The sequence below is a fragment of the Microcebus murinus genome, chromosome 23, assembly GCF_040939455.1.
Source record: "Microcebus murinus isolate Inina chromosome 23, M.murinus_Inina_mat1.0, whole genome shotgun sequence".
Classification (NCBI taxonomy): domain Eukaryota; kingdom Metazoa; phylum Chordata; class Mammalia; order Primates; family Cheirogaleidae; genus Microcebus; species Microcebus murinus.
Window position 1 is genome coordinate 28,634,134 of NC_134126.1, and position 116,416 is coordinate 28,750,549.

The window sequence follows — 116,416 nt, forward strand, 5'->3', positions numbered from 1 at the left end:
CGGAAGCGTCACTTACTCCAGAGCTGTGGCTACACGAAGCCAGGCGGGAAGGGTGGATGATGCCTAGTCCGATGTGGATCCTGGAAGAACAAGGCGCCAGCCAACAGGTGGGGCCCAGCCTGAGCTGCCCAGAGAGCGTGGCCATGGGGGGCGGGCGCGGGGTTTCCCAGAGAGACAACCTAATCAACCAGCACCAGACAGGATGGTTTGAAAATTTAGAGGATATTTATTTCTGGGGGAGGGCGCATGACAGCTGGCAGGCACTGCTCTCCCTGTCCCAGGGGACTCTCCTGGCCTCTGCGGAGAAATCCCCTCTCTTTCTCGGAAATGCCCTCGGGGAGGCCGGGAGGTGAAAAGAAACCATACACAACACTCCAGAGCCTTAAAAAAAAATAAAGCAACAAACAACCTCCTCCACACAGAGACACACTCACAAAATAAATAGATGTATAAAAGAGAGGCCACGCTCCTCCCATCCCATCCCGGCTAGGGGCTGCCTCGAGAGAATGGGGCAGGGTGGCTTGGTCCCACTCCTCCCAGCCAGGATCAGCTAGGGGCTACATGGTATGGAAGTCCCCGAGAGGACAAGAGTCAGCCCTGGCTGCAGAGAGAGGAAGGACGGACCTCTCCCTGGAGCTCAGCGGGGAAGATGGGGGGGCTATGGGGTACGGGACACATAAATAAATAAATAAAACCCAACATGCTCCCAGAGGCCTAAGGGCTTAGGCCAAGGCTCAGGGCCCATGGGGCCTGTTTCCCTGAAAGTAGCAGGTCCGGCGACAGGCAGAAGGAACGGCAGGGGAAACACGAGTCCAAAGCCACATCGCACCTGACCTCCAGAGCCAGCATCCTTCGAATCACAGGAGGGTCCAGCCTCGAACCAGCTCTGGAGGGAAGAGGGGTGGGGGCCCGAGCTCCGCTGCAGTAGCTGCTCTGAGCCTGCTCTCTGGCCCTGGAGGCACCTGAAGCCGAGGGACCCCTGCCTTCCCGGCACCCTCTGGGCCGGCAGAGCCTCCTTCCCTGCCCTCTTGCCTTCATCCCGACCTTCTCCACGGTGGACTCTTCCCCGGGGAAGTTGAGGCAGAGCCCTCTCCTTCTCCTATTCTTAGTGGCCTTCCTGACCCAGGGCATCCCCAGGTCAGCTGGGAAAAGTCCTTGTGTGACAATAAATAACCAAAACACCCCAACCCCAGCGTCCTCTGCTCCATTTGGCCCCAGGAGCCTGCACCGTCTCCAGCCAGGGCTGCTGCACTCCAGACTCCCCCCGGGCTGACGGGGAGAAGGTGTCCGACAGAAGCAAGTACAAACAGGGGGGCAGGAGCTGCTGGAACGGACAGTCTGGGCAGGAGGCCAAACCGGAGACGCCAAGAAGTCCCGGGGTCCCTCCTGGAGAAGGCGGCCAGCTGGGGGCCGGAGAGCACAGGGGCGGGGCGGGCCGGCCACTCAGCTGGGCAGCAACACGTGCTCCAGGAGGTAGGTGAGGGAGTCCCAGTGCTTCCAGAGGAGGAAGAGGACGAGGACCAGGAGGGCGGTGCTGGTGGTGCGCAGGCGCGTCTTCATGAGGGGCGTGATGAAGTTGGCGAGGGTGGACACGAACACCAGCAGCACGGCCATGAGCGCCAGGATCACGTTGATGAACTTGCCCAGCAGCGCCCGCGCGTTGGCGTTCTCCACGCCCTCCAGCTGCACCACCTGCTGCTGCTGCTGCTGCAGCTCCAGCTTGGTGACCCGGGTCAGGCAGGACTCCACGGCCTCCTGCAGGGGCAGAGGGGTTGGCACGTGGGGGCTCGGCACGGGCAGGACCCCCGGGCGGAGCCCTGCCTGCCCCTCCAAGGAGGTGATAATACACAGGGCCCCCTCTCCAAAGGCCGGGAGGGGCGCAGGCCGATGGGCAGTAGCTGCGGGCAGAGCCCTGTGGTGATGACTGTCTGGGAGGACGCTAGGAAACGGGAGTCTTGATTAATAGGGAGGAGAGGGGCCGGCCCGCTCCCAGCTCCGTCTCGGGGCAGGCTAGAGCCTGGCAGTGCCAAGGACCCATCTGCAAGGCTGCCACCAAGGAGGAAGGGGCACGGGTAGCCCTGGCCCTGGCCTTCGCACAGTGCACGCTGTGGGCTTCAGGCCCACCTCGCTCTTATCTCTACCCAATCCCACACCGCCCTGTCTATCCGTGTGCTATCTGCCCCGCCAACGGCCCAGCCTGCGCCCGCCATCCCCTGCGAGATAAGAACCGCGACCCTCTGCTGCTGCCCGCTCTCCCAGCACGGCAGGGACCTTCCCAGGTCACCCCCGGGCATACCTGGATGTCCCGAGCCCTCTCGTAGGACTGGTAGGCCACCTTCTCCTCCATGCTGGCCAGCTCCTGCTTCAGGTTGGTCATCTCGTTCTGGTGGAGCTCGGTCAGGTCGTTGAGCTGCTCCTCCAGCCGCTCGTACCTGGCGGAGGGAGAAGGGGTGAAACCGGTCCCGGCGCCCCAGGTGGCCTTGTCTCCCAGAGCCGACTCATTCATTCCCTCAACAAACGATGACTCAGCTCACCCCACGTGTCCGGCCCTGTTCTAATTTTAACAGCCACAACAATGGACGCCTGCTATGTACACAGCACTCCTTACACGCTTCACCCACATCCTCCAGCGGGAGCCTCCCCATGACCCCGGGAGATGGGTACTCGTGCCACCCCCCCACCCCCCCGCTGCAGGAGGACACAGCTGAAGCACAGAGGCTCAGGGACCGCCCGGGGCCACGCAGCTCGTGAATGGGGCGGCTAAGGACCGACTGACGTCAGCCTGGGCTCTGAAGCCCCGGGCTGAGATGCTCGCCTGGGTGCCAGGGACGCAGGGATGGGCAGGACACGGTCCCTGCTCCGAAGGCACAGAATGTCACCAGACCACGGTTGTACGGGGCGGTGAGTGTTTCGGCAGGGTTCCCCCTCAATTTTCCAAGCCTCCTTCACGCTTTTCTTATAAAGAAGGAAAAGTGCTAAATAAGGAAAAGATCCCCCTAAACCCCAGGGATGGCAAGTGCCAAGCGCCAGACCAGAGGCCCAGAGCCAGCGGCAGAGCAGGGCCCCAGGCTAGGAGGAAGGGAGGCGGGAGGGAAGGGGGAGGGAAGGAGAGCGGGCCAGACACCAGCTTGACTCCAGGTGACCTCAGGGCTTCGCCTGGAGGCTCGAACGTCTCATGCTGCACGTTTACATATGTGACTGTCCGGGTTTGGACTCACCCTATGAGGCAGGGATCAATGGCATCCCCACTTCTTGGACAAGGAGACCAGGCTCAGAGAGTGTTATCTAGTTTGCTCAAGGTGCACAGTAAATAACAGAGCTGAGATGTGAATCCAAGTAACCTGGCTCCAGAGTCTCCCCAGCTGAGAGGCCGTGCAGCTGGCCCCTGCCTCAGTTTCCCCTTCTGTGCACTAACCATATAACAATCCAGGCAGGGGCCCTCAAATCACCCTGAGACGGGCGGAACCTTCCTTCCCGGGGCCCCGAGATCCTGTCTTCCAGCTGCCCTGACCAGTCTGGAGAAAGGCTCCTCGGGGCCTCCTCCCCGACCCTTCCAGCGGCCCAGAGCCTCCTAGATGCTCCTCCGTCTGCCTCCACACCCCCGATTCTGCAGCCTGGTGCTCCTCGCCTCACCCCCGGGCGCGGCGGGGCAGCGGGGGGCCGAGCGGGCGCCCACCTGTAGCGCTCCTCCTGCAGGCACTGGGTCATGTAGGTGTAGTCCCTCTGCAGCTGGGTCTTCAGGTCCTCCATGGAGTCCTCCAGGTGCGACTGTCCCTCCTTGATCTCCCGCAGGTCCCCCAGCAGAGCGTCCAGGTTCCCGGGGGCGCCGTACAGCGCGCTGGACTTGGGGCTCCCCAGCGCCCCGCCGGGCCCCGCCCCAGAGTTGCTGCCCGCCCCGGCCGAGCTGGCGCTGGCGCTAGAGCACTCGTCGTCGCTGCCATACTTGGGGCTGGACACCAGCGTGGCGCTGCCGCTCAGCGCCCGGGCCGCCTCCTCGGGGGGCCCGTCCTCCAGCGGGTCCTTCAGGTGGGCGATGTTGTCGGCACTGCCGAACTTGTTGCGGATCAGGCTGGCGAACTCCCGGGGCTTGGACACCACGGCGGTGTGGGTGGCCTGCGAGAGGCCCGAGAGGCTGCCCTTGACGCCCTCCACCACGCCGCCCCCGAAGCCGCTGATGCCCGCGCGCACGTTGGCGCCCACGTCCTTCAGCCCCTGCTGCATGTCCCGCAGCACGTCCTTGGGCTGCCGCGAGGGCCCGTTCTGCTCGATCTCCCTCAGGCGCCGGCGGTAGTGCTCCAGCTTCTTGTGCAGCTGCGCGATGGTCTGGGCCGACTTCTGGTTCTTCTTCTCGAACACCTGCTTGATGCGCGAGGCCTGCTGCCTGTCCGCGTTGTTGGCCAGCTTCAGGTACTCCGCCACGTTGTCGTCCCGCGCCTCCTGCTCGATCTTGATCTGCTCCGTGATCTTCAGGATCTTCTGGTGCAGGTGGTCGATGGCGGCCTTGGTCCGCTGGGGGTCCGGCGCCCCGTCCGGCACGTCCAGGCTGACGGGGCCGTCAGTGTCGCCGTGGCCGGGGCCGGAAGGGAGGCTCAGGCCCACCAGGTCTCCCTTGTCCACCTGGGGGAGGAGGCAAGCAGAGGGAGCACGGATAAACCATGAGCCCCAGGGCACGCCCCTCCCTGGACGCCTCTGGACGTGGTTTTTCTTTTCTTTTTTGAGACAGAGTCTCGCTTTGTTGCCCAGGCTAGAGTGAGTGCCATGGCGTCAGCCTAGCTCACAGCAACCTCAAACTCCTGGGCTCAAGCAATCCTTCTGCCTCAGCCTCCCGAGTAGCTGGGACTACAGGCATGCGCCACCATGCCCGGCTAATTTTTTCTATATATATTAGTTGGCCAGTTAATTTCTTTCTATTTATAGTAGAGATGGGGTCTCGCTCTTGCTCAGGCTGGTTTTGAACTCCTGACCTCGAGCAATCCGCCCGCCTCGGCCTCCCAGAGAGCTAGGATTACAGGCGTGAGCCACCGCGCCCGGCAGGACTTGGTTTTTCTACCTGAGAAACGGGTGCGAGGTGAATAAGAAACTTCAGGGAAAGAGAGTTCAAAGGAATACAACCAGCCCCACAGCAGCGCTCCCTCACAGCTGCACGCTGGTGGCTGCTCATGAGGGGAGTCTCATGTCTGCTCCCTACCCACTCCCCACAGCATCCCTCAAATGCAGTCTAGGCGGGTCATCACCTCCTCTGGCCCAGGGAGGTCAAGCAAGTTGCTCAGGGACACACAGCTGGGAAAACACAGAATCTCCAGCCCAGACCCCTCACTGCTCCAGCGCATGGACCAAGCAGGTCTGAGGCCTCACTGAAGCCTGGAGGCTCAATTTCTCAGCAATGCCATAAACGGTCTCTCTGGACTCAACCTCCCCACAAGGCTCCTGCCTTGAGCAGGCATCTCCCAGAGAGGTGACCAAAGCCTACACCCGGATGCCACATGTCCCTGCCCTCCTCCGGCCACCTCACCTCTGCTGACACCTCTCCCGGGCCCCTGCGTACCTTCCAGCTCTCCACGGTGGCTGGCAACCTCTTCCGCTTCATGCTGGCGGGAGCAGGCGGCCCTTCCCAGCCTCCCAGGGCGGCCAGAGCAGCACACGCCCCCCGCCCTGCCGGCCGGTCCCCGAGGACTGAAGCCCCCCGAGGTAACTCACAGGCCGAGGGACGCAGGGGCCAGCCTGGGGGCCTGGGCGTGTCGGCCGCACAGCTCTGCAGGGGGCGAATGCGGAGGAAGGAAATGACAGCCCCCTCCAGTCCCCACCAGGCGGTCCGGCTGCCCAAGCACATCAGGGTGGCACAAAACTCAGAGAGTCAAGGAAAGGCGAAGAGAGGCCGAGAAAGGATGGGGGGGGGGGGGAGAGAACGGAAGGAAAGGGCCCAGAAGATAGGAGAGATGGGAAGGGCGAGGTCGGATGGAAGCGCCAGGCCTGGAGCCCAGCTCTCTGGGGCCGGCCCCTCGGCCCGTCCGAGGATCTCTGTCCACACCCGAGTCCCCAGTGTCTTATCACCACGCAATAACGGAAGCAGCAGGAAATGGCTCAACCCCGCGTATTTTTACACACAGCACACTGCGAGTGAGGCCGGGTCATCTGCCTGCTCCTTATATGTATGGGAGGGGGCGGGGCAGGGCGGGGGCAGATGTACATGGGGGAAGGGGTTAAACACAAAGCAAGTGGCCTAGTCACACGCACCAGAACCGGAAGTGGCCCATGCCAATTACAGGCAGGAGTCACTCAATGGACTCGATTTCTGCCAAGGTGGAAAGTTATTGGAAATCACCATTGAAAACAATAGCCGGCCCAACTCGGGAGCCAGAGGAGGGTGGCCCCTCCGTGGGCTTCCTTGGGGCTTTTCCAGCTCACAGGTCCTCTTGCATTTGCCTGGGTCTCCCCGCATGTTCCCTGCCCTCCCACCTTCAGGACTCTGCTCCTCAGAACCTCTGACCTCTCCTACCCAAGGAGCCAGTCCACTGTCTCCCTCAAATGATCCGTCCCAACATCTAACAGTCACACTAGTCGGACTGAAAACCCTCCCCTGCAATTAAACATATCTCTCCTGCCTTGTTCCCTGCAGCGACTGCAAACAGCCCATCTCTTGATTTTCCTGGTCCTCAGGGTCCGTGCGCATAAAATGGGGGAATTAATCACAGCTACTCTCAGGTCTCTTGTGAGGAAGACATAAGATGATGTCCGCACTTAGCGTAGTGTGAGGCAGACAGAAGGCACTGATTAAATGCTGAGTCTGAATCTAAGCAGCACAATCCTTTTTTCCCCCAGGAAAAAAAAATGCCTGAAATCAAGCTGGCCTAAATTTATTTCAGGTATTACAGCAACGCATTTACTCCACGTTGATAGAACTACACAAAATTTAAGTTCTATGTGCAACACATGGCCTTTCAAATCAAAGAACTTGGCTCTCTTATAAAGCCACTGTCCCGGCCGGGCGCGGTGGTTCACGCCTGTAGTCCCAGCACTCTGGGAGGCTGAGGCGGGAGAATCACTTGAGCCCAGGAGTTCGATGTCGCAGTGGGCTGTGATCATGCCACTGCACTCCAGCCTCGACTAGAGCAACAGGGCAACAGAGAGAGACCCTGTCTTTTAAAAAGGAAAAGAAAGAAAAAAAAAAAAAAAGCAAGCTGCTGTCCTTCCCAAGATGCACAACCCTCTTTCACTCTCTTCCCGGGAGAAGGAACATCTGAAAAATGGGTTTGGGTCTCTGGTGCATGGCTGCCATTGTCTTTGCAATGGAGAGAGCACCTGTCCCACCTACAGGGGAAAGTGGGAGGAGCCAACGAGATATTGGTGTGAAAAGTGAAAGTGCTTTAGGACCATAAAGGACAGTAAAGTCCCCGCCTGGCACAGCTGTCCTCTGGCAGCCTGGCCCTTTCCTCCCTGGATGTGGCACCTGTGTGGCTCTCACATGGAAAAGCAGAGGTGACGCTGGCTGTGAAACCCCCTGGAATGAGAGGGGAACGGACACTCCCGGGGCCTGACGGGAGGGTGCAGAGGCCTGGGCTGGGGTCCCGGCCCCCTTTGCTCACCCCTCTTCCCTACCCAGACTCGAGCGCTGGATTCCTGCAGCAGAACACCAGCTCCTCCCTGCCCTCCATGGAGGCCTGGCCACCTCCTTGGTGACACGGCGGTCTGCAAGGACCGTCAATGCCTGGACCGAGCTGCTCCGTCTCCAGCCACAGAACGTCCCCACTGCACTCTCCTCCCCAGGGAGGACTCAGCTCCACTGGCTTCCAGGGAGGCGGCACCTTTTCCCTGCGGCCTCCGGGCTCTTCTCAAATCACCATTCTAAATGCCTTGGACCAAGGATGAGGATAACAGCTACAGTCAGCCCTGCCTATCCACAAGCTCTGCGTCAGCTGATCCAACCAACTGTGGACCAAAAGCCAGTGTTTTACACGGGTGAATTCATTTAATCCTAGCAACAACTGGTAATGAAGGTAGCATTATTGTTTCCAGCTTACAGAAGGGGAAACCAAGGCCCACAGATGTTAAGTAACTTGCCCAGGACTACACAACTCCTAAGTAAAGCACCTAGAATTTGAATCCTGTCTGACTGCAAAACCCAGGGCCTGGCCAGGCGTGGTGGCTCAGGCCTGTAATCCTAGCTCTCTGGGAAGCCGAGGCGGGCAGATTGCTCGAGGTCAGGAGTTCGAAACCAGCCTGAGCAAGAGCGGGACCCCACCTCTACTATAAATAGAAAGAAATTAATTGGCCAACTAATATATATATAGAAAAAATTAGCCAGGCATGGTGGCGCATGCCTGTAGTCCCAGCTACTCGGGAGGCTGAGGCAGGAGGATCGCTTGAGCCCAGGAGTTTGAGGTTGCTGTGAGCTAGGCTGATGTCACAGCACTCACTCTTGCCTGGGCAACAAAGTGAGACTGTGTCTCAAAAAAAAAAAAAAGAAAGAAACAACCCAGGGCCTAACACTACCACACCCTCAGCGGGGAGCCAGGTCCTCTGCCCCTGGAGCAATAAACAGGAATTTTGTGTAGCTGGGACTGAGGGCAAGGAAAAGGAAAGCTCCCCCCAGCCCCACCTGGCGCTCTACACACCCAAGTGCAAATCCTTGGGAACGTCCGAATGGCAGCTGCAGGTTTAAACCCACCTCTGCAGACTCGTCACTGTGACATCCCCAGCCGTCCTCCCCGACGCTCGCCCTAATCCTAGGGGTCTCCATGAAGATGCCACTCGCCCACCCCAGCCCCCTGGCCCAGTCTCAAGCTCAGGTGTGTGCACACGCGCCTGCAAGCATGAGAACCAGAGAGGGAGGTGGTTTGTGTGTGGGGGTGGGGGTTAGGGCTGGGGAAACCCTGTGCGGGAGACACCAACATCCTGTTCGTGGCTTTTGCTCTCAGGACCGAAGCACCCCAGCAACCACTTACATCTGAATTAACTCCCCCGAAGAACGCTCCCTGCCAACTTCTACAACTGCCTGACCACAGAGATCCTGACTCAGAGACCGGGCTCAGCCCTGCTTGCAGCCTGGAGCCTCCGGAAAAGCATCTCAGGGCTCCTCCCCCCACACCAGCCTCCTCCTTGGATCCCAGTCCCCACCCTGCCGTCAAAGCAGCACAGAGGGGATCCAAGGAGGTCGGTGGAGTTTGCCTGGAGTGGCAGCCTGGGCTGAGACCCTGCTCAAGTGGAGGAGGGGCAGCCTCATGCTGGCACTCAGACCCGCCCTTGTCACAAGCTGGCCAAACCGAGGGAAGGTTCTTTCAGGGTTTGGAGAACAAGGGAAACATCCTGTATCCCTCCACCTCTCCTCTCTGGGGTCTTCAGCATGAACCCCATCCCTGGAGGGAACCTGGGACCTCCCAGGGCCCTGACAGGCTGAGCAGTCTGGAAAAGCAGGGTTGAAGCTGGCTGGGAACAAACTCCCTACGAACAAGATAACAGAAACTCCTGGGCCTGGCGGTGGGGCGGAGGGGCCTGGGGCTGGGGTCCAGATCCTCTGCCGGGGGTCCTGGAGCTGGTCACCAGCCCCTTTCATCCTTCCCAGGAGGTTCGCCATGCCTGGGATCTGCTGGTCCGACTCCGATCGCAGAACCCCTTACTTTGCTCTCCTGCCCCGGAGAGAGGAGGCACAGCTGAGGAAGGCGGGGAGTTCTCCATGTCCCACCTTCCCGGAACACACACCCCTGGTGACAGCTCCCTTTCAGGACTGGAGACGGACAGGGCAACCGAAGTAACCAAAGCCAAAGAGCTGGCAGACAGGCAGAGGTACGAAGAGGAACTATGCTTTAACAAAGAAAGGAAAACTGGTGAACAAGAAGGCAAAGATGAGGAAGCTGTTCAGAGGGATGGAACAGGACAGACCACGAGGAGGAAGACATTTGCCAAAAAAGAACAGCAACGAGACAGGACACAGGGCCCATGCAGGGCAATAGAAAGGGCCCTAAATGTGGAGTTGGACCCTGATGTAGATCCTGCCTCTGTCACCAGCTGGTATACCCATGTATATGTCATTATCCTCTTTGAGACTTACTTTTCCCATCTGGAAAAGGGGAGCAATTCTACTTATTTCAAAGGGTTTTCAGGAGGATGACATGAAACACTGAGTAAAGGGAATATAGCACATGCCCCCAAACACACACAAACAACAGACACTTCACATCCAGCAGAACGGCCATATTAATTTTTTTTTTAAAGGAACTGAGTGTTGGTGAGCATGTGCAGAAATGGAAACCCTTGTGCATTGCTGGTGGGAATGTAAAATGGTGCAGCCACGTGGAAAAAAGTTTGGCAGGTCCTCAAAGTTAAACACAGAATTACCATATGACCCAGCAATCCCATTTCTAGGTATATACCTGAAAACATTGAAAATGGCTATTCATCAAACTTGAAGTATTGCTAAAAAAAAAAAAAGAAAAAGAAGTAAATAAATTTAAAATAATAATAATAATAAAAGAAAATGGCTATTCAAACAAACACTCATACACAGTTGTCCAAGGCAAATAGCCAAAGGGTAGACATAACTCAGATGTCTGTTAACTGATGAATGGGTCAACAAATATTATTTGGCCACAAAAGGGAATGAAGTGCTGATAATGCTGGAACATGGATGAACCTCAAAAACATTATGCTCAGGGAAAGAAGCCAGACACAGAAGGCTGCACATTGAATGATTCCATTATATGAAACATCCAGAATAGTTAAATCCACAGACACAGAAAGCAGATTAGTGGTTGCCAGGGGCTGGGGAATGGGGGGAAGAAGAGGGGGTGACTGCATCATGGGTCTGGGGTTTCCTTGGGGGTGAAGAAAATGTTCTGGAACTAGACGGAAGTGATGGTGCACGGCCTGGGTGTGGAGGCCAGGCTCCTCTCCTGGCTTGGCCTATAGCTCCAAGCAGGGTCTGACCACAGAGCAGGTGTGCTCTGGGTCACAGGGCGTCTGGGTCCTTCGTCTCACTAATGTTGAGCAGACATTCTCCCTAACACACTCCCAATGCCCCCATTCTGGGCTGGGTGGCTAAAAGGAGGGGCGATACAGACCACCTGAGCCCCGGGCTGCAGTAGGCAGGTGCACCGGGGCCCCTCAGCCAGGAGCAGGTGCAGGTGGGCCACACAGTACCACTGCTCCTCTCCAGAGTGTCACAGAGCCTCGACAGCCCCTACCACCCAGCTCTCTGTCTGTGCCCAGCTGCCAGCACCACCAGGTTGAGGCTCCTCCTTCATGGCCTCCTCACCCCACTGTCCTGCTGGCAACGCCCCAGGTACCTGACTCTAGCTCCAGGCTGGCACGTGCTCAGGGAGCCCACCAGCCAGGGCCAGGGCCACAGACCTTGTTCTACAAAGACTGAGGTCCAAGAAGTGCTGATGGATGTTCTGGATGAAACAAAGAGGGGACGTTCTCTAAGTGTCCAGGACTCAACCGCCACTATTCCTCTCCCCATTCCGGTGAGACCTACCCTCGGCCCCTGCACACCTGGGGGTGCCCCCTCTGCGTGGCGTTGGTGGCACCAGGGACTCGCCTCCCTGCCCCCTTCCAGCAACATTAAATGAAGCTGGATTAGGCTGTCTGCCAGAATGTGGGAGCTGCCGGATCAGGGCTCCCCAGCCCCGGCTCCCGTGGCCTCCCCTGGGCTGTCACCTCCTCCTGGGCCCGCATTCAGCGTCCTCATGTTAACCCAGCCCTGGACAGGATGCCTGCTCTTCCCCCCACGCGCTAGCCCAGCAGCCTGGACCTCTGAGGTTCAGGAGGCACAGAGCAGACACGGTTGGGACAGAAAGTGTCCGGGCTTAAGTGAGGCTGGGTAGGGGTGGGAGGTACTAGCTATGTAAACGGTGAAACGTGAACCGCCGTTCTCTTCGGCAATTTAAGTGCCGTAAGAGTTCTGCAAGACGGACCATGAAGCCAACTGCCACTTGCAGAGAGTGGGCGCTTTGGGTGCACAAGAGACTGCAGAGGGCCCCTCACCCACCCATGACCCCTGTTGCCCTGGGGCAGGCAGTCCCCTCCCAAATTTACAGATAGCCCCGTCAGGGTCCCTGCAGCAGGCCGACAGGAAAGAAGGGACCGTGCTGCCCTAGCCATCTGCTCAGGGGTTGGAAAGACAACGTAAGGTCACTCCCAGAAAAAGAAAACAAAGAACAAGACAGAACAAGAGCTTCTTGGGCTCCTGTGCTTCCTTTTAGGAAAGCAGGGCAGCCCTGTCAGCTGGAACAATAGAACCGGTGTCACCCTGACTTGTCTGCGGGTGTGGCCGAGCACCCGTGCGGGATGCTGCTCCTGGGAACAGAGTCTGGGTTTCTGGTGGGTCAGAGCCCACAGGCAAGGGTGGCTCGGGGCAATTAGGCCACAGTGACTCAGCAGAGATGCTCCGGTCTGCTGACCGCTGCCCCGTGACTCTCATTCCAGCGGCCCTCCCCACATGGCGGACACTCAGATTTTTCTACTGAAGTCAGGGGCTGGCCCCGTCCTCCCAACCCAGCAGGTGTAGCCGCGTTGGGCTGGCGGCTCCATCTTCCTGGTGGGGGGGGGGTACCTGAGCAACAGGAAGCTGCTCGGTCCAGCTCTGGATGTGCCATCGCAGCTGACCCAAGCGCTCCCAGGTGGACAGAGGGGCGGGGGGAAACAGCCCACCCACCTGTTCAGTGGGTGCCTGGGAGCCGATGCGGCTTCTCTCCAGACAGCAGGGAGCAAAGGCTTAGACCCCTAACGGGGTCCACACGCAGCAGTATGCACACCTGGGTCACTTCGCCTGGGGCAGAGTGGGGTGAGAAAACCTCGCAGCGAGGCCCCCCCCCACCACATAGGGGATTCGAGGGGCAGCACAAGCCCTCAGTGGCTTTATAAGGCATCTCACGCTGCGACAAGATTTCGGAGGTGCAGACTGCAGACAGACAAGGGAACTCGCTCATCCTTCCACGCGGCACCTACGCTTCCCTGGGCAGGGTACGGCTGGCGGCCTATTGTCCCAGAAGCTGCACGCCACATGGCGGAAGGCAGGGATCAGACCTCCTATTTACTGGGACCCTTCACTGTGCCTTTCTGCTTGAGCCACCCCTGGCTTCTGGTCAAAACCAGACAGACCCTCCCCTCAGTGCCCGGCCTCTGGAGAACAAAGCCCTTTTGTGCGCATGAATGTCCTGCACGCTGCTCTTGCCTCCTCACACCCTCAGGCTCCCAGGGCCCGCTCCCTCTCTCCCTGCTACCCCAGCTGGGGCCCCGGAGCTGTCCTCTCACCTTGGGGTCTTCTCCCTTCTCCATCCTCTGAATTGCCAAAAGTTCTAGGTACCCAACACTATGCTCCTTCTAGACTCTCCCGCTGTCCACCGGGATCAGCGCTTACTAGACCTTCACACTCCCCTCTCCCTGTCCGTCTCTGCATAGACAGACGGGGCCACGGCCGGAGACACCCCTCCACTGAAGGTCACATCAGCTCCCCTGGCCCCAGCTGCAGTGCCACACGGCTACTGGCTTCTGGAGGCATCTTTGCCAGGGTTAAGGTGTCCCCTTGCCCCTGGGCACCCCATACGTGACCCCAGGTGCTCTCCCCACACCTGCCAAGCTAAGTTTCTTCCCTTCTCCCACCCACAAGGCACTCTCTATAACTGCAGAGGAGACGGCGCCACTGCCTGAGACCAGACAGCGAGCACAGCTGGCCTGACTGCAGGAATGGCCTTTTTCCAGCCCCAAACCCCAACCCTGCCCTGCTCGGTGAACTTCTCACCTTCCACCCACCCCAGTGGCCTCACCTGTGCGGGCACCGTTTCCCGGAGCCGGGCTGGCGATGAGGTTGCAGGGGCTCGAAGGCCCCAGCTCTCCGCGGCCTGTGCCAGCCCCCCGGGGTCACAGTCCCTGGGCAGCATGGGGCTGGCCGCGGGAAGCCGGGGCCTGCGAGCGGGCGTGCCTGAGCTCCCGGGCTCTGCGGCCGCCATCTCCGGTCTGAGGCCCGGGCTGGGGATTAGGGGTGGATTGCTCTGGGAGATTTCCCCCTCCCCTGGGGCTCATGGCTGCTCCTTCCCATCTGGCAGGAGACGTGGAAGATCACCGAGCGGGAAGACCAAGCTCCGATGAGGCGCCCTCCCCAAGTCCAGCTGTCGCCACTGTGCGTTCAGTGTGCACGAGGATGCCCAGGTGTGGCAGGCACCGACAGGGGGTGGGGTTACGTGGGGACACGTAACATGTCAACCTGCATGGTCCACCCACCCAGATGGGCGCCCCGCCCTGCCACTCCCATCACACGTGCCCAGAAACACCTCTCACGATCGGAAGCCCCTCTCTCACACACAGCTCGGTCTCACCCATCCCCTGCGTCGGCTCAGAATGGAAGTGGCCTCCAGCCAGGCTTCCGGGATAGGAGGACCTCTCCAAAGCCAAAAGACTGGAGCCCGGAGGGGGATCCTCAGCAGATCCTAACACGGCCAGCGCCACCCAGATCCTCTCCTCTCCCTGCTGCCCTGCCCACGGGCTTAGAGCTGCACCGCTCCCAACGCAGCCTCTCCACTCCAGTAACCCCCACCACCACCACGGAGGAAGCAGGCGGCAGCCAGCCTCACCGGGGGAATCCCTCAGTCCTGACATCCCGTCCCAGGGATCCACTCTCTACTCTGGACACCACTGTGGCCACTTCTCCGCTAGCTTCCACGTCCCACCCCTGCTCTCCCTCCCCAGCATTGCCCAGGCAAAAACACCCAAGATAAAACACCGTGGCAAACTCACAGCAATCTTTCCTTCCTTGGACTTCATCCTGAGAGCCCCAGCAGGAAATCCTGAGAGTGGCCAGCAGAGGGGGCCAGAGGTCCACAGTGGAGGCCGGCGAGCACTGAGCGGCAGTACGGGGTGGCCGGAAGAGCCCAGGGGCCTGCTGGGTCTCTCTGATACAGCTTCCCACGGCAGGCGGAATCAGTGTTCAAAGACGACCTGGATTTTGCACCCACTTGAGCCTACGAGGGACTCAGGGCTTAAATACTGCCGGTCGACACGGGTCATGCTGATGGGGCAGTCCCAAGCTCAAGAAGGTGCGAAGTGATAAGGACCCAGTGCTATCTCTGGGGGCCAGTGCCACGGCTCACAGCCAAAGTCACCAAGATCAGGAGTGCCCACACCCTGGGCTCACAGAAACTTCACAAACATTTGTGGCGGCCGATGACTCGGGGTGTTTTGTGAGGACGGAAGCCGGGCACCGGCACAATGCACAGGTCCTGATTTCTGGGGCCAGCTCTGACCTGTGGGGTCAGAGAACACTTCCGGCAGCTTCCCACTCATATAAATGATGTCCCTCCCGTGGTACTCGATCTTTCTACTGTGCACCAAGCACTGTTCTTGCATAACGGTTAACCATAAGGAAGGCAGGGATCAGATCTTATATCTATTTAGACCTTCCACTGTGCCTAGCATAAGACTGACCTTCCCTCAGTACTGACGATGTCGAATGACTCAGTGACCTAACTCATTCAGCTGCAGTGAAAGACAGTCCATCTACCACCGCTCTGTCCTAGGTAGAAACAAAGACAGCTCGGTCTTGTCATCCTCAAGACATCCCTTCCCTGTCCCCTTCTGGGTCCCACCAAGCTAAAATGTTGTTGTTTTTTTTTTTGAGACAGAGTCTCACTCTGTTGCCTGCGCTAGAGTGCCGTGGCGTCAGCCTAGCTCACAGCAACCTCAGACTCCTGGGCTCAAGCGATCCTCCTGCCTCAGCCTCCCGAGTAGCTGGGACTACAGGCATGCGCCACCATGCCCGGCTAATTTTTTCTATATATATATTAGTTGGCCAATTAATTTCTTTCCATTTATAGTAGAGACGGGGTCTCGCTCTTGCTCAGGCTCTCGAACTCCTGAGCTCGAGCAATCCGCCCGCCTCGGCCTCCCAGAGTGCTAGGGTTACAGGCGTGAGCCACCGCGCCCGGCCAGACTAAAATGTTTAACCTTCTCTTATAAGCAAAAAAGGAAGAAGAGAAGGCAGTGGCAGCAGGAGACAGCGATGGGGAGGGGCTGGGCGAGCCGCAAGGCCCTGCGCCCCCTCTGTGCGTCTTACTCCCCAGGCTCCTGGGGTTGGGAAGGCTCAGCAGCATCAGACAGAGGTGCCTGCAAGACCACACTGGCCCTTGGAAGGCTCACCCCCACCCCCAGGCATCTGGCATCTCCCTAACGGGAGGTTCCAGCTCTACCCCAGGAGCAACTTACCCATCAGCACAATGACCGGCAGCAGGAAAAAGGGGGTTCAGGGGTGAACCAAGAGTCCACCAAGAGAAAAGAAACAAATAGGAGCCAGGGGGATGTCTGCGAGGCAAGCTAGCAGGAGAGCAAGCCTTCTCCCTCTCCGTCTGTTCCTGTCTTTGTACCTGAGAAGTGTTCCCAAATGCGCCAAGGACGCAGAGAGCCCCAGGCACGGAGGCAAAGGCGGGGAAAGCGACACAGAGCCCTGGGCGTTAGACTCACATCCATCCTTGTTCTGCCACCTTGGTGGGGACAGCACAGGCTCTGAGGCTCGGCCCCCACAGGTGCCATGGAGGCGTGTGTAAAGGGGAGACAGAGGATGAGTGTGTCTGGCAGGAAGACGGGCCACAGCTGGGCACCCAGGGCTCTGGATGAGCCTTGCAGGGGCCCAGAGTGCTTGGGAGTCAGAAGACCCGGTCCAGATCCTTGCCCTGCTGTTGAGGCCCTGCAGCCCCCAGCCCTGTCCCCGCTGCTTCACAGCCTCGGGTTGCAAGGAGGCAGGAGCACGTGCAAAGCAGCAGCCTGCACAAAGGGGACGCAGGGAATGACACCCGTGGCCTTGGGAGACAGGAGAGTGTGAAGGAGCTGAGCCTCGGAAACTCTGCAGGCCAGACGAGGTGGCTCACGTCTGTAATCCTAGCACTCTGGGAGGCCGAGGCGGGAGGATTGCTCAAGGTCAGGAGTTCAAAACCAGCCTGACCAAGAGCGAGACCCCGTCTCTACTATAAATAGAAAGAAATTAACTGGCCAACTAATATATAGAGAAAAAACTAGCCGGGCATGGTGGCGCATGCCTGTAGTCCCAGCTACTCGGGAGGCTGAGGCAGGAGGATGGCTTGAGCCCAGGAGTTTGAGGTTGCTGTGAGCTAGACTGATGCCACGGCACTCACTCTAGCCTGGGCAATAAAGCGAGACTCTGTCTCAAAAAAAAAAAAAAAAAAAGAGAAAAAGAAACTCTCTGCAGCCGAGTCTGTTTTGGCTGCAAATGGTCTGCGTGACCACGGTCTCCCTGGGCCCTGTGCAAGCGCCCGGCACTTTGTAGGTTTTACCAAAACAGGAGCGTAGTCTTGAGGCTCCCTCACCACATGTGTATGTGCACACACACACACACACCCCACAGCATTCCAGATGGCATTTGGAAGACTTGGCCTGGGACAGAAAAAGCCAGAGAAGTAGCTGCCACGGGGAGCCACGCCGAGAGGGTGGCAGGCATTTGCGGGGAGAGCCACCTCCATCGCTAAAGCAGCAGGCCCTGAAGTGACATGGACTGCAGAGCAACCCTTCTGCAAAGACAAGTGGCCGCCGGGTACGTGGCGTCCTGTGCACTTTCTCATCGGCCTTGGCCATCGCCCGCTGCCGCCTCCTCTCCCGCCTGGCTGAGACAGAGGCCACATCGCAGTGAGGAATGGTAGTGGTCGCCACCGGCGATGCACAGGGCAGGCCGCCGAGCTGAGGCTGGGGGGGTCTCTGGTCTCCCTCTTTGTACCCCTCCAAGTTGGGCCTGAGTTCGCAGTGACAGACAGGCTCTCACCATACTGAAAGCGTGTGCTGGAAGGAAACCCGGGCCCTGGGCACAGGCTCTGCTCTCGGCACATCCAGAAGGTCTTCTACTGCGTTTCCCTTGGTTTCCACCCTCGCCCATATCCTTCTTCCTCTTCCCTTAATTTCTGTGCCATGCCCCTTCTTTCTTTGATAGCCTTTAAATATTACGTTTTTTATTTTCTCTTCCTTTGCCTTATTGTTCTTCGGTTCTCTCCCACCCCCTTTTTAAAAAATCTCCCCACTTCCTTTTTTTTCCCTTTAAAAAAAAACCAGCACAAACCACACATTTTGAAGGGTGGGAAACCTGAGAAGTCATAGGTTTTTAGGAGCAAAGAACAACGTTGAAAAGCAGCTAAATTTAGCAGCTTAGGAGGCAAGGTGAGGCCTTAAAACATCTCAGGCCCCGAATGTGCTGTGAAAATCTCCCAGCGAAGGTTCCTCCTGGAAAGGCCGTCAGCTTCTCAAAGGCTCGCACGCCCGCTGGACGTGGGGCTTTGGGCAGCGGCCGTTATTCAGAGGTCCCTCCCCGCCAGTGCTCACTTTTAGACCCAGCCAGAAGGTGCATCTTCACAGAAACACGTTACCAAAGAGCCCTCAGGGAAAGTTAATATTCTTCAGCGTGGTGGGGGGTGTGGTGGCTCACGCCTGTAATCCTAGCACTCCAGGGGGCTGAGGCAGGAGGATTATTTGCGGTCAGAAGTTCGAGACCAGCCTGAGCAAGAACGAGACCCCGTCTCTACTAAAAATAGAAAAATTAGCTGGGCAGCTACCGGGGAGGCTGAGGCAGGAGGATCACTTGACCCCAGGGCTTTGAGGTTGCAGTGAGCTGTGATCACAGTACTGCACTTTAGCCAGGAACAGAATGAGACTTTCTCTCAAAACAAAAAGGTAATATTCTTTAGCATTAAGTACAGCAACCAGGCCGGGCTTGGTGGCTCACGCCTATAATCCTAGCACTCTGGGAGGCCAAGGTGGGCAGATTGCTCAAGGTCAGGAGTTCGAAACCAGCCTGAGCAAGAGCGAGACCCCGTCTCTACTAAAAAATAGAAAGAAATTAATTGGCCAACTAAAAATATATTTAAAAAAAAATGAAGCACAGCAACCAAGGTGGGCGTGTTTCCTGGGAGCACGAGGAGAGGCACAACCGCTTGAGCTGGAACGGGAGACGGAAGGGCGGGAGTGGAGCCGGCTGCACGCACACGGCTGCTTCCGGGGTGGGGGGTGAGGGGACCGCCCGGCTCTCCTGCTGGTCCTTTGCTGGTTGAACGCCGCAGCCACAGCTCTTTAGGAAGTTTCTCCTAGGCACGGACAGCAGCCAAGACACTGGGCAGTGGAGAGAACTCCTTACCTGGGTCACTTTTAGGCACATCAAAACCTGAACCAGGCAGGGGAAAAAGATGCACGATTCCATGCCTTTCCTGTCATTCTGTTTCCCTGGGAATAGGCCCAAGCGAAAGTGACCCCGGGAAGAAGTGGCATCTTAAAATTTTTGGAAAATGTTTAGGATACAGAGATGCCCTCTGCCCCACCCTATTTGCCAAGAATAATTTAGAACGACTCCTTTAACAAAAGCGGAGGATTGCAACACAGAGCCCTTGGGCGATCCTGCTGACTCAAGGGCTCGGAGCTCACCCCGGGCCGACGCGATTAAACGAGAAGCGTGCGCGAAAGCGTCCTGCTAACTGCGGCAGGCTGTTCGGCTGACTGTTGACGCCAGGAAGGTCTGCGAAGGGACGTGACCGGCCACATCCTGGGGCACAGGCCCACCATGGCACCGAGCCCCTGGGAAGTCAGTCGACAGGCACGGGGCCCAGATTATATTTGGGTCTGAAGCTGCCCTCTCAGGCTGGGAGGAAACCTCATACAGTGCAGCTGGTATCACAGGGCACTCGTGTCTCCAGGGCAGGGTTCGCCTTTCCAGCTGCCCAGAGGCGGCCTCCTGGTCACAGTATCTCCCTGGATCTGATTTAGCTCTCGCTGAGCATGCTGAATTATTCACTAGCTACGGATCCGGCCCGGCTCTGGGGTCCCCGGGGGTGGGATATCTGGAGGGCTGTGGGGAGGAGGAAAGGGATGTAGTGAGAACTGCCAGAATCAGACTTAGGGGAGAGTCAAAAAAGGACGAAACGAGCAGGGAGCAGGGGGCTTCTGCACTGGCCTCCGGAGGACTTGGGAAACAGAGGCCGGCGGGGGCCAAGAGCGGCAACACCCCGGCGCTGGTCCCCGGAGACAGCAGGCAGGTAAAAAAAGGTTACTGTCCCCAGAAACTGCACTCCCCTGCAGCCCCCCCACGGAAGCTCAGGGGGGCCCAGAAGGCAGGCAGAGGGGTGTGTGCATTCGCTCGCCTCTGTCCCTCTGGGCCCGGACAGAGAGCCGAGCCTTCGCCTAGGAACTGAAGCGGCAGAGGCAGGCACCGGGCTAGTGTTACCAAATTTCCATTGCCTCATCTGGCACCGGAGGAGACCGGGGTCACATTTCTCGTCTCAGGGACGTGGCGGATCCAGGGAAGAATGTCCCGGGTGGCCGGGGAGACCTGAGCCAGCCCCCGTGACCATGCCCACGTCACCAGCGCCGGCTCCGCACCGTCTGGCCCCTGGCGGCAGGGCGCCTCCCTTGCTGCTGACCGCGGTCAGCGCCGACACGCAGGGCCGACACCCGAGCCTCCAGCACACCTTCCTCGTGGGCAGCGCCGGAGCGTGTCCCAGGCAGCCCAGGCTGCGGGGAGAAGGGCGGAGACCCGGCCGGCGTCTCTCACCTGCGTCTGGGCTGGCGTCATCTCAGCCCCGGGCGGGGGCCGCGGCGAGCAACACACAGGGAGCTTGCCTCCCGCACGGTTTGGGCCTGAGCTTAGGGACAAAGGGTACAAGAGGGCGTGACCTCAGATCTTGGCCGGGTGGCTTGGAAGTTACCTACTTTCGCCCCCTGTGTCCTGGGGAATTCTGGACTCCCAGAAGCCAGGGCTAATCTGAAGAGCACTGGACACTTTCAGTCTAGAAAGAGCCAGTGGGTGTCCACAGGGGAAAAGATTTGAATAAAGGCTAATTCTGGAGGCCGGTTGCAGGCTGATTCTGTTCCAAACGTCAAGAGGATGCTGCTGTTTACGGCCTCTGGTGTCAGAGCTTCAGAGAAGGAGCAGAGTCCTCAGTTTTTGGCCCCTCTCCTCATTGGACAGGGCCCTACAAGGCAAGGGGCTTCCCTGCAACATGAGGAACTCAAATCAGACTCAAGGAAGAATCTGGGCTCTCCAGGCACACCAGGAACTACAGTGTGGAGGAGCCCCAAGGCCTCTGGGGACCAGGGGCTTTTAATCACTAGGACAAGAGCAACAGTGCACGGCCAATCGCAGAGCTGCCCTGCTCGGCCTGGCGGCCCGGGCACAGCCTCGGAAGGCTCGGAGGAAGAGAGAAGGGGAGACGAGGTGGGGTGTGGGAGGGGACACAGGAGGCAGCTGCCCTCCCCGGCTTCTGGGTGTGAGGGCAGGTGGCAGAGACCTGAGCGTGCAGGTGAGTGGCTGTGTGACTCGGAACGTGGACGCATTTGAGTGAATACACCCTGGAGAGCAGGACCCCTTCGGCCTGGCATGGGACTGGGCCTATGAGCTCAGACGCATCGGGGCCCCGAGGCCCAGCGATGATGTCTGGGAACCTATCGGCAGAGCCGGCCCCGCCCACCTCTGAACCGGCAGGCTCCCAGACATAAACACGCCAGGGCCCTGGGCAGCTGCCAAGATCGCAGTCTTCCTGGCAAGAGCCAGGGGCTGAGGGCGGCCCCTCGCTCGTCATGCCTCCGAGTAAACAGGGGTGCTTGTTTATGCCAGGGCGGAGGAGAAATCTTGTTGTCGGGGCAATCTGGAGGGCAGCACACGGTGGCGAGGAAAGCAAGGCCAGAGTCTGCTCTGGTTTAGGTGACGAGCCCAGCTGCACTGCTTTCCCCGTCTGGCGCCTGGAGATAACACCTCCAGGACTCCAGGACAGGTCAGGGCAGGTCAGGACTTGCTCTCTCCAGCCTTCCCACTTCACCCCAAAGCTCGAAGCTCATCTGGGGAGATCCTGGCCTCCTGCCTCCCTGCCTGCCCTCAGAGCCAGGAGCAGCAGGCTGGCCTCTCGGCAAGATCCTGCACCCAAGCACCTCCACGCAGTCCCCTAACGCCATCGAGACGCCCTCCTGGCTCCTCCCCATGCTGCTCCTCAGCCACACTGGGCACAGGAGGGGAAGAGGTGAGCGGGGCAGGGGCAGGGGCCAGCCCGGCAGAGCTGCACCACCCAGCACCCCTGCACCACCCCCTCCTGACCCTGTCCAGCTGGGTGCATCTTGCACAAGCCCGGGGTGGGCAAGGCTGGGCGGGGAGCACGGGGACAGCTGGGGAGAGGTTCTGAAGAAGGCCAAGGGGGAACAACGGACGCCCAGCCAGACTCGGGAGACATGAGAGAAAGGGAATGCAACCCTCTGACTCTACATTCTCCATGAACTGCTGATCAGCAAAATACCAAAAATAAATAAATAAATAAATAAGGCAGGGGACCCGTCACCCGCCTGCTTTCTGAGGAGTCAGGTGGCCCAACTCCACCTCCGCTGCACATACAAGTGGTTCTTTCTCCACCTCCTCCAGGGCCTGTGTGTCCTAGAGGTCATGGCAACACACGGATGGGGAGACGGATGTCACCCGCATTCTCTGTGCACCTGCCAGTGCCCCGGTGCGCCAACAAATGACAATCTTTTGCCCACTCAGAGACGTAAGAGAGAGAAGACAGTTACCTTTCTTGGTGTCACACACATAGCAAAAAGCAGAACGGCAAGGCCGAAATGACAATTTTTTTGTTGTATTGACAGGGAAATGATGGAAGGGACAACCTCAGAAACCGCTAACTGCATCTAGCGGGAACAAATGATGGCCAAACCACCATCACCAAGGCTGAGCTGCTTCCCTGGACTGTGAGCCCCTATCTGTCCCCGTCACACCCTGCTCCCTTTGGGGACCAGGGTCCCCTACCTTCTCAGGGTGGGAGGCTGGGGTGAGCCTCTCCAGGGCACCTGAGGACCTTCAGCTGCCTCCAGTAACCCAAGCCCGACAGGGCCCACCCTGGCCCGAAAGCCAGCTGGCGAGTTGCTAAACAATGGCAAGGGGTGTGGGGAGTGGGGGAGGCTTATGAATTAAAAATAGATGCTAGTAATCTCCAGGGAGCTTGCAGAGAACATGTGGGGCTGTGTTTACTCGGGAGAGAAGAATGCCTCCTATTCATGCCCGGGCACCAGGGCGGAACCACCACGGCTTCCCGCCAACCAGTGGCCTCCGGCTCTCAGCTGACAGAGCAGGGTTTACTGACGGCTGGAAGACCCCCTTCCTCTAGGACCAGGAAGCAGCTCTCTCCTGAGGACCCCCAGGGCCACACCCATCCTGGAGGGACAGCACCCGGACAGGAAGCCATATACCTGCAGCTGAAATGGCAGCCAAGAGATAAAGTCATCCTCCTTGGGCTGAGGCAAACCAGCTCCCTGTGGATGTTGCATAAAATGGTCCTCAGCTGTTTCAGTGACATCAGATCTCACTTGGGTCTTGGGGACAGACTAGGAACACAGGATCTAGTCTCCTCTCTGCCAAGACCTAGCTGGGTGCCCTGGGCAAGCAGTGTGTTGATGCCTCTAGGCCTTAGTCTGTCCACCTGTAAAATGGAGATAATACCTGCTCTGCCAACTTCACAGGTCTGTTCTTAAGATCAACCATGTTCCAAACATGGTTGGAACATGGATCTGTTCCAATCAGATCAATGCCTGTTCCAAAGTTCTAAATTAAGGATCTAAAAGAGTCACAGGAATAACCATTTCCCTCATTATCACCCTGAACCCAGGGACCCGTCCCCTACTCAGGTTACCCAGGAGTCTCTGGGCCTGGTCTTTCACAGGCAGTGAGAAGAGAATTCTCCTTCCCCTCCACGTGTCTTGGGGCCGGCGTGAAGACCAAGCACAAGCCACATGGAGAAGCACCACAGAGAAGCTCCCAGCTGATGCGCCTGCCCCGCAGCCCCAGGCCCCTGCGTCCCCAGCCAGCAAACGCTGACCACCCTTTGCCAGCTCCCAAGGGCACCCATGCCCGCCCCTGTCCCCGTGCCTGCTCGGGCAGCTCCAGGCAACCGGAGGCCGAACAGTTTGCATTTTCCCTCCTCCTAAAACAGCCACATACCAGAGACCCTTGCTTAACAGGATTTTTCCAATTTGATCTTTAAAATGCACTGACTGACTCACCTGAGAGACGTGGGCCTGGCTGCTGCTGCAGGCGGGGTGCGGGCTCCTCAAGGGCTGAACGCCCGGGTTCATTCTGCCGGGCTCCTCCGTCTCTGCACCCCACAAAGCCACGCTCCCCGTCTAGCCAACGCTCCGGAGCTCACTCCAAGAACAGCCTTCTCCCCAGCGCAGGCGAGGCTTGCAAATGGTCCAGTCCCATCATTTTAAATACTATCTATATGCTGACAATTCCCAAATTTATGCCTCCAGCTTGGATCTCTCCCCGGGACTCCAGACTTGTACATCTGACTGCTTACTTGGCATTCCCAAGGAGGGAGGCTTAATAGCCATCTCAAACTTAATGTACCTAAAACCCAGCTCTAATTTATGCCCCCCGCAGCCCCTGCCAGACACCTGTTCTAGCTGCCATCCTCCCCGACTCGGTTCACGGCAATCTCTTCTCTCCAGCTGCTGGGCCAGAACCCTGGAAGCCGTCTCTGACTTCTCCCCCGCGGTCCTGCCCGATCCAGCCCGTCGGAAACCTCCGTGGCTCAGTCTCTGAAGCCAACCCAGAATCCAGCCGCTTCCCTCCACCTCCGCCACTCCCACCGCCATCTCACCCCCGGAGCATTTCCACAGCTTCTGAACTAGACTCTCTGCTCACACCCCGGCTCACAGTCTATTCACACGGCAGCCAGAGAGATCTTCTTGAAAGGTGTTATTCATCCATACAAACCCTTCTAATGACTTCCCAACTCACCAGGGAAAAATAAAATCAAAAATCCTTTTCCTGGCCTCCTAGGCCCTGTGAGATCTGCAGTCCCCCCTACTTCCTTCCTCCCCACGCCCCCATCCCCCGCCCACCCCTCTGATTCTCTCCTACACTCTCCACCGTGTTCACGCCACTCCAATCACACTGACCTCCTTTCTTGCAGGCTCCTTGAATACCCTGGGCACACTCCCACCTCAGGGCCTTTGCACTTGCTGGTCTGCCCACCTGAAAGGCTCTTCCCCAGCTATCCACAATTCACTCCCCCCACACCATCAGAGAGGCCTTTTCTGATCAACCTGACAAAATAGCACACCTACCCCTGCCCATATCCCCATTTTTTGGATATCTATTCCCTGTGCAACAAAATCGGGATGTCACCGCCTGGCTTAGCCACCTCCCAGCATCGCTTTAATGAATTCATGAAACGATGCCTACAAATGCGCTTCCTCAGCTGGAAAAGCGCAAAGCCAAACCTGAGCGGCTCCGCGGTGCCAGGCGTGCGGCATACACACGGATGTTTGTGGAATGTACAAGCTCCCAAATGTTTTCAAATGTCAAGATGCACAGGAACGGGAGAAACAGTCTGTGTCGACGGGAGCACGGTTCTGAATCGTGCGTGTACAGGGGTATCTGCCCTGCTGATAATTTACGGTAAAAGCAGCCCCATACCAGCGTTGCCCTTGGAAACTTGATGCTACAAAACCCACCGGGCCTCACATCCCCCCAAAGTAGGACTGTCTGGTCATCCATCATCTCTTCTACTCTCCCTTCCTTCCACTGGGGCTGTCTTCTCTTGCATCTGCCCTCCTACTAGACCTTCCAGACGCTTCCTTCCACGGCCAACAGGCTGCCTCCTGCCCACAGTGGCACTTGGCCCCTGCAGGCTCTTACTGCAGCTCCGCATGCCCTGGGGCCTCCTTAATCGGGGAGACTCCCGCGCTCTCTCTCTCCCCCCCCACACTTCAGGCACTCTGGAGGTAGGACCCGCATTCTGCTGGGCTCAGTGTTGCTTCAGCGGCGCCACCTCTCACCCTCCTCGCCCTCCTGGACAAGCCTGGCCTCCTCTGAGGTCCTCTGCCCCATAAGCGCGGCCGCCAGTGAGTCCTGTCTAGTTGGATGGCACCTGCCATTCGACAGGTACCAAGGCGAACTCATCCTCTTCCCTGCAAAACATGTTCCTTCTCCTGTGATTCCTCAGTGAGAGAATTCCCCCGTCCCTAAAGTTGCTAAGCCAGAAACAACCTCAGAATCTGCTCTGCTCCTTCCCTCCCTCTGCCCCATGTCCACATTCTCCCCTAGTACTATTGATTCTCACTCCCAGACGCCTTCTGAACCCGGCTCCTCCTTTCCGTCCCCTTGCTGCAGACTACACTACTGCACTAGCTCCAAAAACGGTCTCCTTCACCCCAGTTCTGCGCTCCCTTCCCCATCTATCATCCACCCTGCCTAACACCCTTTGACGGCTTCATGCTCAGTGTGGCAAGGTCTTTTGTGATCTGGCCTCCTCGACCTACCTGTGGGTCCCCAGAAGCACTGAATGCTGCAACCACAATGACCCCTAGTAACCCCGAGCAGAAGCTTGCTTGCATGTACACACGCTACACCCTCCCCCAGGTCTCCCCTGGCTAAATTATACTCCTTCCTCAAGATGCAGCTCAATGGTTTCCCCCAGCAGGTCCCTGCCGGCTCCCCTCCCCCCTCAGTCCTCTCTCCCTGGAAGCTGCCATGGCCCCTCTCGCAGCCTTGTCACCCTCTGGCACTAACTTCGTCAACTGCCAAACCACCTTTTGTCCTCCCCAGGCAACAATGCTTCCAGATTCCTCCCCACCTGCTTCGGTTGGTAGTGACAGTAAAATTGATACGACGCCACGCTCTACTCCGAGTATTTTATAAATATCAACTCATTTAATCCTACAGCAACTCTACAATCATTACCCCCATTTTCAATTGGTTGAAACGAGGAAGTCAAGTGACTAATCCAGCCAGGAAGTGGCAGAACCAGAGCTAGCTCCAGTCTGTGCTCTAAACTACCATACCTACTGCCTCCAGATAGTATTTTTAAGGGGAACGGCCAACATTAATATCACCCTGAGCAAAATGTAATTTTGAAACACGAGCTCCTAAGCAAACAAAAATTAGCCATGTGGGGGATCATCTCTTGCTTTGGGCTTAATTACCCACACCTCTGGCTCCTTCAACCAGGACAGAGGACTCTGCAGGTGGGAAAGTGTCAGCACCGGACAGGGATGCCCCCAGCCCAGCTCCCCAGGTCTCGGCAAACGGCCCCTCCCAGAAAGGCCCCCTCACCTTGTCTCCCAGGCCCTCGGCCTCCTCGGCCAGCAGGTAGACGCTGGTGCCGTCGGCCAGCAGCAGGGCGGTGTCGGTGGTGGAGGAGGAGCGGGGCCGGCACTGGTGCTGGTGCAGGATGGCGGCCAGGCCGCTGTCCTGGGGGGCCTTGCGCAGCAGGTGGGGGCTGCCGCGCTGCGGCTCCAGGGAGCTGCTCTTGGAGCGCCGGCTGCCGCCCCCGCCGCCCCCGCCGCTGTGCAGGCTGGCGCCCCGCTTGATGGAGGGCCGCGAGCGGATCTGCTGCAGCACGCGGTTGAAGGCGGTGGGCCGGGCGGGCAGGTCGTGCAGGGACACGGCGTAGGACACGCGGTGCATCTCGGGGGAGCGCTCCTTCTCGTCCGGGGAGTCATGGTCCGACATGCCCTGCTGCTGCTGCTGCTGCTGCTGCGACTCCTGAGACGCCTGGTGCTCCCGCTCCCGCGAGCGGCGGCGGCTGTGGAACAGGTGCTTCAGGCCGTGGCCGAACATGGAGCCCTCGGAGAGCTGCTGGATTTTCTTAGGGAGAAGAGACAGAGACCCCGGTGAGTGGAAAGCTCTAGAAGGCCTCCTGGGGGAGGGGGAAGGCCAAGGGTCTGTTCTCGGGAGACCAGCATAGCTACTGCAGCTATCTAAACCCGCAGGATCCCTAGAGGTGGCCTGTCCTGCCTAACAGGTCACCTTGTAAAAAGGCAGTAACCCAGGCGGGGCGCGGTGGCTCAGGCCTGTAATCCTAGCTCTCTGGGAGGCCGAGGCGGGTGGATTGCTCAAGGTCTGCAAGGTGAGCAAGAGGGAGACCCCATCTCTACTAAAAATAGAAAGAAATTAATTGGCCAACTAAAAATATATAGAAAAAATTAGCCAGGCATGGTGGTGCACACCTGTAGTCCCAGCTACTCGGGAGGCTGAGGCAGGAGGATCGCTTGAGCCCAGGAGTTTGAGGTTGCTGTGAGCTAGGCTGATGCCATAGCACTCTAGCCCGGACAACAGAATGAGACTCTGTCTCAAAAAAAAAAAAAAAAAAAAAGAAAGGCAGCAACCCAGACCTATCCTTTCATTCCCAAAGAAATGCACCCCATGGTTTCCCACAGGACGTTCCAAACAAAACGTGGACGTAGGGTTTCTAGGAAAGATGCCCTCAGGGCTACAGTCTTGGGCTTAGTGGACACACAGGCAGTACCTGGCTCACTGCATTGGGTCGTCTAGACTAATCTCTCCCCCCACAACCTCTCAGTCCTTTCCTCCTTCCAAGTTAGACCGTCCTTCAAGCTGCACTGGCTCTTTCCGGCCACCAAGCATCCATTCCAAAGATGCCCCACTGAAGCGCTGCTTGGGAAAATTGAGGTCATCCAATTGGGTTACGCTGTGGTAGCAGACACTACTAACTGCCTACCCAATATCTGTTTCCCTTTCTGTCTTACCAACCAAACCGCAAGGATTTAATTCATCTTGCTAAAAATTCCTGCTTCACCAGACTCCCTTGCAGCTAGGGACACAGTTTTGGCCTATGAAAAGCAAGGTGAGGGGTTCTGGGAATATTTTGTTTTCTTGACAAAGGCACTGGCCCTACTTCTTTCCATCTGGAATGTGAATGTAATGGTTGGAAATGCAGTGGCTATTCTGCACGCATGAGGTCACGTGGTTGATGATAAAGACCCCACACACACATAGATGGTGGAGCCCAACAGACGGGCCTGGGAACTAGGTGGCCTGTGGAGCCACCAAACCAGTCATGAATGCCTACCCTGGGATTCTTGTTACATGAAACAAATAAATCTATCATTGTCTACACAACTCTAGCATGATTTTCCGTTATGTGTAGCCAATTTCATTCCTGACATAGTTGGCAATAAAATAAACTTTATTTCGATGAGCATACCTTGGAGTGTAGCCAAGACTGGGACCAATTCCTTAGCATATATTTGGAACCAGCTATCCAGATGGGTAGCTTTCCCCTCAGACTGGACCAAAGCACAGAGGCCCTGGAGCCCGGCGCTGCCCTGGCCCAGCCTTGCCTCCTAGCTCGTCACTGAGCTTGTCCAGCTGCTCCTCAGGCAAGACTGCTCAGAGCGACACCGCTGGATGGCCCACCAGGCCGAGGCAACCGTGGTGTAATTCCAGACAGCTGCTTCTGTCAGGGGACGGCGTGTCTGGCCAGGCCGAGCCCTCTACAAGGGCTTCGGAGCTGCTGAGCGGACGGGTGGAACTCAGGGGAGACCCACACTCTGTGAATCCTAAGAGGAAAACTCAGAACCCAGCCATGCGGGTCTGGGCACGGTAGCTCACGCCGGTCATCCTAGTACTCTGGGAGGCCGAGGTGGGCAGATCACTCAAGGTCAGGAGTTCAAAACCAGCCTAAGCAAGAGCGAGATACCGTCTCTACTAAAAATAGAAAGAAATTAATTGGCCAACTAAAAATATATAGAATAAATTAGCTGGGCATGGTGGCGCATGCCTGTAGTCTCAACTACTCAGGAGGCTGAGGCAGGAGGATTGCTGGAGCATAGGAGTGGGAGGTTGCTGTGAGCTAGGCTGATGCCACGGCACTCTAGCCGGGACAACAGAGTGAGACTCTTGTCTCAAAACCCAGCCATTCGGAGCCCAATGAGGCATGGCAGGTTTTCCAGTGTGAGGAACAACCCACAATCTCATGAGGCAGCCTCGTTTTAAAAAACATTCCCAAGAATTACACACACTGGATTTCTTTCTTTTTTTTTTTCTTTTTTGTAGAAACAAACTTACAGAGCAGAAAACTTAGACCATGCAGAAACCAAGAAGAAATAAATAATCTTACATCTTCTGAATTAGCTGACCTCACTCTTATGCTACCTCCCACCTCAGCGTTGATTTTGTGCCGGCAGCTGCACTTACATCGGGACGTAAATAACTCTGTTACTGTGTATTTGTGTAAAATGTGTGGATTTTCATTTTTCGCCTCATCTGAGTGCCCCGCCATCCTCAAAGTAGGTGAGGCCCTTACGTCACCCATTTTACAGACCAGCTAAGTCACACCATCACAACTCATCATGAACTAACACAGTTTATAGTAAGTAGTAGTTTTCCAGGGGCTTTTTATTCCACTCGAGTCTCATTTGATTTTCCCGGATACTAACAAAAGCTACAACCGCAACACTGCCATTTATAGATGAAGAAATCAAGGCTACAACTGTTTCTTCCCAAGAACTGAATTCTGGGGCAGCCCTGGAGACGGCTAAGTTACACAGTGCCAGGTTCTCCCACCCCTTCGGGGCCAGCCCCAGGCAGGGCCACGAGGCCACCTGAACCTGTGCTGGGGAGAACCAAGACGTCCAAGGCGGAGAGCACGGTGGAGCTCACTCCACCATGGGCTTGGAACGGGCCAGATCCTGCGGCCTCCAGACCAGGGACGAGCCAGGACACCTCCCTCTCCCTCAGGCCCCGGATGATAAGAGACCTCCCCCCCAGGCATCGAGGATGGGGCCAGCTGGCTCTGGCATCCGCCCAGCTGCTTCTGCCAAGTGGTCACATGACGTGTTACCAGTTGTCTTTCTTGCATTCTATTCCAGTTCCCTTCCTCCTCTCCCTCCTCTCCTAGACTGGCTCCTCCAATCCCAAGGTCCCTCTTCTATTATCCACGCAGGTAGAATGTTTCACCTCAAAAGACTCCAGCACAAGACCTGGGGCTCGGAGGAGGCATTTCCTCTCCCCCAGCCTTGGGAATCGGGGGGGAGGTGCCGGGGAGACCTACAGCAGCCACCACCGTCTGCCACGGTGTGCCCTGGGTCCTAACACTTTGGCCAATTTATTTTTCAAATCATACAACAGCATTTTTTCAAAGTGCTCACTGATTTACGCTCTCATACTAACCTGACACCAGCCTAATTCTCAGGAGGAGCCAGGCATGTGATAGATCATAGCCTCAGCATCCCCATTTTGCAGATGAGGAAACTGAGGCACAGCATAGCTAAGTGGCTCCTTCGAGCCACACAGACGAGCCCCCAACTTCCAGTCTGGTTTACCTTCACAGGCCTACAGGCTGATTCCAAGACTAAAGTGCAGATGGCATTTGCATGTGTCCCCGAACAGTACCAAGGGCAGGACTAAAACAAAACGAAAACGACTGGGTCAGGGGAAAGTAGGCCCCCTGAACCGTAGTCGTGGATCTGCCTGTGCCACATCATAGGACTTGGGCAAGACTCTGAAACACGGAGTCATCATTTCCCACCTCCCCGGCTGTTCTGCAGCTAAAGGAAAGCTGGGAAGGTGACTAGGTGACCACAGGACCTTTGCCCCAGCCGCACTGAAGAGTCTGTAAAGGTCCGAGGGAAGCATGAGGGAAAGAACAAAAAAGAAGTCAAAGAACAGAGTCAGGGGACGAGGCTGCTCCAAATGAAAGGGATTTTTCTCACTTATAAGGTGCCCAGCAAGAACAGCAAGGTGACACAGGGGCCGGGCTGCTTCTGCCGTGTGGCTGTCAGGAAGGAGATGGTTAAAGAAAGAGTGACAGGGTAAAGTATTTAAAAAAAAAAAACCCTCAGTGCATACATATCACCAGCTACAAGTTTGAGAAGTGAGGAAAACCATGGTGACTAGCTCAAGGGAACTCAGCCGCCAACGCGGCAGAAAGCACCACCTGCTCTGACTAACAGGTCCCAGCTACTAAATGTCACTTGCTTTTCCACATTGACTTTTGCTTTTCCCTCGCTGCCAGAAACCATTTTGGTGGCCAAATGAAGCCACGTACTAGAAACAGAGAGCGGAGATGTTTCGGAGTCAGAGCTGGGACACAAACAGAACTCTGGCGCTCCTCGGGACCGGAGCGAGAGGCGCTGTCCCCGGCACTGGCCGGAAGTTGGGCAGAGAGGAGAGCTCCCCGGGGTGCGGTGCTGACAGCTCGGGAGGCAAGGAGGGGAGGCCTGCTCCCGCCCCTGGGACTATCTTTAGGGGCAGGGAAGGACCCTATCTCCTTGGGAGGCATCATCCTTTCAGGAAGAGAAGGCACTAGATGGTTTCCGAAAGATCCTTCCTGAGAAGCCTGCGGTTTCCAAACAGTTAGGCCTCACCCGTCCTCCTCCCTGGGCGTGGGTCCCCTAAAGGGGAAGTTTGCTCCCAAATCTGCAAACACAGCTGCACGAAGCCAAACCCAAAATGCTTCGGGGGTACGGTGCCCTTGGCACCCTCTGGTTAAACGTGGCCAAACGCGGTTTCCAATTCCTACCGGTCCCCGTGTTCTCCACGATTCCCAGAAAAGCTGAGAGGATCTTAAAAGGTCACAGCCACCTATAGCTAATCATCCCACCGGCTGGCAGCTGACGGCAAAGCCCTCCCTCTCGCCTGGGTCTGAAACTCCCTCTGCCCCGCCGATGGCGTGGCTGTTGAGGGTTTGGTGGGGTGACTGGGTCACCCTGAGCCTTTCTTTGCAAGCCTAGGTCGCCAACGTTCCTCTATTTATAGGGTCTCTATGGAAACAGGGCCAACATGAGAGAGAGCGATTCACTGTGAAAGCCCACAGAGTTCTCTCCGGATCCAAAGTGGATTGTGGAAGTGTCCCATTGCCCTTAAGAAGCTTTGGACGGGGAGCCCGAGGGAGGAGCAGGAGGGGACCCGCCACCCTGGGTTTGGCGCTGGTGACCACAACAGCAGAGAAGAGTGAGTCGCTGCAACTGTTCAGGCCTGTTTGGGGTTTTCACTGGAAACACAGTGATGAAGGATTTTTGGAATCATGCTTTCTTTCCCAGAATCACAACTGACATTAAAAAAACAACAAAACAAACCAGATCTCAACTCAGGGGCAAATGATATCCCCATTCCCAATTTTATTTTAATTCCTCCTTCCTTTATTGCTTAGAGAATTCTGCCTGGAGCCAACACAGGTGGGGAAAGGTCACCTCATCCACTGGGTCTTTGAGCAGAACTGACTCAACATATACTTGCATAAAAGACTTTTATTGAAGTTCTCAGCATGATATGCTCTCTCTCTGTCTCTTTGCATCCTACCCGCCCTGCACCGCCTCCCTGCTCCAAAAGCCCTCTCTGATCATGCCAGTCTGCCCCGCTCTCCCCCAACCCTGAACGAATAATCGCTTGTTATCTGCACCACTCATTTTGCAATTAATCGTGCACTGCCTTGTGACATTGCTTCTAGTGCTCTCTCCAACTGCTATCCAACTTCTCACCTACTGATGGACGGAGGCCTTGATGAGAATTCGAGTGACCCATTGGCAGGAGCTATGTCATCTACGTCTTTGTGTCCCTAACATCACCTGGCAGAGACCTCAATGCAAACAGGGTGACTGCTACGTAATTATTTGCTCATTTGTTTTCTGAGCAGAAACTATCCAAATCTACAAACCCACCTTACAAAGGTGATTGAACCTTTAGATAACTACCTTCTCCAAAGACATCCTCTTTTCCAAAGATTTAAAATGCTCAGTCAAGTGGCCTTTCCTCTTGTCTAACTCAGATCCCTCCTGCTGCAGTTTAAACCCTTGTCTCACTCTATTATCACAGTCACTGCCAAGACTGGAAGGCTTGGAAGGAGATGAACGCAGACAGAGAAGCCAGAATGTGTTTGCTGTCTTCACAAATGGCTTAGGCAGGACCTGGGTGGGGGCTCGTGTCCTTACAGCCAGCTTTGTTTTCCATAGTGGATGTCACTCAGTTAACTGGGCTGGAATAAGGAAGCCTTTAGTCATTTGGTTTGAAAAGTCAAATACTGTTTTTCTAACACAAATCACAAACCATACCTGCTATCTCCCAACGGCTCTGTTCTAACTTCTTACACAGAGACAGACTTAAGTGTTTGGCTGACAAAGGAGGACCCTGTCCAGCCCCGGCCTCATTCCAAAAATGCACCACGTATAGTCTGTGGGTCGTTCAAAGACAGACACTGTTGCTTAGAGGAGAGATGAAAACAGAGATGAGTTTTGAGCTGATCTCTAAGACCTGCCACTGACAGAGCTGCCTGAGCCTTTTTTATTTCCCCAGCTCCTGACACCCATGCTTTTTAAAAATTTCAACCCAAAATTCAGGTCCTATCAGATGTTTCAACTCCTCATTGAGGGAGAGTCTTGTTAACAGGATTGGCAGCGAAGACAATAATTAGATACACAAGAGGAAGCACATTCTGTAAATACTAAGCCTGCAAGACAGCTCCTACTAGAACATCTAGGGCAGCTGGGAATTAATCTAGAACCAATATGTGGCAGGAGAACAGAGAGCTTCGTTTGCCACATGCTTTCCCATCGGTGACCAGCTCCTCCAGAGCCCACATACAGAGTTGTTCCGAATGCTACTGAAGGCTCAAGAGTGGGGGACAGGCCGGGCGCGGTGGCTCACGCCTGTAATCCTAGCACTCTGGGAGGCTGAGGCAGGTGGATCGTTTGAGCTCAGGAGTTCGAAACCAGCCTGAGCAAGAGCGAGACCCTGTCTCTACTATAAATAGAAAGAAATTAATTGGCCAACTAATATATACATAGAAAAAATTAGCTGGGCATGGTGGCGCGTGCCTGTAGTCCCAGCTACTCGGGAGGCTGAGGCAGGAGGATCGCTTGAGCCCAGGAGTTTGAGGTTGCTGTGAGCCAGGCTGACGCCATGGCACTCACTCTAGCCTGGGCAACAAAGTGAGACTCTGTTTCAAAAAAAAAAAAAAAAGAGTGGGGGACAATCCTGGGCCTCAGGACCCTCGGGCTGCCTCACATAAGGTACAAGTGGGATAAAACAGTACCTTCAGCATTCGCTGTTCCAGACAGTTCCAGCCAAAGGCCCTGCACGAGACTTGGCACTTGCCGCCTCACTTCCTCCCTTCAGAAAGCCCTTCTCACTTGTTTGGTAACTGGCTTTCTACTCTTTAAAATCTCAGTCTACATGCACCTCCTCTAGAACACATTTCCCGATTGACCCCACATGTTTCTGACTCCATCGCAAGATGCTCAAAGCGCCCTTAAACTTACACGTCCTTTAATGGATAGTGGTTTTTTTTTTTTTTTTTTGCAAGTATTTGCAAAAAAAAAAAAAAAATACTATTTGACCTGGGAGCTCACCTGGAGGTGAAGGCAGTATCTATTGTCAAAAAAACTGATTTCCCATTTCTTTCTTTTCAGGTTCTACCTCCTCCGATAAAATCTATCCCAGGGGTCTAGCTCCCACCCGAGATTGCTGGAATCTTCCAGGCTGAACATACCACTTCTGAAGCAGAACTACGGGGCGGATGACTGATGACGCAGCAAGGCCCCGGACGGCCACACCCTACGTCAGAACAGCCCCCCGGAGCCCCGGAGCACACACGGGCCTTCATCCCACCCACACTCTTAGGAAGCAGCGTGTCTTCTCTCTCATTTAAAAAATGGAGAAACAGAGGCCCATAAGATTGATCAAAACTCTGGGCCTTAAAAAAAAAAAAAAGTACAAGAAACAAAAGCACAGAAAACAAGCAGGGGCTTCTTGGGAATATCGATGTTCTTTTTCTTGACTTGGGGAGTGGGGGGAGATGAGGTGTCTGCTTTGCTATTGTCATTTAAACTGTACCCACCTGTTTTCAGGCACTAGATAAGCACGTTTCACAATTTAATTCAGCAGCGCCCTTCCTGCTGAAGGCGGGCAGTGTGCAGTTGTCCGCAGGACGCCCGGTGGGCTCTCTACGGGGGTGTTGGGGGCACACGGCCACGCACGGAGGACTGCGCCACCCGTGACTCCCGGCACAGGTGGTGAGCCAGCAGGGAGAACCACTCAGGGTCCGCTTCTGACTTTCTCTCTGATATGTGGCTCCCAGTTGTTTTCCCTACTCTTCCCTCTGAGCAGGCAGGAAGACCAACCAGTGAATGGTGTGAAGAGAAGAGCAAGAGCAGGAAATCCAAATGAGTGTTGAGTCAAAACCAGGATGGGGGCAGGGTGCGGTGGCTCACGCCTGTAATCCTAGCTCTCTGGGAGGCCTAGGCGGGCGGATTGCTCGAGGTCAGGAGTGAGAAACCAGCCTGAGCAAGAGCGAGACCCTGTCTCTACTATAAATAGAAAGAAAGTAATTGGCCAGCTAATATATACAGAAAAAAATTAGCCGGGCATGGTGGCGCATGCCTGTAGTCCCAGCTACTCGGGAGGCTGAGGCAGGAGGATGGCTTGAGCCCAGGAGTTGGAGGTTGCTGTGAGCTAGGCTGATGCCACGGCACTCACTCTAGCCTGGGCAATAAAGTGAGACTCTGTCTCAAAAAAAGAAAACAAACAAAAAAACCCCCCACCAGGATGGGGATAATGGAACCGGGAGCTCCCTCTTTTTCTTTGGGGAAAGATATTAACACTGCTCGGAAATCTCTGGGGGAAATCATTCACAGGGGCTTTTGTGAAAGGAAAGGGAACCTCAGGGGAAGGCCTCTGGCCAGCATCCCCGGACCCTTCCTTTTGGGAAAGGCTCCTTCCCTCCGCTGCACAGGGGTGGGTGGGAGCCGTGGGGAGGTCGGTACTTTCCTCCCCTGCCCGCAGGGCTTCCGTGACATATCAGCACAGGACCAGCTCGCTCTTACGGTAGGCCATTTATCCTGGGCCTCAGAACTATAGTATCTACCAAATGATAGATTTTTAACAGGGACATGTGCTCCGTGTCTCTTTCTGCAGTTTTCCCCTAAGCGCCTCTCCTCGCCCGTTCTCACCGGGGCTGGGTTTTCTTGCTGGAGAATTCTGGTACACTTTTGGCCAGCCAGCACTGTCCGTGGCCGGCAACCCCAGCGTCTGCTCCCAGTGAGCAGGGAAGCTGGTAACACAAAGGACTGGAGAATGAGGACAGATGAATGGAGACACGAACTCAAGTGATTAAACTGGAATCCAGGCCACAAGTGGCTGGGCAATGTGACTCTGAATTGTTGGGCTCCTGTTGCAGGGGTGTCTCTTGAGATCGTCCCCGAAAAGGTCACCCAGGTGTGTGGAGTAGCTGAGAAGACCCCCAAAGTATCTGCACGAGCCTCCTGTGGGACAATGTCCATTTTCAGTTATAGTTATAGTTTTAAAATTGTGCTGCTTAACTACTTTTCTTCTTTTCGTTGGCCCTTCCCTCCCTGTAATCACAGACCCCAGGCCACCAGAGCAGAAATTTACCGTGCACAGTAAGATGCTCCGCAGTGCTAAAGGACCAGAGGGAGACCATAGGAGCCCCTGAAAGCACTGGCTGTCGCTAGTTAAGCATCATTCAGATCACTCCAGCAAAAACGAAAATTCTGTCCTCTTCCTCTGCCTCTCCAACCTCGACAGAGGTGCTTTAGACAGAGCTTCTTATTTTTGCCCCTTTCTCAAGATGATTTCCTCCAATGCACTTAATTTATCACAGTGCCTGGAACTGTCGCAAGAAAATAGAAGTGGGACTAAGGGACCAAAATTCCTGTCCCCAAAGTTTAAAATGAAAACAAAAGCAAACCAGAACTGCTTATCAGCCTTGACCAAACACAGGTGTGGGGTAGAGGGTATTAAAAAGTTAAACTTGCCCTTTTCTGGTACCACCATCAAATCTAAAACAAGTCAGCTTCTACCCAGTTCCAGAGACAAGGATGGACATTTTCCCTCATTGGAAAACTGTGCCAGCATCGGAAAACAACTTTTCCAGCACAGGAAAACAAGTTTGGACACACTCCAATATTCCTAGTCCCTTCCCCTACAAAGAGGCTCAGAAAAGTTAAGTGATTTGCCTGAGACCACAGAGTAAATCATACTGTGCTGGCTCCCAAGTTCATGTCTGTTTGGGAAGTCCCTGTCCTGCAAGTAAACATGTTGTGATGAAGCAGAGGTAAACAGGAAAAGGCCCGCTTGTTTCCCTGTGCTTCCACAAGCAGGCAGCCGCTAGGGTTTCTCCTGCTGGGCTCATATTGCTGTGTTTGACCTCAGTGGTATGTTTTCTTGGGGGTAGGAGGAGGATGGGGAGAGTCTCCTTTTCTTCTGCCTGATTTCAATTCCAGTTCAGAGAAGTTCAGCAGTTAATATCGAGGGTGGAGTTGTTGCTATATCTGCCCCTGATCAGAATAAGGGCATCACCAAAAAAGAGAGAAAGATGATAGAGAAGGGTGGGAACGAAGGAGCCTAAGGCAGCGTTATCTGCGGAGACAAAGACACTGCAGTCCCCCCACCACGACCAGCCCACTGTCCCTCACGAAGGCAACTGGGGAGATGAAAGCAGCCAGCAATGGTCACTGCTGGTCTGAGCTACAGGGTGAGGGAGTTTGAAGGCTGCCTCTGGTGGGCCCAGGTGAAGGTCCCACCTGGGCAAAGAATTAGGCTTGCTGGCTGGCCAGGCTCATCTGGACCAACTCAGAATGAGGCTGAAGTCTGCAGCAGAAGGCTTGCTTCCCACGACAGCATTAAGGGGACCCCCTTCCCCCGTACCGTCTGACTTAAAACAGGAACCACACCTCCTGACCACATGGGGTGGACTCAGGGGTGCCAGCTGATAGACACCAAGGACTCCCTGGGCCTGACCAAAGCGTAAGCTTCCTGTGCAGAGCCTGTCCAGTGGAATTCCTCTTTAGACATAAGGCTAGCCACGGACCTCTAAAAGGACAGCAGCAAACCAGAGATCAGATTTGAATAACTACTACAAATTTTTTTAAGTACACACAAGGACCTCACTGCCCCCCTTCTTTTCACCGCTCCCCAAGGAACGCAGACAGGTAACATACACAGGTAAGAGCACACACACTCACCTGCGCTCTGACTTCCTGACTCTGAGCCGCTCAGGCCAAATGAGGAATGTCATTGGCTTATTCTGGTGAGCTCCTTTGAGGCTGCTGCCATAGGATACAGGTTTTATTTAGCGTTAGGGAGTCCTTTCCGTTCCCCTAGCCCAGACCCTGCACCCTCTCTGGAGAGAATTCCCCTGAGGCATCAATCTCCAAGGCATCTAAGTTCCTTCCTAGGGCTGACATCTCGCTCAGCCCCACCGCGAGCTGCCATGAGAAGCCTGTGCCTGCAGTCTCCCGGGCAGCTCCAGCAAAGGTGCATTATTTATCCCGGCCGCCGTTTTAATTGATACAGAGATATATATTCAATACAGCTCGCCAATTGTCTCCGCAACCTCAGGCCGCAAAATAAACAGCTCCATGTGAACAGTCCTCTCCGATTCTGGTTCTAGCTGCTGGCTCAGCGTGTGTGCAACTTGAACCGAGGCCCCAAAACAGCCTGAGCTCTGCTCAGCCACCTGTCAATTCTCCACCCTGGGGGTTGGTTCGGCAGGCAGGCAGCGATCTCCAAGCACTAGCTTAACCTCTGGCTCCACCTAATGGCAAGAAATCCACAGGCCCCTTTCGCAGATGGACAAACTGAGCTTCATCCAGGAAGATCCCAATGGGAGGAGACTAACTGAACAAATGAAACGAATGGTCACCCAGCTTGGCCTCCCAACTCTGCAATTTTCTTCCCCTGCCACCCTACAGGAGGGAAAGTGATGTCAACTTTTTAGTTAGCATCCTGGATTTCTCCAGCCCTTTGTCTGCGAATAGCACTTCATACACATTATTCGAACAATCTCTGCTGGGTGAGTCACTAGAACGGCTGCCGAATAATGGGGAACAAACACAGAGGCCTGGCATGGAGCTGAAAGACAGAGGCACAAACAGTACCTGACGTCCCCCCAGGGTTCTAGCCCAGCATCCGCTCATCCTCTCTGACCTCTGCCTGGCTTCTCCCATCACTTTTACCCTGTTAAGGCACTTCTGCGCCGGGTGGCGCAAGACAAGTCGCCGGCTGGGCTTGCCGGGGATGGTCTGCGCTCACCTTTAAATCAGGAGGCTTGCTTCGGGGACCTGGGTTGGGCGCCGCGGCAGCGCCGGCATCTGAAGTTGGCCCGCCAGCAGAGTTAGCACCCGTGGCCTCCCCAGGCCGGAGGTCTGCGCCCGGCAGGTGGCAAGCGGCATCTTCCAGCCCAGCTCCATCCTCCTCGCCCTGTTGTTGCTGCAGCTCGTCCGATTTACACCTCTTCATGGTGTATGTGGGTCGGCAAGGGGAATCTGTCCTTCCAGCGCGCCGTCTTCGGGGGACCGCACCCCCTCTTACACTCAGAAATGAGGCCTGGGGTCTAAATTATTCACAAGAAAGGGAGTCGGCAGATCACAATTTCTTGAGTTAAAAAAAAAAAAAGATTTTTAAAGCAGGGTGAGGGAGGGGCGAGGAGGGAGAGCCTTGATTACAGCTTGGAATAGTTCATTATGACCTGGGGGGCGAAGGCAGGTCACAGTCGAGGCTGGGCGGCAGGAGTCCTTGGGCAGTCATTGCAGGAGGGAGGGGGGAGACAAGCCCCGGCCCCCAAACTTTCTGCTTCAGGGCACGGGCCGAGCGGAGGAGAGCAGGGCGGCACGGCGCATCCCTCCCGGCGGGCCGAGCTGCTGGGCGAGGCAGGGCACCGGGCAGCCGGCCGGGCACGTCCTCGTCGGCTGCCCTCGGCGCCGGCTGCGGCCCCGGGCCCTGCCGCCGGCCCCCGCCCCGCATGGGCCGGCCGCGGAGCCCGCAGCGCGCCCGGCCCCCTCCCCGCCCGCGCGCCCCGCTCCCCGCCCGCCGCGCTGCCTGCTGCAAAGCCGCGGCCGCGGCCCGGGCCCGCCGCGAGCGCGCAACCTACCCCGCCCGCTGCCTCCGCCCGGGAGGGGGAGGGCGAGGCGAGGGGCGAGTGACAGCGGCGGCCGGCCAATGGGAAGGCCGCAGGGCCGAGGGGGCGGCGTGCGGCCGCGCCGTTAGGGTTGGTTGCACGGTGCGATCCCCGGGGAGAGGTCTGGAGGGCGGTGTTGCTGCGTCTTTGCATTGCGGAGCGCGGGCGGGGCGGCGGGCTGTGCAGGCGCGGGCTCGGCGGCGGCGGCGGGGACCCTCCCGGGGACCGCTCCCCCGGGATCTCCCCCACCCATTCGCCTTATTTGGCGGGGAGGAGGCGCCGTAGGGATGTTTGTCGCCGCTGGGTTTGGGGGGGCGGGCTCCAACTTAGCACATATTATTTACATGAGGGAGACACCGATCCGATCGCCTCCAGGATACTTGGTCCGGGTCCCGAACCTAAGCGTCCGTTCAGAGCTGCAAATGCAGAGAGGAAGGGGTATTCCCCTGCCCCATACCCCCCTTCCCTGCTTTAAAGCACATTTCTCAATGAGTCTTTACTTAGCTTTGTGCTCGGAAATTGTAGTCTTTCCTATTAAAATACGATAGCATATGTGAGAGTTCCTTGCAAACTGTGAAGCGGCTTTTAAAGAAGGGGTATTAATGGCAGGTTGATACCCACAGAAGAGTAGAAAAGGGGAGCTGTCTCTTTTCCCATAAACCTCAGCCAAACCTGGCCGAGTATTCTGGAGGCAGGAGAGAGCAAATGTTGGGGTCACCAGGATACGAGGGTAGTAGTAATGACAACCCCGTTGGAGTGCCTGTTGTGTGCCTGCTGCGCTTACAATGGATTTCGCTCATCCAGCAAACGGTGGTTCCCACGATGTGGCCCGCAAACCAGCAGCGTCAGCATCACCTGGAAACGCGAGAGAAACGCGAATTCTTGGGCACCAGCCAGACCCACAGGACCAGAAGTAGTGGGCCAAGAAATCTGCGTTTTGACCAGCCCTCCAGGTAACCCTCACACGTGCTCAGGTTTGAGAACCGTTGGCACAGACGGCGGTGACGGGGCCACGCAGCCCATGAGTCACAGTGACGCTCTCTAAAGGATTTTGCAGTTTACCAATCTCTTTCACACCCGTCACGCCATTCTAGCCTCGCCGCAGTCCCGCTAGTCTGCGCGTTTCCTGACTCCCTGTGCTTCCTTCTTCCCGTTCCAACCACTCATTTTACTGTGTATCCTGGAAGAGGCTAATTTGTTAAGAATTTACTTCAGTGAAGCAGCGACTTTCTAAACTAGGCAGCTCCGTTTTTAGAAGATAGGAATTTAGGAAGGGCTGGGAATGTAGAACCACCCCCCACATCCACTACACATCCAGTATCGGGCACAATGTGGAAACGCAAAGCTATAAGCCTTTATTTAGTATTTTCAATGGTGAGGGGATGGCGGAATGCCAGTGTAGACCGTGGGCAGAACTAGACAGAACCAGTGGGGGCAGATTCCCAGGGTGCAAGATGCAAGGCAGAGGACTATACTGCCCCCGGCCTGACTTGGCCCCAAAAGGTGCAGGCCCCCCCCCCCAAAGACCCTGGGCAGGTCTAGGGTGGCACGTGGCCGCCAGCAAATGATGAACACACCTTAACAGGTTGACATGTTCATGACCTGACTCTAAGCTGAAGAAAGTGGAGAGATTCGGTGTCAACCTTTAGGAAAGCAGAGAGCGTTATAATTTTGAATTATGTCTAAATTGGAGTTAAGTTTTATTTTTATATTATCTTATACATAGCAGCTTGATGGCCAAACTTCCTGCTGCGGCCATATCTAGCAAGGTGTGATATAGGTCAACAAAAAAGTCTGTCTGTGGTGTGCTTTGTAAAATCAGCTAATACTTCACTGGGTATTGTGTCATAAATATGCTGCTGCCAAAGAAGTTTGGGTGGGAAGTCAATACAGTGTAGAGGGAAGAATACTGGTTATGGTGTCAGAAAATACATATAAGAATTCCGAGTCTGCTACTTCCTGCAATTTCTCAGGCAACCGACTGCCTTAACCTCTTCCACCCTTGGTTCTCTCATCTATAAGTAGGGGCCAATAATATCTATGCTCACATGGTCATTGTGAGGATGAAAGTAGATAATGCATGTGAAAATGTTTAATCCATGTGCTCGGTAAAAAACAATTAACTTGTCCAAGCCCCCTGTATGCCATATGAGAAAGGCAGAATTATCCCACTAAGCTTACTGCTTTTTGTGAACAGAAATCCCAGTTCCATTAATGAAAGAGAGCACTCCTGCTAGTATCAAATTGCTGAACTAGGAAGTATATAAACAAGGAGGATTAAGAGCAGGATTATGGAATCCTGCTCCCTTGTCAACACCCAGTTCATTTAGTTTGATAAATTGATGAAGCTTTCATTATAGAGGATAAAGAGCCAAGATCAACAAAGTGTAGAGTAGGGTTTTTGTTTTGTTTTGTTTCTTTTTGTAAAAGCAATTAGTTCTGAGAAGTAAAAAGGCTTCTCTTTTTGCCAATAGGAAGAGGTTTGTAGATTATTCAAAAAAATTCTGTTTCCTACTGTGTAGGAATACTTAAAAAAATTTAAACATCAAATGGATAAGTAGTTGTCAGAGAGCTATTTTAAGATTAATATACTGAGTAGTGTGCTTAGAGGTAGGTAAAGTAGTGTGCTTTTAGTAGGTAAAAGTACTCTCTAGAGGGACTAGATATAATAATTTTGATCACTGTATTTTAATACCAATATCATTAAAAATATTCCTTTGTTAATGTAATTCTTTTCCCTTTTTGTTAGAGATTACCCCTTCCACTCAATGTGCTCCTTAAAAGAAATTGAGTTCTGTTGCATTTGGAGGAGCAAACTATGCAAATAATCCTTAGGAGATTGGCTGGATCATTGATGATGTCACAATCCCACCACCTAAATACAGTCTTTTTATTGGCTATTGTAAGAGGCAGGGAGGACCAGGAAGGCTCTGCATCGCCCCTGAGTCCTGAGACTAAACTAAATTTTATCCTGTTTTTCGCTTTAAATGTACTCAGAAGCATTTTCCACGTTATTACATTTTCCCATATGATTCCCTGTCTATGTAAACATTTTAAATGACTGCTTAACATTCTATCAAGTGAATATATCATGGTTTAACCACTATCCTTCTTATTCTGAAGCAGTTGTCTCAATTTTTTGCCTTTAGAAATAAAGCTGTAATTATGATATGTATGCAGTAATTGTATACATTATTTCCTTCAAAGCATGGAAGCTCTGATACTAAACTGGCAATGCTTTAAAGCAGGGGTCCCCAACCTATGGGGAGTAGTATAATTATTTCATTATATATTGCAATGTAATAATAACAGAAATAAAGTGCACAATAAATGCAATGCCCGTGAATCATCTCGAAACCATTCTCCCCACGGCCCCCAGCCCGTGGAAAAATTGTCTTCCATGAAAACTGTCTTCCATTGCCAAAAAGGTTGGGTCCTGCTGCCTTAAAGGAGTAAGCAAACCCCAAATGTGATCGTCCCTCTCACAGTGTCCCTAACGCCTACCCAGGAGAGCCCAGTGTCTGTCTCTGTCCTGGGACTGGTGTGAGTCTCCTATCTGTACTGTGGAAAAGCTGGAAGCTCCCGCTTCTCCTGTCAGGTAGGATGCAGATTCTTTATTCTGGATGCTTCTCGCTCCACCACCAATGGGAGAAAGGTCACAGTAAGCATGGCCATGAACAGAGGCGGTCTGTGAGGGATAAACTTAAACCCTGATTGTGCTGCTCTGTGTGAAAGCCTGGGACTGGTAAAATGGCTGCTTTGTGCCCTGTGCCATCTCTATAGGGAATCCATACAAACTTCTGGACAATCCGTTGCTTAAAGCTGAACATTCTGGACCTTAAAAAGGAAGAGAAGATATCAGCTTTGCTTGGAGGGAATCAGCTGTTTATTATTATTTTACATCTAAAGATAACTGTCTATGGAAGTTCTATCTGTTACTCTATGTGGTACTTTTAGATGTAATAGCAAGCGCAAGCGTCTACCATTTAAAGAGAACCACAGGTGTTAGACATTTTTTTGCTAGGGGCCTTGTGAATACTCTCTTACTTAATTCCCACAACAACCCTACTAAGTACATGTATTCCTACTTTACAAATGAGAAAATCGGCTCAGACAGGTCACACAGCACTCACAGAGGGCTGAAATCTGCACTCAGCTCTGACTCTAAGGCCTAAAATCCTAATAGCTCACCCTTTCGCAACTAATTTTAAATCACTCTACTGGCAAAGAATTTATCAATGAGTATTATCCTACAGGTCAATATATCTACGTTCGTTCAAATATATTTATGAAACACATATCATGTACAAAAGCTTTGCAAGATACTTGTGGAGGATATAGAACAATAAAAGACATTGGTCCCTGCCTTAAAGTCCAGTTGGGGAGATAAAACACAGATGAAATGTAAAATAACAATGCAAGATTGAAATGGTAACGTCCATCAACACTTCCAGGGGCAGATAATTAAGTACCAAGGTTCAGAGGAGAGAGAGAGACATCTCTTGAAGGGATCAAGGTGACTTCCAAGGAAGGGATGTTTACACACATTCATCCACATTGAGTGGTAAAAGGATAAAATGGTAGCTTTAGGATGATTCTAATTCCTTTCAGTAGTTAAGAACTACATAATCATCTTGAAAATAGAATCATTCAGTATTTGGATCTCATTAATTTTGCATCTGCATGCTATAGAGTTTTATGACATATTGATAATGGAAAAAAATACCCTCTTTTTATTCTCTGAGCTTGTAGGACAGTGTTTCTGAAAGTATGGGTCATGGACTACCAGTAACATAGTCTCATAGACCTTGAAATGTAGTATATGCAGATTCCCAGGCTTCATTCCAAACTGATAGAAATAGAATTTCTAGGGATGGAGCCTAAAAATCTGCTCTTTGGACAAGTATCCTAAGTGATGTGCATATGAGAACCACTGATGTAGGGGAAAACTTGGTTGACAACATTCATTGATAGATTTATGAATTAGTTAAGCACTTATTACATGCCTGGCACATACTCCCATTTAGTCCGTAAAACAAACTTTGTACGTGAGTATTGTAACTTCTGTTTTACAGATAATGACTCTGAGGCTCAAAGAGGATTTAGACACTTGCCCCGGATAACCTGGCTAGAAAGAGATAGCCAAACCAAGAAAACTGCTTACTTTCAATGTCCGTATTTTTTCCACAATGCCTACTGCCCTGTTGCCTAGACTACTCTATGGATACCATGTTTATTAATAATAATAATAGCTATCATTTGAGTTCCTATTAATGTGCTATAAGACTACACTATGGATACCATGCTTATTAATACTAATAACAGGGGGATGGTCATGATGGAGACTCAGACTTTTAGGGGGAGGGGGGGAAATGGGCATTTATTGAAACCTTAAAATCTGTACCCCCATAATATACCAAAATAAAAAAAATAATTTATAAAAAAAAAAAAAAAAAAAATACTAATAACAGCTGTCATTTGAGTTCCTATTAATGTACTATGTAATTTAGATCCAAACCTTTCCATAACCTCAAGTGGTATTCTTGCAATATGACATAACTAAGATGGAGAGATATTTGATATATAACCTCGAAATCACCTTCCAAGAATAGGAACCAAGATTTCTTACTCTAGTACCTCTTTCCTCACTTTCACTTCTTCCTGATAGTTCCTGAAACCTTTTTCAGATCTCTCAGGACTTCCTTTCCTTGGTGTAATTTATGCAACCCTTTTGCATCAAGCTTGCAGTGGCAAACTATGAGCTAAAGTCTAGTTTTGGTGTCTAACAGGCACCACACTTTTTTTCCAACACAGGAATGGAGATCCACTCTGAATCAACAGGAAAATGTCAGTTGCTTGAAAAACCTTCTGCTGATCTTGTGACTTCAAAGAGAAAAAGACAATTTAATCAAGGAAGCCTCTCGTGAGCAGAGGAATCACACCATCCCATGTGAGATCTTATTATAGAATAGGCATATGTCATATATCTTTTTCAAGGAGTCTCATATGGCCCTGGGGCATACCCAAGCAGATATAAAGACAAAGGGCTGTTTTCATTAGTGGATTCATTCAGGGTTGCCTTATATTAATATCACTCACAGGGTGCTGGTGAAAGAAGATAGTACTCTCTTTCAAGATGCAATGACATAGCACAAGTCTATCAGAGGGCAGTTTAGTAATATATAGCTAGAGACATATAGATATGTAATACCCTCCTGGGAATCCGTCTCTAGAAAATAATTCAAAATAATTCTATCCCTATAAAACAGGGATAGAAATATCCATGGTTGCTGTAAGAATTAAAGACGATATAAACTATATGGATAAAATTTGGATAAATAATGGATAAAGATGGGAAAGAAAGGCTGGGCAGAGTGGCTCAGACTTGTAATCTCAGCAGTTTGGGAGGCTGAGGTGGGAGGATTGTTTGAGGCCAGGAGTTCAAGATCAGCCTGGGTAACATAGAGACCCCCATCTCTATAAAAAATAAAAAAATTAGCTGGATGTGGAAAAAAAAGAGATGGGAGGGAGTACTACTAAAAAATAAGCATAAGTTTGATTCTAGTATATGGAACTGTTGAAAATTTCATTTGAATGAATCTGTTTTTATGATGTTTTAAATTTTAATACTATATTTTTCTTCTTCTTCCACAGCCTTATACATTTTCATATTCCTTATGCAAGAATTGTGTTTGCCTATAATCTGGAAACTTGCCTAAATGGATCACTAAGCCCTGTGTTGAGAAGGGTCCCAGATCAGTGCTTTTGAAATTAGCTCTAGGAAAATGATAGGACCTCCCACTCACTCCCGCCACCCCCCACCCCATCCCCGCAACACAGACACAGGTGAAGGTGGCTCAGCTAAAGGGCCAGAGACTGTCTTCTAAGCACATAGTGATGTATGTGAAGTTTGTTAGGTGGGGGTCCCTCACCCCTCCGAAATTTGGGAATAGAGAATGTTCTCATGACCAGGATGCTTTTCATCCATCTTTGCTTCAGAATCCTAACCCTCACTTCCATCAAACCACCTCCCTGCGGAGCTAGATTGATGAGAAAGGAAGGCAGGCAGGGGAATAAAATCAAATATTTTCTTTCAGCTAATACATGTTGAGCACGCTCTTTGTGTCAGGCATGGGTTTGGCACATATGAATATAAACTAACGCAGTTGGAATATGTTTGAGAAATCAGGCCTCAATCTTCTAGAAAACCTCTGTGAAGGCCAGGCACAGTGGCTCACGCCTGTAATCCTAGCACTCTGGGAGGCCGAGGCGGGCGGATTGCTCGAGGTCAGGAGGTCGAGACCAGCCCGAGCAAGAGCGAGACACCGTCTCTACTAAAAATAGAAAGAAATTAATTGGCCAACTAAATATATATAGAAAACAATTGGCTGGGTATGGCGGCACATGCCTGTAGTCCCAGCTACTTGGGAGGCTGAGGCAGGAGGATCGCTTGACCCCAGGAGTTTGAAGTTGCTGTGAGCTAGGCTGACGCCACGGCACTCACTCTAGCCTGGGCAACAAAGCGAGACTCTGTCTCAAAAAACAACAACAACAAAAACAAACAAACAAATAAACAAAACAAAAAAAGGGTATTGGTAGGTTTCCATCTATCCTTGTTCATTCAGGATCAGACCAAAGATAAGAATATAACCTGTTGTAGGTGTAAATAATTTCACAACCCTGTGAGGTAGATATTATTAGTTCCCCTATACAGATGAAGTGAGAGAGGCTCCAAAAAGTTAAGTAATTGGCTTAAAACCATGAAATAAGTAGGCAGCACTGCCAGGACTGGAACTTAGGTCAGATAAAGTAAGGAGATAATAAAAAATGGGTTCCACTGAACTGTCAGGTAACATAGTGGAGAAAGGGTCACAACTATTTAGGCCTTGAAAAGCACTACCAATCTACTAATGTTACTGATGAAAAATGACTTAGCAAAACTATGTTCAGGGCTTCTGGAAAGTTTTGGGTCAGTTACTCTAAACAATTTCTGGAAATCCTTGTTCTTCGATTTGGCAGTAAAACAAAGATGATCTCTGTTTGGGGTTACATCAAATTCTCCTTAATTGATTGTTTTCCCTCCCCACGCACTGCATCCTAACAGCCAGGGATGCCACTGATGAAATATTCAGCATTGGAATGATATTTGATGTATAATTAAATAGGATGCATTTAGCAGTTCAATTTTATAGACCTTTAATCTTCAAGTTAATAAACCTTCATGTAGAGAATCTCAAAAACAAAATATTCTTCAAAATACTATCCTCCTTGGAAAAATACAGAAGACTGAATGTGAGTATTTACTACAGATGGAAAACATTTCTTATGTATGTCTGTGTGCCAGGTAAAGTGCTAAATACTTTCTACGTTATGTCATTTAATCTTCACAACCCTGTGAGGTAGGTATTATTAGTTCCCTTATACAGATGAAGTGAGAGAGGCTGCAAAATTTTAAGTAGTTTGCTTAAAATCATGAAATAAGTAAGCAGCACCACCAGGACTAGAACTTGGGTCAGATTCTCTCTGACTCCCTTGCTTTTCTCTTAATTTTTATGGGATTTCTATTTCAAAGTATTTTTCAATCACTGTGGCTCATTGAATCCTCCCAACAACCCATTACTGTCTTTTTTTTTTTTTTTTTTTTTTGAGACAGAGTCTCGCTTTGTTGCCCAGGCTAGAGTGAGTGCCATGGCGTCAGCCTAGCTCACAGCAACCTCAAACTCCTGGGCTCAAGCAGTCCCCCTGCCTCAGCCTCCCAAGTAGCTGGGACTACAGGCATGCGCCACCATGCCCGGCTAATTTTTTCTATATATGTTAGTTGGCCAATTAATTTGTTTCTATTTATAGTAGAGACGGGGTCTCGCTCTTGCTCAGGCTGGTTTTGAACTCCTGACCTTGAGCAATCCGCCCGCCTCGGCCTCCCAGAGTGCTAGGATTACAGGCGTGAGCCACCGCGTCGGCCTACTGTCATCTTAATGATGTTCTAGGAGGGAACAAAAGTAGATCTGTGTGTTCATCTTCATTAATTAACTCTCATTACTTTCAGGAAACACTTTCCTATACTACCTTAAACCCTGTCTTCTCACCATTCAAACCCTTATTTCCCCCATTTGTCCTTTGAATTAGATATTTGAAAAAATATATATTTTTATTGGTAGGTTATTATAATTTAATAAGGATTCACTGTCACATCCTTTAAGATTTTACATAGCAAAAAATGATTGCTTTCCTCAACAGATAAAAAATAGGAGTGAGATATACTTGCACAATTCAGAATGATGTATATAGAAAGTCAGTTCCTGTAGCATTACTTAGAATAAAAAAACACTACGAAAAATCTAAAGGTCTGCCAATAGAAGACTTGTTGAATAAAACATGCCAATCCATATGGCAGTTTATCACACAGTTAAAAAGAATGAGGAAGATCTTTATGTTTAGGTGCAGAAGTCTGCGAGGGTATAATAGAGTATGTATAGTATGCTATCATTTGTATTTAAAATACATATATCTATATATGCTTTCTGGGAGGGGAACTAGGTGACTGGGAGACAGGAACAGAAAAACTAAGGAAGACTTAGTTTTTCCTTGTATACCCTTTGCACCATTTGAATTTTATACCACATGCTTATATTACTTATTTTAAAAATGAATATAATTTAAAGTACTAATGAATAGTTTTTTAAAGGGTGGGCTCTGTGACCTCTACCGGAAATAACGACCTCTCCGATTACTTCTGCCTATCCAAATTTTGCCCTCCTTCCAGATAGATTCCTATTCTGGACAACTCCAGTTTGAGGGTTCTCTCATTTAATATCCTTTGCTAGAAAGTATTGTGTGTGGAAAATCATCACACATTGCTTTGTTACAGCTGTTCTATTTTTAAAATAGTATCAACCATCTTGCATTAAAATTCCCATTTTATATTTTCATTTCTATTTCACTGAGCCTTTGGGAGTTGCAACAGGGAATACAATCTTGCAAAAGAAGAATGGCCAATGGAGAATACGTGACTAAATAAAAGGGAGGGAGTAAATGGGCAAGAGCATAAAGCCCCTCTCTTACAGGCAGCCTTCACACACCTTTACCAAGTAGAGAGTCATCTGAATTAGTGACCCCTTTTTATAAGATGCTAAAAGCCCCTGGAAACGTAAAGCCTTCATATTTTACACTGAATTAATCTGAACAGAATGACATCACTTAGCTAAGATCACTTGCACTTAAAATGAGATGAGAGGTTGGGAGAAATAAGATTTTTAAAGCAGGACTCACAAAATTTTAGAGTCACAAGGCCTTAGAGATCAACTAGTCCAGGTGTGGTGGCTCACACCTGTAATCCTAGCACTTCGGGAGGCGGAGGTGGGAGGATTGCTTGAGGCCAGGAGTTGGAGACCAGCCTGAGCACAAAGAAGACCCCCATCTCTACAAAAAATAGAAAAATTAACCAGGCATGGTGGCGCACACCTGTAGTCCCAGCTACTTGGGAGGCTGAAGCAGAAGGATCGGAAGTTTGAGGTTGCAGTGAGCTATGATGATGCCACTGCACCTGGGCGACAGACTGAGACTCTGTCTCATAAATAAGTGAATGAATGAATAAACAAATACATGAAAATATTAAAAAGATCAACCAGTCCAAATCTTTATTTCATAAATGATGGAACAGGGTCCTGCCTGAGGTCACAAGCCAAGGCATTGGAGTCCAGACTCAAACTACAATCTCTTAAATTCAGTTAAGGAACTCACTGTCCAGCCCGTCAGAGAAGAGGTCTCCATCCGGGTAAAAGATGGGGTCTTTCCACAGCAAAAAAGACACAGGTGGAATTTGTGCCTGGCGAAGAGGGGAAAGAAAGCAGGACGTGTAAAAGAGGTGACATCAACTTTTGCCCCCTTTGTAATTATGTCCAAGGGTCTGTGACAGTCTGTGTCAATGGAAGGCTTGCATATTAGCAGAAGCCGAGTTAAGATAACCAGAAGTGGTTTGAAGGCTACAAACCTCAACTTCCCCTTACGCAGCCCGGTCTCCCTACTAAGAAACCAATTGCACTTCAGCTTATAGCTCATATCCACCCTTACACATCCCTCCTTTCCACATCTGGAGAGGGAAAGTCAGAAAAGGAGGATGCAATACAAACACGAGATATTTCCATATATCCAGGGCAGTTTCAGCCAATTCTCCATTATCTATCGTATCTGGAAAGTGAGAGAGCCATTTAGGGTAACCATGGAGATATTACTGTCCTCAGTCGTATTTCCTTCCTTTTCTCTATTAAAATCTTTGGCTCTGATTTCAGCCAGGCAACCCACTTCTGCTGGAGTCCAGATTCTGCGGTTCCTCCCTCTCCTCAGGGACACTCATGTGGAGACTAGGAACACATTTGTAAACGAGGAGAGCGTAGAACAGCACAGGAACAGGGGAGGGTTTCACCAAAGGCGGGCAGCCCCCATCCACAGCCTCCCCTCCTTCAGCCTTGGGGTTTTGGCGCTCGGCCCCAGCCCAGACTACAACTCCCAGGAGACCCCGCGGTGCCCGCGTCCTCCTGCGATCCTTCCCTCGCTCTCGCGGAGAGCGGGGAGAAAGGTTCCGCTGGCCGTGCACTGCGGGTTGGTTTGTTTGCTCCGGCAGTGAGGGAGGCTGGGAGCCAGGCCGGCTGCGGGCGGGGGCGTCGGGAGGCGGATTCCTCCTCCCTTGAGCACTGGGGGGCGGGGAGGAGGGAGGCCGGGCCAGCGGCCGGGGACCCAGCCGCGAAGGCAGTGTGGGCAGAAGAGATGGAGGGCGACGGGGTGCCGTGGGGGAGCGAGCCCGTCTCGGGCCCCGGCCCCGGCCCCGGCGGCGGCGGCGGCGGGATGGTGCGCGAGCTGTGCCGGGGGTTCGGCCGCTACCGCCGCTACCTGGGCCGGCTGAGGCAGAACCTGCGCGAAACCCAGAAGTTCTTCCGCGACATCAAGTGCTCCCACAACCACAGTTGTCCCTCCTCCCCTCCGGGCGGCGGCTGGGCCGAGCTCGGCCCTGCTGGCGATGTCGCCGAGACCGGGCTGCCGGCGGGTAAGGAGGGCAGCGCCGAGGGAGAGCGGGCAGGACACGCAACCTGGAGGGCGGGCTGCGCCCCTGCCCGGCGACGCCGCCCGGGGAGGAGGCAGAAAGTGGGCGTCGGGCCGCGTGGCCGGGGGCCCCGGGCCTGGCCGGCCGGGTCTGGGATGCCTGGGGAGGGCATCCCTCCCGGTGGGGGAGGGGAGGGCTGCCCAGGCCTCGGCCGGGCGCCGCGGGGCGAGGGGCGCCCGCGGGCAGAAGTGCCAGCGGCGGGACCCGGGGGCCCGCGCGTGCAGGGGGCGGGGGTTCAGAACGGGGAGTGGGGAGAAGTTGCCCTGAGTGAGGCGAGTGGGCAGCTGTGGCCAGAGCCCCGGTTTAGGGATGGAGGCGAGGCAGTAGGCGGGGTGTCTCAGGAGCCCGAGGAGGCCCCAGGACTGTCGTGTGTGTGTGTGTGTGTGTGTGTGTGTGTGTGTGTGAACATAATCAGCTGTGAAATGTTTTTACACCAGTCGTGAGGCAGCTCAGTGAAGAAGAAAGGAACGTACTCTGAATAGGGTTAGGGGTCGCCAAAGGAAATAGGCGTCTGATGGGCGCCAGAGAATTACCAAGAGATGTTGTTGCTGTGCCTGTGGTGAAGAAGTCAGGGACGGAAGGGGTCCTTCTGGTCTTAAGCCACTGGAGACCTAGCTACTCCAGCGCTTCTTGATACGATTATCTATCTGGGATGTGCCACAGGTCCCAGAGCACTTCAAGTCGTGCGTGGGCGTTCATCTTTCCTGACCTCTTGCTTCCTTTTAAAAACTGCTATTGATAGAGAACTGGAGGGTTTGTTAGCTACGACATCTAATTAAGAAAAAACTTAGTTTGGAAGGGAGAAGGGATTGGCCTCCCATGTAGATAGACATCTTGGGGACAAAACAGCAAAGAAGTCAGTGGGTTTAATTTAGTGATTCTCAGACTAAAGTGCGTATTAAAATCACCCCAGGAGCATATTAAAAACACCATGTCTCAGGCTCTATCTCCTAGTATTCTGATTGAGTAGGTGTGTGTGTGGGGGGGGGGGGTCCCTAAATTAGATTCCTAATCTAGGAATTAGAATTAGCATTAGATTAGATTCCTAATCTAATTTAGCATAAAAGACCCTGGGAATCCTGATGCAGGTGGTCTGCTAACATACTTTCAGAACCACACTTTGAGATGCTGTTAGTAGATTTGAACATGAGGCTTAGAACTGAATGAACTGTTCTAAGTTTGTGTGTTACGCCCTATGTTCCCAAAGTTTCATGTTGAACATCCTAAGTTTGACTAAGACTCCGGAAATGGTGTTTAAAAATAAGATACTAAGATGCTAATAGGGTCCTAAATGATACCATTCCATTCAGTTGGCCTGGATTATCATTAAAACCTTTTATTTTAACCTAATGTGATAAATGGGAGGAGGAGGATGACTAGCTTTTTTGAAGTTGTAGTTTTGTCCAGATCGTATGTGCAGAGATTTGCTGTTCTGGAATACACTTGCAGAGGGAACTGATTTCTGCGAGGCTATCAGAAAACAACTGGTGAGAAGCACTCGGGTTTTCAGAGATGATCCCAGAGTTTGTACTTTCACCCTCTCCCTTAGCAACGCTTTCCAGTGGCTTCCCCTGCTCAGAGTTTTTCCTCATAGATTATCTTTAAAAGCCCTCCATTGCTGTCCTTATTTTAAAGCAACTGTTTATTTTAGCATTACTGCTAAAAAAAAAATCAGAGAATAGATTCACCTCAGAGGTGGAAGTTTTCAAGGAACCTTGATTATCTCTTGTTTTTATTCTTTAAAAGCCAACCTAAGAAATACGAATATACCTTTGTATTTTGCCTCATTGGCTTTTCTAGTTGACTGGATCATGAACTAATCTTTACGTATTTAACTCTCTTCTCCTTCTGGAGTCTGTCCATCCCAAATAAAAACCTGGGAGGGTGCAGATGGCAGGATTGGGAGCAATTTGATTTTGTTCCATAAAATACTTCCTTCCTTTCAGTGTGGAAAGTTTTATCTTTGGGGGTGAAAATGCAGAAGGGAAAATTAGTGAGGAGGCATTTACTATGTATATTTTTGGGATGCATTTTCCCAGCTGTTTAGGTAGTCATGTCAGAAAGTAGAAACCACTCCTTAAAGGACAACTAGCTCTTGTTTTCTCCTTCTAAGGCTATCTTTGTAAGGTCAAGTTCATTCAGAGACTGTCTCAACTTTATTTTATGAATGTTGGTTTGTGATTAATAGGAACTTGGAATATTAAGGGAGGGAACACTGAATTTTTTTAGTCTTATCTCATTTAAAAAATTTTTCAAATTAATTTTTTTAGAGATGGGAGTCTCGCTATGTTGTCCATGCTAGCTAGCCTTAAACTCCTGGCCTTAAGCAATCCTCCTATCTCAGCCTCCCAAGTAGCTGGGATTATCAGCACTAGCCACAGTGCCTGGTTGTCAGTTCTTAACCTGGACAAACTTCTAGAAGGTTTTAATCATCGTTTCAGAATAGAAGTATGCCTCTGGGTTGGATGTAGTATGGAATTTGAGGAATCAAAGATCAGAGATTAACTCTGCATTTGAAATTATTGGATTATAAGGATGGTAACAATAGTAATATAATTTTCATGTCTATATATACCACTTATAATGCCATATAATACCAAAAAAATTTTATCATTTCACTTTCAACCACATAAGAGAGTGAAGGACCCCAAAATAATGTTTCTCTTTTTCTTATTTATTTATTTATTTGTTTGTTTGTTTATTTGAGGCAGTCTTGTTCCGTTGCCCTGGGTAGAGTGCAATGGCATCTTCATAGCTCATTGCAACCTCCAACTCCTGGGCTTTAGCAGTCCTCCTGCCTCAGCCTCCCGAGTAGCTGGGACTACAGGCATGTGCCACTGCACCTGCCTAAGTTTTCTGTTTTGGTAGAAACAGGGTCTTTCTCTTGCTCAGGCTGGTCTCGAACTCCTGAGCTCAAGCAATCCTCCCTCGGCCTCCCAGAGTGCTAGAATTACAGGCGTGAGCCAAGGCGCCCAGCTCTGTTTTCCTTTTAATGTTGATAGTTCTGTATTCTCTGTGGTCAGTGCAGATAATATGAAATATGCATGATAATTTCAGAGGTTAAAAAGTAGGTGGACTAGAACTCTAAAATGACTTTATTTTTTTTTTAGAGTAGCTTGGCCTGTACAAAGAAAACCGAATTGTAAGCGAAGTTTCCTTCAGTTCTCTGCTGCCCAAATCATTGGCCTTCTTTTCAGTTAACTATAGGAGATGAGAGCCCCTCTATCTGTTGATTTTCCTCTGTCAGGAGGTTCAGAAGTAATGAAATAAAAGCTTTGAGCACTTCTGAAGAAAGGCAGGCTGGAGTATTAGTAGGAGAGGGAAAAGTATTTTTCTTGTTTTATGATCCAGTGGAGTTGCAATTTGCTGTTGCAATTTGTCATAAACCTCTCAATTTTAAGAAATTGGAGTGACTCATTCGGAGCATTCTAGTTGGAATGCTCTAGCCTGTGCTGCCTTTCTTTAATGGTTATGCCCCTTACTGACAGAATGACCCAACTGGGCTGTGTCATTGTTTCCTCATCTGGAAATGGGGATTATAATAGTATTTACCTCTAGGATTATTGGGCTTTAATATATGTAGTATTTAGAACAATGCCTGGGAAGGTGCTATGGAAGCATTAGCTGTTAGTCAATAAACATTTAAGTGTGTGGTATGTAATGGCCATTTTATGGGGGATAAAGAGTCAAATAAAGACATTGGCCTTGGCCTTGGTCTAGTGGAAAGCAGTCTTTCCTTTCTACACTTTTCTCCTAAGAGAGAAAAATTAATTATAGTTATCATCATTACAGTGTACTTACTTGTTTGTGTTGGATGAGAGATAAAAAGGACTAGGAAGGCCTGAACTTGGTCTTCTAGAAAGGCATAATCTAATCTAAACCATCTATATGCCACACTCAGACACACACACACGGAAAGCAGAAAGCTGAAGTGTGGCTATATTATAGGCATTTCATGTAAGTTATAAATCTTAGGTTTTTAATAGTTCTTTGCCTTTGGTGAGCTGACAGCTATGTTTCTCCAACATTCTTCACCCTTTTTTTTCACACCTAGTATAAACTGGTTGCCAGAATTTAAAAGAAGAGGAAAAGCGCTACTGTATTTATTTAAAATAGACATTTTTCTTGGTCTTCTTAGACAGAAATTTGCATGGATAGTAAAGTTTAATTGGCAGAGTGACATTTGGGAAAGGGATGAGGAACTGGGAGAGAGGAGATTCTTTTGAGTCTGGTTTCATACAGCTGCCATCTTCATGGGGCTGAAGGGCGGCAAGAAGCTGGAGTTGTGGAGTGGAACCGTGACTGGTTGCTGAGTGGGTTGGGTATGCTTTCTAGTGGTTTGCCATGATCATCTGTTTGGAAGAGCTGCCTGTGTATTTCAACGTAAGCTCGGTAGAGATGGTGTTATGGTTGTGGTTCTTAATACTTTTATTACCTTAGGTTAACAAAACCCCATTTTTTCTCCAGAATAGTTAAAATTTTCTCAGTTTTGTTCCTATATGGCAGCAACATAACAGTGGTCAAAAGTAAGCACAAGCAATTTGGCTCAGACCTGGGTTCCCATTCTCGTGTATCCTCTTATTAACTGTATGACTTTGGGGCAAGTTACTTAACCTATTTGAGTCTTAGGTTCTTTGTATGTAAAATGGGCTTGGTACATGATGCCATTTATTGTATGATTCCATTTATATGAAATATCCAAAACAGGCACATTTGTAGAGCTAGAAAGTATATTAGTGGTTTCTAGGGGATGTGGAGAGAGGAAAATGAGGAATGACTGCTAATGGGTATGATGTTTCTTTGTGGGGATGAAAATGCTGTGGAATTAGATGATGGTGGTAGTTGTATGACTTTATGAATATACTAAAACCCAGCGAATTGCACACTTTAATGGGTTAAATTATATCTCTATAAATAAATAGAATGGGAGTGATAATGCCTAACTTAACAAAGTTCTTATATTTGGAGATAATATACAAGAAAGCACAGGAGCGTAGTTAGTGCTAGCTATATATGGCTGTTGGAGTGTTTGTGAGTGAGTGCGTGCGTGTGTGTGTGTGTGTGTGTGTGTGTGTGTGTGTGTGTGTGTAGTTGGTAAATGTTGGATTAGGAAGTTGGAACATGGGGTTGAGGGAAGAATAAGAGGAGTAGAAAGATGGAATGTGGGACAGAACAGTTTTGAACAGGAGCCCGATTTAGGCCCATGTCTCCAGGCTCCCAGTCCAGTTCTGCTTCTGTTGGCTCCTCCTTTGTTCTTTTCTGACCTGGCCATGGGAATGCAAGATGCACTTCTGCAGTGGAGAGACTTTGTTACAAATGAGTCATCATCCAGGCTCCATAGCTTGCCATGGAACCAAAATGCCCTTCAGTGGGAAACTTTATCCAACTAAATGAATGTAATATGACACTACCTACTTAGGCTTCTTCTTCCAGTTCCTGCACCCTGTTGTTTAGGGCATCAGGGCCCTCTTTGCTGATCTTGCTACCTCCTGCTCCCTGGGAGGAAATGGCCTCCCCAAGCACAGTGGCTGTTTCTATCCTTTCTCCTTTTAGCATTTCCCCTTCCTAATCTTCCCTTCCTGGAATAATCTGTTTCCCATGGCACAGGGCAGCCCGCTATTAAAAAAGAGATGGAAACATTTTTGTCTGCTCTTAAAAGAAAAAACATATTGGCTCTAAGCTTATTATTATTTGCAACATGTTTAGTCTTAAAAGTCATTACTGATTTCAGTATGGTTAGCTCTTTAGCCTTGTAAATGGTTTTTAAAGAAAGCATAGATTTAAATAAAAATTTAAAAAATCCGGCTGGGCGTGGTGGCTAATGCCTGTAATCCTAGCACTCTGGGAGGCCAAGGCAGGCGGATTGCTCCAGGTCAGGAGTTTGAAACCAGCCTGAGCAAGAGTGAGACCCCATCTCTACTATAAATAGAAAGACATTAATTGTCCAACTAACATATATAGAAAAAATTAGCCAGCCACGGTGGCGCATGCCTGTAGTCCCAGCTACTTGGGAGGCTGAGGCAGTAGGCTGGCTTGAGCCCAGGAGTTTGAGGTTGCTGTGAGCTAGGCTGAAGCCACGGCATTCACTCTAGCCTGGGCAACAAAGTGAGACTCTGTCTCAAAAAAAAAAAAAAAAAATCCAATCTGGTTTTTAAATTTTATTTTACTGTATCTACTTTCATCTTTTCTTTCTTTATGCTTCTGTTCTGTTTTACTTGATTAAGAGAAAGCGGAATCTTCCTGCAATAAATGTACTTCTCAAAAATAATCCTTTGAAAATAAAACCTCAAAAAATGTTACTAAAGTAAAGCAGAATATGAATTTTTCTTTTCTTTTTTAAAATTTCAGAACATTATGGGGGTACAAATGTTTTGGTTACGTGAATTACTTTTGTACAGTTTGAGTCAAAGTTATAAGTGTGTTCATCACCCAAACAGTGTGCATTGTACCCGTTAGCTGTGAATTTATCCATTGCCTCCTTCCCCCTTCCACCTGCTTGATTTCCATTGAATTTTACCACTATATGTACACACAACCTTGATTATTTAGTTCTAATTTAATAGTGAGTACATGTGATGTTTTCATGGTCTCCATTAACGTCCAGGTTGTTACCAAAGGTATTACTTCACTATTTTTTATGGCTAAGTAGTATTCCATGGTATACATATACCACATTTTATTAATTCACTCCTGTATTCATGGGCACTTGGGTTGTTTCTACATCTTGTGAATTGTGCTGCTATAAACATTTGAGTACAAGTGTCTTTTTTATAAAATATCTTTTTTTTCCTTTGGGTAAATACCCAGTAGTGGGATGGCTGGATCAAATGGTAGGTCTACTTTTAGTTCTTTGAGGTATCTCCATACTACTTTCCATAGAGGTTGAACTAGTTTGCAGTCCCACCGATAGTATCTAAGTGTTCCTATCTCTCCCAGCCAGTATTTGTTGTTTTGGGACTTTTTGAAAAAAGCCATTCTCACTGGAGTTAGGTGATATCTTATTGTGGTTTTGATTTACATTTCCCTTATGATTAGAGATGTTGAGCATTTTTTCATATGTTTATTGGCCATTAGTCTATCTTCTTTTGAAGAGCTTCTGTTCATATCTTTTGCACACTTTTTTTTTTTTTTTTTGGAGGCATAGTCCCGCTCTGTTGCCCAGGCTAGCATGCTGTGGCATCAGCCTAGCTCAAAGCAACTTCAAACTCCTAGTTCTCAAGTGATCCTCCTGCCTCAGCCTCCCTAGTAGCTAGGACTATGGGCATGCACCACCATGCCCGGCTAATTTTTTCTGTATATTTTTAGTTGTCCAGCTAATTTCTTTCTATTTTTATTAGAGACGGGGTCTCACTCTTATTCAGGCTGGTGTCAAACTCCTGGCCTCAAGTGATCCTCCCATCTCGGCCTCCCAGAGGGCTAGGATCACAGGCATGAGCCACTGCACCTGGCTCTTTGCACGCTTTTTAATGGGGTTGTTTGATGTTTTCTTGCTGAATTGCTTGAGTTCTTTATAGATTCTGTTTATTAGCCCTTTATTGGATGTATAGCATGCAAATACTTTCTCCCATTCTGTAGGTTGTCTATTTGTTCTATTAATTGTTTCCTTGGCTGTGCAAAAGCTTTTTAATTTTATCAGGTCCTGTTTATTTATTTTTGTTGTTGCTGAGATTGCCTTTGGGGTCGTCTTCATAATTATCTGCCTGGGCTAATACCTTTATAACAGTTTTTTCAACCTCTTCTTTCAGAATTCTTATAGTTTTATGCCTTAGGTTTAAGTCTGTTATCCATCATGACTTAGTTTTTGTGAGTGATAAGAGATGCAGATCCTATTTCAGTCTTCTCCATGTGGCTATCCAATTTTCCCAGCACCATTTATTGAATAGGGATTCTTTCCCCAGTGTATGTTTTTGGCTGGTTTGTCAAAGATCAGATGGCAGTATGAGGATGGTTTTATATCTGGATTTTCTGTTCTGATTCATTGGTCTATGTCTCTGTTCTTGTATCAGTTCCATGCTGGTTTGGTTACTATAGCCTTGTCGTACGTATAGCTTGAAGTCTGATAAAGTGATGCCTCCCAATTTGTTCCTTTTGCTTAAGGTTGCTTTGGCAATTCAGGGTCTTTTCTGGTTCCATACAAAGCATAAAATTATTTTTTCTAGATCAGCAAAAAATGACATTGGTATTTTAGTGGAGATTGCATTGAATCTGTAAATCACGTTGGGTAGTATTGACATGTTAATAGTGTTGATTCTGCCGATGCCTGAGCATGATATGTTTTTCCATTTGTGAAATCTGTGATTTCCTTTCTCAGTATTTCGTGGTTCTCCCAGTAGAGGTCTTTCCTCTCCTTGGTTAAATATATTCCTAGGTTTTTTATTTTCTTTGTTGCTGTTATGAAAGGTATTGAGTCTTTGATTTGATTCTCTGCTTGACTGTTGTTGGTGTATAGGAATGCTACTGATTTATTGTTTTTTTTGTGAGACAGAGTATCACTTTGTTGCCCAGGCTAGAGTGCTGTGGTGTCAGCCTCTCTCACAGCAACCTCAAACTCCTGGGCCCAAGCAATCCTGCTGCCTCAACCTCCCAATTATCTGGGACTACAGGCGCGTACCACCACACCCAGCTAATTTTTGCTATTTTTGGTAGAGATGGAATCTCACTCTTGCTCAGGCTGGTCTTGAACTCCTGACCTTAAGCGATCCTATTGCCTCGGCCTTCCAGAGTGCTAGGATTACAGGTGTGAGCCACCGCATCTGGCCGGAATTCTACTGATTTGTGTACCTTAATTTTGTAACCTGAGACTTTGCTGAATTTCTTTATCAATTCCAGGATTCTCTTGGCAGAATCTTTAGAGATTTCTAGATATAAGATCATATTGTAAACAAAGAGTGATAGTTTGACTTCTTTTTTCCCCATTTGGATACCTTTGATTTCCTTCTCTTGCCTGATTGCTTTGGCTAGGACTTCCAGCACTATGTTGAAAAGAAATGGTGACAGTGGGCAACCTTGTCTGGTTCTACTTCTAAGTGGAAATGGTTTCAATTTTTCCATGTTCAGTATGATGTTGGCTGTGGGTTTGTTGTATATGGCTTTTATAATATTGAGGTATGTTCCATCTATGCCTATTTTGTTAAGAGTTCTTATCATAAAAGGGTGGTGAATTTTGTGAGATGCTTTTTCTGCATCTTTTGAGAGGATCCTATGGTCTTTGTTTTTGCTTCTATTTATGTGGTGAATCACATTTATAGATTTGTGTATGTTGAGCCATTTTTGCATCTCTGAGATGAAACTCATTTGATTGTGGTGGATTAATTTCTTTGATATGCAGCTCTGAATTTGGTTTGCTAGAATTTTATTGAGAATTTTAGCATCTATATTCATAAGGGATGTTGGTCTGTAGTTTCCCTTTTTTTATTGTTGTTGTATCCTTTCCTGGCTTTAGTATCAGGTGATATTGGCTTCATAGAATGAATTGGAGAGGATTCCCTCCTTATCTATGTTATGAAATAATTTCTGCAGTATGGGTACTAGTTCTTTGTAGGTCTGGTAAAATTCAGCTGTGAAACCATCTGGTCTGGGACTTTTTTTTTTGAGAGCTTTTTATTGCTGCTTCAATTTCATTCCCTTGACATTGGTCTATTCAGGAGTTCTGTTTTTTCCTGATTGAGTCTAGGGATGTTGTGTGTTTCCCTTTTCATCCATTTGCTCAATGTTTTCAAGTTTATGTGCATAGGGATTTTTATGGTATTCAGAGATGATATATTTTGTATTTCCATGGTATCAGTTGTAATATCTCCTTTTTCATTTTTTATTTTATTTATTTTTATTTATTTATTTTTTTTTGAGACAGAGTCTCGCTTTGTTGCCCAGGCTAGAGTGAGTGCCATGGCGTCAGCCTAGCTCACAGCAACCTCAAACTCCTGGGCTCAAGCGATCCTCCTGCCTCAGCCTCCTGAGTAGCTGGGACTACAGGCATGCGCCACCATGCCCGGCTAATTTTTTCTATATATATTAGTTAGCCAATTAATTTGTTTCTATTTATAGTAGAGACGGGGTCTTGCTCTTGCTCAGGCTGGTTTTGAACTCCTGACCTTGAGCAATCCGCCCGCCTCGGCCTCCCAGAGTGCTAGGATTACAGGCGTGAGCCACCGCGCCCGGCCTCCTTTTTCATTTTTGATTGAGCATTTTTGATTTTTGAGCATTGAGCATTTTTCATTTTTGCTTATTAGGATCCTTTCTTTTCTGTTTCTGGTTAATCTAGTGATAGGCCTGTCGATTTTTTCACTTTTTCAAAGAACCAACTTTTTGTTTCATTAATCTCATGTATAATTTATAACTAAATTTATAAATTAGTTATAACTTAATTTATATGTATAACTAAATTTCATTTAGTTCTGCTTCTTCTGCTGGGTTTGTGATTGGTTTGCTCTTCCTTTTCCAGTTCCTTGAAACAATTCTTTAGATTGTTGATTTGCAGTCTTTCTGTCTTTTGTATGTAGGCACTTCTATCTTTTGTATGTATGTAGGAAAATTCAAAACAGAATTTTCCTGTTATGACTGCTTTTGCTGAATCTCACAGATTTTGATAACTTGTGTCCATTTTGTCATTTAGTTCAAAGAATCTTTGATTTCCATCTTAATTTCCTCCTTGACCCAATAACTCTTCAGTAGTAGGTTATTTAATTTTCATGACTTTGTGTAGAGTTGAGTGTGGGAATTGATTTCTGATTTTATTCCATTTGGTCTGAGAAGAAACATGGTATAATTTCTGTTTTTTAAAATTTGTTGAGACACATTTTGTGGCATAGGATGTGATCAGTCTTAGAGAATGTTCCATGATCTCATAAGAGGAATGAATATTGAGTAGTTTTTGGGTAGAATGTTCTGTAAATGTCTGTTAGGCCCATTTGTTCTATAGTTCCTCTTAAGTCCATCATTTCTTCACTTATTTTCTGCTTGGAGGGTCTGTCCTATTCTGTCAGTGGGGTGTTGAAGTCCCTGGCTATTATAGGGCCATTGCTAAAATTTTGTTTAGTTCAAGTACTGTTTGCTTCATGAATCTGGGTGCACCTGTGTTCAGTGCATAAATATTTAGAATTGGTATGCCTTCTTGTTGAATTTTATTCACCATTATATAATGACCATCTTTGTCTTTCTCTACTTTTGCTGATTTGAAACCTATATTATATGATATGAGAATGGCTATACCAGCTTTGTTTTGGTTTCCATTTGCATCAAATATTGTTTTCTATCCCTTCATCTTGTGTCTGAATGAGTCCTTGTGGGTTAGATGTGTTTCTTGGAGACAGCAGATACTTGGCTTGTATTTTTTTTAATCCATTCAGCCAGCCTGTGTCTCTTGATTGGGGAGTTCAAGCCATTCACATTTATTGAAAGAATTGATAAGTGGGGTGGATTTCTGTTCATCCTGTTGAGTAGAATTTTATTGCTTTGTTTTATCTCTTAAATCATTGTGGTATCTGGGCTCTGATCTTTAGCTTTTGGGTAATTTTACACTGGTGGGTGTCTCTTTTGTTGCTCCATGTATAATGCAGTTCTGAGTAATTCCTGCAGGGCAGGTTTGGTCTTGACAAATTCTCTTAGCATTTGCTTTTCAGAGAAAGTCTTTATTTCTACCTCATATAAAAAACTTAGTTTTGTAGGATACAGAATTCTACACTGGCCATTATTCTGTTTGAGAAGACTGAGAATGGGACCCCAGTCCCTTTTGGCTTTCAAGTCTCAGTTGAGAAGTCTGCATGATGGGTTTTCCTTTGTGAGTTACCTGCTGCTTTTATCTTACAGCTGGTAGGAATGCCTCTTTTGTGTTTACTTTGGCCAGTCTGATGACTGTGTGTCCTGGTGAATGCCTCATCACTATGAAGAGGTCCTTTGAGCTTCTTGTACCTGGGTATCTGGATTTCTAGCAAGGCCAGGGAAATTTCCTCAATTATTCCCTCAAATAGGTTTTCCAACCCTTGTGTATTTTTTTCTTCAACCTCAGGGATGCCTATGATTCTTATGCTAGGCCTCTCTACATAATCCCATATTTCTTGTAGGTTTTGTTCATTCCTCTTGTTTCTCAGATCCTTCTCTTTGACTTGTTTAAGAGCTTAAAGGTGTTGTCTTCAAGCTCTGAGATTCTTTCTTCTGCCTGATCTAGCCTATTCTTAAGGCTTTCCACTGTGTTTTGTATTTCCTTGAATTAATTTTTCATATCCAGAAGTTGTTTGATTTTTTTTTAATAATTCAGTTTTATTAGTGAATTTTTCATTAATTTCATGCATTGTTTTGTGGTTTATTTGTGTTGGGTTTCTATTTTCTCTTGTATTTCATTGAGCTTCCTTATAATCCATATTTGGAATTCTTTATGTCATTTCAATCTTTTTGTTTTGGTTGGTATTCATTGGTAAGGAGTTACAATTTTCTTTTTGGGGTATCCTTTCACTCTGATATTTCATATTCCTAGAGTTCTTTTGCTGATTCCTTCTCATCTGGATTCTTGGTCCAGACCCTAGTAGTGCTATGCCTGGCTTACAAGCCTGTCTCCGGGTGCCTGAAGATCAATCCCTGAGCGTGCCAGGGATAGGAGTACTAGTCCTGAATTGCCTATGGGGTGTTCTAGCAGGTTTGGTGTACCTCTTGGGTTATCTCTGTTCTCTTTACCTGTTCTCTTTACCTCTTCCCAACAGTGGGTAATGAGTTAGGTCACCCAGTTTACTTTTGGTGATGATAGGTGGTACTTATGAGTGTGAACCAGCCACACCCTATTTAATTGAGTTGGAAGATGCTTTAATAGCCTATAGTGTTGTTCTCCCTGTCATTGGTTGATGTGTATGTGATAGAGCCAGCTGCTGAAATGTTCTTCTGTGTTCGTGGTATACTCTGGTCCCCCAGGTGGAGTCTTTGAGTGCCCTGAGCTTTAGGAGTGACCCTGTAACTCTCAGGGGGTTTCTTGATCTCATCTACCACTGAGGTGGGGGAAGAGCAAGGCAGTTCATGGCTAGGCTGTGGGAGCCTGAAAGGCTTTTGGAATATGAATTTTTCTATACCTGATGCCCAATTCCTGTAGGCTCTGGTCATACAGATCATGCTTTTTAATTTACTTTGTGTGTGTGTGTGTGTGTATGATAGCTTATCCTGCTGACTAGATTATGAACACCAAAGGGTAAAGACTGTGTTTTACTCTTCTTTGTGTCTTTTGCAATGCCTCTCATAGTGCTTTGTAAATAATGGGCAAATAAGTATGTGTTAAATTACTACCATGGCTGGTAGATATTGGGATGATGTTTTGAAATTAAATGTAATTTAATTCCTTTTTCAGAAGGTACTTTTTTTCCCCATAGAAGGTAAGGATTTTTATAGATTATACTCATTTTATTATCTGAGCCTCTAAAAAGGAACAATGATGTGTATTTGCTAAATGACTAATTAAGCTGTAGTTGCATTCTATTACCAGTATCCCAAAGAATTATTTTCATGTCCCAAAGAATGAGTTGCATGCAGTACCAGTAGACCAGAGCTTTCACTGTGATATGAGAAGTAAATACTTAATATTCATTTATTTAAAATCTTTATTTAATGCCTCACTATGTTGGGCGCAGGACACACAGTGATGAACTACTCTGTCCAACTACTGAGATCATTAATTCCAAATTGATGTTATGAAGGAAAGAAGGATTAGTGTTTTATCATGTCTCCTCTATAGGATTTACTACAAATTGGTTACCTACTTAACCATTAGCTATCTTTGCTAGGCCAGGGACAGGGCATATGGGCAGTTGTAAGATTAAATGGCATTGGTAAGAATAGGAGTTGAGATGCATTGCTCACTTTCTGATGGAGTAATTAGCCCTATTTCTCTCTTTGATGGAGTAATTATAATCATCCTGTTTGTATAGTTCAAATGCAGAATGCATTCATAAAGATTATTGTTAGAGCTTCTTTCATCTCCATGTCTTCTTAGAAGTTGCTCACAGAGAAACCAGTAGGAAGAGTATGAGGTGTGTGGGTGGATGTGGTTTTTTTGGTAACAGTTGTAAGACCTAAGGTTAATTTGCTCCTTCTTGTAGGAAAATAGTCAGCCTCTAGGGATGATGGGTTTTGCTTTCTACGTGGTCCAAGGAATCTGAGTGGCATCATTCTTAACAAAGAGTACAGCGAGTCCATGTGGAAGGTGCAGTTTTTCCTTCTTACCTCCCGGATATCAGACTGGAGCACCCCGAGAGGAGGTCTAGTCCTGGTATAGGCCATTCCCAGACTTGAAGATTGAGTTCTTTGCCAAATGATGCGTTTGGTGATCTTGGGGATCTTGGAACTCGACACCGGAACAGAGAACAGATGCAGCAGTGTCCTCTTGTTTTGAGCTATAAATCAGGCTCTCTGGGGAAGTTCCTTAATACATAATGTTCCTCCAGAGTGCAAATCAAAACTCTGAAGGCAAGTTGGTCAGAGCATGGGGGACTCATTAGTATCCCCCGTGGGCCTCCGTTTGAAGTGCCCATCATGTGCACGCATTTTTCCGTTTTCTCCACCAGGCAGCGTGAGCAGTTTGGATGTGTTCCCCAGCTGTGTGCCACGTGGCTGTGGGAACCTTTTGACCACCACTTGGTTTGCAATTGGGCTTGATTATAATGTGCTTCCGTTCCCTGGAGGGGTGTTCTCTGGGCAGGAAGATGGGAAGCAGGACTTGAGGATTGTTTTGCTTTTCACTTGTCTAACTAATGGTGCCTCGGGATTGTCCGAAAGAATTGATGTCTAAGTTATATATTCAAAAAAGCCTTTGATTTTTTTAAAAAAAATGTACACTTCTTTTTAAAAAGTGCTTTCATTCCAAGAGTGTATATAGATGTAGCTTCATCAGATTAAGAGCTTTAGTGTTTTATTTATGCTGAACAGATTTCAGTTTAATGTGTGTGTGTGTGTGTGTGTGTGTGTGTGTGTGTGTGTGTGTGTGTTTCAAATCTTTTCCAGTCTATATAATGGGGAGAGAATTTTCCAGGATTTTTTTTAATCAAGCCAAACTTTCCAGAGTAAGAATTAAGGCCCTGTCTCAAATGCAACTAGATTAACAAGACTAGTGTGACTAAAAGCTCTCTATTAAAATTAGAGGGACAGTGACTGAACCAATATGAGGTTTACCTTTTAGGAATATTCCATACACTATACTCTAGCCTTAGCTTTTAATATTACAGAGATATGTGGGTACAAGGGGGAATGTGGGGGAAAACAGCTAGTGGGAGAAAAGTCATTCTTATATTTTAGTATACAAGAACCCTACTAGGGAAACCTATCTCAGTTTCTCCTTATTGAATAACTGGCCTGTTCAATGCTGAGTTTTGCTTCGTGGAGAGAAATGGAAAAGTTCTGTTGTTTTAACTTGGAAAAGTGGTTTGCTAGTATAGGATAAAAGTTGTTAGTGTATGATAACAGCAGTGTGTTCTCTACCGCTGCCTTCTGAGTAAACAGAAGGGGCCACCACGGGCAGTGCACAGTCAGGCTTCCTCTGGTGGTTTCTTGTGTGATGAACTTGATGGTTATAGGTAACTTTCATCAGAGTGCCCTGTGCTGGGCCACAATGTTGGTCTATACTACTTAGCCTGGTAGATTTGGATTCTAAATCTGATCCTAAACTACTTACTTAAATTAGTGCCTTAAACTACCCAGATGCTGAATAGGCAACAGTAAACTATCATAGGAAGATTGATGAGATAGAAGGTAACATACAGAGCAAAAGTGAGGACACTAAAGAAACTATTAGTGTTTGAATCCTATCATTCCTGTGTTTGATGTATTTTTTTCCCTGCTGGTTTTTCTTATCAAGTAAAATTCTGCCTCTTGATCTCTTTCCTCTGAGATCAAAAGCTAGATATGCTTTGCTAGGTATCCCTTGGATCATTAAAAAACAATTATTTTGAAATAATTTCAAACATACATATTGCCAGAATAGTACAAAGATCTCTCACACCTGTTTCATGAAGATTTCCCAGTTATTAATGTTTTCATGCATTTGTTCCATCACCCAACCTCCCTCTTCTCCCATTTATATTTTGTCTGTTTCCAAACCTTTGAGAGCAGAATGCAGATAGGTTGTCTCATCTCCTCTAAACACTCTAGTGTGCATTTCTCCCACACAAAGCTATGCTTCTACGTATCAGCAAACAACTCTCCAAAATAAGATATTAACATTGATTCAGTACTGCCATCCAGTCCACAGACCCCATGCACGTTTTGCCAGCTGTCCCACAATGTCTCTTTTTCTCTTTTATCACAGGGTATATGATGTCAACCCATCCCTGGAGATGTTTTTTCCTACCTTAAATTCATCATTTTTCTCTTTGCTATTGATTAGTCTTTTGTGGGGAGGTATTCTGAGATTTCAGTGATACTCTGTCCCTCAAAAAACTTCCATCCACTACACTTGGCTAGCGTTCATCAACAACTCCTACCACCTCTAGGGTTTTTTGTTTTTTTTTTTTATTGTTTCTTCTATATTTAATAGTTGGTATTCTCCTGTAAAGAAGAGCTTGCTTTTTGCCTTGTGTGTTTATTTATATCAGTATGGACTTGTGTATTTTTTCAATGGATTATAGTCACTTCCTATCACTTTTTTATTTTTATGCTTAAATGGTCCCCAGTATGGTCAGTGAGTCCCCGTTCAAGCTGGTTCCTGTGTCCTTTTGACACATTCCTGCCTCTGGATCATTCCTAATGTTTATAAACTGTTGCACACGACCTTCCAAATTAAAGAAACTAAGTCCTCCCTGTGAACCATAGGGTTAGTTTCCTTCGAGGAACTGATCCACCTGTGCATCCCGTAAATTACAGCCTCCATTGCCAGCTACGTTTCTGTTCCCTCTGTGGCTTGACCAGGCTCAGGAGCAGTTTCTCCCAGAAAGGAACTTGTTGGCAGGCTGCTGAGTGTGTTCTCCTTGTTTCGCTTGGCTCCCACGGGGTGTAATTCTCTAGGGAAGCTGTCTCCCTCTTCCCAGGAGCTAGTAGCATCTGACTCTTAAAGACTGTTAGAGATCTTCACATGGCCACAAGACAGGATAACTTTAGAGACACTTCTGTCAGCTTGGCTTTCCAGGTTCTAACAAGAGCTTTAGCTACTTGAGTGTATTTCAGTGTCTTAATCTCAAAAAACCATTCCTTTCAACTAAAATACCTTGTACTACTTGGTCCTGAAGATTCTGAAACCCAGACTACTGAAACATCTGTTTTCCTTAAATAAATGAGGGTGCCTCCTGTGTCATTCAGAGTCTTTTAAATTTAGCTGAAGGTCAGAGAGCTTGTTTGGGAATAATAAATAAATGTTTCTTGGCTAGAATTTTTTCTCTGTCAGCTCCTGGGTTTTTGTAGCTCAGTACTTTGACGCTTGCAGTAGGAAGACTATATAACACTGCTTTCTCAACTTAGGATTTGTCCTTTACTTTTGGCACATATAGCTAATAGGAAATAAGACGTTACTACTTATTTGTGGAAATGCATATTTGTGTCACTGGTTGCTTCACTTAACTGTTAAATCCTTTGTATTTCATTTGCTTTCAGAGAAGACCTAAGGCGGCTTGCCATAGAACACATACTATGGCCGGGTGCCTTGGTTCATGCCTGTAATCCCAGCACTTTGGGAGGCTGAGGTGTGAGGATCGCTTGAGGCCAGGAGTTTGAGATTGCAGTGAGCCACAGTGATACCACTGCACTCCAGCCCGGGCAAAAAAAAAAAAAAAAACAGCAAAAAAAACATATTAATATATATGTATTACATACAGGGAAGTTAAATGCTAAAAGTGAGATTTTAAAAAACTACTGAAGGAAGGAAATCCTTGAGTACCAGGAACAAGTATTGCAGGTAGTAACTCTATTGGGACCTAAATTGACTCTGAAATCCTTGTCAGCCTGATGAGTTGCAGTAGTATAATGAGGCAAAGGTGTGACATTCCATTTCACTTACTGCATGTAGTGCCTTCCCTATGCTGCCCATAGGCTGTGCCTTACTCTGGCCTCCACTCACCTCTCACGAGTATGTATTGCTGGTTGTGAAGGGGCAGAGAAGCGTGATAACGTTCACCCATCAGAAGGGTCACGGCTGATACTCCTATACTAAAAGACGGCTTAAGAAGAGAAAAGCATACCAGATTTATTTAATCGAAGTTTTAGGTGACACAGGAGCCTTCAGAAATGAAGACACACAAAGACCCCGTCTGTTTTTATGCTTAGGTTTGATGGAAAATGGACAGCCGTGTAGAGATGTGATTGGAAAAAAGGGAATGCTGTGATGGAAATAGACTTAGAAACCCAGAAGGCTTGTCTGCTCGGATTCTTCTTGGCCTCTCTGTGTATCTTTCCTTCCCCCAGGGTATGGGGCAGGATCCCTCTAGATTGAGAGTCTTCAAGGGAAAAGGGAGAGAGTTACCTCTCTAGGTTTTATGGCTGGCTTTGGGGAAGAGGAGTTCTGGTTTCTGTGGCTTTAAAGGATAGGAATTCTGGTTTCTGTGACTAGGTTAGGGGGAGATAGAGGGATAGGAGACAGGAGGGCAGAAGGTCAGAGAGACCTTGCTTCTGAGGCCTTCCAGTCTCCTTTATTTATTTATTTATTTGAGACAGAGAGTCTCACTTTGTTACCCAGGCTAGAGTGAGTGCCCTGGCGTCAGCCTACCTCACAGCAACCTCAAACTCCTGGGCGCAAGCAATCTGCCCGCCTCGGCCTCCCAGAGAGCTAGGATTACAGGCATGAGCCACCGTGCACGGCCCAGTCTCCTTTAGTTCAAAGTACTTTTGGGTATCGGTTTCTGAGCCCCAACAGTTGGGATGGAAAACAGGCAAGAGGGGAAATGTATTGATTCAAATCCATTGCCATTACTCCAAAAACAATTTAAATAAAGTATCTATCCTAAAGGGCCACTAGTGACATAGACAGGTCATTCCCCCCCTCCTCCTGCTTTAGAATAGTTTTAACTTCAAACCCAAAGGGTCATACACACTATTAAGTGAACCGTTAAGAATTTTCTCTGAAAAGCACTTACTGTTTCTTTTAGAAACGGGACTCTAGGCCGGGCGCGGTGGCTCACGCCTGTAATCTTAGCACTCTGGGAGGCTGAGGCGGGCGGATTGCTCGAGGTCAGGAGTTCAAAACCAGCCTGAGCAAGAGCGAGACCCCGTCTCTACTATAAATAGAAAGAAATTAATTGGCCAACTAATATATATAGAAAAAATTAGCCGGGCACGGTGGCGCATGCCTGTAGTCCCAGCTACTCGGGAGGCTGAGGCAGGAGGATTGCTTGAGCCCAGGAGTTTGAGGTTGCTGTGAGCTAGGCTGACGCCACGGCACTCACTCTAGCCTGAGCAACAAAGCAAGACTCTGTCTCAAAAAAAAAAAAAAAAAAAGAAAGAAAGAAAGAAACGGGACTCTAGAGATCTTAAGTAGAATAGCAATAACTTTTTTTTAAAGTGTGCACCTGCTAAATACTGTGTTTTTCTCCCCAGGCTTTTTTCCTTGTGGTTTGGGGCAAATTTCCTAGGGACCATGTCAGTCTGGTTTACATTAAGGTCCTACAATTACTAAATTGTATTTGGCCCCAGGTTCGGAACCAGTGTGGTGGTGGGGGGGCATTGTCTAGTATGGAGTGTTAACCTGACCTCCTGAGACCTCGGTACAGCTCTGCACAGCCTGTGGTTCACCTTTTGGCTGCTTAGATAAATGGAGAAACCTAGGTTGTTTTTTGGTTTGGTTTAGTTTTATGAGCTTACAATTCCTCACCTATATATATTTCCCATGTATACACAAAGGAATATGTATATGTATACATATGTATATGTAAAATACATATACATATGTATATGTATTTTCCATATATATAGAAAAGAAAAAAATATATGTATGTGTTTTTTTGTTGTAGATACATGGTCTTTTTATATTGACTAGGCTGATCTCAAACTCCTGGCCTCAAGCGATCCTCCTGCCCCAACCTCCCAAAGTGCTGGGATTACAAGCATGAGCCACCTCACCTAGCCCCATTTCCTCATCTATAAATGAAAATAATAATAGTCCTTGTCAGGTAGAATTGTGAGCATTAAATGAGATGATGCAAATAAAATGATCAAAAGACTCAGTAAATGTTATCTAAAACAAATAAACAAAATAGGTTGTTACTTTAGTTACTCTTCCCCTCCTTCTAGCTTGAAACCTTTGTTTAAAAGTAACCCCAGTTAAAATAATCTGTGTTTAAGTACAACCAACAAGAAAAAAAAAAAGCTTTGGTTTGCACTTAAAGACAATTTGATATGAATTTCCTCCAGCCAGGGCTGGCGGGGTTAATGTGCACCAGCTGAGAAGTCGTGCTGTTACCTTCTGGCAGCCCATATGCAGATGCTGTCGTATTAATTACAAAAGAAAACCCGATTAATTCGGAAGTCCTTTAACTGTCAGCGAAGCAGCTGCTGCAGCTCTGAAGCCCTTTCTCTTCCTCCCTCCTACTGTCAGTCTACAGCTTTTAATCTCTTCTTTGGAGAACTGCTAAGATGGCACTGTGGGTCCTCAGAGCCCCTGGCTAGTTCAGTCAACTTTCTGATCTGCAGTTACAGTAGGCCAGGGGGAGCTTGCATAATTAAATTCACAATATAATTTAAAATTAAATAAAAACAACCAGACCACCCGCTCACCCCCCCCCACACACATCATTATTTTTTCAACAGTTAGAACCTGATGGTGTGCTGGAATTCTAGAACTGGAGAGAATGTTACAGATGATCTAATCCAACTCCCTCAGTTTATAGATGAGCAATTCGATACTCAGATCAATAGGACTGCCAAGGTCACAGAGGTAGTCACTGACAAAGCCTGGGACCCGAAAATCTGCCCTCCGCTCTCTCGAGCTTTCCCTCTTTCACGTTGCACTCGTCGCTGAGCAGGGCACCAGAGAATCAGGGAGCGAAACCATCCACTTTCAGCTTCATTTCTCTCAGTGCCTTGTCCTGTCTTGTGGACATGTTGGAGATCAATGGGAAAGCTAAGGATTAGTGGGAGAAGCAAAGGGCTTGGATAGTACTGTGTTGCAAAACAGATACCACGATGTCCATGTTGAAGACCTTTCTTCATTTCCTCAGTCCAGTAGGTGGAATGTAGAACTCTAGCAGAGTGCGCTGGGCTCAGCTTCAGCCCCCTTTCCCGCTGCACTGGTCTTCGGTTGTTCTGGCAGGTTTATTTGTAGTGTGTTTTTGTAGGAGAGATGGAGAGGGGGAGGTGATACTTTGGGTCAGATGAATAATGGGGTGTGTCTGCTGTGGTTTTGGCTGATGCAGAGTGTTTTATTGGCTGTCCTGTAGTCGACTCTCTGTCTCAGAGGTGTTGAGGCCTCTCCTCCTGGTCCTGAAAAGTGGTTTAGTTGGTTTTATTCTCTATTATCTATTCTGCTAGTAGTAGCAGTAACAGCTTATTTAGGTTTTTTTTGTTTTTTTTTTTATTAAGGGAATTTAAAGGCTGTCAGTAGGCAGTTACACTTAGACATGCAATGTGAGAATCTGGGGAAGATTGGGAAAAAGGAAAGATAGGAAGTGTGGATGAGGGGTGAAGACCAGTCTAGCTGGACTTCTCACTGCTCAAGGTCAGGCTATGGTAGTTAAATCCTACAAGTTGAAGCGGGGAGGTCCTATTCTTTTTTCGACATCTACTCTCCATGTTGAGTTGAAAGAGGTTTTAGGAATGATGGTTGCTCTTAAACTATTCATCATGGTGTTGGACTTTTTGAAGTTCTTAGATTTGCTTGTAGCTTTCCGTAGAGAGTTCTCCACGAGAAATGCATTCAACTGTATAACATTAAACCCTTTCTATGTGTTAGTTATTGTATAGGGTGTTGAAGATACAGAGAGAAATAGGATGGTTCTTCTTGCTTTTGATAAACAGATAATTAGAATAAACTGTGATACGTGTAGTGTAGTTGTGACTCTGTTACGAAGGGGCTCAGGGCTAGCCTGTTGCTACTTGTTAAGTGGTCACACAAGCAATTGGCTATGTATGTCCCCTTTTAGATTGTAGATCAAAGATTAGTCTGGTGTTTTAACTCCTGTGCTTCATAAATTCCCTGCACAGAATTAGGCACTCAGTTAATGCTATTTGATTGTTCAAAGGAACCCATCTCTTTCCCAGCAGAGCAGCTTTGCCCTTTTCAGCGTCTGCTGTTGCTGATAGATGTGTGCAGGCCAGGGTGGTGAACCTAGAGACAGACAGGAAGGAAGGGCCTTGAAGAAATGCATAGAGGGGTCTGGGTGAGCACCGACCTCCTTAACCCTTTCGGTGGTGCCATTTGTGGAAGAGGAGGGGGCTCGAGGATTTGAAACAGTAGCAGGGTAGGTTCAGTCTAAAGTAGAACTGCCTCTTAAATGAATCAGGCCTCTCTTACTTCAATTCCACAAACAAAATATGCAGCCTACAAATGGTTTAATGCAGCTTATTATAGTTAAGTGACTAAAGAGAATAGTGTTTCAGTTAGCACCACCCAAAATTGCAATTATGATGTATGTGTTTGGCTCAGAGATTGGCCTTTCTTAGGCCCTGAGAACTACGTGTCCGTGCCTTTCTGAACAAATGCAGCGGCTGCCTGAATCATACATTTAGGCAGGCACTGGTACCAAAGAAGTGGGGAAGGGATCTAGTTAAGATTCTGAGAGTTTCCATCAACTAATTTCTGTTTCTTTTTCCCAAATAGAAGTTCTCATACTTAAGGAAGTTTTTTGTTCTCCCTTGAATACTATTTGAATTTGTTTGGGGAAGCTAGCCACTAGTGGTGGTTTCCCTGAAAGGAGAATTTTTTTAAATCGATACATAATAATTTTACATGTTTTCAGGATACTGTGTGATATTTTGATACATGCATTCAATGTGTAATGATCAAATCAGGGTAATTAGGATATCCATTAAGAAGAATGTTTTTGAGATAGATCGCATCTCTTCCTAGATTTGCCTGGATTTTATCCTAACAGTTCTTTTCCGTTTGTCTTAGGGTGTTGTCATCCACAAACTGAAAGAATATGACATGATAGGAGGTATTGATCTTAATTGAGTACCCAGTGTTTTAAGAAAACAGATGACTTGGCAGCTGGGATATTGTCACCTGCCATCAGAGAGATGAACTGGAAAAGATTCTAGAGTTTATGCAAACGTGAATAACATTTCATTTCTGTATATGTATATTTACAAATTAGCTCATACATTTAGTTATAAACTATGTCATAAAGAGAAAATAAGCTGAAGAAATTTGAAATGGCTCTACAGCATGTGCCCCATAATGACATTTCAGTCAATGAAGGTATAGTGTTTTTACTGTATCTTTTCTATGTTTAGATATATTTTGATACACAAATACTTAACCATTGTGTTACAGTTGCCTATAGTATGCGGTACAGTAACATGCTGTACAGATTTGTAACCTGGAAGCACTAGGCTGTACCATATACCCTAAATGTGTAGTAGGCTGTACCATCTAGGTTTGTGTAAGTATACTCTTTGATGTTCGCACAATGATGAAATTGCCCGACAATACATTTCTCAGAATGTATCCCTGTTGTTAAATGACACATGACTGTATGTATATGTTCAAGTATTAGGTCTTCTGTCAGAAGGAAGGTTTTATTTTTGACACATTTGGGTGTATTTCTCCTTGGACTCATGTCCCAGTTAGTGTCGTCTTTTTTGGTTTTGTCATCTTAATGATTGTGCCTTTGTGATGGGAGTCCCTGCAATGTCCTTAGGCTGTCCCTCCACTGATTGAAAAAGGGGGACGAGGGAGGGAAGATCACCCACTGCCACCCTTCTGAGTAGGAATAACAGCTTGTTCTCTGGGGAAGAGTGAGGGAGAGGAATTCTGTTTGATATTGGAAGAGCCTTTTCAGACTGGGGTTTTCCTCCTAGCATCTCCTTCAGCTGATAGCTTCCTTACGATTTCTCCTCTAGAACCTGACATCCCAATGGGGTTTCTGCGTGAGTCTCTCTCTACTCCTCCTCACTCCTCTCTCTCTGCTCCTTTCTCCTCCACTCTTCCCTTCCCCAACCAGGCCAGCTGAGCTGCATTTCCTTCCCACCCAAGGAAGAAAAGTACCTCCAGAAGATTGTGGACTGCCTCCCTTGCATCCTGATCCTCGGCCAGGACTGCAGTGTCAAGTGTCAGCTGTTGAACCTGCTGCTGGGGGTGCAGGTGCTTCCCACCACCAAGCTGGGCAGCGAGGGCAGCTGTAAGCTCCGGCGCCTCCGCTTCACCCACGGGACTCAGACCCGGGTCAGCCTGGCGCTCCCTGGACAGTATGAACTAGTGCACACACTGGTTGCTCACCAGGGCAACTGGGAGACCATCCCCGAGGAGGATCTGGAGGTCCAAGAGGACAGTGAGGATGCTGCTCATGTTTTAGCTGAACTGGAGGTAACAATGCACCATGCTCTCTTACAGGTACCAGTCTCATGCTTATATACCAATTGTACACGTGTATACCAGCTTTTCTTTTATTTTGACTTTCTCAAAAAGCAATCTGGTAATATATACTCTGGGCTCTGAGCAGGAGCTGATGAGTCAGAGAAACATAATCTAGGAAGTTGAACCAAAAGATAAGGCTGTGGCGATGGCCATCCTTGCTTCTGCTGACCATGCTGCAAGGCCCCGAGTGATTTGCTTTTCTCCTTGCCTGCCTCCTTACCTGCCTTTCTGTTCATGCAGTAAAAGGAATGTGTGATACTTACATCTCAACATGCTTTTACAGAATAATTATGATCAAAGTCAGAAATTCTTTTTCATTTCTTACCAGGAAGATACTGCTGGAATTGTCTGTAGTTACCTCTTTCTAAAAGGAATAATAAGACGATAGATAATTAATGCTCTTACTAGCATCGAGACCAAGAGAAGAATTTTGTGGATTTTTCCTTAGATCTAACCATTAATTCACTAAGTAGGACAGGTAATTTCTCCTACTCAATAAGGAACTCAAGATATGAGGACAGGTCTGGCTCAAAGTAAGGAGACATGGAGATCTCATCATTTGAAGAACATTTTAGCAGCTGGTGGTGGCTCACGCCTGTAATCCTAGCACTCTGGGAGGCCGAAGCAGGAGGATTGCTCAAGGTCAGGAGTTCAAAACCAGCCTGATCGAGATCCTGAAAAAAATAGAAAGAAATTAATTGACCAACTAAAAATATATATACAGAAAATTAGCCGGGCATGGTGGTGCATGCCTATAGTCCCAGCTACTCAGGAGGCTGAGGCAGGAGGATCACTTGAGCCCAGGAGTTTGAGGTTGCTGTGAGCTAGGCTGACACCACGGCACTCTAGCCTGGGCAACAAAGTGAGACTCTGTCTCAGAAAAAAAAAAAGAACATTTTAGCTTTTCTTTTTGCAGTAAAGTCCCAAAGAGAACACAGATCTTTTGACATCTCCTGAGAGATCATATTGTCTATCTGGTGTTCATATATCCACCGAGGAAGGATTACTCTCTTTCTCTGGGCTTTTTCTCCTATTGGATAGCTAGGACTGGGCTATTTGATTAGACCAGATGGGGATGTGACTGGGTCAGGGGTCAGGAGTGGGTGAATCAGAGAATGCCAACAAGCCCAGAGTAGAGAGCTGGTCACCTTCATCAGCTGTGCCAGGAAGGATGGGCTAGTTTAGCAGGAGTTGAGAGAGTGGTTTCTTCTTTCTTATAATCTCTTCATCTAATCCTCTTCTAAAAGGCTTGGTCTCTTAGTCAGTGAATGAGTCCTCTGGTTGTGGCCATGGCCTGTGACATTCTAGAAGTTGAAACTATCATCTCATTTCCTTCCATAATCCTTATTTCTTTTATCTTGATAAGTGCTAGAGGGGGCTACGTAACAAGCCCCCATTCTTTCTCAGCTCAGTTTTAGTGAGCAACTTGGATGGGTAGCTGAAATACCAAATCAGCTTTCTCTCAGCATGATTAAAAATATATATACGTGTATATTCTCACTCTTCTCTTTCCTTGAGGAATTCTCTAGCCTCTCATGTTATTTCATGTGGTTTGTGAGGCTTCCTTGGCTTGGCCAGTGTTCCTCTGTATCTGTTTTATTCTCCACTGATTTTGATGTAGAACTAGTGGCGGACCCCAGTGTTTCTAAGTTTAGAACCTCTTGATGCCGACCTTCAGAGAGCCCTGCAGACTTTGTGGGATCCAGGCACCGCCTTCTCAGCACAGTCAGACTCCTGTCTCTTAGATACATCGGTGATGCCCAGCTCCCTGTGGGGAGCGTCGAGCAGCTACCTAGAAGATTGTTCATGCCAGTGGGAAAGATCTTTTTGTTTAGCTCCAGTTATATTTAGGACCAGTGAGTTAGCTCTAAGCAGCTCTTCTATTTGATTTGTTAAGGTGGTAGTAAAGAAAGGAAACATTTAGCTAAAGGAAACCAAGATTGAATTCGGGGAAGTGCAGTGTTCATTTTGAGCTGTCAAATAATCAAAGCAGAATTTCCCCCTGCCCTCTTATACAATGGTCATTCTTCTAATACGTTACTTTAAAGTCCTCATAAAGTAGCCATTTTCATTTTGTTCTACAATAGGCCAACTCACATGGACCCACACTGCTTGGTATTCCTGGCTTTTTAGTTCTGGATCCCCTGAGATTCTCAGTTCATAGTTCAACAATAGAGGAACACTGGCAAGCCATTAGTATCTGAAACCTTGTTTAGTGTTAACACTTAGTCATTTTCCAATTGGCAGTACATTTCACTATTTACTGTATTCACTAGTTCTGTCTTTATATACAAAAGTATTTCCTCTTCCCTACCCTCAATCCCTCCTTCTAGCATATACATCTCCCACCTCCTTTTTCTTCATAAAGATTTTTAGGCCGGGCATAGTAGCTCACACCTATAATCCTAGCACTCTGGGAGGCCAAGGCAGGAGGATCGCTTGAGGTCAGGAGTTTGAGACCAGCCTCAGAAAGAATGAGACCCCATCTCTACTAAAAATAGAAAGAAAATAGCCAGACAACTAAAACTAGAAAAAATTAGCTGGATATGGTGGCCTACACCTGTAGTCTCAGCTACTCAGGAGGCTGAGACAGGAGGATCGCTTGAGCCCAGGAGTTGGAGGTTGCTGTGAGCTAGGCTGACGCCACGGCACTCTAACTCAGGCAACAGAGGGAGACTCTGTCTCAAAAAAAAAAAAGAAAGATTTTAAAAAATCTGGTGGAACACTTGTTTGCCTCAGAGTTACTTAATCTGATATATGTGTAGGTGTGCTTTTTTTTTTTTTTTGAGACAGAGTCTCGCTTTGTTGTCCAGGCTAGAGTGAGTGCCGTGGCGTCAGCCTAGCTCACAGCAACCTCAAACTCCTGGGCTCGAGTGATCCTTCTGCCTCAGCCTCCCGGGTAGCTGGGACTACAGGCATGCGCCACCATGCCCAGCTAATTTTTTATATATATATCAGTTGGCCAATTAATTTCTTTCTATTTATAGTAGAGACGGGGTCTCGCTCTTGCTCAGGCTGGTTTTGAACTCCTGACCTCGAGCAATCCGCCCGCCTCGGCCTCCCAAGAGCTAGGATTACAGGCGTGAGCCACAGCGCCCGGCCTTGCTTTTTTTTTTTTCCTGTGAACATCTGTAAGAAAAGGAATAAAAAGCAGCAGAGGTAATTAAACTTGTTCAGTCTGAGCTGGGATTCCTGCAGTCTAGCAATGGTGTTTCATTTACTGTGGCAGTTATGTAGCTTTAGTTGTTGTGCTCTTATCAATAACCTGCTCGTCCCCACCAGGTGCTTTCTGGCCCTTTGGATAAATGTACGTGTCACCTGGCAGCCAGACTGCCACACACTGACATGGGTATTGGCTCATGGTGATGTCGTGTGGAGTGTATTTCAGGGACCTGAGGTAGACTAATATTTCCAGGCAAGGTCAATAACTTGCAAATAAACTTTTTTTTTTTTTTTTTTTTTTTTTTTTTTGAGACAGAGTCTCACTCTGTTGCCTGGGCTAGAGTGCTGTGGCATCAGCCTAGCTCACAGCAACCTCAAACTCCTGGGCTCAAGCCATCCTCCTGCCTCAGCCTCCCGAGTAGCTGGGACTACAGGCATGTACCACCATGCCCAGCTAGTTTTTTCCTATATATTTTTAGTTGCCCAATTAATTTCTTTCTATTTTTAGTAGAGATGGGGTCTCGCTCTTGCTCAGGCTGGTCTCGAACTCCTGACCTTGAGCGATCCGCCTGCCTTGGCCTCCCAGAGTGCTAGGATTACAGGCGTGAGCCACCGCGCCTAGCCCTTTTTTTTTTTTTTTTTTTTATCTATTTTTAACTAACCAATTGGAGTAGTAAAGTTTTCTCTTTATAACCCTGAATAGCTTTGAGTGCAAATCACTTTTTTAATATCACACAGATACTAATATTTTAAATTTTTCAGCAGTTAATGCATTTATAACCCATAATTATAATAAAGGATCTTAATATGACAAAAGTTTATACAAAATTTTATTCCCCAAACTTACTAAACACTGTTTTTTGCAAGAAAATATCTTCTCTCAATGCTTATCTAGTTACTGACATTAATTATGGCACCTTATAAAACAAAATTCGTTATGTGTTTTTTTACCTCTAGTTAGATACCATATTGTCTCTTGAGTGTGTCTAGACTAAAAAAAGTTGATAGGTTAAAAAGTAGGAAAAGTTCTGATGCAGTGGTTCATACCTATAATCCTAGCACTTTGGAAGCCTGAGGGGAGAGGATCACTTGAGCCCCCAGGAGTTTGAGACCAGCCTGAGCAACATAGCGAGACCCTGTCTCTACAAAACATGTTTAAAATTAGCTGGGCATCGTGGCACACACCTGTAGTCCCAGCTACTTGGGAGGATGCAGGAGGATTGCTTTAGGCTAAGAGTTTGAGGTTGCAGTGAGCTATGATTGTACTACTGCACTCCAGCCTGGCTGACGGGGAGACCCTGTCGCAAAAACAAAACAAAACAAAACAAAACAAAAAGTAGGAAAGAATGTTGGGTAGAGGTCCTCAGGCAAGAAGATACTGTTTGGGGGAGGGAATATATGGAATCAGGCCAAAAATGGTCATTCCAGAGAGAAAGAAACAAGGGTGAGTCAATATGTACAAGACAGAAATAAAGGTGTAATTAAAATAAAGAAACCATTATTTTATGGAGCAAAATAAAGGAGGGGGGAACTGAAGTGATGTGTTAAAGAAGAATATGGAAAGGTCAGGCAAATGCTAAAATATAAATTCTTCTTAGGCAGTAATCCTATGTTCTTTGAATGTAACATCTCTCTCACCTTTCCCCTAATGCATGCTAGCATACACAGTGAAGTGTAACCATCCTGCATACGTTGCTCTTTGCCAAAAAAACCAGGAATACCTGTTATAGGCTAATATGCCTATTAAGGATATGTATGATTTAGAGACAAGAATTTTTTTTAATCCCTGCGCTCACTATAGTAACCTTAGTATCTCTTAAAAGACCAGCCTGAAGCTGAGGCTGTATTTTCTCAATTCACTATCAGTAATTTATCTTTGACCTTCCAAGGTTAACTCCTGGGGAGAAAATACAACAGAGATTCCAGTCTTCATCTCCTCTTTTGTCTTCTCCCTTTGCTGGGATCCTTTCTATCTCTTTCCTGCACCAAATGGCTTCCTTTCTATTTTTACTATCTCAAAGATTTCTTTGTGTTTCCTTCTGAGCAGAGAATGGTGGGGGTAGGGAATCTTCCCTGATTCAGAGGCTCAAAGGTTGCAAAGTAGACAGGTAGAAACTATTGTTGGGGCTATTACAATAAAAATATCTTCTTTTTGACTTCTGTTGTGATATATCAACCGGTCCTTGGAGGATCTTATCTGGTTTCATAGCAGAGCCTTTACTCCGTAACCAGCATATACTATTAACACAGAACCCTCGGGTTGTTAGAATCCCTGAAAGCATCTTGTCCATCCTTTGTTCTTCTTTCAGAGCTTCCCAAACACCAAATCAGACAGTGCCTGACACACAGTGGACCTCCAGTGACTGTTTAATTGTGTTTGTAGTTAAATGGACCTAGACTTATATCCTGGTTCCGTCCCTTAGCTGTGTGACTCTGTTCCCTCATTTGTAAGATGGGGCTAGTAATCCCTGTCTTTTAGGATTGGTATGAGGCGAAAATGAGAGTGTGTTTAAAGCACCTATCACGGTGTCTGGCATGTAGTAAGCCAGTCCCTCCCACCTTTGATTGAACACACCAGTGACCTCGAGAAGAAGATTTCCCGCCCTCTTGGTCACCCGTCCCTTTCCTGACAGCCATCCATGTTGAAACAACTCCCTTTTGTCAAATGTAAGTCCTTGTTGTTCCTGCTTATAGTTATTACTCTGCTCGTGTTACAGACAAAGTTCTTCATAATTCATTGTGACTCATTTTTGTAATAAAATGAAAGGAGAAAGATATTATAAAAAGGTAAACAATACAGAAGTGTATAAAAGTTGAATGGTAAAGTGTTCCCTCCTTTTCCCTCCTCTTTCTCCATTCTACTGCTTTGTCTCTCTCTCTTAATGAATCTAGTAAGTGGTAAGAGAAGAAAGCTTCAGATTCCTACTTTTTTCTGCCTCTATGGATACATGGGTGTTTCACTATCTACAAGGTAGAATGCACAGAGGCTATTCAGTGTATTCTTGTCAACTTGTCTGTTACCTAATTTATTGCAGTAGGAAATATAGAGAAGAGAGTTCAGATCCTTAAAGTCTTCATGCTTACGAGTTGAGACTCAGAGCTAAAGCCTGTGTTTTTAGGTGTTTGGGATTGTAAATATATTTCTTTCTTTTTTTTTCTTTTTTTTTTTTTGTTTTTTTGAGACAGGGTCTTGCTTTGTTGCCCAGGCTAGAGGGAGTGCTATGGCGTCAGCCTTGTTCACAGCAACCTCAAACTTCTGAGCTCAAGCAATCTTATTGCCTCAGCCTTCCGAGTGGCTGGGACTACAGGCATGCGCCACCATGCCCGGCTAATTTTTCTATATATATTAGCTGGCCAATTAATTTCTTTCTATTTAGAGTAGAGACGGGGTCTCGCTTTTGCTCAGGCTGGTTTCAAACTCCTGACCTCAAGCAATCTGCCCAACTCGGCCTCCCTGAGTGCTAGGATTACAGGCGTGAGCCACCGCGCCCAGCCTGTAAGTATATTTCTACTATTCGCATGATGGTCTCATGCTTTCGCTGGAGCTTAGGGCTATGGTTGTGATTATGTTTTTTTCCAAGTCTTATGTCTGGCCTCTGAGTTCCCACACTGATGCTTTTACCACGCAGGGAGATGAGTCTGTATCCATCCTATGTTGACGGGGGATAAAGCTCTGGGTTGCTTCCCATTAATCCCAGTTTCTTACGAGGCATGTTATAGCCTAGAAACCTGTTCAGTTGCAGCTCTCCCTTGAAGAGTACATGTACCAACAAGAGTCAAGGCATTTTCTATACTATAATAGCAATAGAGATATTTTACTTATTATGGAATTGATATCTGGAGTAATAGTTGAGGGAACTATTTTTAAATGAAAAAGAATCAACCCCATATAAAAACAAACAGGAAAAACCTCTCCAGTGTCCTGTGAGAATGGCATGGGAAGAGAACTGAAAGTAAAGATAGCTACAATATGTGGACAGAGCTTGAGGTCAAGGGTGTATAGATTTCTGAACAAGGGCAGGACAGTTAAATAGTTGCTTACTTTTCTATGTGATATAAACCTGAGGCTTCTTCGGAACTGTAAACAAAGCAAAGACACCTGCTACCTACCAACTTTAGCCAGAGTACATAACTGTTTTCTGTTCAAACTATCAATTAGTGTATTCATCCTTTGTTATAATTGAGTTTTCATAATGTGCCATGAGCTATACAGTAAGGCATCTTCACCAACAAGAGCCTTCTTCAGTGATTGAGTGATTACTTCTTGGCATTTAAAATAGTGTCATTTTACATCAAAAACAAAACTGGAGGTATAGTCTGGTGTTTGCAGAGTAGCATGGTCCTTTCTGTCCTTTTTTCCTGCCAAGAAAATTTATGATAACAGATTAACTTCTATAAATTCCATGGATTTGTGCAGAATACATTCCACAGGAGAAATCTTTTTAGGAATTCACTATGATTCCAAATGGGAATTACGGGATACTGTTGTTATTCCTTGAGATTCTTTTTTTCTTGATTGAATTAGGAGAACAAAATGCTTACTCACTGCCTTATTGTTGGAGTAGAGGCAAACAGCAATTCCAGATAAATGTGTAGGATAACACGTGTGGGATGCAGGTTGAAAAAATAGAAAATTTTACATATGCTGATTGAAAGCAGTTTTGAGCAAATAGTAAAGGCATCATTTCTTCATTAGTTCATTCCACGTTTATTTATTGGACGCTTACTTCGTGCCAGGCACCGTCCTGGGCGCTGGGAAGGGATATAGCCATCCATGAAACAGTCTGAGCTCACACTTCCCTCTCAGGTGGCCATAATAGGGCCCAGAACAGGTCTGGCTCATCCTCTTTTCATTAATTATTATTTTTCCACTCCCTGTCTCCAGGAGACAGTGCTGGCTTCCCTTTTTGTTTGTAACCGTCAGGCATGAGTCATCCTTTAACCGTGAGTATTGCAGAGTTGCAGAGCGCATTCCAGCCTAAGCTGTACTGCTGCCAGGGTCTCAGCCGGCAGCTCTCTGCCCGTCTGCTGACAATCGTGGTGGAGCAGTGAGACCAACTGCAGGAGGTTATCAGCTGGGGAAGGGAGAAGAGAGAGCACAGTACCTGTTTTCTGTCCATTTTTGCTTAGTGCAAGATATATTTAGGAGTTGGCAGCTTCATTCTAGGTGCCAATATAGCAGGCCATACCCCCTACCATTAGAAAGCCCTAAATCCATTTTTTTAAAAAAATGAATTTGTACACTATGAGCAAATAAGGTCAACTGGTCTCCTAAAAACAGTATTAGTCTTACAAATGGACTTGGCAGCTTTGGCTGGTGGTTCTGTTGCCTACACAGAATGGTCCTTTGAGGAAAATCTGAAATTTTATGTTAGAATTTTAAGAAAATCCATCAAAAAAATAAGCAAACAAAATTCTTCCTGAAATTTTTCTAAACAATACAGAGTTTGCACACCCACGAAGACATTAGGAGTTTGTGTACTTACTTCAGTTTTGAATATTTAGGCTTTCTTCCTCTAATAAGTTTGTTGTGTTTTTTTTTTTTTTCTTTTTAATAAAAAGAGGGTCTCACTCTTGCTCACGCTGGTCTCGAACTCCTAACTAAGTTCAAGTGATCCTCCCGCCGGTCTCGGCCTCCTAGAGTGCTAGGATTACAGGTGTGAGCCACCAAGCCCAGCCCCTACAATAAGTTTGAGTGATTGATTTATATCTTTAAAAAACATTTAGGGAAATTTTGCAATATAAAACACATTTCAACCTATAATTCTCTACTGTAATATAACTGTTTTCATTTCTTAGAATTCTTTTAGTCTTTATCTAATTACTATACATGTTTATATTGTTGGCATTTATGCCATTGTACGTAATTTCTTACTTACCAACTTTTTAAATATTCCTCACTGACGTAATTCGTGTTCTAGCCTGTGTGACTCAGGGTACTGAAAGGGGGTTTGTTTTGAATAGCAAGATAAGTGTCAGACTAGTCTTCCAACCAGAAATCATTCCATGCAATTTGTGCACAGATGAGACAGCACATTTCTGCTTGGTCTAGGCTTAGGCGGAGAGTAGGTAGATTTATGCAGTGTTTGTTCAAGTTACCAATGGTGACATGCTAGAAGCACTTTGCGCCTTAGGGAGTTCAAAGTGGCCAGGCAAATGGAGGTTATGTGACCTACCCCGAGAATAAAGCTTAGCTTGTTTTTAGGAAACAAGGTGAGACCTTTGTGCTTTGCTGAGGTTGGAAAAAAATTTAAAAAGCAAAACACGTAGCAAGTGTCAGTGTCGATAGAAAAGAGACACTAGACATACTAGGCTGGCATTTCCGACCCTTTCTTATTTAAAGAGGGGGATCAAAAAGGAAAAAGGCCCAGATTTTGATTTATTTTAGTCTTTTTATCAAAAATGCATACTGCTCAAATAAGGTGAGGATTCAATTCAGAGCTTTAGTATGAAAGAAATAAACAAAATCGCTTATCTCTTATTAGATTTCAAATGAAATAAATACTCAACATCTAATAACTGTCAAGGACACAGACTTGAGCATACCTGTGTTGAGTTCCTTTACAACTCTGTAGATGATAGAATTCCGTGGAAGGTTGATTCTGAATTTGCAGACCCTGCAGACATCAGTAGTTTGTACACTGAGGATGGTGAAACGGGCATGAGTCCCTAGTCAGCCCTTTCCATCTGCAGTGCCGGGCAAAGTAGGCAACTTCAGAGATGCAGAGGAGCATCCTCTGCAGTGGATGGAAATACATGCTCTTATGTACTTCAAAACTTCTTAGAAAAGAGGTATTACTAGAACACAAAGCAGAAAGTATAGCCTGGGAAAAGGACCTGTGGGAGGTTTGTTTCTAAATCAAAGATCATTCTTGAAACTCGCTGTAGGAACTTGGGCGTATTAGGATTGGGTTCAGTGGTGTGTGTGTAATAGACCATCAGAAAAACAAGAGGCTTAAACAAGCTAGAAGGTTGTTTTGTTTTTTTTTCCATCATGTAAAAGAAGTCTGGAGCTAGCCAGCTTTGTTTTTGCTTCATCATCCTAGCTCTGGCTTCTGCCATCAGGTTTGCCTTAGGGCTTCTGGATGACCACTGCTGCCCCAGCTGTCACATCTGTGCTCCATGCAGGGAGAAGGGCAGGGACAGAGGGCATACTTCCTGGTAGGATCAACCCCCCACTCTCCCAAAGAGCTTTCCCAGAAGTCCCACCCACTTTTTGCCCACCCCTATCTGTAAAGGACATTGCCTACGCCAATAATGCAGAGACTAAATATCGGATAGGCAATCCCTGGTCTCTGCCATTCCAAGTGTTCATATTCTCAAAGATACTATTAAGACTTGGGTGGCTAAGACTTTGGATACCTGCAAACTTTTATGAGAGGACTATAATGATGTTTGGTGAACCTGGCTTTTAGTTTGCTGCTTAAATGATTGGTTCAATGATATTGAGGACTGGCTAGGTGCAGTGGCTCATGTCTCTAATCTTAGCACTCTGGGAGGCTGAGGTGGGAGGTCAGGAGTTTGAGACCAGTCTAAGCAAGAGTAAGACCCCGTCTCTACTAAACATAGAATAAACTAGCGGGGCGTGGTGGCATGAGCCTATAGTCCCAGCTACTTGGGAGGCTGAGGCAGGATGATGGCTTGAGCCAGGAGTTTGAAGTTGCTGTGAGCTATGATGATGATACTGCACTCTAGCCCAGGTGACAGAGCAAGACTGTCTTACCAAAAAAAAAAAAAAACAAAAAAAACACAAACCAATATTGAGGACTTACTATGTTCTAGGCACTGGAGCTACAATAGTGAAAAAAATAGACCTGGTCCCTGCCCTACGTGTTTATAGACTAGTGAGGGGAAATGGGTTTTAATTAAGTGAATTATAAAAATGTTGAACATTAAGAAAGGGGAAGTAAAGAGTGCTTGGGATTGTGTAATAGAAAAGGCTCTGTACGGATATGCCGTGACATGCACATGGAGACTTACAGGATACTTGGGAGTTGGCCAGTTTGGAAAGGTGGGGATGGGGATGTGAGAGAAGGGCAAAGGGGGAGGAATGTTCCAGGCATACTCCTTCCCCATCTGATAACTTCCATAACAATTCCTTTTTCTTCCATTATTTATTTCTTCATCAGAGGGAAGAAATGGGAATGTCTAAGCAACAAAGGAAAGCAGGGACCAAATATTCTTTTTATCTGAAATGGCTAGAGGGACTGCCATCCTTTCTGCTTATTTGTTTTTTCACTGTCTCTGGATGAGTGCCTGCCTTCGTAGGCTGCACAGCGGGTGTTGGTAACCGAGGAAGGAAGTGGACAGATGATTGGGGCACACCGAGATCTAATTGCTCCATCACAGATCTGGATTTGGGTCTCGGTGTGGGACTTCGGGGAGGCATGGATCATTTCTGACCCTGAGGTGCTGACTGACCCTCTTCCTCTTCCAGGAAGTGGACATTGTGGTCGCACCGTGCCAAGGCCTCCGGCCCACTGTGGACGTTCTGGGTGACCTGGCGAATGATTTCTTGCCCGTGATAACCTATGCACTTCACAAAGATGAGCTCTCTGAGAGGGACGAGCAAGAGCTCCAGGAAATCCGAAAGTATTTCTCCTTTCCCGTGTTCTTTTTCAAAGTGCCGAAGCTGGGCTCGGAGATAATGGACTCCACCAGGAGAACGGAGACTGAACGATCACCTCTTTATCGCCAGCTTATTGACCTGGGCTACCTGAGCAGCAGTCACTGGAACTGTGGGGCTCCCAGCCAGGACACGAAAGCACAGAGCGTGTTGGTGGAGCAAAGTGACAAGCTGAGACACTTGAGCACGTTTTCTTACCAGGTGCTGCAGACGCGCCTGGTGGACGCCGCCAAGGCCCTGAACCTGGTTCACTGCCACTGCCTCGACATCTTCATTAACCAGGCCTTTGACATGCAGCGGGACCTGCAGATCACTCCCAAACGCCTGGAGTACACTCGCAAAAAGGAGAATGAGTTGTATGAGTCATTGATGAACATTGCCAACCGAAAGCAGGAGGAAATGAAGGACATGATTGTTGAGACACTTAACACCATGAAGGAGGAACTTCTAGATGATGCTACCAACATGGAGTTTAAAGGTATGTCCCACAGAGAGCTTGTTGGGGTGCTGGGACTGCAGGAGCCTCTAACCGTTTTCTAGCTGCAGATTGGGCACATTAATTCTTAAGGTTAAAGGAATCTCAGAGTAATTTCACCCACCCCACTGTTAACCAGCAAGAGCCGACCTTAAAGCATTTAGCCAAGGTGGCCTGTCTTGTTCTCAGAGACCTTTCTGGAAGAGTCCACTGTCATTCCTTCCCAAGACCATTAGCCCAGTTTTTCTTAAATTCATCCTAATAGCTCTCTAACCTCCACTTTCTGTCTGTATCCCCTTGTCCCCAGTGAGGGGACTGTCTAATTCCTGAGCCCATTAAACCCTGGGCCCAATTAAGCCCACTCTTAATTTCCATGTTTTACTGTTTCTTAATCTGTTCCCAGTTACTGATGCCACCTTCTTCCTGATACCCAGCTGCAAAACCTCAGCATGGTCTTAGCTGTCTTCTTTCGCTTGTCTAATCAATTGCCAGGTACTGATGAGTTTTCTTCCATATTTTATACCTACCTTTTCTTTTCTGTCTTCTTTAGTCTAACTGAACTATTGTCACCTAATCTATGTTCCCTGACCTCTTTTTCTTCTTTCTCCAGCTTATCTTTATTGGTTCTGATTCCTACAGAGTAAGTTTAAATTGCTCTGCCTACTGTTAAAGACTTTCCAAAGCCTAGCCCTTTACCAACTTTTCTAGTCTTATTTTCCATTGTGTACCTTCCTGTAATTTCTATTTTGGTTGGTCTTAACTGCTTACAGTCCAGCATACACTCCCTTTACCTTTCCTTTGCCCATGCTCTGGCTTAAACCTGAAATGGCTTTTATTTGTGAGTTTCCAAATCCTACCTACCCTCCAAGGCTCTCCCAAATGCTGTTTTTCACAAAGTCTTCTTTAATTTTCGTAGGTAGTAACAGTTGCACTCATCAGAATTCCCACAGCATTTCATCTGTAGCTTATCCCTGGCATTTCGCTGTCTGCCTTTTATTATAGTTATTTATATTTTCCTGTTTCCTAAAATCCTAGACTTAAAGGAGAATAGGATTTGAATAGTGTACAGTACATCTTTGGAGAATGAATGAGTTTGTGATTGATGGATCTAGCTAAGTCACACTTATAAATACAAAGGAAATATAGTTGACTTTAGTAGGCATAGGATGCCTGATTTTTTGTAGGTCTTTCTAAAGATGAACAAAGAAGAATTCCCCATTGCAGGGTGACGTTGCTGAGAAATGCTCATTTGCAGTGGATATCCTTGGAAGTCTTCTCAATATTGAATTAAAGATGCTGGCATTACAGCATGTGTGATGAAGGGAGGTAGGGCAGCTAGGTTGGGCAGAGGATGAAATATTCGATTGTCTGTTATTGCCCATGTTTGGTGTTTGGGATATAGTGGTTAGCTAAGCAGACGTGGGAGTAACTGGAACAAATATTAATAGATCAAATGTCTGGCTCTGTTAACTACATTATGAATTTATAGATATACAAACTGTACCAAATTGATCATTATTGAATATTACACATCCTTAGGGCTTGTAAGGGTATATTTCAAGGAAAAGAATTCCTAGAAGATGAATAGTTAGGCCAAAGGGTATGTAAATTTTTCTTGGTTGGTCGGTTTCAAATTTTGATAAATATTGCCAAATGTCCTCTGAAGAGTGGCACTAATTTAAATCTTTTTAAGAACAGATATTTTTGCAGATGTTTGATTTCTCTTAAGTTCTTCTGTCCTTCGTTTTACAAAATGGGTTTTCTAGTGCTAAAAGGTAGCATGGCATGGCGGGGGCAACAATTGAGTTTTATTTTTTTTATTTTTTTATTTTTTTATTTTTTTTGAGACAGAGTCTCACTTTGTTGTCCAGGCTAGAGTGAGTGCCGTGGCGTCAGCCTAGCTCACAGCAACCTCAAACTCCTGGGCTTGAGTGATCCTTCTGCCTCAGCCTCCCGAGTAGCTGGGACTATAGGCATGTGCCACCATGCCCGGCTAATTTTTTATATATATATCAGTTGGCCAATTAATTTCTTTCTATTTATAGTAGAGACGGGGTCTCGCTCTTGCTCAGGCTGGTTTTGAACTCCTGACCTTGAGCAATCCGCCTGCCTCGGCCTCCCAAGAGCTAGGATTACAGGCGTGAGCCACAACGCCCGGCCTGAGTTTTATTTTTTATTTATCTAGTAATTGATTAGTAAAAAACTCCTAACTCTTAGATTATTCTCCCTGATATGCTAGGCAGTACAAAATTTTGCAGAGATCACCACCTTTGGGATCAGTGAGCTTTGGATTCAAGTGTTAGCTGTATGTATTCCTTCTTAACTGTACCATCCCCTTTCCCATGCCCACTTTGTCCTCTCTTTGAGGCTGTTTCCTGGTCTATAATGTCCACCTGATATAGTATGAAGATGAAATTAGATTACATATATAAAATGTTGATTATAGTGCCTTTCTTGTAGTTTACACTCAATAAATGTTGTTCCTCCCCTCCTATAAATGTGACATAAAAGCTGACAAAATCAACAGGCTCATATTAGACTTTTTTTTTTTTTTTTTTTGAGACAGAGTCTCACTTTGTTGCCCAGGCTAAAGTGAGTGCTGTGGCGTCAGCCTAGCTCACAGCAACCTCGATCTCCTGGGCTCAAGCGGTCCTCCTACCTCAGCCTCCCGAGTAGCTGGGACTATAGGCATGCGCCACCATGCCCAGCTAATTTTTTGTATATATATATATTTTTTAGTTGGTCAATTAATTTCTTTCTGTCTTTTTTTTTTTTTTTTTTTTTAGTAGAGACAGGATCTTGCTCAGGCTGGTTTCGAACTCCTGACCTCAAGCAATCTGCCTGCCTTGGCCTCCCAGAGTGCTAGGATTACAGGCAGGAGCCACCATGCCCAACCTCATATTAGACTTAATTGCTCCTTTTCAGGGTCTTAGCTGCTTCAAGTAGTTGAGGGTTACATAGTGCCTGGTCATGCTGAGAATCAGACTTCGTCAAAACCATGTTTTTTTTGTAGCTGTCATCATGGTAGTTCCATGGCTGTGATTTGGACAGTGCCTTGATTTAGTGTGTGCTCATCGCTAACTGACTTATTCTTTGATCCTGTAGATGTCATTGTCCCTGAGAATGGAGAACCAGTGGGCACCAGAGAGATCAAATGCTGCATCAGACAGATCCAGGAGCTCATCATCTCCCGGCTCAATCAGGCAGTGGCTAACAAGCTGATCAGCTCAGTGGATTACCTACGAGAGAGCTTTGTTGGAACGCTGGAACGATGTTTGCAGAGCCTGGAGAAGTCTCAGGATGTCTCAGTCCACATCACCAGTAATTATCTCAAACAGGTACACAAAGAATGGTTGTTAAGACACTATATCACACACCTGTGTCCCAGCACACACCTATGGTCCCAGCTACTCGGGAGGCCAAGGCAGGAGGATTGCTTGAGGCCAGGAGTTCTAAGTTGCAATAAGTATGATTGTGTCACTGTACTCCAGTCTGGGAACAGAGAAAGACTTTGTCTCTTTCAGAAAACAAAAAGACACCACATCATGGGTGACACATGAAACAATTTACACACAAGCACAGCTTCAACTTGGCCAAGAATTTCCCTTTCAACTTTTTGCCAATCTAGTTTGAATTTTGTCTTTTTGTCACATGACCACTGCTTGTGGGAGGTGCTGGTGAGCTGTAAAATTGTGATTAAGTTGATGCATTTAAAGATGAGGTCAAGGCCGGGCTCGGTAGCTCACACCTGTAATCCTAGCACCCTGGGAGGCAGAAGTGGGTGGATTGCTCAAGGTCAGGAGTTCGAAACCAGCCTGAGTAAGACCCTATCTCTACTAAAAATAGAAAGAAATTAATTGACCAACTAAAAATATATATACAAAAACTTAGCCGGGCGTGGTGGCACATGCCTGTAGTCCCAGCTACTCAGGAGGCTGAGGCAGGAGGATCACTTGAGCCCAGGAGATCGAGGTTGCTGTGAGCTAGGCTGTTGTCACAGCACTCACTGTAGCCTGGGCAACAAAGTGAGACTCTGTCTCAAAATAAAATAAAATTAAATAAAATTAAAAAAGTAAAGATGAGGTCAAAGGGCCTAAATAGTCACAAAATAGATGATTAACTTGAGCTGACTCTGCATATATCTTGAGGGATAAATTTGGAAGCCCTGAGTCTGGACTGCATTCTTGAAGTAAATATCATTCATGGCATTTTTGAAATAGCCACACTGCTGAGGGCATATTTTCTTTTGCGTGTTCTCTTTCAGATCTTAAATGCTGCCTACCACGTTGAAGTCACGTTCCACTCGGGGTCCTCGGTCACCAGGACGCTGTGGGAGCAAATCAAGCAGGTAGGGGCTGCGCAGAGAGATGGTTTCCTGCCTCTAGTGGCCCAGTGAGTCCCAGTCGCTCCAGCAGAGAACAGACATCTAGGCTCTTCTGTTAGGGGAGGGTGGCCTTTTACTCTTGTTTGCCTGCCTGGGAGGATTCTGGTTTGTGCCTATTCTCAAATAATTATTATTATTATTTCTCTCTCTCTCTCTCTCTCTCTCTCTCTTTTTTTTTTTTTGAGACAGAGTCTCGCTTTGTTGCCCAGGCTAGAGTGAGTGCCATGGCGTCAGCCCAGCTCACAGCAACCTCAATCTCCTGGGCTCAAGCAATCCTCCTCAGCCTCCTGAGTAGCTGGGACTACAGGCATGCGCCACCATGCCCAGCTTTTTCTATAGATATTTTTAGTCATTTAATTTCTTTCTATTTTTAGTAGAGACAGGGTCTCATCAGGCTGGTTTCAAACTCCTGACCTCGAGCAGTCTGCCTGCCTCGGCCTCCCAGAGTGCTAAGATTACAGGCGTGAGCCACCGTACCCGGCCTCAAATAATTATTGACAGTGTTCCCTTTAACTCTTAAAAGTTGCAGGTTTAAATGACATTTTATGTTGGGTGTTCTTTATAGACAATTTAAAAAAATGGTTTTATGGAGCTGTAAGACTCTACCTTACTAGCTTCTTCATATTTATTTTTACCAGTTTAAATGTCTTTTCAGAACCAGGCTTTGTTGTTGCCAGAGGCCACAAGTGTGGTTCCTGTTCAGGAATTTGGTCTGGCTCTCATGTAGCGTTATTTACTGACTTGAGAAAAAGATTTATCGGGCACCCCTTGGCACTGAGTGTGACGTCTTGAGGGTTTGTGAGCACGTAGACTGGGCCTAGTATTCTCTGCTGCTTTCCTCCAGGCTAAGCCCTAATTTTGAGGTAGATGGAATTGGAGAGGAACCTTGGACTTCATACAGCTCCTGTCTTAAGAGCCTCCTCCTAACGAGTGTATAACCCAGAAAGGAAGGGCAGTGGGTCTTTGGGGTGATTCTTGTCTCCCATTCCTCAGTGATGTCACGGTCCTCCTCCTGGCAGATCATCCAGCGTATCACGTGGGTGAGCCCACCCGTCATCACGCTGGAATGGAAGAGGAAAGTGGCTCAGGAAGCCATCGAGAGCCTCAGCGCCTCCAAGCTGGCCAAGAGCATCTGCAGCCAGTTCCGTACTCGGCTCAACAGTTCCCATGAGGCTTTCGCAGCCTCCTTGCGGCAGGTTGGTGTGTGGGAAAGGAGACAGAGCCTCATCCACAGGGGAATGTTTTGCTCTCTGCTCTTCCTATAATTTTTTAAAAATCATCAGTATATTTTCATTCTGTTCTGTTACAAGAAGTTTCATCAGTAAAGTTTTCATGCAGACATTTTTCTAACTCTAGGGAGAATAGAGGGAGGTCAGTTAATTTCTCCCCATTTCAGTGAGTGAGGGAATAAAATAGAGAAATAGGATTTTATTTTGAGTTTACGTAGCCTTTTAGGAACGAACAACAGAAGGGCTGACTGTCCAGCTTCCATACTGTTTCATAATTATGTGACATCTGCTTGTCTGTTCAGGAGAGGAGTGTGTGTGTGTGAGTGTGTCAGGGCAGGGAGTGGATAGATGAGATGATGCATCCAAGAGGAAAAATTATTATTTACTGAGAGTCTACTATGCCAGTCTCTGTGCTAAACATGTTACATGTGTCTTATTTAATTCTCACAATTATCCATAGGGGGTAGATACTGTTATCTCTATATAACAGTTGAGGATGCTGAAGCTACCATGTTTCCCGGAAAATAAGGCCTACCCATAAAATAAGCCCTAGCAGGATTTCTAAGCATTTGCGCAACAGAAGCAATCACTACCCCGAAAATAAGACCTAGTGATGGGCATGGCTATGCAGCGCGTCTGCACAACCTATGCATTTTGTCACAGAGGGGGAAAAAAGATGAGCAGCCCTTCTCGTCTGCCCCGTGAGAGCTCTATTGCTCGACATGAGAGATTGGGGCCAGTGGTTCTAAAGGAAATAGAGTCGCAAGAAATTCAGGATGGAATTCAGGGTTTAGAGAGTTAGGATGATGTTTCAGAAGAAGACAACTTAACTATATTTGAATAAATGTAGATTGTTGTACCATACTTAAAACAAATAACACATCCCCTGAAAATAAGCCCTAGGGTATCTTCTTGAGGAAAAATAAATATAAGACCCTGTCTTGTTTTCGGGGAAACACAGTAGGTACTTAATAAGCCATACTGTTTTTTTCCTGTTTCCCTCCAGCTGGAAGCTGGCCACTCGGGCCGGCTAGAGAAAACTGAAGATCTCTGGCTGAAGGTTCGGAAAGATCATGCCCCCCGCCTGGCCCGCCTTTCTCTGGAGAGCCGTTCTTTACAGGACGTCTTGCTGCATCGTAAGTCCTTGTTTTTCTGCAAGTAAAGTGGAGGAGGGCTAATGATACCTGACATTTTTATGCCCAGCCTTGAAGAATCCCAGTGTCTAAAGCAGCTTCCCTGCAAAGCTGCCTAAACACTTAACTGATGTGGTTTTGAATTCTTGTTTGGTCCTGCCATTTATATAGTTCAAATAACATCATGGAAGTTTATTTGGATTAAACGAGTTGGGTTACTTTCTGCTGGTTTAGAAGGACACCAGAATTTCGTTCCCTGGCATGCTTACCACTTCCTGGCCTCTAGGCAGGTCCACGTCTAAGAATCTCACAGGGGTTGCTGATCAATTTCTCATCCATCCTGCCTCATCTCTGTCTCTACACCTTGTAGGTAAACCTAAACTGGGACAGGAACTGGGCCGGGGCCAGTACGGTGTGGTGTACCTGTGTGACAACTGGGGGGGACACTTCCCCTGTGCCCTCAAGTCAGTTGTCCCTCCAGATGAGAAGCACTGGAATGATCTGGCCTTGGAGTTTCACTACATGAGGTGGGTCCTGGTCTCATTCATCTCTGCGGGAAAGATCTAGAGAAGCAGCCAGCATCCTGGTATAAGCTACAGCATGCCTGTCTCTCCATACCTCAGTTTCCAAATGTTATAGACAAGTATTTCTGCGTCTTGGCCAGCCATGTGGTCCTTTTAAGGCCTTTACTGTCTTTGCTTTCTGTTGCCCCACCATTCTGCTTTCTCAGACTCACCGCTCCATTGAACTTTCTCTTTAGTCTTTAAGGCCTTATCAACTATTTGATTCCATGATTCTTTGTCCTTCTTGAGAGAGGCCATTCTTTTTGCCTTCTGTCTGCCCTGAGGGCCATTGTGTCTGGATCTGAACTACACATGGTCGTGAGGTTATTCTTTCCTAAATTTGGCATGTCATGTGGGATTGCAGCCCGAGTGTTGTAGCCCAGAACTCTCTGCTTCCCACCAGGTCTCTGCCCAAGCACGAGCGCTTGGTGGATCTCCATGGCTCAGTCATCGACTACAACTACGGCGGTGGCTCCAGCATCGCTGTGCTGCTCATCATGGAGCGGCTGCACCGGGACCTCTACACAGGGCTGAAGGTGAGGCCAGGCAGGGGGAGAGCAAGACCCAGCTGGCAGCCAGACCCACAGGTTCCTTTCTGGCATTTCAGCCCTTTCTGTTTGTCCAGGGCTGCTAGCTTGCATAAGAGATCATTGCAGTAGTCAGGCTTATCGCACTTACTTCCAAAAAGCCTTAAAGATTTCTCAGAACCTATTTTATGCCCCATTATACATCCAGAATACTGTCATGTATCACTTTGACCCGCAGTGGTAGTGGTGGTAAAGATCTCAACTCCGTAGAAGAGCAGGAAGGCCTCCTATAACTCTGCTCTTCTTTCTCTTTTTTTTCTCCCAGTGGATAAAGCCAGTTTCTGTTGTTCAGTCAACAGATATTTATTAGTGACTGTTTTGTACAAGGTCCTGTATTAACACTATTGGGGAATAACAAAAAGTGTAACTGTCAGGAGCTTTTAAGAGAACCGTAGTCAGTGAGTATCACAAGAAGATGTGGAGTTTGCGTCTGGCAGGTAGACCTTGAAGGGTAGAGTTCGGCAGTTGGGAGAAACAGGCCATACAGGGGGAGGAAAGAGCATAGTGCCCAGAGCATCTGAAAGCCACCAAGGTCACCAGGCTCGTTGGAACAGCCAGTTTGTTTTGGGAATATGGGGCGATAATGTGCAGAGAGATGTTGGGAACAAGTTATACAGGACTCAAAATGTTAAGGATTTCCATAGAATTCAAATTCTGTTGTAGACAATGAGAAGCTACTGAAGGATTTTATTTGAGTGAAGGTGAAGCCCTCAGTGGGATGTTGAGTTTCTCTCCTCTGAAACAACTACCAAAAGGGGACTAAGGAGGTTTCTTTTGTCTGTTCCCTGCACTGGAGCTGAGTAGGAGAGAAACGCTGACCTCATGAGGAGTTTCCGGGTAGGCCCCTCCTCACAGCGGCCTCTTGTACCAATCCATACCGAGGCCTCCAGAGGTAGGGCAGAAGGAACCTCAGAAGCGCTTCCAGGGGTCAGGAGGAATCAGTAGAGTCAATACCGTGAAGAAAATGACTCCACACAGTTTTCCCTCTTCATTTCGGAGGAGTTAAGCACAGCACTGTCTGATGCTTTTCTGCAAGTGGGCTTGAGAACCTCATTGAGCTTTGGAATGAATGATGTGACATTTTTAAGAATTCAGGAGACCCTAAATTGAAGTAATATGAGCAACTTTGATATTTGAATTCATAAAACCAAACCTGGGCTAACCAGGCCTATAAAGCAATGGAAGTCAATCTGCCTGAGGGACTCAGGAATACTTACTTTGAGCTTCAAAGGCAGTTCCAGTTTGGTGTTGTTTTCTTTTTAGAGACAGAGTCTTACTCTGTCACCCTGGCTGGAGTGCAGTGGCATAGTCACAGCTCACTGTAAACTTGAACTCCTGGGATCACACGATCCTCCTGCCTCAGCCTCCCAAGTAGTTGGGACTGTAGGTGCCCACCACCAGACTGGCTAATTTTTCTTTTTGTAGATGGGGTCTTGCTATGTTGCCTAGGCAGATCTCAAATTCCTGGCCTCAAGTGATCCCCCCACCTCAGCCTCCCAAAACCCTGGGTTTAAGGTATGAGCTACCGCACCCAGCCCAATTCCAGAGTTTGTTTAGATATTAGAAATGAGCCCATGCCTCAGTTGTTTGCTTATACGTCTCCTAGTCATATTTGGGGTTGTCCAATTGGCCCGACTGCAGCCTGTGAGTGATTTGATCTGACTCTGTCTCCTTTCCAGCTTGTTCTTTGCTTTCCTCCTACTTCCTTCTCCCAGCTGCTTTCCTCTCCCCCCTTTTTTCATTCACTTTTCTGTCTTCTTGTACCCTAGGGCAGTCAGCCTTTTAGTTCCCCACAAAAGGAATCTCTTTTGGTTCAGGCACATTGAATGGAGGAGTTACCCTTTTCGTGACAAGCTCTTTTGTCTCCCCAAGGCTGGGCTGACCCTGGAGCCCCGTTTGCAGATTGCACTAGATGTGGTGGAGGGAATCCGCTTCCTGCACAGCCAGGGACTGGTCCATCGAGACATCAAACTGAAAAACGTGCTGGTGAGTAAGAGCCATTGCCCGAAGATGACACCCTGCCTCCGTGGGTGAAGGGACCTTATGGAGGGCACACGTAAGTGGAGGTCTGGTCCTGGGAAAGGTCCATAGGGAAAGTAGTGGAGTTAACAACATAGTGATGGATGGTGTCTTGGACTTAAAGCTTAGGCAGTACTTTCATCATAGACCTAACTTACGTTACATAAGGTTTTTGCCCCTACACTGTTTTGAAAAAAATCTTAAATTTATAGAAAAGCTAAGAGTGGCACAGTAAAGACCCATACTCCCTTCACCCAGATTCACACTGAATGGAGACCAGGCTGGTGTCAAACTCCTGTCCTCAAGCTGTCCTCCTGCCCCAGCCTCCCAGGTGCTGAGATTACAGGCATGAGCCTATCTGCCCAGCCTAAAATCTGAAACTTTCTGAGTGCTGACTTGACACCCAAAGGAAATACTCACTGGAGCATTTTGGATTTGGGGTTTTGGATTAGGGATGCTGAATCATTAGGTATAACATGAATATTCTAAAATCCAAAAAAATATGAAATCTGAAACACTTCTGGCCCTGAGCATTTTAGATAAGGGATACTCAGTTTATAATGGGAATGAAGCTGGAGGTAGGGAGATTGGAGGCAGGGTTTATTGAGTATGGCCGTGCACCATGTGACATTTCAATCAGTGATGACCACGTATGTGGTAATGACCTGTAAGACTATAATGGAGCTGAAAAATTCCTATTGCCTGGTGACGTCATGGTGCAGTACATCTCTCACGTGTTTGTGGGGATGTTGGTATAAACAAACCTGCTGTGTAGGCCGGGCGCGGTGGCTCACGCCTGTAATCCTAGCACTCTGGGAGGCCGAGGCGGGCGGATTGCTCGAGGTCAGCAGTTCGAAACCAGCCTGAGCAAGAGCGAGACCCCGTCTCTACTATAAATAGAAATTAATTGGCCAACTAATACATATATAGAAAAAATTAGCCGGGCATGGTGGCGCTTGCCTGTAGTCCCAGCTACTTGGGAGGCTGAGGCAGGAGGATGGCTTGAGCCCAGGAGTTTGAGGTTGCTGTGAGCGAGGCTGACGCCACGGCACTCACTCTAGCCTGGACAACAAAGCGAGACTCTGTCTCAAAAAAAAAAAAAAAAAAAAACCTGCTGTGCTGCCAGACATATAAAAGTGTACAGCACGTACAATTATGCATAGTGCATAATACTTGATAGTGATAAGAAGTGACTACATAACTGGTTTATTTATTATACTATTATATGATATATACTGTTTATATGATTAAAAAGTACTACTTCTACACCTGTAATCCTAGCAATCTGGGAGGCCAAGGTGGGAGAATCGCTTGAGGTCAGGAGTTTGAGAGCAGCCTAAACAAGAGCAAGACCCCACCTCTACTAAAAATAGAAAAAATTAGCCAGGGGGCCGGGCGTGGTGGCTCACACCTGTAATCCTAGCACTCTGGAAGGCCTAGGCAGGAGGATTGCTCAAGGTCAGGAGTTCAAAACTAGCCTGAGCAAGAGACTCCCATCTCTACTAAAAAAAAAAATAGAAACAAATTAATTGGCTAACTAAAAATATATAGAAAAAATTAGCCGAGCATGGTGGCACATGCCTGTAGGCCCAGCTACTCGGGAGGCTAAGGCAGAAGGATCACTTGAGCCCAGGAGTTGAGGTTGCTGTGAGCTAGGCTGATGCCACGGTAGTCTACCCTAAGTGACAGAGCGAGAGTCTATCTTAAAAAAAGCTTATAGAGCAAAGACAGAAAGAAAGAAAATATTTTTGTACAGCTGTATAGTATTTTTATGTTTTAAGCTAAGTACTATTACAAAAAAGCTAGTTTTAAAAATTTAAAAGGTTTATAAACTAAAAAAGTGACAGTAAACTAAGGTTAATTTATTATTGAAGAAAGAAAAAAAATTTTTATAAATTTAGTGTAGCCTAAGTGTACTGTGTCTATAAACTCGACAGCAGTGTACAGTAATGTTCTAGACCTTCATACTCACTCACCGCTCACTCACTGACTTACCCAGAGCAACTTCCAGTCCTGCAAGTTCTATTCTTGGTAAGTGTAAGGTTTTTCGGCGGTGGTGAAAAGAAAAGAGACACAGAAAGAGAAAGAGTAGGGGGGCCAAACCACGTGGCTTTATTATACACTCGTGGACGAGGTTCTGGGGCCCCGAGAGAGGGGGCCCCGGAAGTCGCTGCAGTTTGAAGGGCTGAGGCCTTTTATACCCTTTGGGCGGGGCTAGGGACTTGTGGCGGGAAGAGCTGGGATTCTCTATTGTGACCTTGGAAGGTCATTGAGAAAAAGGAGGGGCTGGAGGTATTGTGGAATCAAGGAGCGAATCCAGGTGGAGATCTGGGTGTGGTTCCTCTCAGTGGGGCCTGGCAGTTTGTCCTTGGCAGGTCAGGTCACTAAGCGTTTTCTTTTTCCATCTAGGGAGGGGAGGGGGCCCCTGCCACCAGCCTTACAGTAAGTGCTCTGTACAGGTGGACCATTTTTTACCTTTTATAGCATATTTTTACTGTACCTTTTCTGTGTTTAAATATGTTTTAGATGCTTAAATACTTACCACTGAGCTACAGCTGCCCGCGGTGTTCAGTACAGTAACATGTGGTACAGGTCTATAGCCTTGGAGCACTAGGCTGTACCATATGGGCTGGGGGTATAGTAGCTGCACCATCTAGGTTTGTATAAATATACTCTATGATGTTTGCACAAGGACAGAGCTGCCCGATGACTCATTTCTCAGAACATACCCCCATGGTTAAGCAATGCATGACTGTACCACGTTGAGGTGCCCACTTGAGCTTGGATATGCAGCGGTGCTGTGCGCAGGACCAGAGACAGGGTGACTCTTGCCCTGCTTTGTTGGCAGCTGGACAAGCAGAACCGTGCCAAGATCACTGACTTAGGATTCTGCAAGCCGGAGGCCATGATGTCAGGCAGCATTGTGGGGACGCCAATCCACATGGCCCCTGAACTTTTCACAGGTAAGGCTGGAGGGACAGGGGCAGGATTGGGCAGAGCTCGTTACTCTAACCCTGTGTGCTACCCCTCGGGCTAAGTATTAGGTCATTAAAAATGAAATGTCCAATTTCGAATCAAAAGTGTAATTTATATCTCAAATAAGAAGCGGTACAATTAATCAAAGTATGCACCTAAACTATCGACACCGTTTTTGCCATCTTAACGGTAGCTTGTTCACGCCAGCAGTGAAGAAGCCTGGAGGCTGGAGAGGGGGAAATAATGAGGAAAATCACAGAATGGACATCAGCATGACAGTAAAGAAAGCCACTTAAAGAATGGTGGTAAACAAGGTTAGAGATAAAATACACCGACCTCGAAAGTCCCACAGAGGAGTTAAGGCTTGTTGTGCAAGACTTAAGGACCTACTGAGTTTTTGAGCAGGGGAGAGATGAGGAGAAAATGTTTATGGAAGATGAGGTCAGCAGTAGTAGGTAGAGAGGATTTGATTGGAAAGAACCAAGGTAAAGGGACCAGGTAAGTAGTGGTTGCCTCCAAGATTGGGTTGTATTAGTGATGAAACAAAAGAAGGGTGACAAATTTGAGATCAATTTAGAGGAAGAATGGGCAAAATTTTGTTATTGACTTGATATGGTTGATGAACAGGAAAGAATGACTAAAAGATGACTCAGGTTTTGAGCTCAAGTGGATAGGGAACGGTTGTTCCATGGCTAGGAAAGATGGAAAGGTAGGTGCAGGTCAGTCGTTACTATTGGTAAGAGTTGAAATTAAAAATGTATGTGACGTTCTCCCATTTTGTACACAAGTCTTCCCCCAGCTCTTCACTGAGTGATACACATAATATTAGGTGTTAGCCAGACAGTTATAGTCCTACCGACATCTGAACCAAATAGTCGTCATTTTTCTATCCCTAGATTTACTTTTTTTAAAAAAAAATTCTATTCACACTGCTATTATTCTATTTTGGCTACTGCATATTTAAATTCCATCGATTGTTTCTACTGCAGTCTACCCTATTGCTGTCAGAACCCTCTTTCTAAAATGTTAGGTCCTTCGTATCACCTCCTGCTCTAAAACATAAATGACTTCCTGCTTCCCACTAATCCAGACTCTTCTGTCTGACTTTAAAAACTCTATATTCCAGTAACACCTTACCCACCCACCTGTGTTTTTCAACTTTATTTTCCTAATACGACCTTTCGGCTTAATTTTTTTGACTGTCCCATGAAAATGAAAGGCCTCATTTTTCTTCTCCTTTGTCAAATTCTAGTGTTAGCTCTCTTAATATCTAGCTTTGACTTCCCAATGTTGTAGTTTATTGTATTGTAAAGGGGAGTTACGAATGTGCCCTGCCTACCTGACAGGGGTGTTAGGAGAGGTAATGGATGTTGACAGCTTTAGAAGAAAACCATTTAAAGACCTCTGCAGGTGCAAGGTGGCAGAGATGCCGCTGCCTTCCTCTCCCTGGCTCACTGCTTTCCGTCTTGTCTTGCCATAGGGAAGTATGATAATTCCGTGGATGTCTACGCTTTCGGAATTCTTTTCTGGTATATCTGCTCAGGCTCTGTCAAGCTCCCTGAGGCATTTGAGAGGTGTGCCAGCAAAGACCATCTCTGGAACAACGTACGGCGAGGTAAGCGCTACCAGCACTGCTTTGTCCTGACTTCCCTGGCAAGAGCAGGCTGAGCCCAGGCACTGCCACAGGGGCCTCAGATCACCCTCCCTAGTCGCTCCACCGCGGGGCCAAACGCACATGAAAACCATCGTGGAAGCCAGTGAAGACGTTTAAGCGAAGCCTTTGCTTCCAAACAACATTCTATTGAACTATCTCAAAAAGCCTTCTTTAAAACTTCCAATTCTTGGCCAGGCACGGTGGCTCACACCTGTAATCCTAGCACTCTGGGAGGCCAAGGCAGGAGGATCACTTGAGCTCAGGAGTTTGAGACCAGCCTGAGCAAGAATGAGACCCCATCTCTACTAAATATAGAAAAATTAGCCGGGCATTGTGACACATGTCTATAGTCCCAGCTACTCGGGAGGCTGAGGCAGGAGGATCGCTTGAGCCCAGGAGTTTGAGGTTGCTGTGAGCTAGGCTGATACCACGGCACTCTAGCCCGGACAACAGAGGGAGACTCTGCCTCTGTCTCAAAAAAAAAAAGAAAAAACAAACTTCCAATTCTTCAACTTTTGGTTCTAAAATGCACTTAAAGCTCATTGCATTCTTTAGTCTCCTGAGCCCCAACTGCATAATGAGCCTTCAAGCTGGTCATGCCATCAAGACATTGTGTTGGGTCCCTTCTCACTGTGATCTTCTTTCCGTGCTCCTTTCTCTAGGGGCCCGCCCGGAACGGCTTTCTGTGTTTGATGAGGAGTGCTGGCAGCTGATGGAAGCCTGTTGGGATGGAGACCCCTCAAAGAGGCCTCTCTTGGGCATTGTCCAGCCCATGCTCCAGGGCATCATGGACCGGCTATGCAAGTCGAATTCTGAGCAGCCAAACAGAGGGCTAGATGATTCTACTTGAAAGCAAAGACCTTTCTCTTTCATTCTCTATTTCTTTCCTTCCCCTCACCTCTTGGCCATGGGGAGAATTTGACATTTATTCACTATAGGGCACTTCCAAGGGAATTGGTGCTTGCTGGGCAACTTGAGGCCTTCCGGGCAGAGGTGACTCCAGGACAGTGAAGAGTTGGAGGACCGAGCATATTCGGCAGTTCACTGAAGCCCCGAGCGATCCGTTTAGCAAAAGAGTGTCTAAGCCATGTGAACGCTGAGGAATGTGACGTTCTGGCCTCGCAACTGAAAAGGAGGCGAATGTAACCACCATTGTCTACTCACTGTCTATGTTTGTAAGACAACAAGTGGGACACTGCAGTGGCAATAGTATTAAAACCCATCGTTTTCATGATGCGAGCTAGGAATAATTTGGTCAGAAATTATTAGAAAATTTTAGCTTAGTTCTGGGATGATGAGAACATAGGGACCAAAAAAATAACTTACCGATGTCTGGTGCCTGCTCTTTGCAACCAGGGATGGCAGGTTCCAGCAGTCAGAAGGCCAGCGAGGGAGATGGACACAAAGCTGTGTGCTCCTCCCAGCGCCAGTGTGTTTACATGTATAGAGCCAAGTGTCCCTGGTTTTGGGGGGAAGGTTTCACTGTTACATCACCAAGAAGCCAAAAGAAGACGCACACACACATACACATAGATATATTTATAAGCTGTTGGATTTTGAGTTACCGCTAACCCCAGAACAGAATCTGTTCTACCCTTGGGTCTTGGGTCTCTCTTTTTTTTTTCCCCCCTTCTTTTTGTCTCAAGGTAGGAAGACTCCAGATAACATGGTACTTAGGAGTGAGTGTGCGAGCAAAACCAACCCAATGTGAAATATTTGGCTGAGACCCGAGAAATGGGAAGTGATCTGGAGGCCATGGCCTGCATACAAACCTAGTGAAAGGATACCAGCTTGTTTTTAAAACTTAACAAAATCAGAAATTATTTTTGTGTTTGAATCTAACACACTGATGTTTTTAAAATTTTATCAGTGAGCTTTTGAACCAAGGTTTCTTTTGCAATTTTATTCTTTCTTTTCACCTTATTTTAAATATAATCTATTAGAAGGAAAAAAGAACCAGACAGAAGGAAAAAAGGCTCCCCTGGTAGCTCTCTGTGTTTGTAACTCACCCCTATGTGTGAGTACCTGGGAAGGTCCCCTGCCCTGGAGTTGGAGGTGGCATGATGGTCTTTTGCAGAGTTCCTCATAAAGGAACATAAAGAGAGAAACTCCGATTCCAGGCAGAGGAAGGGGAGCAGTTTAAGCATTGGTGCATCTCAGATCTTGACTTCAGGCCTTTCTCAACCAAACTGGTCCATTAGATTCAGAAAAACAAGTAGAAAAACACAGTGGAGGTGAGTAGCCTCCCTCTCTCTGCCTAATCCCCAGGAATTGTGGTCTGGCCCCTGTACCCAGCCCTAAAATGTGTGAAACAGGTCCACCGTGGCTGTATAAAACAAAATGAGTGGCACATTTGTTGCTGGGATTTTCTAGGGTTGTTTGTGACAGAGTGTCCATCCCTTAAATATTAACAGTATAAATGGAGTCTATAATAAGTTTTTCATATAACTTTTAAAGTTCAGTTTTAACTCTTTGGCTGTCCTGGGCTCTGATAATGAAATATTTGAGCATAGTAGCCCCTAAGCACTTGAAGCTTCTCAGAAACTCCATGTAGCACTAAAATACCTTTTTACTTGCAAATGATAAAGTAACTGGCCCAGTGTTTTTGGGTTCTGGGCATTGTTTTGGTTCCAGCATTGTTTTAGTAAAATGTTTAGTTGTCTCTTATAATTTTTAACACCTATTTAACTATAGGTCAGGTTCCTCTGTTCTTCTCAGCATTAATTCAGCTGCCCTTCTGGGAACACGATGGGGCTTCCAGGAAGCCAGGTATCAAGTTAAGAAAGGAGGGATTAGGCCGGGCGCGGTGGCTCACGCCTGTAATCCTAGCACTCTGGGAGGCCGAGGCGGGTGGATTGCTCAAGGTCAGGAGTTCAAAACCAGCCTGAGCGAGACCCCGTCTCTACCATAAAAATAGAAAGAAATTAATTGGGCAACTAATATATATATATATATAAATCAGCCGGGCATGGTGGCTTGTGCCTGTAGTCCCAGCTACTTGGGAGGCTGAGGCAGGAGGATGGCTTGAGCCCAGGAGTTTGAGGTTGCTGTGAGCTAGGCTGACGCCACGGCACTCACTCTAGCCTAGGCAAGAAAGCTAGACTCTGTCTCAAAAAAAAAAAAAAAAAAAAAAAGGAGGGATGAGTAGTTTTCTACTTGGTGAAAAATCATTGTAAGTCTGTTCTGTATGAAATTTCAAGAAAAGTCTTATATAGTTCCTGTTTCCAGACTGCTTTCTTTTAACTCTAGCTATAGTCAGGAATCTGTGCTTGCATTGGGGAGACCTCATGCCTAACATGCTTTGGAAGTCTTAGCTCAAACCCCAATTCACACATGGGAGGTTAGATTTTTTTTTTCCCTACTCAGCATCCCTTTTCACTTTATCTCCAAGGCTTAGTCTGCTATCAGATACCAGTTTTCTAGCAGATTCCCCACAGTTTTTTGCCTGGTGGAGAAAGGGAGGGACTAATGTATGTAAGGAGATGAGTAGTTGTGTTATAGTTCATTTTTTAAAAAAAAGTATTGCAAGAAAAGGTGCAAAATATTCCTGAAAGTCTCCAAGCCATCCAAGTCCACATATGGGTATTTGGGGGTGTTATTTAAATACTCAGCAGGCTGAGTGCAGGAATTCGTGTGTATAGCATGTGTATACTTTGCTTTTGTTTTATAACATTGTCAGCTAATTTGGGGTTCTTTTGTTCCTTGGCACCCATTCTTATTAAAGTGATGGAATGCCACGAAATGTACTGTATTGTATATTACCTGGGAAGACACTATTCAAAGAAGTCTGGCGGCACTCAGGCTGTAGAGAGGGCTCAGTGTGGCCAAAGTCCTGAAGATTTTACCTCCCGGTTTTGGTTGTCCACGTCCCCAGGTGGTGAAGCGAGACTGTGGCTGGGGGAGGAAGAAGCAGGGCATGAAGGAAATGACCCTTACCGTGTTCTCTTCTGTCCTTCTGATCAGCATAATCAGGGCAGTTTACCCCAGCACAAAAATGATGATTTGGCCATTTTTGGTGAGCCTGAAGTGAGTGTGGTCACTCATTTTGCGCCAGTCCTGAGCAAAAGGCCGTCCTGCAGAGCAGTCAGAAGAAATGGCTGACCCTGTGCCTGGAGAGCTAGTGGCAAGGCCAGTCTGGCATGAGGGAAGAAGCCTGGTCGCTTCAGTGAGGTTTCCACAGGCATGCCCTGGTTCCCTGAACCTCTAGCGGGAGTAGCTTATTGATTGAGCAAGCCTTTCGCCTCTCTGGGAAGCGGGGACTGTGCTGGATGTTCCCAGACCAAAGAGAGTCACTTTTGACTACATCATCTTCAAGGGGACAGCCTGGGCAGAAGCTTCTCCTCATTTTTAACACTAAAATCCAAGGAAGCCGTGGAGGAAAGGATCCATTCCTACTGCAGGTAGAAACGGGAATAGTAGAACTCTCAACTAGTAAATACATCTTTGTATCTTTGCTTGAACTGCCAAAGGAAGGGTCACAAAGTGTTTTTCCTGATGGGAGAAGTGGGTCGGGTTGCAGGGCTGTGGAGTGACAACTGCACTGAATGACACTTTATTTTTTGGCTTTGGCTTATTATTTAGCACTGAGAAGCCCAGGGGAATTGGTGAATACAGTAGCACTTTGGGAAATTAAGATGCCCTCTGGCCTTACTTTGGAGAGAAGGCAAGCTTGGTATTCTGTGTGGCTAACTGGGAAACCTCTGTGGTCCATTTTGCATCAGAGTGGGATTAAGAGCCCTGGAGGAGATTGCCAAAGGAGTTGTTGCTTGCTTTGAGTTTTCAAAGCTTGCCTTTTGGATTTGCTGGATCAAATAATCCACTTTTTAAAAGAAAAAAAAAAAAAAGGTTTATCCTTCTAAATATGGGAGTGGGGTGGGTAGCACTGGTCCAGTGTTAAAGCGGGTAAGGAGGGAGTGGCCTACAGACTTGTTTTGCTAACTCCCTGGAGGCTTCAAGTAGCACTACTGTTCTTAAAAGGGTTTTATTTTAACTTCATCTGCTTTGTGAGCATCCAGTCCAATTGCCATTGCAGAGGCTGTGTGAGAACACCTGGCAGTGAGGAAGCCACCTTGCCCAGATGGTTGAAAAGAAAATTGGCCTGGACAGCTTGTCGTCTTTTGTCATTATGTAATGTGTTTTTTTTTTTTGTTTGTTTTAAAGGACTAATGTGTATTACAGTGTTAAATAAAAGTGTAACATACTAAGTGTATAGAATAAAAGTGCAATAACAAAAAAAAAATTACTTTGGCACAAACTTCAGTCTTCATATTCTCTGTGTTCTTGTGCTACCTGGCTCTATGCATAGTATTATTCCAGCAGGACCTTGGTAATTGTGTGTATTTTTAAGAGACGCAACTCTGGGTTAAGTCTTCACTTAGTACAATTTTGAATAGTTGGGTTTGGTTTTATAGCGTATTCTATATACTTGGGAGACACAAATACCCAATGTGCTGTACAATAAAGATCACATTAACCTTTTAGGTTTACATCTCTTTGGCTTTGGTGTTCCCTTACCTCACTGCCCACGTTAAGAGGATGTTCCCTATTTCGTTCCATTTCTGTTGTGATCTGCAGTCAGATGTCTCCGTTTGCCTTAGGGGAGATGGATGAAACATGCTACGCCCGGATCAGGCGCCCTCCTCAGCCTGATAGCTCCTGGTCTCTGGATACTTTATATTAATCACCAGTACTAGAGGCTGGGGCAAGGGCAATGGGAGTTAGAATAGCAGAGAAGAAGGGGACAAGGTGGGACGATAGAAAGCAGTCGATTCTCCAGAGCCCATCCTGGGGTGACGCCCTTTTCTCCAGTGCCCTTTCAGCACGAGCTTGCAGCATTCTGAGTTCATACACAAACCTAGCTATTCTTTATTACACTGTGAGGGAATTGGGGATGTCATCTATATGCCGGCCTATCTGCTTTTAGATATTTTGAGTTTTCTATGCAGACTCACCCCACCGTTGAGATGTGCTTGCTCCGCAGTGCTGGACACGCACCCTCACGGGCCACCACCAGCACCGGCCACGGTGGCCGGGAAAGGTCAGCGTGCAGCACGCCTCTCCTCCCAACCTGGGTGTGTTTGCTTTGGTTTGTTTTCGGTTACCATATCATGCTGGGCTCCGGTGGCTGAGTCATTTTTTTTTTTTTTGCTGTAACTGCTTGTGATTTGACTGCCGCGGAAGGCCGGCCAGGAGGTGGCAGCACATCTTAAACAGTCGGAGTGTTTGTGCTGCTTAGAGAAGCTGGAGCTGAATCTCATGGTTTTCAGCCCGCACTCACACCCTAGTTCAGGGGTCCTCAGACTTTTTAAACAGGGGGCCAGTTCACTGTCCCTCAGACCGGTGGAGGGCCGTTGGAGAGTGCGGCCCACATTCCACACACGCGCACTGTGGGCCCGGGACGAGTCGGCTGCTAAGCAGGACAGGCAGCGGCGGCAAAGACACCCAGTGGGCCGGATAAATGTCCTCGGTGGGCCACATGTGGCCTGCGGGCCGTAGTTTGAGAACCCCTGCATAGTCCTTTACTGCAGATAAGGCTTTCATGCGTGTGAAACTCTCCAGGAACCCCAGCCACCCTTCCCAGTGAAGTCCTTCCCAGCTTGCATGCTTATGCCTTGTACCCTCCTAATGTAAAGTTCAGTGTGACTGAGTTTTCTTAACCTCCTCCCTTGCGATTATTACTTGGGAAAAAACAGGCGTGGTATATACATTTGCAGATTGGGCACACTTTTCCAAGGAACAACCCTCAGTAAGCTCGTCCCTCACTAGGACAGTTTGGGTGATCGTCCTGGTCCTGTGTCTGGGTGGGGCTCAGAGGGCAGAGGCCACCAAGCTTCTGAAGATTATTAAATTCAACTTCAAGATTTCTACCTTTAGCAGAATCCCACGGAGTGTAGTGCTAATTGAGATAGCCTCCTTTTGAGTGCAGTCACCATCAGTGGCCACATACTGATAGAGGCCTCTAGTGGCCCTTCTAGGGATGGCCTGTTCCTTTCTAAAAGGTAGCATTTCCAATCAGTGGGAAAAGTAGACTACTTGGTAAAATTGGCTATCCATCTGTCTTAGTCCATTCCTGCTGCTGTAACAAAATACCACAGACTGGGTAACTTATAATTAATAGGAATGTATGTCTCGCAGTTCTGGAAGCTAGGAAGTCCAAGATCAAGGTGCCAGCAGGTTCAGTGCGTGGTGAGGGCTGGTCTCTGCTTCCAAGATGGCACTTTTTGCTGTGTCCTCCAGAGGAGACTAACGCTGTGTCCATACAAGGCAGATGAGATGGAAGAGCCCTGTCTAGCCTAGGCGTGGTGACAGCTTCTCCCTGCTGTTAGTCTTAGGTTGGTTTCACAAAACCCTGGGTGCAGTGGCTCCATCGTATCTCACTGCAGCCTCGAACTCCTGGGCTCAAGTGATCCTCCTGCCTCAGCCTCCCAAGTAGCTGGGACTACAGGCCCATGCCATTGCCCTTAGCTACTTCTAAAAGATTTTTCTTAAGATAGGGTCTCACTATGTTGCCCAGGCTGGTCTAAAACTCCTGGAGTTCGAGACCAGCCTAATCAAGAGCAAGACCTGGTCTCTACTAAAAACAGAAAAAATTAGCCGGGCACAGTGGTGCATGCCTGTAGTCCCAGCTACTCAGGAGGCTGAGGCAGGAGGATGGCTTGAGCCCACGGTTTGAAGTTGCTGTGAGCTAGGCTGACGCCACGGCACTCTAGCCCAGGTGACAGAGCGAGACTCCATCTCAAATAAATAAATAAATAAAGTAGTGAAAGCAGGTTTTATCCGGTAACTACTGACAGTGGAGAAAGGGCTGTGCTCCATTCCTACTTGGGCAGAAGTGATCCCAGAGTTTGAAAGGGAGAGTAAGCGAGGGAGAGGCGGTTCTTGAGCAGCCAGGGGAGAGGAAACTTGGAAGGCGTGGTGTTCGTGAATGCAGCTAGGCCAGCGGTCCGGTCCGTTCTGCTGGCAGTAATTACCCTCCCACAAAGACTGGGAGGCCCTGTCCTTCCTGGCGATTATATTTCAAAGGAATGGCTTTCAGGTCTTGAAGAGGACACTTCAGAGTTGCGGGAGGTGCATATACATCTCAAAGAGACAGAGGCAGGGGGCTCAGCTGTAGCTCTTTTAGAGTAAAGGAGACTATTAATAGTCAGGCGTGGGCTAGAACTAACGGCAAATTCTTTTGGTGGGCTTGAGCTTTCTCCAGCAGACATTCGAATGGGGGGAGGGGTCTGGGTTCATCCTAGGGACACAACTTATCGTGGCCAGAAGCCATGCCAGCATTTAGCCTTCTCTTAGTGCCACGTTGCTGTTTAATTTTCACTTACTTATTTTTCCAAAATCACCTTTCCCATTCCAAGCAAACCATGTGCAGAGATCTGGATGGAGTCTTTGTGTGCCGAGAGCTCTGCAGGTCCCAAAGCCCTTTTCCATCCACTTTCCCATCTCCCCTCCGCCTCTGTGCTTCCTCCCTGCATGGACAGCAGCTGGGGCCGGGCAGCTTTCTGCCCTTCACACGCAGCCCAACCTCTGGCATAAGCTCCTGTCCTGGGCTGGGCAATTCGCCCGCACTTCAAACGGTCTGACGCTTGGCTGGGGAGCTGGAGGGCAGTGGCCATGAGGTCCCAGTGGAACCAGCTCCAGGACCCCCTATGTTTTTTATAACCCTCTCCCTTAACTAACTACCTGAGCCTTTGAGTTGTTTCCCAGTAATGATGGACTTGCACTCCTGGCCTCCAGGAAGTGGATCTCAGCCTCCCAAAGTGCTGGCATTATAGGCATGAGCCACCACACCCTGTGAAAAGATGGATTTTCTTCAAGACAAAGGGGTTGAGATTCTGCAGGCACCCTCTAAAATATATACTTTTTAATTTATCAAGAATCACAGGCCAGGCACGGTGGCTCACACCTGTAACCTTAGCACCCTGGGAGGCTGAGGCAGGATTGCTCAAGGTCAGGAGTTGGAAACCAGCTTGAGTAAGAGCAAGACCCCGTCACTATTAAAAATAGAAAGAAATTAATTGGCTAACTAAAAATATGTAGAAAAAAATTAGCTGGGCATGGTGGTACATGCCTGTAGTCCCAGATACTTGGGAGGTTGAGGCAGGAGGATCGCTTGAGCCCAGGAGTTTGAGGTTGCTGTGAGCTAGGCTGACGCCATGGCACTCTAGCCCAGACAACAGAGCTAGACTCTGTTTCAAAAAATATATAAATATAATAGAGAAAAGAAAGAAAGAAAGTCCAGGTAGAGTGGAGGGTGGCAAGAGAAAAAGAGGTAAATGGGAGAAAAACTACATTGAAAACCCTTGAGCGGTTTTGTAACTCAGTTTTTAAGGACTTTAATTTTTACTTCGTCAGCTATATTAGCATCTGGTCTATAAAAATGGTTATTATATTGGAGAGTCAAACAAGTGAGAGGAAACTAGCATGTTGTTTTCACATACTTTTCTTTGTTGCCTTTATGCAATGTTTTTCCTTGTTTTTGTAGAGCAGCAACTATGTTTTCTTCATTTTAAGAATTCTGAATGGTTGGGTTTGGTTTTAGAAGTAGTCTTTTCAGTTTGAAATCATACTTCCATCTCTTTCAACACAAATGGATTTTGAGCATTCTCCATTGTCTTCAGGTCAGAGAGTGGAATTAATTAGGACTCTAATAAACTAAAATGTTTTGGGATAGCATGCCAGCAAAAAGGGTGTACTTTATAAAGGTTCAAGGATACTTAACAGAAAGAGAGGATGTTAATGCAGCATGTTCTTGGGAACCAATCAGATGCAGAAAGTTTTATCTTTGACTTGTTTCTGAACCTCTGCTTTATTTTTCAACTTGCTGTCAACTGCCACGGTTTCCATGTATTAGGAGACAATAGCGCCTTAATTCGCTTTTGTCTGTATCAAAAAAAGAAAGAAAGAAAACTACTGGATTATCTCTTTGCATGCAATGTTACAACAATCTCCTGGCCCCCACCATACTTCCTGTTATTTAAACCAGCTGCCCCAGTGTATCCTGGCTGACTGGGAGGTGCTCCATTCAGGGAATTCCTGATTTTTACCTGGAGGAGAGGTAAGAACCGCTGGCCTAATTGAGGGAACACATGTAATGTCTTAATGAGATGCAAGTTCAGCCTAGCTAAGAACCAAGTTCTTCTTTCTCACATACAGTTGAGACATCATCAATTTGATGAAATGCAGTAGATCTTTAGCCTATACTTCTCTTACTTCCAGGCCTGTGTGGTGACTTGGATTTCTCACAGGCTCCTTAAACCTAACTTATCTCCAAATGGACTCTTCATCTGCCTTGCCAAAGCTCTTCCTTTTCCTGCATTCCCTGCCCTGGCAAATGGAGCCACCCAAACTTAGAAACACGGATGCACCAAGTTCCTCGGAGCTTGTACAGAATTCCTGACCCTCTCTGACTTTCCACATACAAAAGGTCTTCCCCATTCTAGCAATTCTGTCTTGTATATCTGTCCTAATCTGTTGCCTTCTTTTTCTCTCCTCTCCTGTGGCTTTGATTCAGGTCTTCCTAGTCTCTCTACAGGATTACTGCAGTAAACTCTTAACAGCTTTCCTCCCCTCTAATCAATTCCTACTCCATACTGTCCTTAAGTTTTCTTTCTTTTTTTTTATTTTTTTTCCTGCTTTTTTTTTTTATTTCGGCATATTATGGGGGTACAGATTTTAAGGTTTCAATAAATGCCCATTTCCCCCCATTTTTTTAAAAATTTTTTTTTATTTTTTATTTTCTTGAGAGAGTCTCGGTTTGTTGCCCAGGCTAGAGTGAGTGCCGTGGCGTCAGCCTAGCTCACAGCAACCTCAAACTCCTGGGTTCAAGCAATCCTGCTGCCTCAGCCTCCCAAGTAGCTGGGACTACAGGCATGCGCCACCATGCCCGGCTAATTTTTTATATATATATTAGTTGGCCAGTTAGTTTCTTTCTATTTATAGTAGAGACGGGGTCTCGCTCTTGCTCAGGCTGGTTTCAAACTCCTGACCTCGAGCAATCCACCCGCCTTGGCCTCCCAGAGTGCTAGGATTACAGGCGTAAGCCACCACGCCTGGCCTAAGTTTTATTTCTTAAACACCAGTCTATTCCTTGATGAAAAATCCTACAAGATGACTGGGCATGGTGGGCCATACTTGTAATACCAGCACTTTGGGAGGCCAGGAGTTCAAGACCAGCCTGGGCAACATAGCAAGACCCCATCTCTACAAAAAATTAGCTTGGCATGATGGTGTGCACCTGTAGTCCTAGCTACTCCGGAGTTCAAGGTTACAGTGAGGAGTGGTGGTGTGCCACTGCACTTGGGCTTGGGTGACAAAGTGAGACTCTGTCTCAAAAAAAAAATCCTACAAGATGAATATTCCATCCAAAACATAGGCAAAGGACACAAACAGACCACCTCATGGAAGAGAAAAATACTCATTTATATATGTGATGAAAAGTTGTTTCTCCTCATTAAGAAGTAACCGTGGCCGGGAGCGGTGGCTCACGCCTGTAATCCTAACACTCTGGGAGGCCGAGGTGGGTGGATTGCTTGAGGTCAGGAGTTCAAAACCAGCCTGAGCAAGAGTGAGACCCCGTCTCTACTATAATAGGAAGAAATTAATTGGCCAACTAATTTATGTAGAAAAAATTAGCGGGGCATGGTGACACATGCCTTTAGTCCCAGCTACTTGGGAGGCTGAGGCAGTAGGATTGCTTGAGCCCAGGAGTTTGAGGTTGCTGTGAGCTAGGCTGACGCCAGGGCACTCACTGTATCCTGGGCAACAAAGCAAGACTGTCTCAAAAAGAAAAAAAGAAGTAACCATGACATTTTTTTCAACTATCCAATGGGCAGAGAATTGACAGTATGATTATAAGAGTATGAGGAAATACTCCTCCGTACCATTGTTGGTAGTGCAATGGTTTCGATGGCATTTTGGCAATGTTTTGGATGTGTGGAGAAGCGCAAACCGCCTAGTATACCCCAGCCTCAATTACTGTAGTTGGTCTAAGGCCAATGCCTACCCTGATTGCCTCAGGGGGAAAGTATTTTGTAAATAATAGCTAATATTTACTGGGTGCTTGCTATATTCTAGGTGCTTTATGACCGTTAACTCATTTAATCCTCACAATACTCCTGCAAATACTATTATTATTATTATCCCCATTTTAAATATAAGAAAACTGAGGCACAGAGGATAACATTTTGCACAAGGGGTGGAGCTGGGATTACCGGCACTATATTTACCTAGGGAGATCTAGCTCAACTGCTATTTTCTGCATGGAGCCTCGCTTCCGCTGGTCGTTTTTTTTTTTTTTTTTTTTGTGATAGTCCACATCATCTACAATAGGAATTTGTTTATGTAAAATTCGCTCCTTTGTTACCATCAACAGGCCTTCTCTAATTG

The 116,416-nt window shown here is 47.6% G+C and overlaps 2 protein-coding genes across 6 annotated transcripts; one reads left to right on the forward strand and one right to left on the reverse strand.

Annotated features, from left to right (window-relative positions):
• Positions 1–203: 203 nt before the first annotated feature.
• TMCC2 (transmembrane and coiled-coil domain family 2) lies at positions 204–40,633 on the reverse strand. 4 transcript variants are annotated; one of them, XM_012759731.3, is made up of 6 exons: positions 39,803–39,920; positions 38,734–38,817; positions 27,065–27,598; positions 3,677–4,617; positions 2,297–2,432; positions 204–1,755 (listed from the first exon to the last, which is right to left on the reverse strand). In XM_012759731.3, the coding sequence occupies exons 3-6, from the start codon at positions 27,569–27,571 to the stop codon at positions 1,444–1,446; spliced, it is 1,896 nt and encodes a 631-aa protein (XP_012615185.2). In that variant the 5' UTR covers positions 27,572–27,598; positions 38,734–38,817; positions 39,803–39,920; the 3' UTR covers positions 204–1,443. The 4 variants fall into 4 exon arrangements, with proteins under 4 accessions (XP_012615185.2, XP_012615176.2, XP_012615216.2 ...); XM_012759722.3 differs by lacking the exon at positions 38,734–38,817 and having other exon boundaries at positions 39,803–40,633; XM_012759762.3 differs by lacking the exons at positions 27,065–27,598; positions 38,734–38,817; positions 39,803–39,920 and adding an exon at positions 14,728–15,546 and having other exon boundaries at positions 1,296–1,755.
• An 11,657-nt stretch (positions 40,634–52,290) lies between these two features.
• On the forward strand, positions 52,291–107,774 carry DSTYK (dual serine/threonine and tyrosine protein kinase). Of its 2 annotated transcripts, none has more exons than XM_012759711.2 (13): positions 52,291–52,707; positions 76,812–77,173; positions 88,824–89,490; positions 92,593–92,825; positions 93,752–93,835; positions 94,891–95,067; positions 96,107–96,236; positions 96,604–96,760; positions 97,200–97,332; positions 99,256–99,369; positions 102,251–102,365; positions 103,859–103,993; positions 104,695–107,774. In XM_012759711.2, the coding sequence occupies exons 1-13, from the start codon at positions 52,431–52,433 to the stop codon at positions 104,880–104,882; spliced, it is 2,772 nt and encodes a 923-aa protein (XP_012615165.1). In that variant the 5' UTR covers positions 52,291–52,430; the 3' UTR covers positions 104,883–107,774. The 2 variants fall into 2 exon arrangements, with proteins under 2 accessions (XP_012615165.1, XP_012615155.1); XM_012759701.2 differs by having other exon boundaries at positions 52,292–52,707; positions 76,812–77,200.
• The last annotated feature ends 8,642 nt before the right edge of the window (positions 107,775–116,416 follow it).

Excerpts from the sequence above, each read along its gene's own strand:
- TMCC2 (XM_012759722.3), bottom strand. The coding sequence starts at position 40,009 with ATGAAGAGGTGTAAATCGGACGAGCTGCAGCAACAACAGGGCGAGGAG. Across the intron at positions 27,599-39,802 it reads GCAAGCCTCCTGATTTAAAG|AAAATCCAGCAGCTCTCCGA; the intron begins GTGAGCGCAGAC and ends CTTCTCCCTAAG. Across the intron at positions 4,618-27,064 it reads CCGAGGGCCTGGGAGACAAG|GTGGACAAGGGAGACCTGGT; the intron begins GTGAGGGGGCCT and ends CTCCTCCCCCAG.
- DSTYK (XM_012759701.2), top strand. The coding sequence starts at position 52,431 with ATGGAGGGCGACGGGGTGCCGTGGGGGAGCGAGCCCGTCTCGGGCCCC. Across the intron at positions 96,761-97,199 it reads TTGGAGTTTCACTACATGAG|GTCTCTGCCCAAGCACGAGC; the intron begins GTGGGTCCTGGT and ends GCTTCCCACCAG. Across the intron at positions 99,370-102,250 it reads TCAAACTGAAAAACGTGCTG|CTGGACAAGCAGAACCGTGC; the intron begins GTGAGTAAGAGC and ends CTTTGTTGGCAG.